General features: G+C 40.3%; 25 protein-coding genes across 25 annotated transcripts in view; 11 read left to right on the top strand and 14 right to left on the bottom strand.

The window, feature by feature from the left end:
- The window catches only part of MELLADRAFT_38685 (uncharacterized protein), a gene marked incomplete at both ends in the record, with an annotated part of 2,485 nt that extends 117 nt beyond the window's left edge, over positions 1-2,368 (top strand). Inside the window, 12 exons of the mRNA XM_007414462.1 lie at positions 54-68; positions 149-339; positions 436-616; positions 692-951; positions 1,042-1,232; positions 1,304-1,376; positions 1,460-1,552; positions 1,629-1,714; positions 1,789-1,854; positions 1,951-1,993; positions 2,063-2,159; positions 2,235-2,368. Of these exons, the coding sequence (XP_007414524.1) occupies positions 54-68; positions 149-339; positions 436-616; positions 692-951; positions 1,042-1,232; positions 1,304-1,376; positions 1,460-1,552; positions 1,629-1,714; positions 1,789-1,854; positions 1,951-1,993; positions 2,063-2,159; positions 2,235-2,368 (1,430 nt within the window). The remainder of the gene's footprint in view (positions 1-53; positions 69-148; positions 340-435; positions 617-691; positions 952-1,041; positions 1,233-1,303; positions 1,377-1,459; positions 1,553-1,628; positions 1,715-1,788; positions 1,855-1,950; positions 1,994-2,062; positions 2,160-2,234) is intronic.
- Positions 2,369-3,324: 956 nt separating this feature from the next.
- MELLADRAFT_91538 (uncharacterized protein) lies at positions 3,325-6,593 on the bottom strand (the record flags this gene model as incomplete). Its single annotated transcript, XM_007414409.1, has 6 exons — positions 3,325-3,377; positions 3,464-3,580; positions 3,662-4,013; positions 4,087-4,399; positions 4,473-4,887; positions 4,964-6,593. 6 exons carry the CDS (start codon positions 6,591-6,593, stop codon positions 3,325-3,327), a joined length of 2,880 nt encoding a protein of 959 aa, XP_007414471.1.
- A 1,343-nt stretch (positions 6,594-7,936) lies between these two features.
- On the bottom strand, positions 7,937-9,386 carry MELLADRAFT_78838 (uncharacterized protein; the record flags this gene model as incomplete). Its single annotated transcript, XM_007414408.1, has 2 exons — positions 7,937-8,577; positions 8,667-9,386. A coding segment is annotated over one exon (627 nt), but the record flags the coding sequence as incomplete, so codon positions are not given.
- Positions 9,387-9,968: 582 nt separating this feature from the next.
- On the top strand, positions 9,969-11,604 carry MELLADRAFT_78837 (uncharacterized protein; the record flags this gene model as incomplete). The annotated part of the gene is made up of 4 exons (XM_007414463.1): positions 9,969-10,189; positions 10,259-10,529; positions 10,607-10,930; positions 11,003-11,604. 4 exons carry the CDS (start codon positions 9,979-9,981, stop codon positions 11,205-11,207), a joined length of 1,011 nt encoding a protein of 336 aa, XP_007414525.1.
- Positions 11,605-19,080: 7,476 nt separating this feature from the next.
- Positions 19,081-19,816, bottom strand: MELLADRAFT_57193 (uncharacterized protein; the record flags this gene model as incomplete). Its single annotated transcript, XM_007414407.1, has 2 exons — positions 19,081-19,438; positions 19,526-19,816. One exon carries the CDS (start codon positions 19,385-19,387, stop codon positions 19,214-19,216), a length of 174 nt encoding a protein of 57 aa, XP_007414469.1.
- Positions 19,817-21,113: 1,297 nt separating this feature from the next.
- Positions 21,114-23,813, top strand: MELLADRAFT_38712 (uncharacterized protein; the record flags this gene model as incomplete). The annotated part of the gene is made up of 16 exons (XM_007414464.1): positions 21,114-21,342; positions 21,420-21,512; positions 21,608-21,682; positions 21,788-21,869; positions 21,992-22,038; positions 22,122-22,145; positions 22,218-22,302; positions 22,398-22,471; positions 22,555-22,611; positions 22,688-22,797; positions 22,873-22,984; positions 23,054-23,112; positions 23,204-23,227; positions 23,301-23,402; positions 23,480-23,540; positions 23,629-23,813. 16 exons carry the CDS (start codon positions 21,114-21,116, stop codon positions 23,811-23,813), a joined length of 1,419 nt encoding a protein of 472 aa, XP_007414526.1.
- A 715-nt stretch (positions 23,814-24,528) lies between these two features.
- Positions 24,529-25,125, bottom strand: MELLADRAFT_124035 (uncharacterized protein; the record flags this gene model as incomplete). The annotated part of the gene is made up of 1 exon (XM_007414406.1): positions 24,529-25,125. The coding sequence occupies one exon, from the start codon at positions 25,123-25,125 to the stop codon at positions 24,529-24,531; it is 597 nt and encodes a 198-aa protein (XP_007414468.1).
- Positions 25,126-26,545: 1,420 nt separating this feature from the next.
- MELLADRAFT_117613 (uncharacterized protein) lies at positions 26,546-31,313 on the top strand (the record flags this gene model as incomplete). Its single annotated transcript, XM_007414465.1, has 15 exons — positions 26,546-26,678; positions 26,746-27,809; positions 27,905-28,096; positions 28,170-28,233; positions 28,316-28,406; positions 28,475-28,787; positions 28,860-28,980; positions 29,064-29,294; positions 29,379-29,401; positions 29,470-29,650; positions 29,716-30,025; positions 30,110-30,305; positions 30,381-30,489; positions 30,575-30,649; positions 30,726-31,313. The coding sequence occupies 14 exons, from the start codon at positions 26,990-26,992 to the stop codon at positions 31,030-31,032; spliced, it is 3,033 nt and encodes a 1,010-aa protein (XP_007414527.1).
- Positions 31,314-47,175: 15,862 nt separating this feature from the next.
- Positions 47,176-47,781, bottom strand: MELLADRAFT_110324 (uncharacterized protein; the record flags this gene model as incomplete). Its single annotated transcript, XM_007414405.1, has 1 exon — positions 47,176-47,781. One exon carries the CDS (start codon positions 47,779-47,781, stop codon positions 47,176-47,178), a length of 606 nt encoding a protein of 201 aa, XP_007414467.1.
- Positions 47,782-50,131: 2,350 nt separating this feature from the next.
- Positions 50,132-52,558, top strand: MELLADRAFT_91531 (uncharacterized protein; the record flags this gene model as incomplete). Its single annotated transcript, XM_007414466.1, has 7 exons — positions 50,132-50,671; positions 50,736-50,875; positions 50,963-51,195; positions 51,307-51,451; positions 51,544-52,054; positions 52,115-52,352; positions 52,458-52,558. The coding sequence occupies 7 exons, from the start codon at positions 50,132-50,134 to the stop codon at positions 52,556-52,558; spliced, it is 1,908 nt and encodes a 635-aa protein (XP_007414528.1).
- Positions 52,559-53,430: 872 nt separating this feature from the next.
- MELLADRAFT_91530 (uncharacterized protein) lies at positions 53,431-54,558 on the top strand (the record flags this gene model as incomplete). Its single annotated transcript, XM_007414467.1, has 4 exons — positions 53,431-53,713; positions 53,777-53,977; positions 54,050-54,181; positions 54,242-54,558. 4 exons carry the CDS (start codon positions 53,431-53,433, stop codon positions 54,556-54,558), a joined length of 933 nt encoding a protein of 310 aa, XP_007414529.1.
- A 2,102-nt stretch (positions 54,559-56,660) lies between these two features.
- MELLADRAFT_91529 (uncharacterized protein) lies at positions 56,661-57,987 on the bottom strand (the record flags this gene model as incomplete). The annotated part of the gene is made up of 2 exons (XM_007414404.1): positions 56,661-56,715; positions 56,783-57,987. The coding sequence occupies 2 exons, from the start codon at positions 57,985-57,987 to the stop codon at positions 56,661-56,663; spliced, it is 1,260 nt and encodes a 419-aa protein (XP_007414466.1).
- A 4,455-nt stretch (positions 57,988-62,442) lies between these two features.
- On the top strand, positions 62,443-62,816 carry MELLADRAFT_110321 (uncharacterized protein; the record flags this gene model as incomplete). The annotated part of the gene is made up of 2 exons (XM_007414468.1): positions 62,443-62,728; positions 62,791-62,816. 2 exons carry the CDS (start codon positions 62,443-62,445, stop codon positions 62,814-62,816), a joined length of 312 nt encoding a protein of 103 aa, XP_007414530.1.
- Positions 62,817-73,173: 10,357 nt separating this feature from the next.
- On the top strand, positions 73,174-76,098 carry MELLADRAFT_72825 (uncharacterized protein; the record flags this gene model as incomplete). Its single annotated transcript, XM_007414469.1, has 14 exons — positions 73,174-73,469; positions 73,764-73,818; positions 73,894-74,138; positions 74,216-74,352; positions 74,425-74,476; positions 74,551-74,656; positions 74,723-74,749; positions 74,831-74,897; positions 74,971-75,042; positions 75,124-75,158; positions 75,298-75,328; positions 75,396-75,458; positions 75,515-75,638; positions 75,704-76,098. 14 exons carry the CDS (start codon positions 73,343-73,345, stop codon positions 75,709-75,711), a joined length of 1,149 nt encoding a protein of 382 aa, XP_007414531.1.
- Positions 76,099-76,784: 686 nt separating this feature from the next.
- On the bottom strand, positions 76,785-79,437 carry MELLADRAFT_117612 (uncharacterized protein; the record flags this gene model as incomplete). Its single annotated transcript, XM_007414403.1, has 5 exons — positions 76,785-77,134; positions 77,252-77,972; positions 78,049-78,216; positions 78,291-78,400; positions 78,561-79,437. 5 exons carry the CDS (start codon positions 79,435-79,437, stop codon positions 77,058-77,060), a joined length of 1,953 nt encoding a protein of 650 aa, XP_007414465.1.
- A 1,518-nt stretch (positions 79,438-80,955) lies between these two features.
- Positions 80,956-82,270, bottom strand: MELLADRAFT_110318 (uncharacterized protein; the record flags this gene model as incomplete). The annotated part of the gene is made up of 4 exons (XM_007414402.1): positions 80,956-81,083; positions 81,176-81,241; positions 81,491-81,622; positions 82,231-82,270. 4 exons carry the CDS (start codon positions 82,268-82,270, stop codon positions 80,956-80,958), a joined length of 366 nt encoding a protein of 121 aa, XP_007414464.1.
- A 133-nt stretch (positions 82,271-82,403) lies between these two features.
- MELLADRAFT_110317 (uncharacterized protein) lies at positions 82,404-83,318 on the bottom strand (the record flags this gene model as incomplete). The annotated part of the gene is made up of 1 exon (XM_007414401.1): positions 82,404-83,318. One exon carries the CDS (start codon positions 83,316-83,318, stop codon positions 82,404-82,406), a length of 915 nt encoding a protein of 304 aa, XP_007414463.1.
- Positions 83,319-88,749: 5,431 nt separating this feature from the next.
- MELLADRAFT_66481 (uncharacterized protein) lies at positions 88,750-89,421 on the top strand (the record flags this gene model as incomplete). Its single annotated transcript, XM_007414470.1, has 1 exon — positions 88,750-89,421. The coding sequence occupies one exon, from the start codon at positions 88,750-88,752 to the stop codon at positions 89,419-89,421; it is 672 nt and encodes a 223-aa protein (XP_007414532.1).
- Positions 89,422-89,751: 330 nt separating this feature from the next.
- MELLADRAFT_117611 (uncharacterized protein) lies at positions 89,752-91,965 on the bottom strand (the record flags this gene model as incomplete). Its single annotated transcript, XM_007414400.1, has 8 exons — positions 89,752-90,293; positions 90,420-90,547; positions 90,635-90,879; positions 90,938-91,074; positions 91,153-91,253; positions 91,359-91,573; positions 91,648-91,712; positions 91,779-91,965. The coding sequence occupies 8 exons, from the start codon at positions 91,957-91,959 to the stop codon at positions 90,016-90,018; spliced, it is 1,350 nt and encodes a 449-aa protein (XP_007414462.1).
- A 333-nt stretch (positions 91,966-92,298) lies between these two features.
- On the top strand, positions 92,299-93,215 carry MELLADRAFT_38705 (uncharacterized protein; the record flags this gene model as incomplete). Its single annotated transcript, XM_007414471.1, has 4 exons — positions 92,299-92,524; positions 92,599-92,895; positions 92,974-93,071; positions 93,144-93,215. 4 exons carry the CDS (start codon positions 92,299-92,301, stop codon positions 93,213-93,215), a joined length of 693 nt encoding a protein of 230 aa, XP_007414533.1.
- Positions 93,216-94,314: 1,099 nt separating this feature from the next.
- MELLADRAFT_66479 (uncharacterized protein) lies at positions 94,315-94,934 on the bottom strand (the record flags this gene model as incomplete). Its single annotated transcript, XM_007414399.1, has 2 exons — positions 94,315-94,525; positions 94,606-94,934. The coding sequence occupies 2 exons, from the start codon at positions 94,932-94,934 to the stop codon at positions 94,315-94,317; spliced, it is 540 nt and encodes a 179-aa protein (XP_007414461.1).
- Positions 94,935-99,556: 4,622 nt separating this feature from the next.
- MELLADRAFT_110311 (uncharacterized protein) lies at positions 99,557-101,850 on the top strand (the record flags this gene model as incomplete). Its single annotated transcript, XM_007414472.1, has 6 exons — positions 99,557-100,177; position 100,245; positions 100,632-100,846; positions 100,915-100,999; positions 101,035-101,197; positions 101,280-101,850. The coding sequence occupies 6 exons, from the start codon at positions 99,557-99,559 to the stop codon at positions 101,848-101,850; spliced, it is 1,656 nt and encodes a 551-aa protein (XP_007414534.1).
- Positions 101,851-113,338: 11,488 nt separating this feature from the next.
- MELLADRAFT_72822 (uncharacterized protein) lies at positions 113,339-115,247 on the bottom strand (the record flags this gene model as incomplete). Its single annotated transcript, XM_007414398.1, has 5 exons — positions 113,339-114,053; positions 114,167-114,335; positions 114,462-114,602; positions 114,697-114,837; positions 114,942-115,247. 5 exons carry the CDS (start codon positions 115,055-115,057, stop codon positions 113,847-113,849), a joined length of 774 nt encoding a protein of 257 aa, XP_007414460.1.
- Positions 115,248-115,329: 82 nt separating this feature from the next.
- Positions 115,330-116,040, bottom strand: MELLADRAFT_66476 (uncharacterized protein; the record flags this gene model as incomplete). Its single annotated transcript, XM_007414397.1, has 1 exon — positions 115,330-116,040. One exon carries the CDS (start codon positions 116,038-116,040, stop codon positions 115,330-115,332), a length of 711 nt encoding a protein of 236 aa, XP_007414459.1.
- Positions 116,041-127,366: 11,326 nt separating this feature from the next.
- Positions 127,367-128,309, bottom strand: MELLADRAFT_53440 (uncharacterized protein; the record flags this gene model as incomplete). The annotated part of the gene is made up of 6 exons (XM_007414396.1): positions 127,367-127,520; positions 127,610-127,727; positions 127,808-127,884; positions 127,973-128,056; positions 128,136-128,203; positions 128,289-128,309. The coding sequence occupies 6 exons, from the start codon at positions 128,307-128,309 to the stop codon at positions 127,367-127,369; spliced, it is 522 nt and encodes a 173-aa protein (XP_007414458.1).
- Between the last annotated feature and the right edge of the window lie 13,453 nt (positions 128,310-141,762).

Below are 141,762 nucleotides of genomic sequence, written 5' to 3'. Positions count from 1 at the left end.
GATTTGATGAAACATTTTGCTCATGTTTCTGCTTCTTTTAATCTTTATATCAGATTACAATGGGAATAGTAAGCACAACAAATTCATGTCAGGTGCGGTGATCGAACAACTAAGGACTGTTTTGAACCTCTTCTGTGTTTCTACGTAGATGGAGTAGGTCCCATGGGATATAGCTTCACGCTGTTCCAATCACTTGTCACATCAGCAGGTCACGATCCAAGAGTAGGAAAAGGATCGATTTGTCAAGCGGATGGATCTGGGCAATGTGTTATTGAATTTTGGGGATCCTTGAAGGATGTCAACAGTGTGGTATTGATCGCAAATGGATTGGCCTTTGCTGTTCGTCTTATCTCCTTCTCTTTCGTGATGTATTTCTCCAAACTTTGCCCAGATATTGACTGGCTCTGAATGAACTTTGTCTGAAAAAACTGCTAGATAATGACTGTTATGTTTACCACTTTAGGTGGAGCAGCTGATTATGGATCATTCGGTCGATATCTTCTCTTGATACTTACCCTTATATGTTGGGCTAGTCAGTACTGTACCTTGGCGCTCAATGAAGACCCTTCCAGGTGGAGATGGGCAATGGCACTTTACATGATCGGTTTTGTTACCTGTTTGTCTCCCTTCTCGATCATCCTGTCTGGAAGGTTTTGATTCGAGTTCTCTGACAAAACACACCTCATCATAGATGGTGCTACCCTTGTCTTTTATGCAGCTGCTTTCCCTAGACTAGCTCGTCATACCCCACGAGCAAAGGCAGCTTTACAACGATCCAGTTCTCTCACTGCTGATGAGCTCGAAATCGAACTTAGTTTGGAACGTAATCGAATCTCGAATATATCCACCTTGCACTCTAACCTGGGCTACCTCTTTATAATCATCATCAATCTCGCAGTACTAATCCCTCTTGATGGCAAGAAATTAGTTGACACATATACCATAGTCTTGGTCAGTTTTTTCCAACTTACACTACCTTTGAATCGGAAATCTCTCATAAAGATGTTGGCTGACATGATCTTATGAAATCATACAATCTAGACGAATTCTTACTGGGTCGTCTTGGGCATTTGGTGGTTTATTTTTCAAAACCCACGACCAGGTCCTGCACTTCCACCTCGTTCAAGTTATTGGACTGTCAGTTGGCACGATCTGTTAAGAGCTATCCGACAAGCCAAAAAATTGCCTATCACATTCATCTATCTAATCGCATTCTTCTTACTGGCTGATGGGTAAGTAAAGATAGTGAATTTCTTGATCGGACTCCTCACTCGATGTTAATGTTTTCTCGGTTTATAATTAGTCTCAACACCACAGGAACTGTGATCTCGATCATTGGAGGAAATCAATTCGAGTTTAGCTTTTTGGCCTCTACGGTTTGTTATACGCCCCAGCTTGTTTTAGATTTCGTCTATCTAACATTGCTGATTGTCCGCTTGTATACACTCAAATTCCTTAGTATATCAACATGACTCAAGCTATCACCTCAATTATCTCCACTGGTGGATTCTACCTAATTCAAAAGCGTTGGAAATTTCGTACGAAGACAATGGTAAGATCCCGACTTGTCCACTACTTTGAAGGAAGGATCTGATATCATCTTTTTGATCAAATTCAAATCTCAATAGTTCGTCATCACAAATGTGGTCACTGCGATGATTCCAGCTTGGGGAATGATTGGAATTTGGACTAACAAGATTGGTTTTCATCATCGGTCAGAATCATCCTTCTATGATCTAGATTTGATGATAGTGATCTTAATCTGATAGATTAATATATTCCATTTAGTTGGGAATTTTGGGTCTATAATGTCATCTTTGGATTCTTCCAAGCGCCTTACTACGCTTACTCACAGTTCAGTCATTGCTCATCTTATGCTTCTGCTTTCTTAACCAAAAGTATAAGAGTGATTTTGTTCAATAATTTGACATTCTATTATTCATCAAATAGGACCCTGATGGCTGAACTTTCTCCACCTGGATGTGAGAACATGGTGTGTAAATCTAATCTTTCTTTTCCTGCTCAACCTAAACTAATCAATGGATTCTTTCTTGTTGATCAGTTCTTTAGTCTCTTTGGATTTTCAAATCGAGCATCCTCAATCATAGGTCCAAATGTAGTCCAAGCCATAATTGATCATACTCATTCAACTCATACAGGTGAAATTTCTTTTACTAACATTCTCTTCTCAAGACCTTTATAAACTCACTTAAACTTCTTTTGTCTTCGAATAGGATTCGCATTCCTTTTCCCACTCTGTTTACTTGCAAGTATTATTATTTGGGTGAATGTTGATGTTGAACGCGGGGTTTTAGATGCTAGAGAGTGGGCAGAGAAAGAGAATCTATCCCGAGCAAAAGTGGAATGAAGTATTCATCTCTTTGATATATGAGTTTTAGACCTAAGTAGAAATTGAAAGTTGTGGTTTAAAACACGGGTATTTTGATTCAATTATCTATGAATATCTATGTTTTGTCAAGCGTCTTACGTTTTTGGGTGTATGGCCTGCAGAGCTACTTGAATAGAAAATGCTCACATATAAATCCCAAGTTGTTCAGGAAAGTTGTGCTTAGTTTGTGTTGCTTAAAGTTTTCATGATGAACTCACCTGATGTACTATATTATACTAAAGGAATAAAGAGCTTAACAAGCTCTCATCATATAATTCCCAAAGCAAGCCTCATCCAAACAAACAATTTTACTTCAACTTCAATACCTTCAAGTAGGGATTACAGAACTCAATCAACTTAACCACACTACATATGCCATCAGATTCACAACCTTGTGGCAGAGTATCAGATGTCAACTTGTCTTTCTAAAAAAGACATCATCACAAAAAATTATGGTCATTCCATCACTTTCCCAATACCCCCAAAAAACAATCAAACCCCCCAAAAACCAATCAGAACCCACCATCAAAAACTCATTCATTCTCCCAAATCTTCCTTCTCTTCAAAACAAAAAAATAACACTAATCTCAAATATAATTCTTCAACAAATTCATCATACAAAACAAAAACAGAAAACAAAAACAGAAAACAAATCAAAAAGAGGAAAAAAAGACAGAAAAAAAAGGATGCATACAATTTCAAATCAAGTATATAAAATTGTATAAAAAAACCTTTAGTTTTTGTAAATAATCAATACAAAAAAACTTATATAGAAAAAATCAAAACCTTACAACTTTTTGTTTCATTACGATGATTTATATATATATATATTGAATGATATACGAGATCCGATATATATATATATATACTAAACCTTGATATTTCTCAAGAAATCAAACCCTTCATGTCTCCAACTAATCCCTTCCAAGATCATTTTATTTTCGTAAAACAAATCGATCTAATTTCATTTGACCATCTCTATAAATATCTAAAAACCAAACCAATTTTGTTCCCCAAGAAATCAATATTCTTCAATCTCTCTACACAATCAATTTAAATGAATGACATCCTTACTTTTAACTTGTTGAACAGCTTCTTCATCTTGAAATTTGATCATCATCATCAAACCAGTTACCAAATTCTTTAACCGTAACCTTTCTTGTATCTTTTCATCTCCATATCCCATAGTATCTAACCCCCCCCCCAAAAAAAACAAAAATCAATCAATCAATTAACCGTTTTTTTGAATCGAAAAAACAAAACTCTACAAACTAATTGATGTTTCATATTCCTTTAATCCATCCCAAAGTTTCATAATCCAAAGATTTCCCTTAATATTCTCTCCATCCTTCAACTTAATCTTAATCTCTTTCTTATGTGATTCATCACAAAGATAATCCCATAAACCATGTAAGCCAAACCTCATCAATCCAATCACTTCTCCCATCTCTTCATCTTCAATCAAATCTTCTGTTGTTCTTTGAAAGATCTTTCTTAATTTATAACTCGCTTCATAGCTTTCTTCTTCTGATTTCATGGATAATTCACTATACTTTGGATGTCCATCTATCACTAAATTGTATAATTCTCTAGCTGATGGAGCAACAGTAAATGCACGTGAACGCTAGGGAAAAACCAATCCAATGACTTCGTGTGAGGTTGCGATTTCAACTTATTGGAAACTATAAAAAACTCACCTTGACAATATAACTAATCGATCGTTTGACCATCTCTAAATCATTTTCTTCCACCAAATCAATCATGACCATCGCACCCCATTTCCTAAACTCCAACTCGTTTGGCATCCTCTTAACGAATTCCATTCGACTCTTCCAACTCTTTAATCCTTTTCCAATCTCAATGAAGTTTTCAAGTAGCAAAGTGGCCGTCGAATTCGAAACTGGTAAAGAAAGTAATCGTAATATGATTCTAGAAAGATCTTGACTTAATTCACTCGTATGTGGATCGATCGTAAGACGAAAGATGATGAGAAGAATCCATCTTTGAGCTCTATAGAAAAACAATGAGTGATGCGGTCTACATCAGTTTGTTGCGCGTGTTCAAAGATAACAAGATTGCTTACATATCGGTACTGAAGCACCCAGAGCTGAGTAAGATCTCAACCACTTGAAGGACCGATCTAAGAGTATGAAGGGTTTCTTTCAATGGAGCAATGGTGTTTGAATCGCTAAGATCCTCTTCCATTTCGTCAGTCGAAAACTTCAAGTACTGAGACTTAATACCCAAACTTAAAAAGCTAGATCGTATCATGCTTTGCCAATCCTTATCCATCTTGACCTTGAAGATCTCACAAGCTTTAGAAAAGTTGATCAAACATTTGTAAGATAACTCCACTGGACATGCTGGGTTTGAGATAATTCGAAAAAGTAGTTCGAGGATGAGACGTTGGGTTGGAGATTCGGCGGATGGTTGCATCAATGATGATGGTAGGAAAGAGAAAAGATCGACTGGAACCGCGTCGGGATGCGTCCATCCGTCTGATAAAACACGAAGGGGTGATATCGAGATGAGTATTAGCTCAACGTGAATCAAAAAAGTAAGAACAATGCTTACAATTCAAATAATCAATCATCTCTTCCAAAACTGCCTTTTCGACCTGGATCATCATGTCTACATCATAGTCCGCTTCATGAAGCCGCGATACCTCATCCTTAAGTGACAAATTGATTTGATGAGTAACAAGATCAGGTTGAATAGAATCAGACGAGAATCGATTCTCAACAAAGATAGAACGCGATTTTCGATCTTCTTCCAACTTTTTGGATTGCTTTCCTTTATCTACATCTTTCAACAAAGATTCCTTCAACTTTCGATACCTTTCGTTTTGAGCCTTCTTTGTCTGTCCATGAGACTGATCATCTTCCAGAATCATCGGTAAGACTCCGATCTTTTCGACATCTTCTTTACTGATCTCTTCAAGTTCTTCATCATCCAATTCCATCAAACTAGTTTCAGCTTCATCCGTTTCAATACCATTCGAAGGTTTTAATAGATTATCATTCATCTTGGAAAACCTTTCGGGTAATTCTTCTGGAATCTCTAATTGATCACATCCCAATCGAAGGTATTCTTCATGACTCCGTTTGAACGACTTGCTTCGTTTTTCGGCTGCTTTGACGGATTTGATCATCGATTCAAGTGAATGAACTGATGTACGTTGAACACTCATAGATGCATGGATCTGAGGATTATAAATCGGACGCGATGGTACGATCCTAGTGGATTTTTTCAATGGCTTCGAACTGGCTAGACTATTCACCGGCGTTTTCTTCTGCGTTCGACGTGGCGAATCTTGTAAGTTTTGTTCAACTCGGCTAAGGAAAAGTAAATCAGGGTCTTCGAGCTCATCATCATCTGATAAGCTTGTCGTTGGTGCAGTGACTTGCATCACCGGGGTCACAGAGGGTGGCGGCGTGGTAGGTGAGGTCGGTGAGCTGAGACCCGATTGACTAGTTTGGGGTCCAGATGGGGGTAAAGTACCAGGAAAGAAAGCCTTGCTTCCTCCTGTTTCAAGTGGTTCATCGAGTTCGGTTAAAGGTGAAGAAGGAATGATATCGTCATTAATATTGATCTCGGTTGTTCTCGTGACTGGTGAACACGTCTGGAGTGGGGTCAAAGATGACTTTCTTGTGGCGATTTCACTTTGACGTTTGTCCTTGGCTTCCTGCGCCACTTCTGACACACGTCTTTTGGCTGGTGATGCAGATGAAGCGTCCATATCAGAGACTCGAGTTGAAGATCTAGTCGACCTCTTAGTAGGCGAATTAGCTTCTTCGACCGGTTTTGTAGAAGAACGAGTCAGACGACGTTCAGAATCCAAAAGCTTAGAATTGGTTTCGTCTGTTTGATTCATGGATCCGACAGGTTTGTTTGGAGTTAACTTAGAAGGTGATTTCTTCTTAGATTGAGCTGTTTTGGGTTTAGTAGGTGAAGGTGGATGAGATGAAGCACGCGTCTGAATACTTGATGATGGTTTTTTACTTGAGATTTCTTCTTGTTGACGTGATCTTAATCTAGTAGCAGGACTCCCATCGATATCTGAAATGGATGGAATAATAATACTAAAACTTGATTTATCTTTTGATGAATCTGTTTCTTTTGGTAAGTTGGTAGGTTTTTTGAAGTAATCTTTAATTGACCTAGTATCGTTCTTGGTAGTTTGAATTTTCTTTTTAGGTGGCATCTTCTTGTTCTTGATTAAGAAATTCTCTTTGTTGTAATTCGAAATGGTCTGTTGGTTTTTTTTATCGAATGAGGAACAAGATTAATCAAATGATATTCAAGTCCCAAACCTATTAAATTAAACTCAAAACACTTGATTTAAGGCCCGATTTCGACACTCTTCACGCATCAAGTCATGTCAGAAACACGGTACACTAAAATAGCAGCACGCCACGTCAAGACTCAAGACTCAAGACCCTGAGCAAAAGCCTGAGCTGGATCCTTTGTGAGCACACAATGTGAATCTAACAAAATGTGATTCATCCATCTGATTCTCAACACAAAACTTACCAACTTATTACCTACGCGATTTTCCAAAAGAGAGCTAATCCTCTAGATCATAAGGACAGATACAAAAAAGTTGTTGTTGGCATTGCAGTCCATGATATCTATTGGCTTGATATTCTTTAACTGAATGTTTCAAAAGATAAAGGATAGTGTGAGGAACTCATTGTACTTTAGGTCACCATAGACTTTCACTTGGTAATCTGCTCACCCTTTATGGCAGTGGCACAACACACATCCAGCTTTAGTATTTTGTACATCACCAATTCAAAGACCAGACCTCTGGTTTCTGATTTTCTCTGCAACCAATCAACTCAGACAAACCAAACCAAAACTTTTACTCAATCAAACATACCATCAACCTCAAGAAATATTAACCTTGCTTTTGTAAAAAACAGAAAAAAAACATACAAAGAAAACTGACAATGACCAAATCTTGGGTTTGAGTTTCTTTGGTTTTTGAAATATGAATACTTTTAACCCAAAAAACTAAACTTGACCAAAAAGAAAAAGAAAAGTACAAAATCTATTTTACAGTACGAGTAATTTTGAAAGCTTTTTATTGAAAAAAGAATTCAACGATTTGATTTTTTTCAAATAAGAAACAAACCGAAACAAACCTAATCAATTTGATTTTTTTGAACCGAATCAAATCCATTCTCTGAATCGAATCGAATCCACTTTTTTCGTTGGTTCAACTTAATGAGGATCCAAAGAACCAGAACTCGTAAAAGGAACCCCCGAAGACCCCCTCAACCCACCCGTCCCCCTCAAACCACCCCCTCCCAAGCAATCCAAGCGATCCAACCGTTCACCAATCTCCTCACGAGTCCTAAACCCCTGTCTCAAAGCCTCCAACTTCAATTCCTCAAACTTTTCCCACATCCTATCAATTTCCAAAAAAAACCATCAAATTAACATTCCTTTAGTTTGTGATTTTTTCAAATCAACATTCCTTTTGTGGATTTTTGAGAAAAAGCTTACATTACTTGATAGTCATCGATGGATCTTTTCACACACCTGTCTATGATGCTTTCTAGCTCTTTGACTGAAACATTTACCATACCTCTTTCTTTTTGGTCTTGGTTTTGGTTTTCTTTTTGCGTTTGCGTTTGGTTTTGGTTTTGGTTTTCTTTTTGGTTTTGGTTTTCTTTTCGGTTTTGGTTCGAGTTTGTATTGAATGGTTCATCAACATCAAGTTTAGAAACCAAAGTAGATACTCTAGCTTCAGATCGAATACCTAATTCGAACTCTTTTTTAGATTTAGGTTTAGAAGAGATCGGTTTAAGTTGAGGAGAAAGAAGTGTAGAAATAGATGATGATGAATGGTAATCATGGTCATGCTGAACACCTTGGGTTTCAGTTTTAAGATCTTTAGGTGTTACTTGATTTTGACTTGAGGGTTTCAGTCTTGATCTAGGTTTAGTGTTAAGATCAATGGGATCCAAAGCATTAAAATCAGGTTGAAAAAGTAATCTTAAACAAGCCCGAGTCTCGTTGAACGATAAGTTTAATAAATGGGTTTGAGATGATGTTTTCAAGTCTTTTGATATCAAGTTTCCTTGATTTGTTAAACAAACCAACGTTTTTCCATTCGAACTAAAACTCGAAAGTTTAATAATTTCTTTTTGATCAAGTCGGAAATCCATTTGAGAAATCAACTTTTCCGGGGGGACCAAAAATAAGAAAGAAATGGGGGAATTAGATTAGGTTAGAGATTTGGGTTTGGGTTGGGTTTTGAATGACTTACGTTGTGGTGAGTTAGATCACCTAGTCCGATTTGTCCTACTTGATTTAAAAAGATAATCAAGTTTGAATTCAAATTAGAAAAATGTGCGTTAATCAAAATAGGTTGAGGGTGTTTTTGATTTAATGAATTTAATTTGAATGCAGTGATCGGTTTAGTAAGATGTAAATTCAAATCAAACAATAAGATCTTAGATTCTAAGTTGATAGTGAATAGTTTAGAAGAAAAACTCGAGATTGAGATTGAAGTGATGTTTGATTTAGATTTTATGTTGAGTTTGTGGTTGGATTGGTTGAGTTGATCATAGACTATCACACCGTTTTGGAGTGAGGATGAGATGATTAAGGTTGGATCTTGAGTGATGGTTAAGTGTTGGATGGTAGAATGATGATGTCCTAGATTGTTTTCGAGTTGATGGATTGTATTGGTATTGGATTGAAATTGATAAGAATTTGAATTTGATGAAAATATTAGATTGGTTGGTGTTGATGAGATGGTATTGATTGCTTCATGATTAGTTGTACTTGGTAGATTGATTAGATTGACCAATTGCAAATTAGAAGTTGATATTTTGATTTGAATGATTTGATGATTATTGATCAGAACGGATAAGACTGATGATGATGATGATGATGATAGGCTGGCTTCTTTAACTTGAACCTCTTCTTCTTCTTGATGATTTGTTAAACTTGAGATTGGAACCAATTCACTTCGAAGTAATTGTAGTTGATTAGGTGTTTCTTTAATCCAAATCGATCTAATCGATTCAGTTTCAATCAAATATAATTTAAAATCACTTTCAACTTCAACTTCTTCTTCAACTTTTATCATTTCTTCTATCGATCGATTTCATTCAAAGGAATAAGTTGATAAAATGGTTTAGTGAGTATCCTGCTCTGGAATAGTTCTAGATTCGATTCAAAGTTCATTGGGGTTCTTTTACTTTCTCATGTTTTGTTTCATCTCTTTCTCATTCTCATTTCCATTCACTCATGATGTTAGTGTAGAATTCTAGTCTAATTTTAGTCTTTGTGATCTTGTTTAACTTCAACTTCAACTTCTTGTTCTTTTCTTTCGATTCTAAATTCATCAAACACCAAGACAAGACTGAAAAATTATTTAGATTGATGGGCCAGTAAAGTTGTCTTGAAGTTGCAATCCATCTTTCGCGTCAAATACTCGAGCACAGCCACGGTCCCAACTTATAAGACGGGGGGAAGTCTTCGGATCAGCTTGAATCAAATCGATTTCTTCAAAACTCATCTACATCCATAACTTATTACCTATCACTTCATCAATCTATCCAATCATCTCAATGGAACACTCAAACCAAACCAGATCACCAGTCCTTCACCAAACCCCTCACCGATCCTTCAGTCCCAATGCCGCCCGTCCAAGCAGATCAAATCCTACCCAACCCTTATCTCAACCATTCCAAAATACTCAACAATACGACCATAACCAAGAAGAAGATGATGATGAAGAAGAAGAAGGTGATCCTGCTTCAAACTACGATGTTTATAAAGGTAAACCGATTCTACTTTATACTTTACGGTACCTTTGACTTACTTTGGGTTTGGGAATGGAAATGATAGATTTCAATAATGCAGGAGTTAGGTACGTTAATATAGTCGAAAGTCCAGAAGAACCTCTCAACACCACTTATCCAACATCAGAAGATAATAAATTAGAAATACCAAAAGAAAAATTCATCTTAGCCAACGATTCAAAACAACAAACTAGTTCGAATTCTAAACTTTTATCATCTAATCGTCATTCAAAACGGAATTCAAAACAAACTAAATCTTTAAGAAAAAGATGGGGTTGGAGACTAGGTGCAGTGATTGCTTTTATAGTTTTAGCTTGGTACGTGATTTCCTCAACCTCTAAATCCAAACTTTCTGATCCCAATCCTTAATCGAATCTTTTCTGTTAAATTATAGTCTAGGAATCGCAATTTACTTTGTAATTCCTCGTCAACCGGCCATCTCATTCGATAAACCGATCAGTTTCAAAGGCAACAGTACTTCAGCAATCTTTAATCCTTCTAAACCTACTGGCTTTTCATTTGATGCTCGGCTCAGTATGGCTCTAGATGGTAGATCTTCTTATATACCAGCCAGGATCCGAAGCTTTCGAGTGTTTATTAATGATCTTGGTTCGACTTCTGAAAGTATTTTGGTCGGGAAAGGTGGGTTGGATAAAGCCTTTACAGTCGGGACTTCTGCTTTAACATCTCTTGATATGGATGTTCAATTCTCATACACGTGAGTGACATCATTCCTTGAGGTTTTGTAAATGAGGTTCAGATTTGCTCAAATTTTTGTGGGTTTCGTTAGGGCTGGTGCTCAGACTGATGCTCTATGGCAAGCTTGGCATCAAGCTTGTGTGAATGTTGAAGCTTCTAAAGTTAATGGGACAGTCACTAGACCTGCTTTACAGTTATCTTTGGTCATCTCCTTTGATATGCTTGGGATCCCAGGTGCAAGAGGTGATAGTACTCAACTTAATGGAGTTTCATGTCCGATCGAACTTCCTGTTTGAGTTTTTGAAACTCTTCATTCATTCACTCTATTATCTTTTCTTTGGATTGGGATCTAATCGTTTCTTTCATGGCTCTTCGTCTTCTTCGTAATCTTCATACCATCCTATCTTTCATTCGAACCATTTAATCATTCCTTTCCTTTCCCATCTCATCTTTCACCTTAGCATGCTGCATTTCTATTGAAGTATCTACCATCACTTTCTCAAGACCTTTTATCATTCAAATGGATCGGTACTTCTTAATACTTTCTGACTCTAAAGTTGAACATCTGATCTGTTTTTTTTTGTCTTGTATCACTTGAAGAACATTCAGATGAATTGTATAAACGTTTAAACCTTTTGTTTTCTCCTTCATTTTGTCTTTTGTGGAGTCTTATTGTAATGGAACTTGGTATAGAAAAACAAACCTTTGAAATGAAGGCATGGAAGATTGAGTGACTGAGGAATGACAAATGCGTCATACTGTCGAAATGTGAAAAGGTGAAAATGGGAAAATCTCGTATGGATGAAAAAAACACCACTTGAAAGCCCTGAGCTTGAACGAACTCTTCTTTTGACGAGGCCATCTCCGGTCTTGAAGAGCGGCTTATGACTGAACCTCCGGGGTTGGTGAGCATGAACAATAGCCTCGAACAGGTTGACTTTTCTGCTGTGGAGCTGTTTTCGAAAAGATTTTTGCCTTGTGAATGGAATTTTTAGCAGTGTTGATCAGAAGGTATGATATATTTGACGGATCTGGACTACAAAGCGGTGGCCGTACATGGGTTTTTCGATCACTTATTACCTTATATGTGTAGGCAAGTATGGTGTCTGGATTAGATCATGCACGAGATTTGTTTAAAGACTTTCAAAACTTATTATCTATTGTTTGATTGTTCATACCTCGTAGTATATATGGTAATAAGTCAAACAAAAGTCAGGTCGATCGGGTTTGATCTTTTGCTTTTTGGATGGGTATAGTCAAACTCGAGGGATATCTCTTTATGCTTGGCTGCTTGGATGTTTTGTTTGATAAACCAAAAAAGGAAAATACAAAGGGGAAATGTAAAAAGCTTCGTTTGACGAGAAACTTTGACTGGTGCTGATGGATATAAATATTAAATACTCATGGGATTAAGACTTCTTCCGACTTCATCATCTCTCATTCGCTCATCATCATTCGACCTTCACCTTTTATTTGTTTTCTCCTACTCTTCGACGACGACGACGAAACGAGACGATCGATTTCTATGTGAAGAAGAAAGACTTCCTCGTGCTCCACCTGGTCTCTTTCCCACTCAACAACACCAAAAAGCTAGTGAAGTTTCTCAAAAATGAATACCAATTATCATCATAGCCCAAACCATACCCATCCGGTTTCCTCAAACTACCTAAAGTTTCTTTACCAAACTCTTCTTCTAAATCCCGTTCCGATATTCGAGTTGGAACAAGAGATCGGGACAGTCCTCCCGGTCTCTGGTTCCGGTTCTGGTGATAGTGGTTAAGAAGCTTGAGGTGGTTAAAGTTTGAGGAACATGTACGGGCTTGGTTTGGTTTGGTTTATGGAATGGATTGGTGTTTGCTCATTTTCATAACTTGTCATTGATTTTTATTGTTGTTCAGTGGGTGAGATACCGCGTGGAGCAAGAGATTGTTTGGCTTCTTTTTCATGGTGAAAGTTTGTCGTGGAGAAAGGTGTGTCTTCTTTTTTTGGAACGTATGGGGCAGGCCGTATTACACGCTTACCTTGAACTTTCACTTTTTATGGTCACTGCAACAATTATGTTATTACTCCTTGTATCTTTTTTTGTTCTATGATTATGATTCTATTCTGTGATCTAGAGTGGTGATTAAGTCTTCAATACAAATCTCTTGATATTCCCTACCTAATATTCCTTATAGGTAGTCTTTTGTAGTCTGTGTTTCTCTAAGCTTGTCTCAACCGCAAAAAAATTGTATCAAGAAATCCAGTAAAAGCAACGTTGAACATTCATCATTGAATCTTATTGATTTCGAAAAGATCTCTTGTGAATCAAGAAATTCAGAAGCGCCAACGTTGAGCGTTCAGCATAATAAATATCCACCTACCTCAGAAGAATCACTTGTACTTCAAAACCCTTCATTTCCCTTGAATTTCAATTGACACAGAATCATTGACGTCATAATATGCAAAAAAAATCTTTAAACATATCTGAAGAGTTTAAGAAAAGTTATATAAGACAAGTAAGAAAGAACCCATGATTTTTGATCAAATTTGGCATTGTATGACAAAATGAAGAAACCCGCCTTGTATCTGGGGATGGAAGATGACTCATTTCTGTGTAAACTTTTCAAAAAGCTTCTTTAATCAATCTTTACAATCAAATTGATATCTCCTTACTCATAAAACAATGGTCAATTGTACAGGTGAAAGCTCAGGGTGTCTGTTCTTCATCTTCTCCAAGGACATTGCTCAGGGGACTGCAAGGTATCCTTGTAATGTCTTTTGGGCCTGACTGTCAAAGAGTGATACACATGAGCCGAGCATAGAACATATATTCTGACAGTTTGCTCATGTGTTGGAAAGACTCTGACACTCAAGGTTGGTGACTAGAGTAGTACAGAAGCCCTGTGATTTAGACCTATGCTTGAGCAAAAAAAATGTATATTCTTTCTTATTGATTTCTCATGATTCAAACAAATCTTCAACTTTTATAAGATTGAATATGTACTTCTTGTGCTTCTTTAATTGATTCATCAAAATTGATTACAACCAATAAAACTATTAATACAATTTGTGAGGATAATCAACGGAGATTGCTCCATTAGATGTGGTGAATCAACACATGTGTGAAACAGGAAATTGCTGTCTTAGATCATTGTAAATACTATCCTAACACCATCCCAATAAACACAGATCTTTAAGCAATTACTGTAGATCTCCTGATCAGTTGTGACAAATCAATTGTGCGACAACAAAAATTGTTGTCTTGAATCACACTGTTTTATTTACTGAACAAACAATATAAATAATGATGTCTCTGGAAGAGAATATTGGATAAGATTGGATATTATAGAACATCACAGCTCTTCAAATCCAATGTGTGTAGGTCATGAGTGGACTGAGACTAATTCCTATAAAAAGGTTACCAAAGCCAATGATTTACTATGATCTGGGGATGCAAAATTTGCCACAGACTGATGGAAGAAAAATGATTTGCAAATGGATGTGAGAAGACAGATGAACAAACAAACAATATTGAGTGAAAACAAACAAAACTCAAGTGTGATTTTGGTGATTGTAGCAATGGACTTGAGCTTGGGATATGCTCAACGGGGCTTTCAGGGGGTGTTTCATTGTGATTTTTGCATATTTGTTGTTTTGTCCAATTTGACCGCCATCATATCATTATTTTCAAGTGATTAATGGCTTTTATTGCATACAACACTTACTAAAGAAGTCAAAAAAGAGAAGGACTAGTTTACCTCAGAGAACTGGTCATCTAGTTGAAGCAACAGAGTCTGTTTTCATATTGGGTGTCAAATAATCCTTCTTCTTTTCTTTTGACTATGTCTTGTTGTTTATGAGAAGTTTTCATTCAAGATACAGTCAATTTACAAATGCTTGCTCAATTTGACCACAAAACTTGAGCAGATTGGCAGGGAATTTCTTGCAAGGTTCAGGTATCTGATCCCCCACCCTAATCCCCTATCATAGTGTCAACCGGAGTCACAGGGGAAAAATAAAGTTGCTTATGGCATGGGGCAACAGTGATAGCCATACTGAGTTGTTGAATCGACCGGGACAAGTAGCTTTTTAAGCTAAGAAAGTGTGGCACTGTATGATTCATCACTCAGACAGTAGAGATAGGATGGAGGCTGAGCTGTGGTGAGCGTATAAGTTGCTATTTCTAGCTACACGCTTCATCAGAGGGTGGATTACTTGGGGAGGATCTATTAGTATACTCCGAAATTGTAACCAACCCCTAGAACCTATCCAACATATCCGGACAAGTAGCAGGAGTGGTGTGGGTTACCCCCAGGGAGGGCGGAAAAGGCCAAAATCAAAGCCTTTTAACAAAATCCCGCCTTCTGTGAAGTGAGAAAAACAACAAGGAGGGGGCTTCTCTTCCCCGGGAGGTGGGTGGGAGAGAAAGACTCAAGAGCTGAATAGTGCTCAAGAGTGAGGAGCAAAAGAGACTGTTGAGCAACAATGAAAAGGGGATGTAGGATATGGTGTACGTGTAGACTCATACTGACATATAAACATGACATGGGTAAAACATGTAATTTTTCCATGTCATGTTTGGTTGAAATTCATCCCCGAGCCAAATACCATACGACACGACTCATACTGACACACATTGACATGGATTTTTGATTTAAAAAAACCGTGTCATAACATGAGTCATGGCGGACGGTCTGATGGCCGAGAAGTGCCATACTGACAAAAACATGACACCATCTTGCATCTAATAGCTTTACCCGATTCACCACCGGTACATAGTCAACCGTTCCCACCTACCAACTCAAACATTCCCTCCTTCACTTTTGTTTCTTTGAGTAAGTATTTCAACTCCTTCTATCTTTGAAGTACTCACAATATTAAACTTGGAACTCATCAAGTTTCCATCAAAAGTCACTTTCTTTTCTGTTCAATTATTGGACTGTTCTCTTTCTCAGGTTTAGATTCCTCTTCTCAGTCCACCCCCTTTCAATCCATTTGTTATTTCTTAGCTAACAATGGTTTAACATTTTTTTGTGATTAGGCACAAAAACAATCTCCATCTGATTCAATCAAAGTCAATCGCTTTCATCCGATTCAATCAAAATCAATCGTTTTCATCCGATTCAATCGAAATCGATTGTTTTCATCCGATTCAATTGAAATCGATTGCTTTCATCGGATCCAATCGATATTGATCATTTCCAGACTCCATCTGATCCAATCAAAATCGATTGTCTCCATCTGATTCACCTAAACTCAATCATCTCAACTGTTCATCATTCAATCAAACCAAATTACACTGAATCTTTAGTTTCTAATCAAAACAATCAAAACAAGCCATCTCATTTATTAAATTCAAAACAATTCATTTCAATTTCTTCAAAGTAATGCAACTTTTTTATCTTTAGATTTATCCATTTAAATCACAATGATGATGTGGGATAAAACTTAATTCTTTCTTCCATGATGGTCAGATACCAGTACACGCAGAAGTCTCACAGGCCAATTTGATAGAGGATGGAATCAGATCTTGCATGTTCATTCTTCACTATGTGAATGCGGAACTACTTGATCTCCATTCCTCTATCAAATTGGTTTTGGATCATGATGATTCACGGTCACTGCTGAGGTTCAACTGTACCTGTCCTCCCCAAGACTGGGTTGGCTTCACGCACCAGATTCTTGTGGGTAGGGTCCGACGCAGACCTTACGCAAGCCTAATTATCATGATCCAAGTGTGGGATGGACACTGAAAGTGGGTGGCTATCTGACTATAAGGAATCTTTAACTGATGAGATTTTTCTGTGGATCAGTGATAAGGAGAAGTATAGAACATGAACAAGAAGTCTGCGTCATTTTTAGATGTTTATTATTGTTTCTCTCCTCAAATTGTTTCTTGATTTATTTCCCTAGTTCTAACTTGTAATTCACTTTGCACTTGTTCTAATTTATAATTACCTTTGCAAAAGAAGATGGGGCCCTAGATAAGGGCCCTTTTGGAACTCTTGCCAAAAAGTGTTACACAAAAACACTTTTTTGATCCACTGCTTTTTTAAGGGGCAGATCCAAAAAGCTAGAGTTGGTTCTACGCTTTACCAAACAGTCAATCAAAAAGCTTGACATAAACCATAATGATCTGTTGTTGACTCTTTTGCCATTTGGTAAAGTGTATATTGACATCATATAACAATTGAGAATGATTGGATTGGACATTCAATCTTAATGTTGTAGTCATCACTCAATCTCAACACCACCCATAGCCATTATGAAGTAGGCAAATCATCTGTCACATCAGAGGAAAGTATAATAAAAATCTGCAATGAAATTAAAAAATAGACCACTGAGAAATGGAGATGAGGAGTTGAAGGAGATAAAAGGACGTTGTCAAGAGGCTGTGGGGTGAAGTGGAAAAGTTGAATGAAATTGATGGAGTTCAATTATTGGATAGTCCGATCCGAACGCAATATTCTGGAGAAATTTACATTTGGTGTCATGTTGTGTCAGTATGACACTTCCTGGACGGTACGATGTACAAGATGACTCATGTTACGACACGGGATTTGTAAATCAAAAATCCATGTCGATGTGTGTCAGTATGAGTCGTGTCGTACGGTATTTGGCTTGGGGATGAATTTCGACCAAACATGACATGGAAAAATTACATGTTTTACCCATGTCATGTTTATATGTCAGTATGAGTCTACACGTACACCATAGTAGGAGGAGAAATCTGCTCTGCGCCACATTTTTAAACTTTGGGCCGACCCCGAGTTAGTCAGCCGCCGTCCTTCAGGCACGGTGATCTGACCCCGTGCGACGTGTGCTCCGGCAGTCTCTTCCACCGCCCGTAATGGACCGTAGAGTTGCTCTTCCGGTCCCAATCCGACCGCACGGGGCTTGATAAGCATCTTGTTGGCTTCCTCATCCCGTCTTTCCTTGTCGCCTCTTTTATGTCTGCTGAGCTTGTTTCTACTCCATAAATATAACTTCACCCACATTTCCTAGACAGACACCACCTTCTGGACCATGTCGAGCGCGCCAGACAATAGTCTCTCAAAGACTGCTTTCAAGTCTCTTCCCGCTGAAATCTTGGCCCAGATTTTCACTCTGTGTGAAAGCCAACTTGAAGTAGATGGAAGAGCGTTCCGACATCCCAATTATCAGCCTCTTTTCGACCTTCGTTTAGTTTGTAAATCTTGGTCAGATATCGCCCTACCAATTGCTTTCTCGTCGATCCGTATTACGAACACCATTCAAGCACAAAATTTCCTTCAGGATTGGAATACAATCTTTTCTTACATTCCTGACTCTCCACCTCGGCACTTTCCTGTTCGTCGACTTGAACTGGTCAATTTGGTTGAGGACATCATCGCAAAAGCAAACGAAAAACCTGACAAAGGCAAGAATGCCGCATCCCTTACATCTTGGTTATTCCTGACTCAAAAGTCTACAGTCAACAAATTCTGACAGAGTCCGGTTTTTGATTTGTATCGCACCGGGGGGGAAATAGCAGTAGGAGAAGCCAATGAAGTTGATCCTCGAGAGAACCAGCAGCGCTTGGCCAGCAACCCACATGTGTCTATCCACGAGGCTACCGAGTTGATACGACTATTCTGCGAGAACCTTGAAACACTCAAGTTGAGATTCTACTCATCAGTGAACTGTCCAAACCCACTAGTGAATGCTGTGAGGATTGCCAAATCGATCACAGAACTTATCGTAGAGTCTGATACTCCGGTGGGATCTTCAAACCTAGTCAATCTTCTAGAGGCCGTCCCTGATCTTGAAGAGTTAAGGATCGGATATACTGGTGTACCTTCCATGACGTTTTCAAAGTCAGCTCTGACAAAATTGCGCTATTTGGAATTCCTCTACGAATATTCGAAGGAAATAGAAGACACTCACGATGAAGTTAACCCTGACGATTATTCAGACCTCCGCGGGATTGTCAACATCTGTGAGAAGGCACGATCAAGCTTGAAGGTCATTGAATGCTACGCAGCTGATCAAAATGGTAGTGGACTTCTACCTGTGATAACAGCTGTTAAAGATACTTTGGAAGGCTTATTCACTGGCAGTATGTGTCATCAATGGCCCGGCGCCCCTCTTTTGTTGGAGTGTCCGCGGCTCTGTGTAGTTTCAACTGTTCCCTGGGATTCCATGTGTCTATACTTACCAAGCTTTGACGCATATGAAGGCTGGTTCTGTTGGCCAATACTTCGACATGCACGAACCCTGGTATTTCCTATTGAGTACACCCTTAGTTCATGGCTCCACTTCTTCGAGCATGCTCCCAAAGGAAAACGCTCCAACCCTTCAACTACATCACGCGAGGAGGGCCTTTTTCGAAATTTACCCAACTTGAGACAATGTCTTTTTCGAACTCGATCTGATGTCCGCTTCCCTCACCCAAGCCCTCTCCGAGATCGAAAGATTCCTCACTGCTTTCCTGAGAATGAGCTTCCTCTGAGCTTGATTCAAGACTTTGAAGCATATGGAATCAAATGTTTTGCAATTGATAACTTGAAGCCGGATGAGATCATGGTTAGTTCCTTCCCTGTAATCAACGCCCGTTCCCTTTGAATGCCTATATTCTGCTGATCTTGTTCAATTGCTGTGATTAATTAATAGGCATTGGATGCTAAATTAGACACTGATTGGGTTTAATGCGATGCCCACCATTTCCCTATGTCACAGTATTCCGGCCCATTGTTTGAGCGGGTGATTTCAGCAATGTACTGATGGCCAATGTACTGATGCACAGCTACATAATGTCGAGTGAACCGTGAACGATAACGTCAAGGCAGGCGAATTTTGAACCAAGATAACGAGGAAGATATGATGGCCGCACCTTGATTTGAACTGTTTAACACAATCTTTAGACTCTTATATGAAATTGTTGAATGAACATCGATTCACCTTCCTGAAACCCCCTGGCTGAGTCAAGCAAGTAGGCCATATCCAGTAAGTAGCCCATATCCAGTCAAGATTATCAAAGCAAGAGTATCTCCCGCAATGCCCGTAAATTTCTCTGTAAGCTGGTAATTAGTACGGACTATGTAAGCCATGTACAATAGCGTACAGCGAAAACCTTGATCAGCATCCCTAGGCTGCATTTCAACATTTTTGAAATGGGTTTTTTGCTTCAACCTAAAAGAGGAATTAATAGCATAGTACAAGAAAGTGACCACACGATAAAGAATAAATTGCAACTAACGCAATTCTTGAGTAATCCTTTCGAAAGCAAAACGTATTCTGCGACAAAACTTGGACGCCTATATGCCTTCAAAAGCTAAGAATTGAAGATGACGATGTAGATAGACGTGTTTGCTTAACGAATGAAAATCTTGATCAGCCATCTAATCATCAAGATAAATGAACTAGATCGATTGATTTTACGATTTTCAACTACAAAAATGTAACCTTTGCATAGTTCCTCTAGCCTTATCAATCAATCGCCAGGCTCTAACCATGAGGTCATCAAAGAAATAATTGAAACTTATCAATCAACTTTCTCAATGTATTTCTATAATCCCGTTCATGGTCTCCTTCAACTGCGCCTCGATCTCATCGACAGCTCCCTCGGGGGTGGTGTCTAAATAGTCGATCTGAGACTTCTTTGAGGGGCAGGGGAAGATCCGGGGGTCAATATTGATTGGTAAGAGCTTCCGCAGGATGTAAGGCTATGATTTTAATCATGAGGACCGATCAAATACGAAATTGGAGAAAGTGTTTTGATGAGCAGTCAAACTGAAGTTGAAACTTGAAGCGTGTTTTCGAATTTGAACAATTCAGATGTGGAAAATATTATTGTAATATGAAAACAGCGTAAATCAGGAGAAAAGTTTGACGCAGTGTAGATCATAGACATGATTGGAAAAGTTTTTGAGTAAGAAGGTGGAAAGATGAGTTGCGAGTTTTGAATGCGTGATAAGTTTTATAAAATACTGATTTAGAGACTTCTTGGAAGTTTGCATAGCCTCGGATTCCTTGTTTTGAGCAGCAAGTTTCGATGAGGGCCTTTGAAATGAAAGTGGAGGATATATAAAGGGATCGAAATGGATGTTATTTGATGACTCCTCACCTTCGCAGAAAAAATTTTGAATTTTTTTGCAAAGAGAGTACTTGCTTGTTTTCATCGTTCAGATAGAGATTTACAAAAAAAGATGACGCAGATCACCATTTCAACGATCATGATATGTTTCTGGGTTGGAGCTAAGATGGGATTAGCTTGGCCAGGCGGAGTGCCACAACCAGAGTTATACAATACCTCACATCATCCACCAAATCAATCGAATCACACTATTGGTCCGGGCCATCAAGATTTTCAAACGCAGCTTGTACTTCAGACTCAAACTTCCACTTTACCTTCGGGTTCAGTGATTTATACCCGATCAAATGGACAAGCATATGCACAACCGACTGCTACTCAACGAGTTGGAGAGGATGGTGAGTGATTTTAATCTAGGAGTCATTTGATGCATTGTCCTTATAGTACATTGAACGATAAAATGTGGTACAATTAGGCCCGGTCTTATTGCAGGACATTCACTTGATTGAAAACTTGGCCAGTCTTGTACGTGAAAGAATTCCAGAACGAGTGGTGCATGCAAAAGGAGGTAAGTTTATCAAATGTTTACTTCAGTTGAGTTTCTAATATTTACAGTTGATGCAAACTTATGGAACATTTTAATTTCCATTTTGATAATCTAAGCTGGAGCCCATGGTGTCTTTACGGTGACGACTGATTTTGCAAAAAATCATACGATGATGGACCTCTTTTCAGAAAGTGCGTTTAAAATCATCTCCTTTGGTCTCACATCAAATACTCTATAAGCATAAAACTTGAAAGATGTACTAAACTGACGAATTCGGTGATATTTATCGTTACCAGTTGGAAAGAAAACTCCTATAAGCGTTCGGTTCTCGACTATAGCTGGTGAAAGTGGATCGTCTGACCAAGAGCGTGATCCTAGGTAAGAACTCTTTTGCACAAAATTACATTGATAATTCAACTCTGACTCTTGATTATGATACACAGGGGAGTGGCTGTCAAGTAAGTCGCCAGTTTTTTTTGAGTTTGAGTGAAGCGCTAAAGTTTGAACACCAGATTTCGAACAGGAAAAGGGATTTGGGATCTCGTCAGTAAGTGTCTTGATAGATTGTCAAATATATTCATTCGGTAATTGATGACATCAATGTTTTGCATTGGCTCCTTCTATTAAAAGTGAACAATAGTCCGGTTTTCTTTTGTGAGTGAATGGAAAGATGAAATTAATATTCTTTGAACAAAGCTCTGAGAAAAAACATTCTTGGACTTATAGTAAGAGATCCAGCGCTCTTTCCACTTTTTACCCACACGCAGAAGCGCAATCCTCAGACTCATCTCAAAGACCCCAACATGTATTGGTAAGTCATGATAGCAGTTCTGGAATTCTACACCTATCATAACAAAGAGAGAAAAGTGTACTCATGATGTTCACTGTTTTAAACGTTTAAAATAGGGATTATTTGGGATCCCATCCAGAATCACTTTATGAATTTGTGAGAGTCTTCACTGACCTAGGAACTCCTGATGGTAAGCAAGAACCCATCTTGTTTGCTCAACAATCTTGAATTATCTCTCTCAAATCCTCATTCATTCTTTTCCGCTCTGTACAGGTTTTGTCAATATGGATGCATGGGCAGGACATTCTTATAGATGGGTAAAAGCTGATGGTCAGGAGATTATCATGACAATCTAAACTTTGAAAAAGTATCGATAAGCTGAAATGGTTTACATTTTTTTAAAAAGGAACTTGGGTATATGTCAAGATTGTAGCTATAAGTCAACAAGGTGTTCATAACTTAACAGCCTCTGCTGCCACACACATCTCGGGCACAAATCCTGATTATGCAACCCAGGTGAGTTAAGGCTCTTTACACCGGACCCGGTACTTGAAAATATCATATCTAATTCATTTCATTTTCATTATCTAGGATCTATACCAACGCATTGATCAGGGTCAATTTCCATCATGGAAACTTTTGGCACAAGTTTTGACTCCAGCTGAGGCTGAAAAATTCAAATACAATGTTCTTGATGTGACCAGTTGAGTGGTTTTCTTTGAAAGAATCTACAACACCAAGATAGGTCTAAACAGATCTTGTTATACTTTAGAGGAATGGCCTGTTGATATGGTTCCGCCACATGAGATTGGAGAATTTGTTCTCAATCAAGTGCGTGTATTAAGGTTTCATTTTCTTGACCAGGAGATAAATAACTAAATCACTCAATTTTCTTGTTCTTGTTACACTCTTGATATCTTAGAATCCAGAAAACTATTTTGCAGAGGTGAGTTAGTGTTACATCAAGATTATGCCAACTTTGAAACTCAACAATGGTTATGATTCTTAACATTTTGTAGATTGAGCAACTTGCTTTTTCACCTTCAAACCTTGTGGATGGTTGGGAGCCAAGTGCGGACCCAGTACTTCAAGCCAGACTCTTTGCATACCCTGATGCACAGGTAAGCTGATTGAACATGGCTGAAATTACTTTGAAGTTTTGGACTCACTCATTTCTGTTATACATTTGTTCTGAAAGAGATATCGCCTTGGTACCAACTTCAACCAAATTCCAATCAATTGTCCAATGAATCCAGTTGGTGAGTATCTCCAAGAATTTACTATTGTAATCACAATACACTGATTCCTTGTGATATTGTTGCTTATCACATGACTTTGATTGAACAGCCAACTTTCAACGCGATGGGCAAGCTTCTTATTTAGGAAATCAAGGATCAAGAGCCAATTATCTTTCAAGCTTTCAAAGTATCAATCTTCCACCTAGTCCATATGATGTTTCAAATCACACTGCATGGGTAGGTGGTGCGGTGAGATCGATGAGTCAGGTTTGTCATTTCATGACATGTTTTTGAAAGATTAGAAAATAGTTCTAACTTCACAATACCTCCCCTTAAAAATAATCAGGTCACAGAAATTGACTTTGAACAACCTCGCCACTTTTTGAGTACTCTGAGCGAAGAACAGAAAAATCATTTTATCAGGTAAGAATCAAATTTTCATCCTAATCCAATCCCCATTCACTTGAATTCGATCAAATATAAGGTAGAACATCAGAACTAATCTATCTTTTCATCTTCATCAGCAATGTGGCTTCCAGTTTATCAAAAGTTACCAATTCACGCGTGAAATCTGATGTCTTGGAAGTCTTTTCTAGACTTGATGAAAACTTGAGCAAGTTGATCAATCAAAATATTCAGACATCCACTTGAGCTTGTTGAGAACTTATTTCTCAATTTGTTGAATGAGACCTAGAAGTTATTCAAATTGGATGAAGTTGCTTGTTATTCTTGTTTATCTATTTGTATCATTGATTTTCTCAATATTTTACATGATTTTATGTCCTGTGATATACACATTTGGAATATAACCCGGTGCTTGTGAAAGTTCTGGTAAGAAAAAAGATCAGGCAGTTTGATATAGAGAAATAATAACAACCGACAAAAGAGGGTATTCTACATATGGATCTGAAGGGCTCAACAGTCGCGTCATGGTGTAAGAAAAGATATATCACCAATGCTCCTTGAAGTAAATAGCGTCTATACGCGTCATGACAATGTGCCTAAGTGATCACTTCGTGACACTACTTATATCAACACATCTGGGTGTCTTCTTATCTTTACATTGATGCTTTTCGGGAAAGGGGAACTTTCTTTTGTCATCAGGACACCTAGCCTGGTTTCCAATATAATCGACACCCATGCAAGTCAATTCCACCTCTTTACCTCCACAAGTCGCCTTTGTAAAATTTTCCCCTTCACATCCCAATTGCCGTTTCGTACCCTGATTAGCGTCACAACATCTGATGAACTTCCCAATTGGCTCTTGTACCACTGGTAAATCTTGAATGGTATTCGGTCCTGAAATGTCTACGCATCTAGGAGTTTTGGTGCCTTCACATCGACTTTTGTCTGGAAAGGCGTACTTCCTCGGATCGTTCGGACACTTTGCCTGATTACCGAGATAATCAACTTTCTCACAAGAAAGTTCAACATTTTTACCCTGACAGTTTGCAACATGAAAATTGTCGCCAACACATCCCAGCTGCTGTTCTGGGCCCTTATTAGCGTCACAACACCTGATGAATGTTCCGATTGAAATCACTTGATAGACTAGCCCTGAGAGAGTCAAGCACATTAGAAGCAATGTCGTATGACTGTCCATCATCTATATAAAAAGGAACAACATCTCTTAATTATTGAAATGTGTTTTTTAAGATGGGGAAATATATTGACCATCTTATCTTTGGTTTGTTGGGTCTCTGATTGGTCCAATGATGCCACCAGGGCCGTGTGCATGCTTGTCTTGGTTTCGTAAACTTTGCCGCAAAGAGTTGCTCAGGCTTTTGTCGAAAAGTTACAATCACAAAGAACTCACTTGCGTTCTTACGATGAAGATAAATGTGAGAACCGGTCTCTCAATGATAGTTATATTCTCAACCAGCGAGTTAGCAAGTGAAATTGACCGATCGCAAGGATTGATGGATTAATCCGAAACTTTCAATGAGATTTTCAGAATGCTATTATGGTATGGTATGAAGATAGCAAAAGAATTACGTGTGATTGGTCAGGATGTTCTATAAAAGAAAGAAAAATATCAAGCTCGCTTAGTCATTAGAATGCCTGATCTGCTCTTAAATCACAAAAATGCGAAGAATATGAAGTCAAGTAGCAACCGGGATGTCTACAATCGGGCGGTGTAGAACTCGTGCTACCTCTCATATCAGTGGGACAGGCGAAACTCGGCAACAGTCTCTGGAATGACCTTGACTTTCAGATGCCGAGATTTTCTCCAAGCACGGTAGGTAGACTCGACTCTCAAAACTCGATTGGCAGTGAAGGCGGCACGCGAGTGAGAAGCTGATAAGCCCTGACCATGTTATTGATCATCCTGACAACGCACTTCCGTAAGCACAAGTCAAGGAAGCAAGGATCAACACTTTTTCAAAAAACTCATTGTTAAAACAGCGGTACATGTCGTGCTGCATCATTTTGTTTGATGTGCCTTTGAAGGCACCTACTGCAACTTTGTTGGCTTCAATTCGGACTACTTTGAGGACTTTAGACACTTTCTTGCTAGTTTTTTGAGTTAGCCACATGATGCTAATATATAGGAGCCTTGGGATCAGGACCACTTTAATCTGTGTTTTTATTTCTTTTGTTGTGTTGCAAGTCCTGAGTAACACTTGTTGATTCTTCAAAGTTATTGGAGAGTGAGTTTGGCCACTGTTTTCATATGTTGGATGGCGCTTTTAAATGTGAGTTTAGGCTCAAGCTGAAGACCCAGCCACCTTACTTTGTTTTTGGGATATAATCAAGTGTCACCAAATAAGAAAGATGGGAGCGTTGGGTTACGTTTAGTGGATGAATGCATAAATTGTGCCTTCTTGCAGTCAAAGATTGCTCAGTGCTCTTTGATAAAAAGTATGTTTGAAGGTTCCTTCGTGATTGCTCAGGGTGGGGTCGAGTTTTATGCTGGACAATCAGCCACGTGGCCAAAGAAATCATGACTCGGACCTGGTGTCACGTCTGTGTCACGTGTGCAAGACGTGCGGGGAATCAGGATAGAAAGAAGAAAAAAAGTACAAAAAAAAAGGTAAACAAGAGAATCGAGAAAACCACAAGAGGTAAAGCGAGATCAAGATTGGTTATCAGTGAAGTGTCGTTAGGTCTGGAAGTAGTTTGATTCATAAACTGACTCGTCTGAGAGGAGTGGAAAGAGTAAGTCAAGTCAGTCAAAATCAGAATTCTAGACTGAGCAGCTAATGGAGTTTGATATGACGAATAGATGGAAATATCAAGGAGAACATCATTAATGAACTAAATGATGTCAAAAGCACACCATCAGTCACCAACTCAGCATCATCGTCAACAACAACATTCTCATTCACGAAACTAGTTACGATCGATACCAACTTCAAAACTTATCATCATCCCAATCCTCAGACTCAATTCAAGTCTTCAGACTCATAGACCTTTGATCGAAAGGATACCCTCTCGGTCGAGAAAAGCCTACCATCAAAATCAAAATCATGAAGAGACCATCAATCTCATCAATCCTGAGCAATCCAAATCGACCATCACATCAACCGATTTATCATCAAGATTTAAATCAAAGTAACATTAGTGTAGACTCTAATCAATCAAACCCATCAAATCAAATCAATAATCCTCATCAACATCATAGATCATCACAATCTTATTCATCTTGTTCATATTCATATTCTTCAAATCAAGATCAACTTCGATTCAATTCAAATCAATTAGCTGATCTCGCACTCTCCAGTATATCTCAACCTGAACCTTTTTCACACAATAATCCTTTACAATCAATCTCATCACCTAGATCGATCTCAAGTTCTGATGCTTCATCAACTTCTGATTTCTCAACCTCTCATCAATCCACATCACTCTTGAGAACACCCTCATCGCCACAGCAGCCAAAATCATTTCAAGATCAGCATCATCAACTCACTCCTTTGATCTCACGACCATTCAGAATCATTAACAATTCAATCTCAACCAACCATGATAACCTCAACGCAAACTATGGGTCTATTCCAACAACCCATCAAAATGATACGACTCCAACCAAGAACAAACCATCCAAATCAAACCATCTCATCAAGAACGCATCCAATCAGATTCCAATCATCTTAGGTTATATACCAGCTGTCATCTTGGGATTAATGATGAATATCTTAGATGGTGTTAGTTACGGTCTGATCATCTTTCCTAATCAATCTCATCAAGCTTTTGATGGTTTAGGTTCGATTGGGATTTCAATGTTTTTCTTATCTTGTATTATCTCTCAATTGGTCTATTCATTAGGTGCAAGTGCTTTTAAAGGTGGTCAGTTTCAAAATTTAACTTTTAATTTCCTTCAAAATATCTTTCTCAATTGATTTTTGATTGATGATGATTTTTTTTTGCAAAACAATGATTAGGTAATGGATCCATGATGATTGAAAGTATTCCATTCATGCATGTGATTGCCAATAAGATTGCAGATCAAATTGGAGATTCAAATCCTGATGCAATCTTAGCTACTACTTTAATGGCTTTTGCGTTTTCGACTTTTTTAACTGGTTTAGCTTTCTTCAGTTTAGGAGCACTTAAGCTTGGTAATTTAATGGGATGTAAGTTGAAATCTTATCTTTTGATTTATGAAGTTCGAATTTATCAACCTGACCTTTTGTTTCTTCTCTATAGTCTTTCCAAGGCATATCTTGGTTGGTTGTATTGGATCAGTTGGAGTTTTCTTATTCTTGACAGGGTATGTGTATCTTCATTGATATTTTCCATTTCAATGATGTAACAATTTCTTGACCCTCACTAACAATGACCTATATACGTAGAGTCCAAGTTACTGCTCAATTTCCAGATGCCATTGGATTAAATTTTGATACCTTTGCTCATCTCTCCAAACCTGAGATCATCCCACTTTGGGTAAGTCATCTTTTAATTCTACCTTTGTCCATATATATATTGTCTCAAAATAAATCCATCTTCTATAGATTGTACCCTTATCACTAGCTATGATCCTTCGAGTTCTTTCGGCTATAATCACCCATCCCTTCTTCGTTCCGACTTATTTCATCATTATCCCAATAGGATTTTATATCATCACCAGTTTAATTCTCAAGGTCCCAATCGAAAACCTTAGATCATCAGGTTGGATCTTCAATCTACCAGCTCCTAATAACTCAACTGCTCCAACTGGTCCATTAAGTTTTTATAGTTATTTCAAATTCAGAGAAATTAATTGGTCAGTTTTTCAACAAACTCTGACTAGTCAATTAGCTATGGTGATCTTTGGATTACTTCATGGTTCGTTCCCTCGACTTTTTACTTTTTACTTTTGATTAAACAATGCGATTGATTGATGCTTTGAATTTATAGTGCCACTTAATGTACCTGCTCTTTCGATTTCACTCGGAATGGATGATATCGATATTGATAGAGAATTGATTGCTCATGGGATTTCGAATACAGTCGCATCTCTATTCGGTACAGTCTCAAAGTCAGTCTTTCAACTTTATCCACCTCACAAAGATCAAAATCACATAATTAATGGCTTATCAAAATTGTCCCTTCCGACAAAAGTTATCTCTGCTATGTCAACTCAGTGTTGTTTGTCAAAGTAGGAGGAGATTCAAGAGTTGCAGGATTAATGTTATCGATCGGAATGATTGGTATCTTCGCTATCGGTCCTCAACCGATTGCTTTCTTACCAGTTTGTGTGGTAGGCGCTTTGATCTTTTTGTTGGGATTTGATCTACTGAAAGAAGCGGTTTGGGATACTTGGTGGAAAGTGAGTTGGGCTGAGTATGGAACGTGAGTAATGTTCTTCAATTATACCATCACAAATGAGTGAATTTGACAAGAAATTCACTTTGGTTTGTGGGTCGATTTGAATAGCATATGGGCTATCATTATCGCCGGTATGTTGTTTTGTCGTATGTACTTGTTTTGTTGATGCATACTTAGTATGATTTGTTTTTGTTTCCAGCGACTTGGCATGATTTTGTTGTCGGACTGGTGGTAGGAATCATCCTGGCTTGTATCTCATTTGTCGTAACCGTCTCACAACATCGTGCGATCAGGAGTGTTATGGATGGAAGATTGGCTCGATCGACTGTGAGAAGACATCCGACTCAACACGAATTCTTGAAAAGAATCGGTTCACAAATGTGAGTAACGACCGCTTTATTTCATCGAAAGAGAAATGACTAATAAATTCAATCTATCGTACTAGACGTGTGATCAAACTTCAAGGTCATTTATTCTTTGGAACGATCTCTGAATGTGAAAAGACGATGAAAGGTTTCTTTGAGTCAGGAAGAGAAATCCAACATTTAGTTTTAGATTTAACATCAGTGGATAGTATTGATTTTAGTGCAATTGAAGGATTATTGAGAATCGAAAGATTATTGAAACTTAGAGGGATCATCTTTGTGATTGGTGGTGCGAGTGATAAGATTGGTAAAGCTTTGAGGAGTGTTGGACTTTGGAATGGATTTAGAGATCAAATTGAAGTATTTGAAACTTTAAATCAAGCTCTTGAGGTTTGTTAATTTTCTTGCTTTTGACTTTTCTTGACTTCATTTTCAAAGCATTCAATCAACTTTTTTTTGCGGGGTGTGTAACAGTTTTGTGAGAATGTACATCTTAGAAGTTTATATCCTACTGAATTGATCTTGTCACCTGGATTTCAACAACAATCTAATCAAAATAAACCGAAACAAGCTTTACTTAGATCAAGTTTTTCAGGAGAACATAATGAAGAACAAGGATCTCCAAGGAATACGTTCAGGTTATTAGCAGCTAAAGACCTTATGAGCTCAGGTTCGTTTTGTCTTACACAACTTTTCTTGTCTTTTCTTCTTTTGTTAATACATGTTTAATCTTTTTTTTTCTTAGCTGGGATGATCACCCCTCAACAACATCATTCGAGTTTACAACCTACTCAATTATTGTTTCAAACCTTTAGACCATTCTTACCTGAATTAAATCAAGACTTTTGGAAAATGTAATGTGATACTCATTTTGAAGATCACCTTGCTTGAATTCTAAGATTAATTATTGTTTCTTTTGCTTCGGGATTGGTTTGTTAGTATTGCACCTTATTTCAAGAGGATTGAGATGAGGAAAGGAGAAGTTTTATGGGAAATTGGATCTAACCCAGATTGGTAAGAAATAGGAATTCTAATCTAGTCTGTTGATGAGTTTAACTAACCTTTCCTTTGATTTGTTTTGCTATAAAAGTTTTTATTTGATTGAAACTGGAATCTTAAGAGCTACTTATGGACAATGGCCCACCTTGAAAACCGAAATAGAAGAAAGTATGTTACCAGGTACGATAGCAGGGGACCATACTTTTTTATCAATCTTACCTCGGAATACAAAAGTGATGGTAGAATCTGAAGTGATTGTATTATGGGAAATGAGAAAATCAAATTGGGATTTAGATGTGATTGGAAGTGAGAGAAGAGAATTGATTAGTAGAGGGATGTTGAGGATGGCAGCTGTTGAAGAAGAAGTTTTGATTGGTCATCTTTTGACTAGGTTTTGATGAACCAAACCTTTTGTTTGTGACTATTTTGTTCTTTTGTTTGTTCTTTTGTTCTTTTGTTTTGTTTTTTGGTTGAAAAGTAAGTTGGATTGTTTAATTTAATATCAAGTGTTTTTTCTCTAATACAATTTTGTATTTCGAACTTCATTTAGTACTTGTTTTATCTTTTAAATCATTTTTGATTTTTGCTTTTTCATTTGAATTCTTTATACGCTTTTCAGGTTTTGAAATTGGATTTGCAACATATTGAAATAGACTCAAGTGATGAACATGAGATGATCAACATATCTATAACATTTTAACTAGAAGCTCATGCGCACCAGATGATCCTCAAACAACAAGATCTCATGGCATATCTTCCATTAGGCTTGTTTTTATATTGCAGTACTTGATTTAATTCTTTCCACTGATGTGGTGTGGTTGATCAATTGTTTTTTGGGATCACAAGTTGTTTGATGACCAACTCAGTGGAACAAACTTTATGTCCCTTGAGCCAGAGTGTGTTATTAGTTATGTAGAGTCACCAAGTGTATACATGCATTTGCAGTGGCTGTTTTGTGAGTGTAGCCAATGCCATGTGTTTACCACATGAGTCTGACTCTGAGTAACAAATGTTGCATTGATGTGGCTTGGGTGAGATTTTATTTGTCTGAGTGATTGCTATGATAAAGACTTCAATTTTTAGATATATTACACACTGCACTGTCAAAAATCAAATGATCTTTGACTATAAACACACAATAGGTATTTAGCACAGCTGGATTATTGACAAAAGTCTATGTAACACGGGACTGGCAAGAGGCTTGGACTTAGCTTTGCACATCAAAATCTGGGTACTTGTTTGTATGTGCAATTTCATAATTGGTTAGGAGTGTGCAGAACACAATTGTTTGTCCAAACTCAGCTTCAAAAGGAAGGGCTAGAGCAATCAATCAATTACATCTCCATTTCTGAAATATTTCAACAAATGGATGAACACCATCTATGTTATGTAAGAAACCAATGGAGCTGCCTCAAATTTGGAGTCTTCCAAAATACTTGGACATTGAAGCTGTTCAAAGTTGAGCATCTGAGGGCTCAATCACATTTCAGACAGATTCTGAGTTTTTTGAGAACAAAGTGTACCAAAAGAGTTCATGGAGATCAAGTATAAGTTTGTAGGATGAGTAGATATACTGAAATCACACAAGTGTTTTTGGTAAGGAAAAGAATCAGAAAAAAATAGAGACTATATTACAACAAGCAAAGAAGCCTTCCAGCAAGAACAGATTAATCACAAGTCATTGACCACCTTTGATTGAGACTCACAATATTGCCTTTGTTCAGATCAACTTACCCCTCAATCCAACAGAAATTCAAGCACAAAAGGATTGTATTCAAGAACAAAACATTTTTAGTATAAATCAATTTTCAACAAAGACTCCGATTAGAATCCCTGCCTTCTGCCTGAAGGTTGAAAACATCATACATCCAAATTGTGTGCAATCCAAACCACATCTTGGCCACCATGCTGAACCACATCTTGGCCATTAATCTGAACCACATCTTGGCCACCATGCTGAACCACATCTTGGCCATTAATCTGAACCACATCTTGGCCATATTTACATAAGTCAAGTTTCATGATGCAGGTTTGGGTAACAATTCACCCTGATCCCCACTTTTGAAAACTTGTTACAGATTGCTAAACCAGCTGTGCAGTCTAGACTACATGTTGGCAACTAATCTGAACCATAACTTGGCCATATTTATGTCAAGGAAGTTTTGTGATGCAGGTTTGATTAGCATACCACACTGATTACAATTTCTGAAAATTTGCCACATATTGATAAGTCAAATTTCAAAAATCTGGACCACAACTTGGCCACTACATATTTAAGTCAAAAAAAGCTATATAAGCTTCCTCTCTTCTGCAAGATTCTTGCCTTTTTTAATCATCATCATTGAAACCATCAATTTAGTACTGAACTCCCAAGTAAATTCTAAAGAAGAAGATTATAAATTTAGAATCAGTTAGTTAATTAATTGGCCCCAACAGTATGAAGTTACAATCAGCATCCACTTTCATCATCTTCACAGCTTGCCTACTTGCACTAGCACAAGTGATTGTGTGTCCTAATCCCGAACGGCCACCAGCACCTCTATGTGATCACTGCAATGTTGAAATGGGATGGAAACAAATGAAGGAAGAGTGTGGAGCATCTTGGGCTTGTGACACCTGTTCTAATGATGATTGGTTAAGGTGTCACCTTGAAATTTATGTGGGCAGATACAGATGTGGGGAATGTACTGATGTGGATCATAGATACTCTGAACCTGGAAAGTGCTCAATCGAAGAGCATGTATTGACATGCAAATCTTGTGATCCTGATATCTAGATCCTGCTACCCATTTTGCAGGTGAATTATATGTGGGTTTCCTTACCTGACATGTTGCTGATTAGCTAGCTGTGATACAACATGCTAACAAAACATTTTTTTCTTTTCTGTGGTGCATCAATTGTCCACTATGCTCAATTTTGAACCTCAACACTCAAGGCTAAATATAATTTTGAAGTGCTTCTTTCAATCCAAGTCTGAACTCATGTCAAACCTACCCCAAACAAGACAGTCACTAGTCTTATCAGCAACTCATCTCAATACCAGGCCTTTTTCTTCCTTTCCTTTTTTTCTAATGCTTTTTACTCTTGGTCTCTCTTTCCACGAAGGTTGCAGAATTTTTGCATGGGAAAAAGCATTCTCTGTTTAATCACCACCTAGACAGATGATGTCTTCTAAGATTCAATAGATCATCATCCTGGTGTCTAATAGGGTGTCCCTCCTGCACTCTGAAACTCATTGGGAGAAAGCTATGCCCTTACCCTTTTTTTGTCTTCCATGTTCACCACTGCATCAGGTGATTTATTATCAAATTCTTTTTACCAACTTGCCACTAGTTTTCAGGTTGACTGAAGGTTCTTGTGATTTGTAAACTTTATTTCATATCATGACAGCTGCCTCCGGTGTTTAAAAGTTCAATCAAAGGCTTTGAGATTGTACAGCCAGAGCAAATCTTGGAGTTGAATTATTGCCTTTTGCGCACAATGAAACATGGGAAAGTTCCAAGGCCAATTGAGGAGAGCAAACATCTTGAACTTTTTAAGACCAATTGGTCTCTCAATGTTCTTGTCTCTTGAGTTATATTACAAGGGGAGACTCCTGCCCACAAGAAAATCTCAAACACAAGCTAGTAATCACCCTCACTATAGCCCCTTTGTTCACATGAACCTACACCTCAATCCACCAGCAAAGCAAGCACAAAAGGATCATATTCAAGAACAAAACTTTTTTAGTGTAAATTGATTTTCAACACACACTTCAATTAAATTGGCCACCTTCAGCCTTAAGGGTGGAAATTTCATACATCCCAATCATGTGCAATTCAAGCCATATCTTGGCCACTCATCTGAACCACATTCTGGCCATATTTGCATAAGCTGAGTTTCATGATGCAGGTTTGGGCTCTGATCCCCACTTCTAGAAACTTGCCACAGATTGATGAACCAGCTGTGTAGCCTAGACCACATGTTGGCAACTAATCTGAACCATAACTTGGCCTTATTTATGTCAAAGAAGTTTCAAGATGTGGGTTTGATTATCATGTCACACTGATTACAATTTCTGAAAATTTGCCACATATTGATAAGTCCAATATGAGAAATCTGAACCACAACTTGGCCACTAGTGATTTCAGTCAGAAAAGGTATATAATCCCCCTCTCTTCTCCAAGTCTCCCTAACGACCATCAAATTAGTTCTACACTTCCAAGGAAATTCCAAAAATAAGATCATAATTTTAGAATCAGTCAGTTGATTCATTAGCTCCAGCAGGATGAAGTTTCAATCAGCATCCATTTTCATTGTTGTCACAGCTTTTCTACTTGGACTAGCACAAGTAGGCTTCTGTACACCACCTAAATGTGATGATTGCAATGTCAAAATGAAAATGCATAAATATCCCAGAAGTTGTGGTGCTTTGATTGATTGTGCTCGCTGTGGTCAACCCAATGATGAAGCGTGTTGCATTGATAAGATTGTGGGCAACTACAAATGTCCTGAATGTAGCAAAAAAGACTATTTCACATCACTGTAAACATCATTCAACTTCCCCAATTTGGCAGAGGAAAATGATTAATAGTACAGTTTTTCATAAAATAATCTAATACTGCACACCTGGGCCATTTCACCCACACTACATATGTGCAGCAAGCTAAGTCAATAGTTGTCTATCATGTACATACAGGTCTGCTCAGTTTTTTGCCCATCAGAATAAATAAATCACATGTTATACCACATGTAACTTTTTCGACTTTGAATTTTTTTTCCCAAAAATTCACTACATATAATTCTGTAGCTGCTCAGGCAATATTGTTGAAGCTATGTCTTAGTAACAGAAAGTGTGTTACATGCAGTTGAGTTGATGAGATCACACCAAAACATTGAGTCAGTGTATGTAGTCAATCTTTTGGAAGCTTTTTTCAATCTGAAAGAAGTTACAGCATGTATTACATATGAATAACTTGTCCTGATGAGCAGATAACTGAGCAGAACTGTATGTACATGATAACCACATATTCACTGAGCCTGCTACACATATGTAGTGTGGGTGTTATGGCTCAGGTGTGGAGTGATAGACCATTTTATGACAAATCATACTCCCAATCATTTTTCCCTGCCCACTTGGGGAACCCGAATAATGTCTGCAGTGCATACATTTTTGAAGATTGTCCAAATGCCACAAGCCAAGGGCATGAATCAGAATGGGAATGCTATAATTGTTCTCGTTAGGTCCTTGCCACCCCTGTTGGAGGTCAATCATATGTGAGTTTGCTTGTCTGAAAGGGCTCTGTTTAGCTAGTTGTGGTATACCATGCTAATAAAATATTTTTTCTTCTCTTTGCTGCATTCAGTGTCCACCATCCTCATTGTTGAACCTCAACACTGCCAAATATCATTTGGAGTATTTTTTCAATTCGAGCTTGATGTCATGTCAAACCTACCCCAAACAAGGCAGTCAGTATTGTTATCAGCACAAATCTCAATACCTGGCCTTTTTCTTCTTTTTCTTTCTTTCTCTTGTTTTTTATTCTTGTTTTCTCTTGCCACAAAGCTTGCAGCATATTGATATGGCCTGGGTGAGATATTCTTTGTCTCAGTTATCTCTGCAATAGACTTCAATTCTTGGATCTACTACACACATAACCCTCAAATATCAAATGCTCTTTGAATAGACAAAAAATAAGTTATTGACACATATCCAGCTGGATTATTTGCAAAAGTTCATGTAACAAGGAACTGGCAAGAGGCTTGGACTATGATGTGCACATGAACAGAATATTGAGTAGCTTCTTGAATGTACAATTTCATAACTGGGTAGGACCGTGCAAAACACAAATTATCTTACAAATTGAGGTTCAGAAGGAAGCCTAGACCAATCAATCACTCAGATTCCCATTTCTGCAATATCAACAGATGGAGGAACTCTGTCTATGTGATGTAAATAAACAATGCAGCTGCCTCAAGTTTCACCTACTCATCTAAAAGACTTCGGTAGTCAAGCTGTTCAAATTTACGCATTTGACAGTTCAGAAACACTAGCCTTTCATTGAGGGAACCCTCCTTAAATTATTCAAACAGTAATCAGACTATGATTGCATACCAAAAGCTATTCAGATAAATACTCTGGCAAGCAAATCTGAAATTTCCACCAAACACCAAGACACATACAGTGAGACACATTCAACATCTATAAATTATCTCACACTTTTTGAGGCTTTCATGCTTGGCCCATGCTACAAAAAGTAATAATCTTGACACAGCATATGGGATGAATTTAAGTAAAACAATTTAAGGAGATCATCACTTGTTAAAGGCTCCATCAAGGTAAAACCTAGGTTCAAAACAATTGCCCTTCCATGATTCTTAAAATCTGCATAGCAGAGGCTCAAGGTAATGAGAAACTGCACTACCACAAGTTGAAACTGGAAGCCCTGCAAAATTGGCCCATATTTTGAGGTTGGTAATCTTGATGACAAAGTTGAATTTGTAGTGAAAGCTGAAGTTTAAAGGATTCTGGGAGGTTGTTTGATGAGAACTTTAGGCAAAGGTCCAATACAATTAGAGCCATAGTAATTGTTGCCATTGGCAGGCAAATTGGAAAAGACAGATGTAAAAATGGAAGAGGTTTATCAGATCAAGAGAAACCAAAAGCTTTACACTTTATAATCAGATTATAAACAACAACTTGTAGTAAATTTTAAGCAAACAACCACATAATTTAACATTTCTTCAAGGATGAAACAGACAGTAGAATGTTGAGAGACACCCGCTCTCTGAACTAGGGTTTCAGATTCAGGATGAGCCCCAACCCCCAAATGCCGGGGATTGAGCTGCCCGGGTGATCAACCTTTTCCAAAAGGTAGAACAAGGACCAACCGTGCCATTCCATGAGCTTCTTCTCTCCTTGAAAGCAAGACCGACACCCGTACCTTGACCCCTGACAGGCCACCAATTCACCAGAGAATTACTGGCAATCCTCAAGTACCCGTCAAATACCGGCAAATACCGCAGTGCACAATCTTTCCCAAACATCAATTTGTCTGCTTTTTGCACAAATATTTTCCTCAGGGTCCCCAAGGAGGGTCACTTTTTTCAATCCTCAGAACAACCCCAGACCCGACCATCCCTGTGGTTCTGGGACCATTTGGAGGCCAGAACAACCCCCCAACTTGCCAGGGTGTACCACGGGGATCCCTGATTTGGTGGGTCTTGGGGCTCATCCTGATTTCAGATGTTAGGAAATGTACAGCAACACATTACTCCACAAAACACTTCAAACTTAAAACACCTGAATCAAATTGAAATTAAATCTTAAATATTAAACCCTAATCTTTTCACTTTTAATTGAGCCACTCCTGGGAGGCGTCACCACCAACATATTTACCTCGGATTTGTCAATCCAAGGTATCATCGGATTACAAACCTCAGACAGAAGCTGTCCAAGTTTTTGATCCGAGGCAATTCTCCAGCGCAGAATATCACCTTGGACAAGGTCTATCCAAGGATTTACCTCTGATGATGCCTTGGGTTGTGTACTCCAAGGTATCTATGTTGGCAGTGCGTGTACACTCTCTATTTTCCTCATCCGTCCATCACGGTATAGGAAAATAGTGAGTTCCCACAGTTTCTATTCTCTTCTCATATATTCAATTGTTCCATTTATATTTCATTCAAACCAAACCACTAATCAATGATTGATATTGTATTGTTTTCTTTTCACCTGATATCAACCTCAACACTAGTTCACTTAAACTAAGACCTATGTGTTGAATTTATTCCTATTTTTATCTCTTGACTTAAACCTCTTTATGTCAGATTACTGATTCCAACATTCTCACTTCCATAATGTTGTCTGATCTTTTTTATTCTTTGTGTATACCTGTTTCTAAGTCTTTAGGTTAGTTAGTCAGGTAGAGTGACAAGAGGTGATAGGAGGCTCACCGCATATTTTGTCTTTGGGACTTCGGATATTCTTCGGACATGTTCTGATGCTTTTCATAAAATTGAACCCAGTTCAATTAAAGAAGCTTAAGATCATGTCTTTCCACATAAGACATTCAAAAGCTTCATGGCAACCTGCTCAGCTCACTCATTTCCAGCAACTCAATTTTAGATGAAATTTCATAATCTACAAAATATTGTCAGAAACTGCTGTGACTCATTCAATCTAATCAACTTTTGAGGAGATATATTTGGTAACCATTTCTTTGAAGGGAATTTGAGCATGGTGAGTTTTTTTTGAGTATGATGAAGCGGTTTTGGTTGGTGGGGGAATCAAGATGGGTGGGGGCAAAGCTATTGCTGGGGTGCCTGGAGTGGTAGCAGTAATATTCTTTGAGGGTCTGATATCAATAACCATGTCTTCAGATTTGTAAGTGGTTTTTCAATTTGGGAGGGTTTCAATGGATTTTTTTATAACAGTTTTGGAGTTGTAAAGGAAATCCATTGGGAATGGTGAATAGTCCCTACGGATTATGATATGCCAATTTTTTAGGTTCAAAAATCTTCCAGCGTCAGAGAATGAGTTATGACCAAGAAAGAGTATACACAAAGATGGGGTTGAATTTTGGACTGTTGTTGTTGTTGCACAAATACAGTGATGCCCAGTTTAACGGCTTGGATGGTAGTATGTTGATGAGCTGAGAAGTGTATGGAGCAGCTTCATCCCAAAAATTTATCGGAACCAAGGATTGTGAGGGAGTGTGTCACATCCACACTAGCAAGGTTTGATTAAAGCTTTCAGAAAGTCCGTTGGTTTCTGGTGGATCAGCAGGACCCTGTTTGATTGAGATTCCTAGGTTGGCAAATTCATCTACGAGGAAGGTAGAAGTGAATTTGCCACTGCAATCAGAATGGAAACACAATGGATTGGCACCAGTTTTTGATTTGATTTCAGTGACATAAGGCAGTATTTGATTTTTGGCTTTAGGTTTCTTTTTAAGTAATTATCAACTGTTGAATCTTGAGAACTCATCAATCAACACTAGCATGGATTTGATCCCTTGACCTGTAACTGGAGTCATTTGTAGGAGATCTGAGTGGATCCTTTTGAAAGGTTTGGAAGCACTCAGGATTGGATCTGAGGTGAGGACAGATTTTGATTTTACAGTCAAGACAGATGAGACAACCAGAACTGTCTTCAACTGCTGTAGAATCAATTTTGTTCAACATGAGAAACTTTTTCAATTACACATCAAAATGATAACCAAGGATAATGTGCCAGTCTTTGGGCTCAGCAAGATTCACTGCCTGAGTCATGTTAAGAGAAGATGTGGTTTTCGAAACATACAAGTCGCCATTGCAATAGAATCTGAAGATGATCTTATTGCCTAGTCAAACTTGAACTTTTTGATGTCAATGGATTATGTTCATTCTGTGATCTTCCAATTCAGCAGTAGAGATAAGATTCCTGGGGCCATTTTCCAAGTAGTAAACTGGATGAATGATAACCTCACCAAACTTGAGTTTTTCAATGTGAAAGATGGCCACCAGACCTTCATATGTGTCTAAAAATTTGGAGATAGGAACACAATCAATCAATAAATCAAGATCGTTGATTGTCAACTTGGTGGCTCCAGAGTCATAAACTACTTGAAGTTTTTTGTTTACTTTCTTCATGTAATCATTGTTGTCATCTGCTTGTTCTTCATTTGAGCCCAATGATTCTTGAACATGGTGAGCCTCAGATGATGTTTGTTGAGATAGATGCTGAGCAACAAGTCTTGCAACCTTCTCATCAATATATTTGAAGTTCTTCACAAAAAGCTTTTTTGTGGTGACACTACTTTTAGGATTGAATGACGAGGGTTTGGATTGAGGCACAGAGATGTTTGACTTGTTGTTTTCTTGCCTTAACCTTTGAGAAATTAACAATGTCTTGTTCTTGAGAATCATAGCATTTTTTTCCATGATACTCTTGTTGTAGCAAGTTTTGAAATCAAAGGGTTTGAGATCCCAGAAATTTTGGATTAGTGGAGTTAAGCCCTTGTTATCATTAAAACTCAATAAAAAGAAGATAGCTGCTAATTCAGTAAATGGTCACAACAGCAGGGGTTGTTGGCAACTGCAGCCAAAATGAATTTGTAAGTTTCAGAGAGCTGGTAACAATGTTCTTGAATGGAAGAACCAGGAATGTATCAAATAAACATCCAAGTTTGAACATTCACACCAACAACGTCCGTCCGCTCCGCTATGACCCGCTATATCCGGGATAATCGGTAATGTAGCGCCCGCGCACTATTTAGCCACCCACTATGTATCACTATGCTGCCTATTAGCAGGTCCTCTCACCATAGCGGTTCGCCCGGCGCGCTATAAGCGCGCCGCTATGGACTATCTAGCGTGCTGAAGCGCTATGGAGTACCCCGCTATGTAGCGCTTCAACATCCCGTTGTAGCGCTGTGACACGCAAAATAGCGCTACAAACGCACATCATACACAAATTATTAACATGAAATTGTAAAGTATTATAAGAAAAGAAATATAATGAAAAAATATTAAAGTATAGTTGAAGTGATTGATAAAAGAATGAATATGTATTAAAGTGTAATTAAAAGATAGTAATCGAAAAAAGATAGATGATTTAGAAATAAAGACAAGGTAAAAGAAATTTCAAGTCTTGGTCTGATCGGTTTTTCTTAACACTTCCTCTTGAATGAGCACCCATGCCTCCTTGAAGTCGCCTCCAGGCTTCACAATTTGTGATTTCAACCACAAACGACACCCAACTGCTCGCTCCATCTGCTTTGGTGCCATGGCACCCCGCTGAGTTGTGCAGACATCAGCTGCGGAAGAGAATGTTCTCTCGACCGTGCATGAGGTACCTGCGCATCCCAAGGCATCTTGTGCGATTCTCGAAAGAACAGGATAGTAACACGAGTGTTCCTATACATAAGAACACTGTCAGTCTTTGTTCAAGATAGAAAAGCAAAAAATTAAACATAATTAATAATAAATACCTGCCACCAGTCGAGCATGCTCATCTTCGGATCTGAGCAGTCGTGATCCCAGTCAAGATACCTAGCTAGCTCAGACTTGATGTTCATACTGGTCAAGTCTCGCACTTTGGGATTGCACGTCTCAGCCAGGTGCGGATCAGTCGAAGTCTCAACTACGGTCACTTCTGGAGTGACTGAGCCACCACCTTCCTCAATCCACTCCCGTTCGTACTTGTTGTACTCAGAGTTGAGCAAATCTTGGATCCTGACAAGGTCGGTTGGGAATTGTTTCTCGATATAAGACATTCGAAGTCAAGGGTTGAGCACAGTTGAGAGTGCAATGGCATCGCACTCGATTGCTTCGCGCTGATAGCCATGGATCTTCACTAGCATTCTCTGTATCATAGTTTGTATCTCCTTGTAAGGAGATTTAGCACATGCAGTGCGCAGTGCAGCCAAAAGCAGTTCATACTCCCTCATCATGATGGCAGCTGTGGGGTGATCGCCTTTGACACGGTAGGTTGATTTCAAAAAAAGCTGAAAGGATTTACATTCAGGACCTTTCAAGCAAAAAAATGAACTGAAATGAGCTTACTTCAGTGACTTCGTTGAGAGCTCGAACAGCAGCCCATTCGCTGGCGGTGATATGAAGGTCGCCGTAGTAATTTCCACCGGATTCGTCCGACAACATTTGATTGATAACCTCAAGAATAGTGGAACATATAAGAAAACGGTGCTAAGTGTAATGTTATTGACAGTTTACGTTTAACTTACCTTGTATCCATCACATGCACGTTGTCGAGCGTCGTGCTTTCCATTCCACCGATGACAGCTTCCCGACACTATCCCTTTACCACCGCCTCACAAAGCCTTGAACTGATCACGGCGTGGTCCACTTGACGATATTAAGGCTATTGCCTTGTCGACCTAATACATGAAGTTCTATTAGTACGGATCTTGTATCAACATTCAAGATTAATATACACTCACCTTACGAACAGCTAGCCTCACATCAACTTCCTTCCAGCCGGTGGATGGCATCACCGGGTCAGCAGCTTTGGGAGGTGTTCCGCGAACTGCGGAATCTTCTTCTGGTTCAACTCGTTCATCCTCGTCGTCACTAAGTTCAACATGCATACCGTGCCCCTCGCAATCAGAATCATCCAAGTCAGCTGGAATATCAACCTCTTCTTGTCCTTCATTTAAAGTGAAATTAGGTAGAGATGTTTGCGGGGTGGTTGGCTTGATGTGACCGGCCGCCATGTCAACGGACTTCAGTCCATCCTTGACCACCAAGGCCAGTTTGTGCGCGATGCAATGGATCTGCATCTTTTCAGCATTCCATTTTACTGGGTCGTGAGCCATCGCAAACTGATCAGAAAGTTCAGTTGCCAACGTCGCATTGTTTGAACCCGAGTCAGTGGTCTGGGCATACATGTAAATAAACAAAAATATTAACAATGTCAGTTTGAAATGATAACTTTGGGTCATAACAAGTAAAACAAAGAAAAAACCAATCTTCTTATGTAGACCGTGCTTGATGAGAAATTTAGCTACCGGCCGAGCCAGAAGATTTCCGTAGTGGTGCCAAGCAATCAGTTTGAATGCAAGATGGACAGATTGGAATTTCCAATCACGATCGACAAAGGTTGCGGTGACTCCAATAAAAGCATGTCGCTTGCCTTTAGTTGTCCACACATCGTGGACCAAGGTGAATCGACCTGGTATGTTCTAGTATCAAATTAAGTTAGTGTTGTAAAGATTTGAAGATTTGTATAAGGATATTAAAATGGACGGTCACTCACCCTGAGCATGTTGACCACATTCATTTGCATATCATTGAAGATGGTGGTAGCTGCGCGTGCTGCCCACACACTTGAACGAAGAGAAGCTGAAACATTGGCTAATCGAAAAGCTGCTCGAAGGGGATGATCGTCCATTCGTGCCCATGGTAAAGCGTGTCGGAGTAACCAGATGACCATTATACCATTCAAAGTTTCAAGGCAAAACTTTTTCTTTGACACAAAGCTGTCAAGTGTCGTGTTCTTCTTCGAACCCTTAGCAGCAGCTGCAGCCACACGCTCAGGGTAAGTTGGTGGCAGATCGAGTATAGTCTTCCCGGCAAGGCGACGACCAGGACAGACCGGACGAGATTCAGTGCCATCTCGATGGCCTTTGAGATTAGACCATCCGGCTGGCCCTTTCGAATAAACTCCAGTGCACCAATTGCAGCGATAAGACCTCTTGACCCCAGTCGATTCCTGCGGATATGTAAAAGAATCAATAAAATGAACAATATTTGAGAGGCTTATTGAGGACTGTACTTACCTCGCCTGGTACATAGTCAGGATCCTTGAAGTACCTTGCAACACCCTCAGCGTCCTCCTGATATTGAACGCGTATACCTTTTGATCGAGTTGAAGTCTTGGGTTCAGCTGTGTCATTGTCCTGGTCTAAATCGATGATCTCAGGAGCAGCAATGTGCTATGCAATCACATATAGAAATAAGCTGATTGTCTTTTAAAATTGAATTAACCAAACTCACTTTATTGGTCCGTTTTTGCTTGCGAGGAACATGGACAACTAGGTCAGACTCTGGAGAATCTTCGCGAGTAGCATCACTCGAAACCGCAGCTCGTTTACCGTTGTTCCTTTGACAGGGTGATTGAGATACGGGTGGCTCCTGGTCGCCTTTGGACGATGGACGAGTTGATTGTTGAGAGATGGAAACGGAAAGTGATAAACGAGAGTCCGGAGATGTCCTGACCATCTGTGGGGATACAGGAGTGGTACGAGTTCGCTGGCTTTGACGTGAAGGGGTCGCCGTTGAACCTGGTGGGCGAAGAAGCGAGTTCGAAGGGGTTGATTCAAGTCCGGTCATGCTAGAGATGTGTAGCAGGAACTGGTAGCTTGTAAGATGATTACTAAGTTATTGGAAAGGGTGGTTAAGAGTCAAGGACAAGATTAGAAAAAAGGATAGTGAAAAGGTAATATGTGGAATTGAATGAACGGAGGAGGTGGAAGTGAATCAGATCAAAGATCAAATCGATTCAAACTGAACACAAATTGCTCACCTGTCATTATGGAAACTAGCTTGTTCGCCTGGCTTAAAGTAGGTGAGATTGATGGGTATGAGACGTGGTATTTGATTGGCGAGGGGTGTTGTTTGACGTTTTTGCATTGTGAGTTGCCTAAAGGGGAAGATTGAACCTCATCAAGACGAGAACTTGTCCAGATCTGGAGATCCGTTGTCTGTCCAAGTGAACCTGTATTATACTATGTGTAGCGCTGTGTGTAGCGCTACAACATGTATAACATAGCGCTCCAGAGCGTTGTATAGCGTTATATGGACACACGCTCCGTTATAACGGCACAAAAATCTTACATTACCCTACATGCTCATTGGATAGCGGGCCAGTTGAGCACCGTAATTATAGCACTGTAATTATGGTGCTAGGCGCTCCGCTATACGCTATATAGCGCTATCAATAACGGACCGGACGGACGTTGACACCAATCATTACAATAGACAAGACACCACAGGATTTGGATAATGCACTGTGCAGTATAAGTGTCATGGAAACTTTTCCTATTCTTTAAAAGGATAGCACAAAGTTCTGTAGAAAGTGTTTTGAAAAGTTTGTTGATTTCTCAAGGGTTTTTGCACTTGAACACAGGTTTTTCAAGATGATTGGTGTTGACATATTTTATATTTAAAAGGTGATTGTGACCTTTTCTAAAAAGGATATTTTTGAACCAAATTTGCCATTCATGCCAATTCTTTTGAGTGAGCTTGGTGATCTTAACTTTAGTGGGTTATGATTGTTTAAATCAGATGATTTTTCAGTATCTTTATCCACTTTATCAGAAGCCTTTGTCAAAAAAGTTGGTTGTGACATTTTAATCAAAATGTTACAGCAACGTTGAGCCGGTGCGTTGCTCTGAGTGAGCAACGCACCACAACGTCAAGCAACGTGGAAAACCCCGCAAATCAACGCAAAGCACCGGGTCAGACCCTTACCCGGTGCATTGCTTGATGGGATGTGAGTTTTCACCCTGTTGCGTTGCCGTTGTGGCACCGTTGTGAGCAACGCAACTCCGCAACGGGTTTTACTACCCAAATAGGTTATATAACCCTGGACCCATGTCTCCCTGTGTTTGATCTTAATGCCCCGCTGTGTTGCCAGCAACGCAGCGGGATTTGCAATTGCCCATTACGTTGTGGGGTTCAAGGTGAGATTTCAATTTGTTGCGTTGCGCGCAACGGCCGGTTGCTCTCAACGCAACGCAATGGCCCAACGTTGGCTACAGAAACTATGAATGTGAAGGATTGAAATATAATTTGCCAAGAGGACTCTCTTGATACCATGTGGTAAAACTTAGGATCTCTCTTAATTTATATTTTTGATTTCTTAACAAATTTAATATCATCATAGGTAACTATAACAATGAAACTTGATAACAGTGAAAAATAAACAAAAAGCAGTACCTTGACAGAAACTACACTGATAGAGATTCAACTTTATAACACAAATTTTAAATCAGACAATGTAATCAACAGGGTGTCCACATTGGAGTAAGATGATTTAGAATCATAAGAGAATCTTTGATGATAGTACCTTATAACAATAGGATCAAAGTTGAGAATTGAATTGTACCTCCTTCCTTTTTGATAAAGAATTGAGTTTGATTCAGATTAAAGAATTGAGTTTGATTCAGATTCAGCTTCATGGTTGAGAGGTTGTTGTGTAGGATTGCATTTGTTTTAGAACAAATCAAAAGCTGACACAAAATAACTTTGAACAATTCAGAAAGAGAACAATAAGGGTGTGTTCATTTAAGCAATCTCTGGACAGCAATTGCATTCTGTAAATTTTAAAATGCAAAAATGAACCATACTCCACCAAACCAGCACTTTAAATTTTGCAGGATGCAATTTCTGACCAGAAAATTGCTTGAGTGAACGCGCCCTAAGCAAAAAGATAAAATAATTGTAAGATGATTTTGTATTTTTAGTCGAACAATTATATTTTAAATCTAGAATTGAAACATATCAATGACATCATAACATAACAACACCAGCATCATACTAATTCAGGGCAGCAGATAACAACACAGTGCCAATACAACCGTAGCAACGCGATTTCAGTGAATCATAACATGATCAACCCAGATCAATCTTACAGTCTTCAGTTCTCACCCAAAGACTATCAATGCAAATGAACATATCTGGATCTGAGAAAGAAATATGTACAAAATGGAGCGGAACAACTTGGCTGATTCAGAAATATTGATTGTCTGATGCTGAGTTGAGTAGTGTAGATGGAGTTCAAAATGGACAAAAAACACAAAGTTCGAAAAGGGTAGCATGCAAATCGTCCCTCCTCAGCAGGCTGCAGAGGACGCCTGCGGTTCGAGGGACTTAGTTCACTTAATGGAGCGTTAGCATTTGAAACCCCGGGGAATTCTTTCCTCAAGTTTCCACATGCTCAATTCAAGTCGCCTGGTGTCTAGCGCGAAAAAATTTCGAAGCTCCTTTTTGGGTCACTTGCAAGAGCTCGAGAGACCGGGAAATTGGATCAAAGCTTGGGTGATTGGGTTTTTACTTCATCATTGCATGTTCATCCCACCTCCTGCTTTCATAAGGGCCTGGCTCTCTTTTTGTTGGTTGACGATTGTTTGACCAAACGCGTCGAGGCGCTTCTTTGAGAGATTGGTGATTAGCCTATCGGGCGCTTTGTTTGCGCGTAAATATGCAATTTGTTCGTTGAGGTTTTCTGCTTGTCTAGAAGCACTTCTTTGTAGATATCCATAGAACTTCGCCGTAAGTCTGTAGTACGATCTGTAGATAGAGTTCCCAAAGGATTTTAACACTGATCCTAAGCTCAAAACTGATCTTGAACCTTGGAGAGTATTGGTCGTCTGTCTGGCTGTATTCATTCCAATTTGACTAGCTCCTGTCAACATCGGATCCGGATTTGAGAATTTGGATACGTCATCAACTGGGTTTGAGAATCTGGCTACATCGTCAGCCTGCCCCAAATTATCTGGGGATGCTCTCAAAAGAGGAGTTTCGGTTCCCGTTGATACAGTTGATCCTATGTTTCTCAGGTCGCCGGCCCCGCCGGCCGCATTTGTACCGAGTGATTGAACCCCTCTTCCCATATCAGTCGCCCCGTCTGCCACATTTTTGCCTGCTTTCACGAAGCCGAACATTGGGGATGGGTTTGGGTTTGGGATAGGGCTATTAATGACAAGGTGAGGACCAAAAGACAAAAATAGAAGAGCCAGGCTGAAGTAATAGATGAATGAGCCATTTTGGTTTGTGAGTTTTAGGATGAAAGCCATGACAGAATGCGATTTGAGGTTGGGATAACAGATGATTGTACCCTTACGGTGTAGTCAACTGGTTGTGTTAAAGATGATAAGATTAAGAGACAGGAATGAGTAGACAACGGAGCCAGTTGCTCAACAACCTTCAGATAATCTGAGAAAAGTAGATGATCGGGATATCTATAGAATGCGTTTATTTCCCAGAGAGATGAAATAGTGCAAAACAGCCAGAATGAGTTGATGAGATATAAATATGTCTCTTCGGAAGCGTTTGGTTCAGTAGCGTGTGTGATCAGAAAAGGTGTCGAATTTTTTACGCGAAAATCAATATTGCCATCGGCATGAAAGTCAAAGTTTGAAAATCGAAATTTTAGGATGGTGAGAGGTGATAATGTGGTCTGATTATCTGGCAGTACTTATATTTGTCAGTGTGAACCCCGACGCCCTAAAACAAGATTCATGGCATTGTTAAATTCCTTCGACAGAACCTTTCTTTGTATTGAGCATCAAAGGATGACCCGTTATGACCATGGAGTGTAACATTTCAGCTTGGTGTCTCGATGAAGTATCATCACCGACTTCAATGTAAAATCGATATATTGGCTTGTTGAAAATCTATTGGCTGTCCTCGTTGCAATGCAGATTCGTTCAAGAAGGACTGATGAGTTTTTACGGTGTCCTGTGCGCTGAAGTGCAGCCTTCGGCCAGAAACTGCAGCGTCAACTACCTCTTCGATGACCCTCAGATTCCTCGATTGCTGTGTTATGACGTCGGTTGACTTCATAACGGGCCTTCATGACTCATGGGTTATTGCATTTACTATGACGTCATTCCATAATTTTCCATTTTCAGTTTCTCTTTACCTTCGTCGAAAAGAAAAGGGGTCAATAGATTTTTACACACAACGATTTACACTCCTTATGGAGTGTAAATCCGGTTGTGTGTAAATGTGCATGTCACAACGGGTGAAATGCATTTTTGCACTCCTACTCCCTCAAAATTTAGTGTGTAAACAAATCCCGTGCAAAGCCCCGAGTGTAAAATTGTACAGCTCCTACCCGAAAATTTAATTTTACAGTGGGTAAACCCGAGTACGTGTTCCGACCTGCCCTGCAAAATCCAATTTCACCTTTTGGGGCAATGTCGGGGCACTCAATCTGAATGTTTGAGACTGGCACCCAGACCATTGAAAAGGTATTGCTTTGATGAATCTAGGAATATGGTTTTGGAGACCAAAAATATGATTTTACTCTTTTAGGGGTTTGGATTTTCGGACCTAGGCCTCAATTAGGTACCTAGCTAGCTACTTAGCAACGCACTAGGCCCATAATTTGATGAATATGGTGGCTCAAGTGGCAAATAACCTCCAAATTTGCCTTTTTTTGAAAAAAAAACCAAACTTTTGCAACCTAGCACCACCCCTCGACCTTCTTCTCCCGCCAAAAAAAGCAGAAAAAATGGCAAAAAAATCTCAAAAATTTTGGACCCAAAGCTCTATGCAGGGTGGCTTGGAACACGTACTCGGGTTTACCCACTGTACACCTCACCTTTTACATACCTTTTGGTATGTAAAAAAAGCAGGGTGTAATTTTCTGTACACACCCCCAAACCGTATTTTTACCCTCCACGTCAATCACACTCCTTTTTGGATGTAAACCTGCGGAGTGTTTTTTTTCCAAATGGTCCCCCCGAAATCGAGTTTTCCACCCCATCGACATACACTCCTCTCATGCTCATACTCTCCGATCGGCCACAACGGGTACGGCATAACCGAAGGTTCCGATTGGCTATATGCACCAGATGTCCCCCAAAACTAACTTCGACACAGCGAACTATCCTGAACTATCCCTCCCAGTGAACTCTCGATATCGATACCCTCGCGTACCTGCCTACCTATGATTCGACGAGACCTGCCTACCTAAGATTCGACGACGATATACCCACCAACACGGCCAACACCAACTCGATATCACCAAACACATGGGTTCAGGGCATGTTAACATCACGCGCAACAATCCTACCCCCGTGCGTCCTCTGGTCACCAACCTACGAGCAGATCCATAAGAACGACACTCGATTCAATCCCCCTTTCCTCGTACCCATACCCAACAGCTACTCTCAGAAGACCAACCTCCTTGATTGCACTCAAAGTAAGGCAGCAGCACGTACCATGACGCAGGTGATCCTGCGTCAGCCTCCTTGTCTTTTTGAAGGACCACCCCAACCGATTCAAATGTTCAACATGGCCAGCTTCCTTTTATCATGTCCCGCTGTACCTTTCCCTCCTCCATTGTACGGACACGGTTCTGGACTACCCATCTCGGTCTACAACCTACATCAAATCCTTCTCTTGTTCCGATCTTATCAATTCTACCTCTACCAACAACAAGTTTTATCTCGTTTATTTCCTTTAGACCAGTTCATTTCTCTCTGTTATATCCACCACTTCCTCGCTTATACCTTTGAAATTAACTCGACGCCGCCAGTGATCATGTCCGATATCGACAGTCTCCGATCAGTCTCACCTGAACCTGATGAGTTGATCCCTCACGAACAGTTGTTGCCTCAAGATTTGGCCCCAGAAGCGGTGTCAGTGTCACACGTTTCCGAAACCCCACCACCGACGCCTACTAAGTTGCCGCGACGCAGACCCAAGAAGACTGGGAAGAAGTTCAAGTTACCAGTTCCAGCCACCGGTGAACTCAAGACTTTCATAGACCATGGCACTACTCGCGACCCACAGGGCTATCCTCTCTATCCGAACGGGGACACCGTGTTTGTCGAGAGCTCACGACGATATCACCAATTTCGGCCACATCGCCTACACTCACACCCAGAAGACGAAAGGGACGAAGGAAGGCCCTTGGAAGACCATCTGGTATGCTTGCCTCGGTGTCCTTCGTTGCGATGACGATTTTTGCGCGTATGCCGCTCCTCCTCCAACCGCCGAAGGCAAAGCAGAAGAATACGTCAAAGAGTAAGTCACGCTAGATTTACTTTATATGTGGTCATCAGCTCTCGAGTTGACTGATGACCATGGTCTTATGTTTTTATCTCTTCATAGGAATCCTGTTTGCCCGGCTGTCGAGTGTAGCGGTACTCACATCTGGACTCAATGCCCACACACCATATGCCGAATTGATATTCAGAAGGCTACTGGATGGGGAGTCCTGCGGCATTCCGGTGTCCACGCTCACCCTTGGCCTGCCTCGAAGAAGGCCGATCCTTTGGCGATGCTCGATTTGACTGAGGAGGTAGTCAAGAACCCAAAAGCCGGACCCTTGGTTCTCAAGGCAAGTGAAGCCCTTGTGCCTCACGTTCACTCGGTCGCTCAAGCTACATACTGACATCTTTTTTCCCTGGTGTAGGTCGGCCAGGCTGGTGCGGGTCAGACGATTACCCCTCCAGTGGTAGACATTCATCCTGCCTTTGCTAACGGCGGGCAATTGGCTTACTTACGTCGCAAGGTCTTGGTTGAGAAGGGACGGATTCCCGAGAAAGAGAGCAAGGGTGGCGGCGACAGGCTCATTATGGACCTAATGCATTGGGGCAAGTAAGTCAAGCGGCGTATTTTTTACCTTCTTTCCTGACGTTCACTTATGTTCCTGACCACCTCCTATGTCCAATTGATGTTCACTCCCACAGTCACGGGCGTCGCCTCATATCAACCTCGCTTCTTGGTTTGAACGTTCACATCACGTTCCAGACGGATTGGATGGCTGAACAGCTAATACGACGCGATGCTCATGGGAAGGTGTATGGGGGCGGGCTCCTTTCCGATGTCACTTACCGGTTTTTTCATCATGGATACCTCTTGACGACCTCTATGTACAGTGAAATCCTCCATCGATGGATCCCGGTTCAGCTTACATGGATGTGGGGTCTTGAAGAAAACCATTACCGAGCCCACTTCACGACGCTCCTGGCCCAGATCAATGCAGCTGATTTGACCTTTCACGAACGCGATCTCCTTGTCCAACAGGTGGTGGACTTCTCTGCCGCGCAGAAGAAGGGCTTTGTAGCGGCCTACATGGAGGTATTCAAAGAACACGACCCCGCGAAGGCGTTGAGCAAACTCAAAGGGTGTCATGAACATTACCGCCAGTCAATTACTCAGGTCAAGAAGAACCGAAACGTTGTGGCCGCAGGTCGTTTGGTGAGTTTCATTGGTTTTTATTGAGATCACCTTTGCTTACATATGATCTCCTGCGCCCAGGCCGAGTTCGAACGACTTGCCTTGGACCTTCTCGAACCCAACAAACCCGGAGACCTCACTCTCACCGACAAGTTTTCCCAGATTGGCAGATTGTTCCCCAAAGCCAAGGCTTGGATTGACTGGTGGAACACCGCCGATATCCACAGCATGTTGTTCTGTGCTCGGACTCGCCTCCCCATGGATGATCCACCTCTGCCAGACGGTGAGGATCCTCACGACTTTCCGGACACCACAAACGGTCAAGAGTCCATGCATAGACAGTATTATATTTTATCGTAAGTTTTTTTTCATTCTGAATTGAGCTCTCAATGTTGTTACTGATGGTTTTTTCATGATGGTACAGTTCTGGTCACTGTACCATCATTCAGGGATTCATCCAGCTGTTACTATTTGCTGAATCCCTCAAAAGGGATTTCAACAATGTTTTACGAGGGATCTCAGTGAAATATGGTAACAGCTGGGAGTCTGTGGTCGAAACTATGGGATGGTCGAAGGAACGAACTCGACGCCGTGCCGACGTCAACGACGGTCGGCCCCCTGACACCACGGACGCTTTACTTCGCCCCAAGAGGCTCGGACGTCCAGCTGGGTCGACTAACGTCAACCGGGATCCGCATTCCTCTTACCAGTCGTACTCGGCGAGCACCGAGCCGGGTAAGCTGAACCGATGTTGGGAAACATCTACTTTGGAGGCTTTGTATCCGACTTTTTCACCTTTGTGGATCGCGGGATCCAAAGGCAAAGGCAAGGATATTGCCTCAAAATTGATCCGGCATTATTCTTCAAGGCTCTCAGCCGAATTGCATCGATCCGGCCACATCAAGTTGGTGTTGACTCGAGGGCTCAAGTCCGTTCAATCTGCGGTTCAAAAAATCTCGCCAGACTCTTTTGTGACTGACTCGTTCTGCTTGGCCGATCTATTCATGGAGTACCTCCTCATCGCCAAACGCAACGTGCCGACTGCCGCGGGGCGCCTTTTTGCTTACAACTTGATACGAGACTATCAATGTCCACGTGTCGCCTCGCACGAAGAATCTGAATCAGCTGTCAGAGCGACTGTCGCGATTACTAACAACCTATTCCATGAAGCCAATCTGCTTTACTCGGACGTGGGCAAGCTAATCACCCTCTGGAGTACGGAAGGCCTTTTTTCCCAGAACCTCCGTTGTTGCACTACCTGTCGCAATGATCAATTGCTTCAATCCCCTACGACCCAAGCTGATCTCTCTGCCGATGAAGTTGCCGTTGGGAATACCGATGGCGATGACGTACCTCGCTTGTACGAACAAAGCCGTTTGGATTTCACTGATCAGCCGATGAATGTTTATTTCCATCTACGAGGTGTGGCCGGCCTTACTGAGGATGATCGGTCCAGGTTCATGGGGGAGATGAACTGGCCTGAGAGCTTGGATCTCAATGACGTTCGGTATGAAGTGGTCGGAAGGGGTTACTGGGGGTTTCATCATTACTGGTGCAAGATTGTGAGATACGTAGACGGGGTCAGGGGGGTTTGGCATTTTGACGACCGCAAGGACGGCGGCCGCGCTCAGCTTCTGGGTCGAGATCTCGCCTTGATTTCGGGCCCTCAACCTTCAACCAGTTGGCTGATTTATTCACGCAAGCCTACCTCAAGCGAGCAGAAAGTGATTGACGTTGGCATAGCCAAGATTACCTCAAAGAATCCAGACGCCCCGGGTGATATGCCGTTTCTTTCGGGTGACATGGAGGACATCGACATCGAAGATATCAAGGAGGACTTGCCCGACTTCCCTGTGGGCAATGCGGTCTCCCCTTCGTTGCCAAGTGGGTTGGTCACGAGTCAGCGCTCAGTGACCAACGCCAAACTGGCTTTTACAGCACCAGGTAAGTGCGGTCAGAACGGTTCGGTGGTGAGTGTGTTTCAGAGCTGCATGCTGACGGCTAACCTTCCAACAGCTTCTCCCGCGGTTGATGAACTGGACGAAGATCAAGCTCCAGCCGGAGCAGCAGGGGCTGTGGTTCCTTTGGCCTCGCATCAATCTTCACAAAGGGATAAAGCCAAAGTCGCATTCAGCCATAGTGAAAAGGGTCAGTTCCTCTCCTCAATGATATTGTATGATTAAGAGCTCACCTCGTTCTGCTGCTCAGGTCCTTCGTCCTCAGCTCCACCTCGCGTCAGAAAGATTGATGACAACGAGGAGCATGGTGAACCACGTCCAGCCACACAACCTGAAAAAGCAACAATGCCCGAGGTGAAGGGTCCCTTGAGTGTCCGCCTGCGTGTGAACAAGCGCCCAAAGTCACAGTCTCCGTCCCCTCAGAAAGCTCCGAAGGCCAAAAAGGGTACCGCCAAGGGCAAGTCCAAGGCCAAGGTGAAGGAAGATAAGGCGGGATTACCAGTTGTCAAAGAGGAAGTTGTCGAGAAGAACGCCACGCCTCAGCCTAAAGGGAGAAAGAAGAAATGACTTGAAATAATGTAGCTTTATTATGTTTGTTCCTATACATGAAACTTGTATAATCAAATTGTGCTGATGATAATGATTGTGAAGGTAAGCACAGGAGTCGTCTGTTTTTTATGTCATGTCTCTCAAAGTCTTGTGTCTGGTGTTTGTTACTATACATGTTTTTTTTTGTCCCGATGATAATGATTATGAAGGTAGGCACAGGAGTCATCTTTTTTTTCTCTCTCTCAAAGTCTGTGTCTGGTTTTATGGGGGCCTTGATGTAATGCACATTGGCCGATTAAGTGGTGGACTTTGTGTTTATGCTCAGCATCAGCATATATGTGTCAGTGAAGTGTTTATGCATATATGAGTCAGTGAGGGAGTAGTGGTAGGAAACAACCCAGACCGCCGTAAGCACTACTAACACGAAAAGAAAATGCGAAAAAAAAAAATGGTCTAAGTCAAAATTAAGTTTGGATGATGTGTAAATTTGTATGTCCAGGGGTGGCTAATGAAGTTTTGCACTCCGGGGGTTTTGCCTCCTTAATGTGTGTAATGTCTTGGAGTGCAAAAATAGGGGTAAGGCGACTAAAGTTCAATTTTACACCCTAGTTTTTTTGCCCACTATGAGGTGTGTAAAATATCGCGTGTAAAATTAAACTTTGGGGTCGGTACTGTAGATTTTTACACTCCAGGTTTTGCACGTGACTAATTTACATACTACAATTTGGGCCCGAAGGAGTGTAAAATTGTATTTCACCACTGATTACATACACTTTTACACACAACCGGATTTACACTCAATAAGGAGTCAAAATCGTTGTGTGTAAAAATCTCCTAACCCAAAGAAAAGGATACAAAGTGTTTAGCGTCACCTAAGGCTAATAATTCTCTTATCTGCTGAAGCTTTCATATGTCATCATGATCCATAATCATTGATCGCGTTAGTTGGCTGATAATCTCCGCGGAGATTATATGGTGTTTTGTTTCTATCAGGATCACCGTAGCTGAGAAGATCAAGTAAAAGGTAATCTAGTTTGGATGGATGTAAGATGATAAATGGGAGTAAAATGAATAAGAGCAGGTCTGGGCCTGACAAAACTTTGACACTTTTATTTACAATTGGTACATAATCACAGTAAAGTTGAAGCTTACAGCTGAAGATTCGTATCATCAAAAATGTACTGAGAGATGTTTGTGAATCAGTAAGGCTCACTACCTGCATGCACTCTGCTAGTCTCAGAGGTACAGCCATCTTCCTACTGAGAGTCAAAGTGCTGTGCCTTTGCTTTTTAGCAGCTCTTCGACTTACAAAAAAGAAACTCCAATCTTGATGTAACTACTCCTTAGCTGTGTCCCTCACTTTTTGGCACTGTTAGAGAGAAGCAAGCAAGTTTTCTGAGCTTTGCCCATTTTTTGTGGTCCATTGCCATCCTTACTTTTCTAGATGACGGGTGGATGATATAACAAAACCCGGAATTCCTTACGATGGTGCTACCGAGGAGCTTAGCCGATGTCTGTCAAGTTCACAGGCAATTCTAAAGGAACAGCTCTGCGAAGATAGAAATCCGAGAAAAGCCGCACAAGTGTTAAGATGGTTAACTGCTATTATTATATGGTGTATCATGATGATTATGAGCATATCACTGTCAGTGATGTCCGTGACCTGCTTTTCTCACATACACATAATGTTGTTTGATTATTCTTATATCAAAAAGTATTGATTATCTTCATCGATTTTTCTCTACTTGTCTGTTTATCCGACGACTGATAAATCCCCCTCTCTCTTGAGCATCCCATTTGTGATTCCTCAGTATACGTCAGCTACATCATGAACATGTCACCGGCGCAATATTGAGCTTTACTCTGTGCATTGGCTTTCGAGAACTGACAAGTCAGTTCTAGAGTGTAAAAGGGAATCGCCTGGCACTTAGGAAAAGAACAATCGTGAACTTTGATTGCGTTATGTATGTGACAAACAAACAGAACTATAAATGATGCATGGAGAAAGAAGATAAACTTATATGAAAGTCATCGCACAGAAAATGTTTTCCGCGATAAAAAAGAAATAGAAACAGAAACATATGAAATGAAGATAATGATAAGTGATAATGATAGTTTCATTACAACGCTAGAAAGTTAGCCAGTCTAAGAGGGTTATTCGTTTTATAGATAGAGCTTGTTCAAATATAAAGTTGAAAAGTTAAAAAATGAGATAAATCTGGACAAGTATCGTATTTCTTACTGGCTTGATGATGTAACTCCAGGTGATACCTGTGTACTGTGAGCCAAGTCAGTTCCGGATTGCATTCGTGTGGGATCTGCTCCGACATTCTGTGTCTGCTGCCCAATATCTGCAGCTGTTGATGGGTTTTCTGAAGGTTGTTTGACGTGATATTTCCCTTTTGCAAAGTCCAACTTGTCCTTGAACGCCTTCCATTGACGAGAAATACGATTAAAGGATTTGGCCATACCAGGATGATTTGCCCTGTAGTTCTTCATTCTTAGTTGTCTGGCTTCTTTTGCCTTCAGTGAATTTTCAGCATTTGCTACTTTGACGGCATTCTTTGCTCTGATCTTGTTGGCGGCCTCAAGTAGTCCAGGTGTTTCTTCACCATTCTTGAAATTCTTGATGATATTGTCATATTGCTTACCACGTTTTCCAAAGAATTTGATGTACTTGTACCACCTAAATCTGCTTCCATGTTTGATATTGTAAGCCCTACCGATCTTGTCAGCCCACTGCATACGAAGAACTCGGTTTTTTGCAATGATGCCTTCTACGCGGTTAAGTTGTTGGAGTGCTTCGCCTCCGTTTCCGCTCATTTGTAAGATCAGAGCCTCTTTCTTTCCACGATCGATTTTGAGAGCGTTCAATGCCATTTTAATTTTTCGAGGTGCCATATATATCTTTTCTAACGTGGTTTGCAGACCTGGGTTCGATCGGACTATCTTGACGACCCCGAGAGTGATATATCCTCTGGACTTCTTGGCCGTGTCTTCAACAAGTCGGGCGGTCTCTGCCTCTAAATCATCGACTCTTGTGGAAATTTTTTGTGGGGTTTCGGGAAGTTCAGTTGTCTTTTTGACGACTGTATCGGGGAATTTTGGGGTGTCCCCCAAATCGGATTTTCGCAGTTCCTTGAGTTTGGAAGCGTCCGATATTGAGTCTACATTTTTGATATCGGCCACGTCGTCCAAAGCAGATGTTGACTTCACTGAACCAAGATTTTTTGTCAGTTTGGCCGTATCTACACCTCCGGCTGCTACATTATCGGCCCCCTTTGCCAAGTTTCCGCCTAATTGGCCAAGGTCGCCCACCGATGACAAGACCGATGGGATAGGACTATTGGTGACAAGGCAGGTGAATGATAAGAAGAGGAAAGCAAGGCTAAGTCGAGATGATAATGAGAGGTTTTTTCTGATTAGAGGTTGAATGTTAATCGTCATAGTCGGGAGATAAATGAAATCTACTGGCTTCTTGAGTGGATATGTTGATGGAAATAAGACGATGTGATATATACTGGTGTAGGTTTAACAGGTGATTTGAATCTACCGGAGTATGTCTAGGTACGCAAGGGATCTCTGAGAAGTGGATAATGATCTGACGAGGATGCTGGAACATTCAATAAATATGCATCAGATGTTGAAAAGAGAGGGTAAGCTCTGACGAATAATTGAAAGAACAGATGAATGCGCGAAGTACTGTCTGTTGGATTCGAAGCGAGGAAATTAGAAATTGTCTTTTTGTGCCTTTGAAAAATCGAGTCCATGTTGCACAGCTGCAGAGGTCGAGAGCAATTTCCTCGAAGGTGTGACATAGACCTTCGTCGGATCGAGTTTCAGATAATGATCCTTGGTAAAAACAAGTCTCTGCAATTACAAACTCTTCGCGGTTCATTCATCACGGTCTCAGCATAGCCCTTCAAGCAGTCAAACTCGGATCAAACATCACCCCGGACAATGTGATTGATACAACGGACAAGCCATGTTGAGAGTAATGCATTATTGGGGATTTCCGCATGGATATCACCCAACTAGCAACATTTTCTGCATCCAAAGATTCTAACCTATTTGATTGTATCATGGCTTTCGAACTTGCGCAAAAACTGTGCAAGATTTCTTGCACCAATCTTGCACACTCAGATACAAAATTGCTCATAACCTTCCTCCATAGGAGCCAAGAACCCATTTACATTACATTGACATTTTTGGCTATCTCAGGGGATTCAAAAGACACCAACCACCCAGACTAGCTATATGTCGCTTAAAAACACACACGGTAGCCCTCTGAAATATGATATATCAAGCTTTGGTAAGTTTTACTACTACTTGGCTTTGTAGGCACCAGGTACAGGCAGAGAAGATTACTAAAGACTTAAACCTCACCCAGGAGCTCACATCTCACCAACAGCGCGGCTTGAAACACCATATGGCTCAAAGGACATGCTCAATCATACTTACTCAGCAGTGTACTTACTCAGCATGCACAAAGTACACGCGGGAGTCTTATTTCAACTCAAGAAGACACGCTCATCACGAAGATAGCATTTGGTAAAACACACCATTGAGGCGATGAATGTTGATTTTCATGTATTAGCATGGATTCACTCAAAGGAGAGGGTCATGTGTCTTCATTCCAACATTGCTTCTCTCTGTATAAAACCAATACAAATTAAAAGTCCATGGGTGAAACAGTGATATCAAGATCAAATGATAGCTGGATCCTTCTTATGCAAATGCTAGATATGGGCATGCTCAATGAAGGAGTTACCCTCAATGAATGAGTTGTGCTCAATGGAGGAGTTGCGCCCAATTGATAAGTTGAGAAAGCTATGGCTGGAGGTCCTTACAATCTGTCTGAAATCATTAAGCCTATAACAAACAATTTTCTGAGGCTATAGAGCAATATAATTTAACTGGCATGGCTGATGTGATGTCACTCGAATTGGTTGGCTTGCTTGAAAAGTCTTGCAGGATCTGTGCTTCATCGGCTTCTCAATCAGGTTCCTTGATACAGATTCATCTAGTTGGCTCCGGCTCGTTAAATTCATTTGACCATAGTCGCTTCCGTAGTTGTCTAATAATGTAGGTGTGTGTGATAGGTGGCTAGAGTGTTGGTGAGGTGGTGATGAGCAGTGATCGTTGATTTGTCTTGGGTCAACTTACCTTAACTTGACGGTGTGTATGTGTATGTATGTGAATGTGGCGTGATGTAGTCTGAAATGAAATAAAGTGAAATGCATGACTACCACCTGTCCATAGCAGCTTCTCTAACTCCTGTGATGAAAGCCGTTATGCAGTACAGAGGTGCAAATGAGGTGAAATTGGAAAAGTTATAATTTGAATGCTCAACTTGTTTTTCTTTCTGTTTCCGGTTCCAAAAATATTTTTTCTCGTGCTGCTTTCTTCCCTTTGCCACGTACAATCACGTTTTGTCTTAGCTTGAGAAGGACCCAGGAATGCGCCTACAGAGGTATGTGATGTAAATTCCGACGTTCTGTTGGCGGGTTTTTAGGGCACTAAACGACACATTCACAGCACCTACAGCAGTGCAAAATGTGCGTGACATTAAAGGCTTTCGTTTAGGCTAGCTTTCAACCTCATAGCACCAATACTTCCTGAGATAATGGGATGTAACGGTCAAAAAGAGCCTTAAAATCGAACGTCGGAATCAGGCCTTGGAGGCACAAAAAAAAATTGCGCCAATCGATTTTACGCGAACTTGAGGGGAGTTGAGAGGCTGGGAGTAGGCTCATTTGATAGCCCTAGTCCATGCGCATCTTTTGAAGTGCTCTGGACCTTGAGACAAGGAGTGGTGTGTTGTGTAGAGCCCAAAAACTGAAAAACAGGTTTCATCAGATACCTCAACAGGCGCATTCCTGGGTCCTGCTTGAAATTGTGATCTGTGCCAATGAACGGGACCACCGGTTACGTGACTTAGCGGACCGAACATTTTGTCTTTTGGAATGAAAATGAACCATTGGAGTGAACTTGCAAAGACTTGAATCTTGATTGTTGAATCCAGAAATAAACCGTATTATCAAGCCTTATCAAGCTCACTGTTCAATTCAGAAGGTGGTCCATGAGAAACAGGCTTGCGTGAGCTCAATGCTCACGTCAGCATCGAGGGAATGTCAAGTTAGCGTGACCCTTGGTGAAGCTCAGTGAAATGCAAATCTTGATTTGTAACCTACATAATGTTCTTCGAGCGCCCGAACGGCTATCACAGCCCCCAACGACTGGTCACTGGCAGGCCAGTACATCCAATGTCTCCAAAATGTTTTCAGCAAAACTTCAATTTGTTTTCACCATAACATCCATCTGCTATCAACATGTTTTGGGTCAGTTACCAACAAAATATGTCATACCACCAAAATTGAGATGATGTCATACAGCATCATAAACCTGTACAAACCTGCTCCTGTATTTCCCCACCAAGAATATATAGTTTATTAACCTTTGTGACATAAATTGACTGAGTTATTGAGGTTTGAGAAAAAAATCACAGACAAAAAATACTATTTTTGTACTATACTTCAGAATTGATTCTGGAATATCTTCCAGCTTCATCAATATACATACACAAAAAAATTGATATCCCTTTTGAAAACATGTTTCTCCACATTTTTGTCCCCTAAAGCCTTCCTGTACGGTCAGTATTTCTATATGTAATTGTGGTGTGTACATGAGCAGTCAACAATTTGATGGATTCTTTGTTTCTAGGCAGAATATGGCAACGTTTATGGCAGAAATTTTTGTCAAATACCATCTACATGTATATCAATCAAATTCAGAATGATTTTGGCAATATGTTGCCTCAAAATTTTTATTGGGGCAAAGAACTTCAGAAAATCAAACTTGCAGACACATTCAGGAATTACATGTGGAAATACTGCCCATACAGGAAGGCTTTAGGGGACAAAAATGTGGAGAAACATGTTTTCAAAAGGAATATCAATTTTTTGGTGTATGTATATTGATGAAGCTGGAAGATATTCCAGAATCAATTCTTAGGTATAGTACAAAAATAGTATTTTTTGTCCGTGATTTTTTTTCAAACCTCAATAACTCAGTCAATTTATGTCACAAAGGTTAATAAACTATATATTCTTGGTGGGGAAATACAGGAGCAGGTTTGTACAGGTTTATGATGCTGTATGACATCATCACAATTTTGGTGGTCTCCCAACCACTTCTCAACAAATTCTCAATTGATGGATGTTATCCATTTGATATCCATTTCATAACTTGCTCATAACTTGCTCATAACTTGCTAGGGTCGGTGGGAGGCACTGGCCTGCCAGTGACTTGTGATTGGGGGCTGTGTATGTATATTGGTAGTGTTCCTAGCTCGCGACGGTACTCTGAATTCCACTCTTTGGAGAGGAGGGAGAGTGACAGGTACAGCGGAGGGAGTGTCACAGATGGGTAGAGGATGTCACCCATTTCCCATCTGAAATTTGGAAGACGAGGAGAGAAGAGAAAATTTTTCCTCCCTCTCCTGCCAAATTCCTCTTGCTGAACCCTATCTCTCTCGCAAGATTGCTCTCTGTGCTCATAGCTGAATTTCTAAAAAAACTTAACATAATAAAAATATTACAACCAAAGAAACCTCATTTATTCATCCTTTAACACTCGTGAATGTGGAGAAAGCTTAAACCAAAGAAACCGTTAAATTCATTTCAATCCGAGAAAATGTTAGAAGCAGCTAGACTTGAAGAAGAGAAGAAATTGGCACACACCTTAAAGTTGACAGAGCAAGCTGAAGAGAGAGAAAGGAGAGCCGGTTCCAGAGACCCAAAGGGGAACACGTCCTCAATTGGATTAACGACGTCAAAATCAACCAACACCTCGGGAGGAGATCAAACAGGCAAATTAACCCCTCCACAAGAACAGAAGAATATGGGAGAAGGAAGCCAAGAGGTGAATCAATTAGGTGGAGGAAATGACAACTCTAAGAAGAGTTTGGTGTTGGACCTAACCAATGGTGATGAAGACGGAAGCAGTGATTCAATATCTGAAGGAGGAGGAAAGAAAGGGGGGAAAGGGAAATCAGTGAAGAAGAGAAAGAGGTCAAAAGGAGTGAAAGAAGCGACTACAAGTGGTAATCTAGATGACTCACAAATGGATGATCATGCTATGATGAAGAACAGAGTCCTTTACGCTGGATTGTTCGAAGATGATCATAGTGAGTCATATTCCGTGATACACATAATCCTTTCAAAGCTTCTTTCTAGTAATTGGTTGAAGCTCTTAAAGATACATTAGGATGGTAGAAGCCCATCAGGGCTCCCTCCTTTAATTCTGTCCCCGCAAATGAAGAAGGGGAGGAAGCACTCATGAAGTCCTGAGGTCGTAGCCTTTAGAAGGCTCCCTGTTGAGAATAGCGGGTTGACAAGCAAGGGATGAATAAGTGAGTGACCTTCCTAAGCGTTGAGATGAACCATCCTGAATCAGTATCAAAATAAGGTACAACAGGACAGGTGGATGCTCCGCGTACCTAGGGTTGTAGCAGTGGATTCCTGATACACCTCCTCATTCACATACATCCGCTGAGAGCAATATGAGAAGCAAAGACATTTAACTAACGTCTTGCTTTGGTGAAATTTATGTTACAGTAGGGTCAGCTCACCTTTCAGGAAACCCGCCAATTCTAGAAACCCAAGCTGTGTTACCTCCTCCGGTATCAGGGGACACCTGTCAAGAGTCTAGACCGTTGACAACAGGTTCCAACAATAAGCGCCCGCTAGTGGATCGGATGGTCGAAGCCATCAATGGGGCAGACATGGACCTGATTCAAATTCTAAGGAAGGAGATGGTGAAAGAAGAGGAATTGCAGGCGTTAAAAAGAGAAGTAAAGAGGTTAGAAAAGGAGAAGGTGAAGGAAGGAGGAAAAAAGAGACAGAAGTTAAGGAAAGAGGGAAAGAAGGGAGGAAAGAGAGACAAACAGAAGAAGAAGTCAAAGAGTAAGAAAGGGAAAGAGGACAAATCCACCTTTAGCTCCGACGAAGACTCACCGTCTTCCAGCTCAGATTCCTCAACCTCATCTTCATTGTCAGGATCTAGCTCCACGAGCTCATCCTCATCCTCATCGGACTCCTCCGACTCCTCTGACTCCTCCGACTCATTGTCAGGCGCGGAAGATAATGGAGTACTGATTTTGAAAGCAAATGTTGAATTCGAACTGATGCCCCTGGCAGGAATGGACCTACCAGACCTCCCTGATCACTGGGACAAGTGTTACAAGAAACTTGAGAAATATGTTCCCTTGCCAGTATTCAAAAGATCATATATTGACACTTATCACTCGTCAGTGGATGATGGATTAAAGAAGAAAAGGAAAGGTTTCAACTTAGATACCTCAGAACGTGATTTGGAACGCCAAATGACATATGGCGAATTTATCCTGGCCTGTGACCTTGAAGTCCGATACGCCTCAGAATTGTACGGACACAAAGCCTACGCCTCCTACATTAAGAGACATAAAGAAGTGGTCAATCAATTGATGGTGCTTCACAGATGCTGGATGATTGGGTTAAGGTATCATTTAGCAATTCGAGCTCTTATCTTTTGTAAACGATCTCGGATAATGTACAAGAAGAAGAAGAATGGAAAAAGAGGGAAAAAGGTAGAGAAGGTAGTCTTACCTGAAGGAGTCCAAGAAGAGGCGGTTAGAAGAGCGCGTTGGGATGCGGAGATGGCAGGTGATCTAAAATTTGAGGAGAACCCATACGCCCCTGGCCAGAAGAAACATGGCTACGACTTCTTTACTGGCCAACCCATTGTCAGACAAACCCCAACGGCGAGTTCTTCGAGACAACAAGCGTTCTATCATCGAACCAATGAAGAGCTAGGGAATGAAGGAGGAGGAGATAAGCAATTCAAGAGGAAAAGAGGAGGGAATAGGGGTAGGGGTAATAAAGGTGGAAACTTCTATGGCCAGAAACCTTACTTTAATCAAAAACCCAATCATGGGAATCACTTCCAAGGTTATCAAGGAGGAAGCGGTTTTAACCCAAACTATCCACCCTACTCTTTTGCAACCCAGTATCATCAGAACAATACTCCTCAATACCCGCAAAACAATGCGTACGGTAATCAAGGGGGACATGACTGGGTAGCTCATGGACACCAGCATGCTAATAGACAAGCTGGAAACAGTAAGGGGAAAGGCAAAGCCCAAGAAAACAATGCTTGGTGAGCAACGCCCCCAAGTTTAAGAAGAGAATAGAGACTGACTTACTTGCTTTTACGTTGTAGTATTTAAAGCTCAACAAGCGCTTTACAACACCTAAGAAGGGATAATCTACTACGTGTAATATAGTAGAAGTTGCCTAAAGACTGCCTTCTTCAAAGAAACCAGCACAAGGGCACTTGCTGACCACTTTGTGATAACAGAGAAATAGATAAGGCACCAGAGAAAATAAAGCAATACTGTTGTGTAGTATTATTCCCAGTTTTAAGCGCAAAAAAAGTCACACACTATGTTATTACTAGCAATACTGTTGTAAGTATTATTCCCAATTTGACTTGTAGTCTTTAACACACGTAAATAAATTTCTCCTTGCTTTGAAGGGGCGGATTTAAGTGATCTTAGTACAAATATAGTAAATAAATGATGATTTATAACACTACAACAAAGATATAAGATGCAGAAAAGGGCGCTACAATCCTAAAATCATCGAGGAGTACTTATATCCACATGTAACAACTTTTACAACAGTCAACAGCCTCAAAAACCAATCAAATCCACCTAAATAACCCTAAAAACCATGTAATGACGCAATGTAATGATCTTGTTACTAATGTATGATGTAATTTTCACAGCCAAAAGTGATCAATGACGCAATAATATGATGTACAGCACTTCTTAAGATGAATACAGGTGATTTTTTCCTTGTAAACTAGCTGAAACCCAATTTTTGAGATTACAAATTTTTTCAGATGTGCTCCAATTTTTGATTACTAAAGTGCGTCTTGTAGCCCACGTGTTACTGATCATTTATGACACCTATATGACCTACTTCTGATGAGTGATGAGTAAGATATTGAGTTGTGAAGTTAAGGTTTTTGGTGTTACATGTTGACTTGTGACTGTAAATTCGAGATTCACACCAATTTCTTATTTGCCTTGTAACTTTTTACATACACCTCCATTACTAATGATTTAAAGATTTTACATTATGTAATCCACTCTTCTGCGTTGAATGAGCTATCTACCAACTTAATCTGACGTCGTTTGACATATGTAATTAGCTGAAAACCTACATTTTCTACAAAATTCACCCATTTTCTTCACTTTTCACAGCTGCTACTCTCTTTTTCTTGCTCATGTAATATGACATCATCTTCTATAACCTTAAAAATCCCGGAAAATCCTCTTGGCAACCTTAATTTCCACTACTACCACCATTACATATGTAAACTACACGCATAACCCTTGTTTACCAACTTCGAAAAAGTACCTTTCTGCTAATAACATCTGTTTTCCCTTATCAACCTTGAAGATTAAAATTGTTACTGTATAATAAACTGTTGTTCTTTCATATTCTAACCTTATAAAACCCATAACTTAATTATAAATAAGCTAAAAACCATTTTCCAACTTTTACACCTATATTTTCGAATTTTTCTTATCTTTTCTTTTTCTCTCTTTTTGTAATAACTTTGTGAGTAAACTATGTTGATCTTAAGAATAATTTTGAAATGAGATGACATAATATTAAGCTAATAAGTATACATAAGCCTCTAAGAGCTTCAATTGATCTGAAAACCTGAATTTCAAATTTCCTGTCACACTGAAGTTTTCTAATAACTTGGTAAAGTCACAGCCCCCAATCACAAGTCACTGGCAGGCCAGTGCCTCCCACCGACCCTAGCAAGTTATGAGCAAGTTATGAGAAAGTTATGAAATGGATACCAAATGGATAACATCCATTGATTGAGAATTTGTTGAGAAGTGGTTGGGAGACCACCAAAATTGAGATGATGTCATACAGCATCATAAACCTGTACAAACCTGCTCCTGTATTTCCCCACCAAGAATATATAGTTTATTAACCTTTGTGACATAAATTGACTGAGTTATTGAGGTTTGAAAAAAAAAACACGGACAAAAAATACTATTTTTGTACTATACCTAAGAATTGATTCTGGAATATCTTCCAGCTTCGTCAATATACATACACAAAAAAATTGATATCCCTTTTGAAAACATGTTTCTCCACATTTTTGTCCCCTCAAGCCTTCCTGTGTGGGCAGTATTTCTATATGTAATTGTGGTGTGTACACGAGCAGTGAACAATTTGATTGATTCTTTGTTTCTAGGCAGAATATGGCAAAGTTTATGGCAGAAGTTTTTGTCAAATACCATCTACATGTATATCAATCAAATTCAGAATGATTTTGGCAATATGTTGCCTCAAAATTTTTATTGGGGCAAAGAACTTCAGAAAATCAAACTTGCAGACACATTCAGGAATTACATGTAGAAATACTGCCCATACAGGAAGGCTTTAGGGGACAAAAATGTGGAGAAACATGTTTTCAAAAGGAATATCAATTTTTTTGTGTATGTATATTGACGAAGCTGGAAGATATTCCAGAATCAATTCTTAGGTACAGTACAAAAATAGTATTTTTTGTCCGTGATTTTTTTTTCAAACCTCAATAACTCAGTCAATTTATGTCACAAAGGTTAATAAACTATATATTCTTGGTGGGGAAATACAGGAGCAGGTTTGTACAGGTTTATGATGCTGTATGACATCATCTCAATTTTGGTGGTATGACATATTTTGCTGGTGACTGACCCAAAACATCTTGATAGCAGATGGATGTTATGCTGAAAACAAATTGAAGTTTTGTTGAAAACATTTTGGAGACATCGGATGTACTGGCCTGCCAGTGACCAGTAGTTGGGGGCTGTGAGTAAAGATGATTAATTTTCTTGCTTGATATCATAAATAGATCACCACAACGTGATGTAAACTCGGGGGACCTTCATCAATCCACAAATATCGTGGTCTAAATCACACACACTCGTGTGGCTCCCGTTATCTCCCTTGACTTCCTCTTAAATGCTACTCGTTTGTTTCTTGTTGTTGTTGTTTATTTGGTGCAAAGACGTCCTTTCTCTCATCCCAACTTTGTCTTGTGCGCGAATTACGTGTTGCAACCATGAAATTCTGGATAGTATCTGAAGAAATGAAAACCTTTCAATTTTTTCGCACGTAACAACAGGGCTCAGCCCACTCGGTCCGAGACAGTGGGTCCTGGAACGAGACACCTTGGTCTTGAGAGAACCTGACATCGCTGATGAGACATGGCCGGAGGAACGAGAATTCGCAGAGTCAACAATGAGAAATGAGTTGTTAAGTAACACACATGATGTTCAAGAAAATCGGGGAGAGCAAGATGAAGAAGAGTCAGTCACAAGCTCAGTCTTGTGTGCGTTGTCGTCAGAGTCAGTGAACAAGAAACTTTTACCGTTGAGAGAGAGGAAGCTGTTCAAAGACAGTTCAGTTAGTCAATGGCCAGCACCGGTGAGAAGCGAGATGGTGTTAGATAAATGGAAGGAGCTGATGGAGGAAGCTGGCTTAAATGAAGACATACCTTATATCCTAAATGGCTTCGTTGAAGGTTTCTGCTTAGGAATTCCACAGCACTACCTGGGGAAACAAAAGTGGTATACCCCGGACAACCACTCATTGGCGTCGGAAGTGAAGACCGAGATAGAGCGGACCATAGCAAACGAGGTGAGAGAAGGACGTATTGCTGGTCCCTACACTCATGAGCAGCTATATAAGGAGTTTGGTTTCTTCTGGTCGAATCCGATGGGAAGCGCCACAAACGGCGACGGTTCTATTCGACTTATAAATGACTTGGTAAATTCCTTCATGGACAAAATGAACTATGAAACTTCTTGGGACGACTTCAAGAGAGTCGCAAAATTCTTCAAGAACAACCCAGGAGAGTGGGAGTTGGCAATCTTCGATTGGGCCAAAGCCTACCGACAACTCCCGGTACACCACAGTCAGCGGAAGTTTCTGATCATAAAAGATTTTAGACAAAGATTATGGGTTGACCTAGCTGTGGGCTTTGGAGGTGTAGCGAGCTGTGGAGTATTCGGAGCCCCAGCAGAAACCTGGAAAAGCATCATGATTAGTAAACTTAGATTTCCAGTTATCTTCAGATGGGTTGATGACAACCTCATCCTACGACGTCCAAAGACGAGAACCTCATTAAAAGACGTGACTGACCTGAGTAACCAGATGGGGGTGCGAACTAACGAAAAGAAGAACCACAAATTTGCTGAAGAGCAAAAATTTCTCGGGTTCATCTGGAATGGAAAGAAGCATACTGTCAGACTCCCAAAACAGATATTAGATGAAAGAGCAGAAGAGGTCAAAGATTTGTTAGTGAGTGGGAAAAGGTGGAACTTCTCACAAGTAGAAAAATTTGTGGGCCGTCTATGCCACACGGTACACATAGTACCTCATATGGCGGCCTATCTAAACTCGTTATACAGATGGAAGAAATCTTGGCATAACCTTCAAGCGACACGCCTAACCCCTGAAGATGTAGTAGAAGATCTTAAAGAGTGGGACCTTTGCTTAACGCAGTTTGGAATGTCGAATTGTTCCAAACCCAACCCCAGAGGAGTTGGGATGGGTGGGAGATGCAGCATCTTCAATTGGGTGAGCAAAGGAGATTTGCAGTTGTGAAGAAGAAAAACCACTATAGTGAACTGACGTACATTTCCTTGATACGGTGTGGCAGGATCGGAGTCCTTGTGGACGGTTTTTGGGTGTGTTTCAAATTTGTTTCACAATGGGAGGAGAAAGGTAGGAAAGAGAGGAGGCGCCGGATAGCATGGGCCGAGATGGTGGCCATAAGACTAGGACTTCTGGTTCTGAAGAAAGTGACTCGCGTTGAAGGTCGTCGATTCTGGGTACATACTGACAACACGACAACTGAACATGCGATACGGAAAAGGAAATCAAAGGATCAGTATGTGAACGCCAAATGGAAAAGAATACAGCAACTGCTTACGGATTTAGGCTGTGACGTGAAACAGAAACAAGTCGCATCAAAAGATAATAAAGCCGACGCCCTATCAAGAGGGAAGCTGAGCAAAGACTTACACTGGTTCAAAGAAGTCCTGGTAGAGATCCCGCTAGACTTGCAACACCTACTCTTCCAAGTCACTCCGACTCTTTTGGAGGAGTCATCATGAAAGAGAAGACTTTGACCAAACCAGACATCAATTCAGAGACCAAGAAGAAGAAGAACGATTTCAGGAAACTTACTAAGCCTTATGGATCCTTTAAGAAAGACGCCTTTGGGGTCGACAAATCCGAAACAGGCGTAATCCAAAAACACTTCTTGAGGGGAGCGTGGATGGACGGAACGCTCAAACATTACAATTCGGGAGTTGTAAAACTTCTTCAATACGCAGAAGTGAACAATGTGGATAGAGTTCAGCTACTACCGATTGCACCAGAAGTCTTGTTAGGATTTGTGGTATGGGGCTCAAAGAAAGAAGAGGACTTAGCGGAAAACGACGAGTCGGTCAAATCTTCAACCTTACGCTCATACATCGCCGGAATTAAGGCCTGGCATAAATTCCACCGCAAACCTTACCCATCGGACAAAGACAACACAGTATCCTTATTGCTGAAGGCCTCAGAGACAGTTGAACACAAACTTCAAGAAGCGGAAAAATTGAGACCCCCAGTATTGGTTTCCGATTTGGCGATTCTTCTCGAACACATATGCCTAACGGATGAAAAAGATTTAGTGATCTTCGCGATAGCACTTGTGGCTTTTTGGGGGACCGCGAGATTGGGAGAATTAGTCTCGGATGACGAATTGAAACGCTTACCAATCTGGGGCGATGTCCTATGGGCGAATGATTATTCATATGCTAAGATCGCAATCCACGGAGCAAAGACAGCTCGACCAGGAGAGATACAGACCATCTTCTTAAAACGACAAAATTCACAACTCGATCCGGTACGCATTTTGAAACACCTGTACAATTTCAGACCAAGACGGGCAATAGATCCAGTGTTTGGGTCCGCCAGTGAGGTAGATGGCCGCATGATTGTTTTCAAGAAACGACTGGTGATCAGTAAGCTGAGGACTCTCTGGAATGCCTATCGCCCACCAAAGCACCAGTTGTTGTACAGACACTCCTTTAGAATAGGAGGGGCTTCTCTACGTTGGAACCTCGGAGTGTTGAGACAGGTGGTGAAGATAAATGGAAGGTGGGCATTGGATGCGTATAAAATTTATTTGAGAAAGTTCAATGATAAAGAGATGAAGGAGACGGTTGAGTGGTTGAAGGTGTTACGTTTGGAAGATTAGATGCAGAAGACGGGTCAGAGTACATGGCTGATACCTTAGTATGTTGCACGTGAATATGTAGTATACCTTCTACTTGGTAATGAATCAAATGTCTGGTTATGGTTTGAGGAAAAATTAAAGTTCCATCCAATTGACAAACTTTGAGGTAAAGTTTGGGGAGGTCCCTTTGTTCATACAACGGACAGTATCAGAGGTAGTAGAGTGAGAATTGTATACAGGTGACTCATGAACAGAGATCATCGCTACAGATGTAGATCTGAGGGGTTGAAGCGTAGTTCAGCCATTAAACCTTCCGATTCCTAGAAGCATACAGCCGTTCCAAGAAAGGTTGACAACTTTTCTTTGGAGAAAGTTGTCTCCGCAGCGGCTAAAACCAAAGACAAAACTTGATTACAGGTTTATTATTTCCTGTATTCTTCCAATTAGCGGAGAGACAAAATCAAGTGAGGGACAAAACCCGGGTTTTGCACATTGGCGAGATTTCCAAAAAAATCAATATTTGTTGGAACAGCTGTAAGTAGACAACACTCAGTAGGAGCTTGGGGGTTTTGACTTCTCAAGGCTCACGACTCCGGCCTTCGTGAGTCAGGGGGTTGAGAAGTCTACTTCTCAGGCCCGTTCTCGCCCTGTGACTGATAATCTTAGGATGGAGCGCAGTCCCCATCCTAGATTATTCAGGCCACGGGACTACCCCCACACCAAACTCAAGGCTGTTGATCTCAGGCAAGAGATGGCAACCTTGATGGTAGAACTCGCCTGTAAAGTGGAAATGTGACACCCACAGAAGGTAATGGGAAAACGAGTAATCCTACTAGGTTACTCGAGTCAGTTCCTACATTACCCAAACTTGCTCTCATTGAGATTTGAGTGGATAAGGCGACTACCAATTGATTTGGCCCTCATCTTCGCCAAGCGTTCCAAAACCATTTCAATCTTAAACTCATCAAAACAACATCGTCCTTCATCGTCCAAAATAACATTGTTCTTTTCACATTATCATCAATCAATGGTTTCTTTCAAGATTTTCGTCTTTGCTATTCTAGCAGGTGATTGTTCTTTGTGTTCTTTCCCCCTAAGGCTGTCGTCCATCTTCAATCTAACTGATGTCTCTGACATGTCATATAGCCTCGATCTCTGCTACGCTCTCGGCTGATGAATCGTAAGCAACACCGTCTTCATTTGTCTCGTGAAGTTTATTGCTAAGAAGAGGATGTGGGGGACTTGTATTTGCCATTTTCAGAGCCGCTGGCCATGTCCTTCAACGACGAAAGAAAGTTTTTCCACATTTCCCTGCAACCAGGTAAGTGAAGACTATCAGCATCACTGTGAAATTTTCACGAGGCTAACTTTTACGAAAACTTGTGCAAAAATTCGTTGACTAGTCGTTGCAAGAGATCGCGCAACAGAGAATGCTGAAAACCTAGGGTTTGAAATCGATACGACCCATGATATGTGTGTTTTGGACACGCCAGTAGTGGTCTGGGCAGGGAAATCCCTTGTCTCGCTCTCTTTGTTTCAGATATTCCATGGTTAAGACATCTAGAATCTTGTTTGTTGGTTGCTGGAGGAAATGTCAGACTCTGCATAATTAGTCGAGTTGTTTTGGCTGCTCTATCCCCATTTTATTTTCTTAACTGTCTTTATTCCTTTTTTATTTTGTTTTGTTTTCACATTGGCAAGCTTCTTTCATGGTTTTTTTGCAAAAAGGAATTCTTTGCTACGCTGGTCAAATCTGTTGGAAATATAGCTGTACTGCGGATTACATCACACTGAAGACCTCACTGCTCATCCTAAGCCTCGGGCACCTTGGCTCGAAAGAAGCCTACGCCTGACTCGGAGGTACTCTCGTTCTTACAAAGCTTGCCGAAAATTCCGCGCCAAACTGCTCGAGTTTTGCGGGAAAACTTGGACAAGATTTTTGAGAATGACAGTACTTGGGTAGGTGCTCATAGGTGCTCAAGCTCGTCGAATGGACCCTATCGGTGCACCTCTTGGTATTTAAATCCTTGAAGGATTTCCCAACAGGCAGAAGGACTGCGCTTGCCCTCCATACAGTGTGAAGAGACTGTTTTGGATAGATTAAAGCTTGATCCGGATACTCTACTCTATCCGGCTGTGATCAGATCGCTCATCATGACTTGAACATTCAGAGCAAGGAAAGATTGGCGAAAACCTCTCCTCGCAACGGCGCGGTTCGAGATGGTGGTCTGCGTTCCTCGGAGCTCAAAGGTTTCCCTGTCTGAGCTGCATAAAATAAATCTCTTTATCAGGTCTTGTTCATCCGCATTATTCGCAGCGTTCTTTCAAAAGCCTGCCTTTCTGACATACTTTCAATCCTTATTTACCGCGTGGTTTAAAGATCATATCTGGACACTCGTAGAGACGATCCTTCCATCAACATATCATTGTTTTCTTTTTTTCGCGTTTGACCATGCTGAGTCGATGGGCCCTACCAGTGGCTGTCTTGATTGTATCCATCTTGCAGGCAGAATTTATAATGGGAGTTCCTCAAGCTGGATCCCATTTTCACCATCAGCGACGGGGTCATCTATCATCGCGTTGGTTTCCCTTTAATTTTTCTTCGAATTGGTTCAATTGGAACCCTCGAAACCGAGCGCCGGCGACGCCCTTCAGCCAGATGCCAACAACATCCAACCCAACGATAACTCCCTCATCCTCACAGCCAGCACAAGATCAACTTCCCCCTTCCCCGTCACCTGTATCAGACAATCCTGTGCCTCCTACATCACCTGCATCAACTAACTCTGTCCCTCCCTCGTCACCTGCATCAACTAACTCCGTCCCTTCATCCTCGCCTGGATCAACTAACTCTGTCCCTCCACCGTCAACAGGTCCATCCACTCCATCCTCTGCACCTGGAACAAACACTACAAAGCCTTCAGCTAAGTGAGCCCTTGTTCATGAAATCAGCACGATCAATGTAGTCATTACAACTGAACTTGTATACTTATATTCTTCCAGCACAACTTCTCCTACCCAGGACACATCCAGCTCTGGAAGTGGCAAATGCTCACGTATAAGGATTAGGAAAGAATGGCGCAAAATGAGTCGACAGGAGCAGACAGACTATACCACTGCTGTGAAATGTCTCATTGTGAAGCCATCCAAGCTTATGCCGGGCGGAGCATATCGACGTTACGACGACTTTGAGAATGTTCATTCGAGAATGAGGAATAAAATCCACTGGATTGCGTCATTCCTGCCATGTGAGTTCTGAATCTGACTACAAAGGTACATTGATAGACGGGGCTGATCTTTGACTTTTTTATTATCGTCGAAATAGGGCACCGACATTTTATGTTTCTCTGGGAGCAAGCTCTCCAAACCGAGTGCGGCTACAAGGGAAACTTGCCCCGCTGGGATTGGACCCTAGATTCTGACGACATGACATTATCTCCAGTCTGGTCTGCTGACCCTCAGGTAATCCTCTTTACAGCCACGACTTGGCGCGATCTTTGAATAAAAATTATGTCTAACATACTTGTGTCTTAGACTGGGTTTGGTACTAACGGGAAAGATTTCACAAAGGATCCTTCCAAATTAGGTTAGCTGAAAGTTTCTTATTGCTCCTGACGCAAGAGATCCATTCTGATCAAGCGGTGCCAACTATCGTAAAAGGTGGTGGTGCGATCGAAGATGGAGCCTTTGCGAATCTTCAGCTGTACTATCCCGACGAGCACACCTTGGAGCGTAACTACAACCTTCCTCAGGAATTCGTACAGGAGTTGAGTGTTACTCTTGTTCGTGCGGTCCAAACATTCTAGTGATTGATTATTCCATTCACTCGCAGTGGTCGAACTTGGGGAAGTCAGTTTTTGTAAGTTTATATCTTGGTTCGAACTTCAGACAGTTGGAACACGTCTTGTTTGTAAGGAGTCTCACCCATTTTTCTACTCAGTGACGCTCCAGCGATGGCTCGTGTCCATGCTAAAACCGCATATCCCGACTTTGCTGTTGCTGTGGAGGTAAGATGTCGGCCTTGAAATGAGCAGTTAAAAACTATGCTAATCCAAAGCCCACGTTTTGTCCATTGATTAGGGATTCGATCCTGACAAAGGAGATACAAGTTTTGTCAGCGCCCATTCGATCATTCACGCCATAATCGGAGGAGTGAGTGGATCTTTTTTGACCTCATTTTAAAGTCAAATGGACCAACCTAAAGTTACTCACAAACATCTTCCGTGATGTCAGGACCTATCTCCTACCTCTTATGCTGCCAATGAAGTAAGTAAAGATTCACTGATGGAAATCTCACCATGTCAGCTGATGCCTGCTTTGCTCATCCTCATCAGCCGTAAGTTTTTTGAATAGGACTTAACTCAGGCTACCTTGAAATTTGCTTATGAAATACCGAAATGCCATCAGGTTGTTCTACCTTCATCACACCAATATTGACGTGAGTGCTTCCACAAGATCTTAAACAATATCATCTTCATCACCTGACCCTTTACTATGCATACTAGTGGCATTGGGCCACATGGATCAACGCCAACCGTCGCACCAGATTAACCGCTTACGGTGGAATTGTACGTAGGAGGATCCAAGTCATAAGGATCACATAGCTAATAAGCCCTTCTCTTAGACCAAGAGAGGAACTACTGTCAACAACGCTAAGTTGAGCGATCCCCTCACGTATCTCAACCTGGGCCCTAATCCCACTGTCCGAGACACAATGGACACCACTGCTTATCCTTACTGCTACGACTGTAAGATCCATTTGACCAAACTTGTATATGATCATGATAGCTTTACTGACACTTATTTTCTGAAGACGAGTGATTTTCGACAATACACGTAGCAACCTCTCGTGCGACAAGGTATTCTAATATGGTAACTAGCAGCCCGAGAGACACGAACGGTCGCCTTCGATCTACATGATTTATGTAATTCAATGTAAAGGACTATCTGTGCAACTCGGACATTTTTATTTTCTTTCCAATCCTCTTCTAACCCTTCATTCTTTAACTGCTGCTATTTGCTATCATGCGTTTATTTTCATCATCTCCGCTCTTATATTTTCATGATTTAATTCAGCAGATTTTCATCAGAATGAAACTTATCTTTTCTTCAGTTCCTTGAAAACTTTTGAAGAACCCCTTTTTCAATTTCTCCATGACTCTCCTTTGAGAAACTATTTGTCCCAAGAAGTTTCATTGACCATTCAACATACATGCTATCACTGATGAGGGGCACGGGGCAGGTGGACTGATCAACCAGGTCCAGATGCACATGGTAAGATGAGCTGTGACTTGCTGTGACCCAAGGAATACAATAGGGGGTTTCAACTTAAAAAAATGCCTAAAGTTCAAATGTCCCTACATAAAACCATAGCTTATAATTTTCAAATTTTCAAAAAACTTCTAGAAAGCCCTTTCCAAGAAGCACATTTTAGTGTTTATTCTATAAAAAAATGACTGAAAATTCAAGGGTTGGGAGGCAAAAGTACAAACAAACATTTTGAGGCACTTTTTGACCAACTTGAAACCCCCTAATACTATAAGATAGTTTCAAAATCCCATAAGGTATACGCCATACTTGATACCACAACACATCAACTTTTCAGGGGTAGATGAGTAACCAAACTGTCTTTTCAGAATATATGTCCACAACAAGGACAATGGTAGTAAAACCAGTGGTGGCCTTGCGTGAAAATTGTTGCTCATAGTTTTCTCTAGGTAAATCAAAAGATTTAATACATACATGATAAATTTAACAGATTTGAAGTATGTTTTGGAAATCGTGATCTGGATGTGAAGACAGAATAAAACCATACACAGGAATTATCCTTCAATCTATCAAGGTTCCATACCTTTCTCACATCATGTAATCAAATTGCAATTGACAAACAAGTTCAAATCCAATTTGTCACCACCTGATTTTTCATGTTTAAAGTCGAAAGATACATGAAGAAAGAACTAAAGAAGAAATACGTTTGGTTTTTACAAGATTTCGCACACAATGAATCACTTGTCCATTCTAAACTGATTATAAGATTGAAAAGGAACACATATGTAAGATAAGCTCGAATGATTTCCAATTTCCAATTCACAATCATTTCTTTTTATAAATGAAGTGATATGATACAAAATATTTATCGCAGCGAATTTTGAATTCAAAATTGAAAATTATTTATTCAACCTAGCCTCTGCAGCACGAGCTCTTCTTTCTCTTTCTAACCTCGCACGTTGATCACCACTTAACCCTAAAGCTTCCATAGGTTTAGATAAAATAACAGCTGCTGGTCCACCTAATCTTTGAGGTCCACGTTTAGGATTAGCTAATCTTTTCTTTTCTTCTTCTTCTTTTGATTTCCTTTCACTTTCTTCTCTTTCCTTACGTTCACGAGCTTCATTCTGTTCTCTAACCCGATCTCTTTCTTTTAGTTTTTCTTTCAATTTCTGTTGTCTTAAATTCTCTTTTAAGATTTGTTGTGATTCTAATTCTTCTGTTAATCCACTAGGCACTTTAGCTTTTTTTAACCAATCATACCAATCTGGATAATTCGCCATCGCTCTTCGAAATACATTCCGAGTGGTACGTGAACTTGCAACTTCGTATGGCGTCATGCCTAACATCTTTGGTCCTCCTTCTTCTCGATCTACCACAATTGTTGGATCACATCTTCGTTCAATAAGCAGCCATTCTACCACTTCAGGTTGATCCCACATCGCAGCCAAATGAAGGACGCTCCCTACATGCTTCTTTTCTACCAAGAATTCAGGTAACAATCCAGTCCAATCAGGCTCTCCTTCTTCATTATATTTGACCACAAAGTCCTGTATAGCACTCAGACGTCCTTTTCGAATCATTTCTATAAACCTCTCCCAACGATCTTGAAGACGTTGCTCGGCTGGATCGATCTCTGGTTTATTGTTCGTGATCTTCTTAGGTTGGGCAGCTTGAGGTTTGATAGGTAGTGGTTTTCGGGGTAATAATGAATCTAGGTAAAGCTGATCGGCTGCTTCTAATTCTTCTTTTGTGAGATGAGTTATCTGAACTCGAGTGAGTTCATGAAAACATCTTTTCAATTCATTCAAAGTCTAATATACGCGAGATGAATCAAAGTTTCAGTCAAATACAGTGAGCGTAATTTGATAGTGGTATGAATTGACTTACAGGACGTCTGGTTGGGAAAGGAAAACTACGGATACGTGGATCACTACGTTCTAAGACCGATTGATCATAATTGAAAAAGATTTTAGAGTTTTGTTTACTAGCTCTAATAAAAAGTAGTTCACAGTTTGCGATTGACTGAGACCAAGAAGCAAGAAGATCCCGAATTTCCTATGATTACAAACAGCTCTTGGCTCAGATTGATTCAAAGATAAAAAGGTAGGGAAGGTCATTTGGGGACTTACGTCAGTCAATGCTTGTTCATTATATCTTCTCAGATTTGCACCTGCTGACTTGGCCATACCCTTTCCGCTAGTATCATGAGTACCTTGACCCCCACCTTGTTTTCTACGAGCTGTATAGATCATAAGAAAATCAATTTGTCAGATCAATTGGATGGTTATAAAGTGTAAAACAGAAGTAGTAGATAATGAGAATATGAACTCAACTGGTATACCGATGAAAGGTTTTGTGCTCTAGAATTACAATCTCCTTCTCAGGTGCTTTTCCCTTACCAACATGACGTAGCTCGGGTGTGGTACTAACAATCATACCCGCAAAATGACCACCACTAACCATAAAGAAAGCCCAGGTTCGAACAGGAGGAGTTTCATCGGTTTCCAAATTGACCATTCGATTTGAACTTGGACCTGGCTTCGGTTCACACTGCAATCCATTCAATTCATTCAAGATGACTACCCTCTGTTCTTCTTCTGTTAATTCACCTTGATTAGAAGTGATTTTCCGAGTAGAGAATTGAGGAAGAATACAACGATAAATTCCAAACTGTACTCCTTCTCCTAATAAATTTGAAGCAGTAAACCAAATCAAAGGACTATTCTGAACAGGATTTGATAAAACTTGTTGATCTTCTGAATCGCTTGGTTCTGATTTATGATCTTCTTCTTCTGAACTAGAATCATCTTCATCTTCCGAACCACTTAATGAATCCTCTAATGCTTCAAGTACCGCTTGGAATTCTGATTCTTTCAAAGGTGCCGTTTTTCGACCACGTTTTACATTATAGCGATGCCAGTCACTCTTGAAATGAGCACGTTGAGCCAAAGGTTCATCGAAGTGGGTATCACAAACCAGACAACCCAGTTTTCCATCCGATATATTTTCATCCTGAGTTAAATTAGATTGATGATTGTTTGATTCAATTTGATGTGGTGCAAGTGGTCGAGGTCTTAGAGTAAGGTTCTCTAGTAATGGTTTAGGCAAACAGAATGGATGAAGTTTTCCCCAAGTAAGAAGTTGTTGTGATGTTGTTGAATGAGTTCCTTCCATTTTCGATTTTGACTTTGACTTTGATTTGGATTTTCTTTTCAAATTCCCGATCGAATCTGTATTTTGACTGTCTCGGGACTTTGTTTTGTGTTTTCGGACCATTGTGAGTCGGGGCGGGACGACGGGTAATGAGCAATCGATAAAATTTAGTGAAATGTTCAAAAGTTTTCAAGAATTGGATCAAATAATGTTGAGAGCTTAATATTAGGAAGCAAGAATGAAGTTGATTATTTATACGCTATCCTTTATCCTCCGTGAAGATGGTTAACTGACGCTTTAGGCAAACTTATTCGTCAGATAAATCCAAAATTGAAGAAAGGTTGACAAAAGAGTTGAAGCCATTGATATCAAGGATCAGGGAACAATACAAAGTCACCACCGAAGAATTGAAGGAATGTCATATATTTAGAAAGTTCGAAATGCAAGCAAACAACCCTTTGTAGCCAATGAACCTGATTAAAAAGGTAAGGATCGGGTCTTGACTTACGCAAGTCTTGCGCTTCTACCGTGAAAGACCTCTGAGAGGTTTTTTATTCCCTTTTACGTCTTTAACACACGGTGTCGAGTTTTCTTGATGTTTTGAGGAACAAACCCTTTGTAACACCTTTCAACTTCTTTCCTTTTTTTCAGCTGATCAGAGCTAGTGGACAAAGAAGTGTTTAAAGGACATGACAGATTCGAATCCGTACATCGTTACAAGAGGTGGTGGGCTCATGTAAAATGACCGATGCTCCTCATATAAAAGGAAAGCTCTAAGAGGGAAAGAGGTTCTGATGCCACGTAGTGGACTTGAAGATTCTCGAACCAAAGTATGGTTTTGATGAATTGCTAGAAGTCGGACTCCAAAGTGATATTGAATATGAGATTAATCTCGATTCCCTAAGGAATGGGTACAAGAATGATGAATGAAAATGATAAAGAGAAATGAAATGTAAAAGCACAAACCTGACTGCAAAAGGATATTGAATATGAGATCAGCCTCAATTAAGGATTCAGTACAGTGGAAGTTCAAAGTGAAGAATAAGGAAACACGTTACGATTAAGTCTTATTCTTAAGCTAAGTGGTTAAGCTGGGTATGATTTCGATCGCAAGATAGTCTTGACGCAGACTGCCTAGTTCGCGAAAGATGAATGAAGCCTGAATTGATCGTACTTTGAGACTTGATTGTTCTTGAACTGCCACACCCAGCATGATCATAACCCACCGGTGGAAAGTGGTGGAATGGTTGATGGAAGATCATCACCTATCTCCACGTTGATTGAATGATCAAGAAATGGGTTGGGCATTTTCTTCTTTTATATTACCACCTCGTTTCAAAAAAAAATTGCTCTCTATTCATGTTTTGTTGAATTTATGCATCTTTCTTTTTTGCAATGTGATTTCAAATTTACCCTTAGGTATTAAATCATCTTGAATATTTATCATGCTCAATACCAACTCGAGACTGATGATTGTTTCATTCACGTTTAGCAAAGAAGGTTGATATCCTTCTTAATTGCGGATACTTGTATTGAAGAACACAATCACATTTTCAAGGTATACGGAGCGGTAATGTGGACGTCAAGACCTTCGGCGTTGGATAAAGAGAAGACGAAAAAAGACTTTTTTGGGAGAGATGACTATTTTTCCAATGTTACCTGATCATCTGCCTTGATGTCATAAAGTGCGGGTATCCTAACAAATGGAGCATGGGCAGTTATTCCATCCACAAGTTCCCCTGAATTGTTGCCCCAAGTTTTCTGCAAATCTGAGTATTCAGCAGTACCTTTAAATCAACTTGTTATAAAGCTAGGTTTGTCGATTGATAGAGTCCTTTTCTTCAGACCATTTCTTCTTGACCCTCATAAAGTGATTTGGAAATCTTCAATAGATTCTCATTGCCCAGAATCTCATTTTGACCCGTTACTATGAATCAATATGATTTAACACCGTTAGCCTCATGAACATTTTGGACTACATCACATCTTGGAGACAGATTTCATGTGTCAACTCTGTTAATTTCACGGCATCACTTGACTACGAGTCAGTACAAAGGGTCTCACGCATCTTTTCAAACTTGAGCTGAGGATCATACATGTCAGTCAAAATTCTTTTGGATGGTCTGTCTTCGGTCACATTTTAATCTGAATCCATGCAACGGTTGCATGAACAGACCACGTGCATTGGAGGATTGACCTTTAGGATAGAAGCCTTGAGAGCTATTTCGACGGACTTCATTAGTGTATTCTGGGTGAGCCAACTTAGCTTGGATGGTCGCTGTGCACTGAAGGCACCGAGGTACTCCGACTTCAGGCGTCAGGATGCGACAGCTTAGCACGCTCATAAGTCAATCCACCCACGTTTCCCTCAATAGACTGATTTAAGTCGTTCGAACGAACAAATTTTGCGATGGAAAGCAAAAGCGTGCCTTGAAAGCGCACGAGGTTGTTAATGCGCTCGCTCCTTCATCCACCTCCTAGACTCCGTGAGTCGAAATCATTGTTAGATGGTGCAAAACTAGACTCGTGAATTATTTGCAAAATGTGAAATTATTCAGTCGATCACTCGCAAGTTTTTGATAAACTTGGAATCAACTGAGATCATATTATTGTATTTGATAGTTCTTTTGAAGTTTTTCTGATACTATACCGTAAATCAGACGCTCATCTATAATCGTCTTTTTCCAAAAACTGCTGGACTGTTAATTAGTTCTGTATACACATATTCCTCGCAAGCGCCAAGGACAACAAGTTCAGAAGTTCATAAGGGATTCGTTGCTCACGGTAAATTTCTCTTCAACTCGAAAACCATGAAATCGACCACGGGCTCACCATTCAAGGTATTAGCCAAACCATTGCTTGTTTATATGTCGAGTATCACCATTCTGAATCTGTTTTCGTGTTTCTAAATTTTACCTTCAATCGCTGGACCTCTCATCATCCCAGGGGCTGTCATGCCGTGTGACAAAACGGGCACTACTCATCATCTTCATCTTAGTACTGGAGATGATGATTTCTATTGATCAATGTGATGCCCTTCCATCACCCAAAAGCGGCAAGAAAAGCGACAAAAACAAGAAAACAAAGTCTCAGCCAGGACAGCAAAGCGAATCTTCTTCCACACCTCCCAAGGACAGTACCACACAAACTACCGATGGTACCACACCAACTAACGATGGTACCACACCGACTAACGATGGTACAGCACCATCCAACAATGGTACCGCACCTCCCTCGGGTTTTACACCACCCACAGGGTCCACACCACCCACAGGGTCCGCACCACCCACAGGGTCCACACCACCCACAGGGTCCACACCACCCACGGGGTTCACACCGCCCTCTGGGTTCACACCGCCCTCTGGGTTCACATTTCCCCCAGGTTTTGGACCACCCCCAGGTTTTGGACCACCCCCAGGTTTTGGACCACCCCCAGGCTTTGGACCACCCCCAGGTTTCGGACCACCCCCAGGTTTTGGACCACCCACAGGTGCCACACCACCCTCAGGTTTTGGACCACCCCCAGGGTTCACACCACCTACAGGTGACCCTCCTGAAACACCAACAGAAAATCCACAGGATACCACTGTAACCCCTCCTCCAGAGCAACAAGACAGCTCCACACCAACTCCCACTTCAGAGCCTCCAAAGAACCAAGACAGCTCCACCCAAACCCCCACTTCAGAGCCTCCAAAGAACAACAAAGAAACTCCACCCAAGAATGGTAAAGGAAAAAAACAGAAGGACACCAAAGCCACTGTGTCTTCAACTCCAACTGGTGATGCTACTGGAAAATCTTCTTCACAGGGAGAAAATTCTGTTTCCAAGACAAACAACCTCATAGCAAACTTGGCAAGCAAAACTGCAACAAGGTAGATTTTAAAAACCCTGAACCTCTCTGTTATAGATCTGGAATCTATATCCAAGTATATTAAGGATGTCATAAATTTTATCTGCATAGAATTGTCATCTGTTGGCTGCTGCAGGCCAGTAGTAGTACCCATTTCCCTTACTACGTCAATTTACTGATCCATGAAGTATTTGCATTTTTAGTACTACCCTACCATTTCTCTTTGTACCAGTACCATGCATCACAGAAGCCATAAATCTTGCTTTTTTGGCAGACCCAATGTAATAACAATAGAATTGATTATTTCCAGTGAGGTTCAGGAGTCAAATTTGTATAAAGCTGCACACTGATTGAATGAGATGAAATTGAAAGAAAATAAGTTTGGATATGATAAATCATCTCTCTAAGTAACCACACCTTGCACTTGTGAGATCCCAGAGTCAACTTTTTATAAATCTGAACACTGATCAAATGAGATGAGAAAAATTCAGATGGTAAAGAAGATTTATTGGAAAGAACATAAGTTCGAACTTGATAAATAAAAAGAAACAATGATAAAGAGCAAAGTGAACCTTTTAGATATTCAAATCAAATATGATGTCATACCATCTGAAATTGTGATGATCACAAGTGCGTAGGGTGTAACAAAGAATATAACAGTAATTATGAATAAGCCACAAGAATGCTTCATATCTCAATTACCACCTTATCTTGGGAATCAGGGATGTCCTTGTGCTAAGTAGACATAATAGTCTTGAAGAACCCCCCAATATTAAATGTTATAATAATAGGACTCAAAGTAAAAAGGCAGATTCTTAATTTTCACAAAATCTAGAATCTGAGCTTTTCCCAAACTTGGCCTCAACAGGAGAAAGTAAGATTTCTTGTTTCTACTGTTAATTTACAACTTCATTAATCTGAAACAGAGTGACAATAACCCATGCCCAGAGTTTGCCAAGTTCAAGGGGTATTTTGTGACATAGGCCCAAAAATCACACAAGCTTTCAAAGCAGAGATGAAAGAAAATCTGTAGGGACAAAAGAGAAAACTAACCACAGAGTTTTCAACATTACAAAATCTTGGGGAACATCTCAAGTTTTTTCCTCACCAAAACACTCTTTTAGGTTCAACAAAATTCAGAATAAACCTCTTGACTTTGAGTATTGTAAATTATGCAGCAACACATGTTTGGATCAAAGGGTCAATAAAATATATGTGGCTACATATATAGAAATTATCACATTGAAAAACAACAATCCCCCCATAGCACTAATCAAAACCCTCCTGTGCTGGTCCCTTTCTTGACCCCATAGCCAGACTTTTCACTCAGCTATGTTAACAGCTGGTTTGGTCCTCTTTTCTCCAACAATCTATGAGTTGGGTATCCATTCACTAGTCTCTGTTAATCCCATTCCTTGAATCTGGGTTGATTATTCCTTATTCAACAATTCAACAAATCACAAATTTATAATCCTAAACAGATTTAATAAAAACAAAAGAAAAATTTCCGGCAACTCACATGAGTATCCTTTGCAAAGACCTTCATGTAAGTGATCTTCTTTTTTTGCCATTAGTTTCCCATTTAGACATATTAAGATCTTAACATCATCTAAGTTTCATAGACTCCAGTCATACAATTATGCTACCTACAAAATCTTGTTTCTTTCAAGCACGACTTTGCTGATACAGTCGACTCTTGATGTAAGCATATTGATGGTCGACAGATATCCCTTGCATATATCGCGCGATGCATACTCGCGAAGTAGACATAATATGCTTATTTTCTCCCAAAACAAGACCCTTATGTCTTTATGCTGATTGCCTCGCGCAATACACATAATATGCATATTTTCGCTGAAAATACAGGGCATATGCCCTCATGCCGCTTTTTTTGCTTATCAAACGAGCTCATTGGGCCAGATACAACCACAGATACATGTTGAATGCAGCAGCGTACAAAAAGCAGACATACGGCTTGCTGAGCAAGTGATTGATTGCAACAGGCTGGGATGATAAAAGAGAAAATTAGAAGCGGGCGAGGCAGCTGTGATTAAGCTAGAATAAAAAAATGCATTTATCAGATCTAGCCGTTCTGTGGGACAAGATGAGCAGTTGGATTAACATACCAGTGGGTTTAAAAAAACTATCAAGGTTGGTCTGTTTCAATGATGAGAACTGAACATGGCTGAGATCCTCACACATCTTCTCTAGGGCGCGAACATGCGGGCTCCAATTAGGTTCTTCCTCGTTCACACCTTGATCGGGTCGACACTCCATAGCATATGTAATCTCCTCGATTGCCTTCCTCATTTGAGATAACGTGAACGGGACACGTTCGACTTCATCTTCTGAATCATCTGATTCGATGATTGGTGATTCAACTGGTTTCGCGGCAGAGGTAGTTTGTATAATTTCTTCGTTTGTGGGCATTATTATTTCCTGCTCGGGATTACGAGCCTCGATTTCTGGATTTAAAAGTGCGTTGATACTGATACGGAATCCAGGACGCGATTCTGGTAATCCTGCACAGCGATCGAGGTTTTTAAGCTCTTCGGAGAGATCATTGATGGCTGTTTGAAGACCTGGGTCGACTGCGTATCGAATTCGAGAGTGGCCTTCAGAGATTTCATGAGTGTCAGAGTTTTTATCAGAGACATCGTGAGTATTGGGATCGTTGTCAGATATTTGGTTGAGATTACAGTCAAGGTGAAAATCAGCAATAATTCCGGTGTGTTTAAAACAGTTTTTTATCGTTTTGGCTGATACTTTTTTCCAAGCTCGTGCTGCCATTTGCATTGCTTCTAGGATGTTAATGTTGTATATCTTATCTGCATTCCAATCAGGATGTTGCTCATACTTAAGTATAGATTTTGAAATAAAATCTTGACGATAGTAAGCTTTGGAAGCAGCAATGATGCCCGCATCACATGGCTGTAAAACACTCGTAGTGTTTGGAGGTAAGAATTTCACAGTGATGTTCGAAAGCTTGAGTGCTTTGACCGCAGAGGTGTGTCCTGAGAAGTTATCCAAGAGGAGAAGTATCTTCCGATCCTGAAGGCGCATGCGTGCATTGAGGGATGAGAGCCAGTCACCAAATAGGACCGCTGTCATCCAAGCTTTTTTGTTGAATTTGTATTCAAAGCCCCAGTACGAAGCGTTGTGGCGACCAAAGGGCCGTGGTCTTTCTGAATGCCCAATTATCAAGGGAGGAAGCTTATCACTCCCATCGGCGTTAGCTCCGAGTAGATAGGTAATGCGAATCTTGGAGCCCTTTATTCCCGCGTGGTCCATGCTAGAAAGGGTCTTGTTGGGAGGCATCCTAAAAAACCCAAGACTTTAGAAAACGAATCGAAATTTGAAAGAAAGAAGTCTACTCACTTGTAGACAAGTCCGGTCTCATCAGCATTGTAGATTTCAGAAGGTTTGAAGTTTTTGGTGAGCTCTAGGAGATCCTTCCGACCTTCTACCACAGTAGTAGGGTCAACTGAGGCTGCATCGCCGTGGAGGACTCGAGTACGAATGCTGTGACGATCCTTGAAGTTTGAAAGCCAACCATCTGAGTAGTTCATTTGAACACCAAGGAGATCACCGAACTCTTTAGCTTTCATACGTAAGGTATCGCCGCTGAAAACCATGCTGCAAGCATGTGCCTCAATGATCCAGTGGAACAAGGCCTCTTCAAGAGCCGGAAACTTTGCTGGTCGCTGACGCTTGACATCGGGGCCGTTCATTTGAATTGATGATGTGATCTTCTTCGCATCCTTCAGCCATCGACTCAGAGATGATTGTTGAATATTGAAGTGTTTTGCTGTTTTGGCTTGAGTTTTTCCGTTATCAATGTGCCATGCCAGGATCTCACACTTATCTTTCAAGTCCTTGACTTCACGAGTTCCCTTCAACTTCTTCTGTGATTGATTGGCTGAGCTTTTGGACTTCTTCTTCGGAGGGTTTTCAACAGCTTCTACTGATTGTGAGTCGGCATCCATGTGTTCATCGACTTTTCTGACTTTTCCGTGCTTGACATAGGCATCAATGGATGTAATGTTTGTTGTGATTTTGTCTTGCACTGGATTGTCGTACATGTAAGTCATTAAGAGGCAAAAAACTCCAGTATTAAGAACCTTATTCACCTCTCTTGTTGTGTTTCTTTGTCTTTCCTGCAACTGAGGTTCGAGTAGAGATATTGGGAATTGTTGCACCGGCATCTGAAGTAAATGAAAGGAGCCTAAGTACTCGAAAAAAATCTCACAAGCTAAAAGAGATGGATACATACTTACCAATGAGCATGGTTTTTATTTTCACAAGCTTGGTTTTGATTATCCCGCTGATGTTGGCATCACAGTTTGGCAAGTTTTGAACCTTTCCGATGTAATCAAGGACCTTCTGAAGTCCATAAGAGCCACTGAGTATAAACTGGCTGCCCACATCTTTCCCAAATGCGTTATCAAGCTTGCCATTGGTGTCTTGGGTCAATTCATCCGTGTCCAAGCTGGGATCTGGGGAGTCTCCAAACCACCTATTGAGGTGGCCATCAGCTGTTGCAGTATCAATTTCAGGACAGTTTTGTGTGAGGAGAAGGACATCACTGATAAGTTCAGATATGGAAGACATGGTTGGGTGAGGCTGGGAGCGTGGGTATGTAGCAGATTTTTTGTGTTGATGAAGTTCTCACACCCAATGGAAGTGGGCTTTCAGCAGCTTGATATACACATATTATGCTAGCGCGGTTCATGATATGCTTATATGCAGTATAATTAGCTCTTGTTGTAAGCATATTTCACAAATTTTAATGAATGTTTATGTCTTAACCATTATGCATCAAGTGTTTTGATTTTGGCAGGGGATGCACGTATACCAAAAAAAATCCCGGAAAAATCTATGCATATAGCGAGATATGCCTACGTCGAACTTGCTTACATCGAGAGTCAACTGTATCATCTTTGTCAAACACTTCTTTGATACCAACTACAAGATATCATTAATCATCAGATAAAGAAAATGAACAGATTTGAAAACTTGAATTCTGATGATTTCAACCTCAACCTCAAGATTTAATACTTCATCTTGTTTCAAAAAGTTCAAGAAATTATTTTGGCAGATTTCCAACCATACTAATAATTCAGTTTTAAGGTATTGAAGAAAACTTGAAAGATATTCTAGGGCTATTGGATCAAAAGATTAAAAAAACTCAACTATAGGATCAGATGAATGTAAGATTTTATGAATATTGGCACTAGTAAATGACAAGAATTATATTGAGTTTTATTACAATCATAATTGAATTGATCAATCTCAAGCTTAAACTTGGATTTTGATGTTGAGCCAGTTGAAAGTCACATCTGAAATTTTCTTTGTTTCCATTCAAGTTATCAAGGCACACTGGGTTTTTTTGAGCAATTTCTAATGAAACCATCCTTTAAGAGCCTGAGACTGAGATACATCAATTGAGTGCACACAGAAATACACGTGACCAGAAGAGTCCGAGCAGATCCGATCCGGTATGACGGGTCGGTTCCAGACTTTCAGTTTGATACCGGCTAAAAATACAGCAGAAGTGAAGTTCTCTAAAACAAAACCTCACCAAGATGATCATCAACCGATTCTGGAATCGATCAATCAAGATCCTCAAACCATCATTCTCACCAATTGCAGTCCATCATGCTCAACCATTCACATCATCATCTCTACACCCCTCAAGTTCTTCACGAACCCCACCCCGTCGACGTACAGACCACCAGATCACCTCTGAATGGATCCAACTAGTAGATCCTAGCTGTGTACTAAACTCATCACCAAACTCAGCAGACCAACCCACAACCAACTCACTTCTAAAACCATCCCGAACTCTTGATGTACTCTCAAGACTAGATTTCACCCAATACGCCTTAATCGAAGTAAACGGAATCACAACGCCCCCGATCTGTAAACTAATCAACCGTTCCGACCTAACCCCCGTCACCCGTGTTCGTCGCTCCTCCAAACCAACCCACAAATCCTTACCAATCAAAGAAATCCAAATCAACAACCAAATCGAACCGAATGACCTTTCAACCAAATTCCGTACAGCCATTCATGCATTACAAAAAGGTCATCGAATCAGAATCTCAATCATTTTAAATCCAAATGGACCTATAAACTTTTCTGATTTGATTGAAGAACGGTTGATGGAAATTGGTGCTGAAAAAATTAAACAAGAAAGAGAAGGTAAAAAATTATTCATGGATTGGTCACCGGGAAAAGTAAAGAAAAAGTCTTGATTGGATCTACAAACAGATGTGGTCTTACATTGGTTTTTTGTTTGAAACTTGAGAAATCGATGTCTTATAATAACCTTTATGAAAAATATCGCTTCTTTTTAGTCTTTGGTTAAAGGAACTGATGAATAAGATTGAAGTTGGTTGGAACAAAGAGTATGAGTCATCATCACATTTCTAGATATTCAAGCCGTTGTATAGAGTTAAGATAAAAGATACTGAGATCTTCTGGGGTCGAGGTTTATCTGATTATCTTTAAGACATTTGCAAAAACTGGAAGATGAAACTTCATAGGCTGATCATTCGACATTCAACTTTGACTTTTTGACTTTTACATCTTCTGAATCTGATTCATCTTTCATTTTGCAATTCTTGATCCTTTTGTTTCATATAAATGAATCTAACATATTACTACAAGAAACCTTGTTCAAAGAGTTTATTTAAACTTTTTTCAACGAAATCATTACACTGCTCTACCCTAAAATCGCAAAGAAAACCCAAATGCAAAAAAACCCATGATATATCTACATCCGAAACACAAAAAGTCCAAACCCACTAGTATCACAATCCAAGCCCCCATCCCTCTACTCCAAAAACCTAACTTTGAACAATAGCTTCAACCTCTTCATCCAAAACCCAATCCCGTATCCCATCCAATTCTTTCAGTCTTTTCAAATCTTTCTGGAATTGAAGTTTTAATAAACTAGAAAGATTATCAATCCAAAAGAACCCATTGGAAACCGACCAAACCAAAGTAGATGCATAATAAAAATTCACATTTCCTGATCCTAAATGAATCCATTGATAATAAAACGTAGGTAATAAACTTAATGAATAGATATAAAATGTAATTGTTAAGATCGGATGTCTTAGATCTAAAGAAAATTCAAAATTCAAAATCAAAATCAAAATCCAATCATATTTATAGGTTTGGTTTATTTGATTGAAAAAATTTGTTCTTCTTGGATAAAAATAAGATTGGATGGGGTTTGGGGACTTACGACTAATTAATTCTGGATAAGTTAATAGGAAAAGTGTATTTGCAAAAGTCACATCACCAATCGATGGATAAGATTTAAAAATCGAAACGATCCCATTCATCAAAACGAAACCAAAAACTCTTTCATTTCTACAAAAAACCCCCCAAAAAAACCCAAAAAAAATCAGTTCAAAAAAATAACATTACAAAACGAGAAAAAAAAAGAAAAGACTCAACTTGAATTTAATCAAAAAAGGTATCAAATAAATCAATAAATGAAGTTGAAACACCAAATTAAAAAACAATCTAAAATGATCAAAGATTTCAATTGAAAAATACCAATGTAAACCCAAGTTTGGATTTAAGTTTTGATTAACATTTAAGTGTGATAAGAAAACAGATTTGGAAATTCGAAATGGGAAAAGCCAAATCAAAGTCCCAAAATGTGATACATAAATCGAAATCGATTGAAAAATTGTTGTCTGTAAAAAAAGAACATGATTAGAATCTGAAGTGGGATGGGAAGGGGTTGAGGCTTACTGATTGGGTTGACCAAGTTGAGTTCAAACCGTGTTTTTTTTCACAGATGATGGATATCGTACTTGGTAAGAGTAAAATCGGATAAACACTTAGATGAGTAGCGATCGACAGTGAGAACATAGATAATGCTAATTGATCTATTCGAAACAAGTTGAACATACATCAGTATGATTACAATTTTGAAGAAAATTTAATCACTTTTACTTATTACTTACTTTTTAGTGAAGCTTTTAAAGAGATTAGAATGAATAGATTCGTAAATACGATAGTAGATTTAGATAAACTAGTGAAAAGTTGTAATGGAAAACACAAATAACTTTTAAAATCCTCCAACATTATATAAACCCAAAAAAATTAAAAGGTTAGTGTTTTGATCAGGCCGAATAATTTCAAGAGAAAACAAATGATCAGAAAGACAAACCAAATCAAGAACTGCCAATCCCTTACATTCCGTACCAAATCCAAAACCCAACCATGATCTTTCCAAGAAGAAGATGCACCAGATCCAAGATCCGTTGATTTAAATCTAAAAAGACTTAAACTTAAGTAAGCAGAACAACAATCAATAAAAGCATAAACTAAAGAAATCGAAATCGGATTAGAAACGATGGAAAATAAATAAAGTAATAAAGGAGACTAAAACCCAATTTTCCTCATCAGTTATCAAATCCAAAAAAAAACGGTTTTAAAGTTTTGGTGAATTACTTAACTTGATGAAAAATGTCTCCTTGGTAGGGATCATAACCATTTTTAAAAAGATAAACCCCTTCCTGTACTAATCGAAACAAAAGCTCATCAGAATATTTATAAAATGTTTTGGTTTTTAAAGATTGATCCATACATTCTTTCCAACCAGTAATAGGTGTAACGATTTCAGGTCTATTGATAATCGAATGAAACAAACTAGAAGGATTTGAATTCAATTTGATTTCTAAACCGATTCTAATAAAAAAATATGTTATGATGATGATTGTATTTGTGATAGGTGATTGGGATTGGTTTGGGAAGGTCTTGGTGCTCATGATTTGATGGGTTTTCTTGGTTTGTTTTTCGATTGTTTGGGTTTGAGTGTTTGTTTGTTTTGATCGAGAATGGATGTGTGAGTTACAGACAAGTATACAGTAGAAGCATTTTATCTATCGATCACATCTCTTCAGTCTTATAGAGTGTGATATGATCAGCTGACTTGCCACATGTATTCCGATTACATATGTAAACTCCGATAAATGATAAATCCATCTCCACTTCTTCAACCAATTCAAACTCAACTTCAACTCATCATGACAGAAAGACATCCAAGACCCCCATCAACAACGCGAACCAAACCCACAGGAAGTACAACCCAACTCACCAAACCCAGAATGAAAACCAAACCTAAAACAGACCAAAAACAAATCATCAGTTTAGTAGGATCCACCACAATTGTTTCAGATTACTTTCATTATGCTCTCAATACAATCCTTTTCCAACGTTCGATTTATGATCAAAACGATTTTAAAATGATTAAGAAATTCGGTTTACAAATGATGTTGATTGAAGATTCGAATATCTTGGATTATTTAAATAAAATTAATTCTCAACTTAAACGTAAGCTCTCAAATCAGTGACTTTGGAAATTATGATATTTTGGATTTTGATTTGATTTTGAGTTTTTGGGTTAGTTTGGTTACTTTCTGGTCAACTTTCTAAATTGGTGTTAGTTATTCAAAGAAAAGATAATGGAGAAACGATAGAAAGATGGGAATTTGATGTAACCATTGAAGAAACTGAAACTGAAGACTCATCAAATCAAGAACCTAAAGAACCTAAAGAACCTCAAGAACCTAAAGAAAACCAAGAAAACCCGATTCTTAAAAAATCAAAGCCCAAATCGCTAACCGAAATCCAAAGCGAAATCCAACAAATCATTCGACAAATCATTGCATCAGTTTCATTTTTACCAATCTTTGAATTTCCAAGTAAAAAAAAAATAACCCAAAACCTTTAATTCAATTTGATCTTATCTTACAAATTTTTTTTTCGGTTTTTTCGTACAGGAACTTTTAAGGTTTTGGCTTATACTCATGATTTGAAAGATGATTTAGATGAATGGAAAGATAGTGAAGCGTTTGATATTACAGAAGGATCTGAACGAGTTTAGTCTTTTCTTTTCTTTTTTTAAAAATCTTCACACTCATCTTTTTTTTGGGTCTTGGATTTTTCTTAGGTTAAATTGAAATCATTTTCAACTTCATTACATAAAGTTGACACTGCAGTTAACTATAAGTTGAGTGTTTGAATCTTTCAAATCATTACTTCAAAGCTGAAACGAACTGATAATTTTTTGGGGTGGTGGATTTCGTATTGGGTGGTTTTTAGGATGGGTGAATCGATGGTATAAGAACCTCTAAGAGATTCTTTTCCAATCTTTTTTAATTTTCCTTTCAAATTAATACAAGTTTAGTTTGATTTTGTAATATTATGGATCAAGAATAGTTTGAAGAAAGAGTTAGGAACAGAAATGGAAGCTGCTGGATTGGATTTGTTGACCAAATCATTTTCAGTTTTGGTTTGATAGTATATAACTTCAGACGGCTGAAGATGTAAAAACAAGTATCTAGCTGGACTTAAAAATGAAACAGACCATTAATGATTGCAACATATTTGAAGACATGCTCGATTGGATTCTGGCCACATACATGTATAAGATGAGAATGAAGTTGAAACTCTTGGTTTCAAATAAACGCTCATGATGAAACCTCATCAAATTTTTTAAACAAATCCTACCAAAAAATGTAACTCAAGAACGATTAAAATATATTTTCATTAACTGATTACAAACAATAACAACAAAAAAGCATTTTACTATATATAGTTCTTTAGCACACAAGCCTTGTATCTGAAACATACCATTAGGTCCTCAATACCATCACTCCTGATCTCTTTTTGCTCACTTTGTCTTTTTACAATATCACTATTTAACAATCAAGATTTATTTAACAAGACCGTAATGAATTTCTTGTACTTCTGTATCACCTAGAGTTTACCCAACTAAATTCCTAAAACCAAATCCTTGAGTGAACGAAAGATTTCAAGTTGAGATATTATAAAAGCTTAAAAATGAAATTAAATCAGATCTTCACTTTTCTTTTTGGTAAATCTTAAATAGAAAATTTAAGAAAAACTATCGTTTTTTTCCATTCATCTTGAAATTTAATATCATTGTCTTGGGTTCATGTTTAACTTCTCTTGAGGTTCTTTTTTATTTAATAAATCAAATCAAACCAATTCTTTACAGTTGATTAAATTCTTCAAACTTTAATACAATAACATTGTACAAACTATTTTTCTTTGAGTTTTTTTCTTTGATTTTTTTGTTTGATTTTTTTTGATTTTTGTTAGGCTTTCGGTTTATTTCCAACAAGATATTCAGCAATGACTTGATCTGTTTGTGTATCAGATACTTCTCCATCTTCTAATTCTTCTACACCTTTATGTAAAGCTTCGTCTTCATTTTTAGAAGTTTCTGTTGGATTGGTAGGTTTAGGTTGGATAGGTTCAGAGTGATTTGATAAGGTTTTGGATGTACTTGGTATAGGATCCAATGAACTATGATCAAGATATAGTCAAAGGAGAATCAGAGATCAAGTGTGATGAATCAAATGAAGAGTGAAGTATGAAACACGTACTTTGACCCTTCCAATAAACCGACATTTTCATCCAACCCTAGTATCTCATCCTCTTCATCACTAACACAATTCCCATCACTGCCATCCAGATCTTCATCATCACCAAGCTCCTTGTGATCTTCTTCTAAACTCTTTTCACCTCGATTTGCTCTACGAGCCTCATTTCTCTTTCGATTCCTTTCTCGTGTTCGTTTTCGGTTCCTTTCTTGTTGATATTTCTTTTGTCTTTCTGCTTTATATCTAAGTGCACATGGTGAAGTCTTGGATTTGTAATTAGGTACTTTGATGCCTAATGCTTTTTTCCTTGCATTGCTTTTGGCTCTTGACATTACAATCGACGGTGAGAATCTAGAATGGATGGGTTTTTTCGTTGGCTTGATGGGTCGTGTTTGATTTCAATTGTTTGGGTACTTACTGGTGAAAATTTGATTGGAAGTGAGGATGTGAACTATCGAATTTGAAGTTTGAGTTAAGTTCTGTGTCCGGGTTTCTGTTCCCGACTCGAAAACATTTCACCAAGCTAGAGTAAGAAAGTTATGGTCTTTCTTTCTCATTAAATTTCATATTCTTCTCATATCCATCAATTCTCATCTTTCAGTCTTCCTATTCAAGGGCCTCAAAATCACCTGCTCTGCATCATTCCCGGGCACGTTATGACTTAACCGGAAGTAACCATCTCGTCCCAAATAAACCTTCTGAAACCAAAGGTCTCAAGTAGAATTGATCCTCGCGAAAGACAATCCATAGGCATATGAAGCCCATCAGAGTCTCCCAGCTTTCCAATCTACGACAAGCTCCTTGAAATGAATTCTTGAAAGTGGTTGTTCTTGACAGAAAATTTTCATACTAGCTTCTCAATCTCAGCTCTCTTCTCTCAGTTGTTGCTCTTGAAGATAATTACAATGACTAGCCTCTTAACACCTTTACAACATCAAAATGAAATCCTCTAGCTTCATGACTCAGCTCTCAATTTTCCGGGAGATCGTCTCTGAAGGTCACTAATACGAGAGGACTCAGCCAGTAATTGAAAATCTCAACTTTCTTCAAAAGCGTTTTGAGCAATTCAACACGAAACAATTTCTCTGGTCAAAGAATTCAATGTTTGATATCTTTGTACACATTAGTCACATGACCTGTCTCCACCTGTGAACAAAGCACTGGAATCTTACATTCCAGAAGGATCTGAAATCACATCCAATGAAGTTGCAAATGTTTTTCAGAGGACAGAGTTGGAGCATAATAAGCCTCATAAATCTACCTATCAAGGGTTTTTGATAAGATACTTGAAATGCTTCACTGTGAACATCATTCAACTTCCCCAAGTTGGAAGAGGAAAATGATTAATAGTACAGTTTGTCATAAAAGGATCCAATACTGCACACCTGAGACATAACACCCACACTACATATGTGCAGCAAGCTAAGTAAATAGTTATCTATCATGTACATACAGGTCTGCTCAGTTTTTTGCCCATCAGAATAAATAAATCACATGTTATACCACATGTAACTTTTTTGACCTTGGAAAAATTGTCGCAAAAATTCACTACATATAATGCTGTAGCTGCTCAGGCAATATTACTGAAGCTGTTTCATAGTAACAGAAAGGGTGTTACATGCAGTTGAGTTGATGAGATCACACCAAAACACTGGGTGGGTGTATGTAGTCAATCTTTTGAATACTTTTGTCAATCTGAAAAAAGTTACAGCATGTATTACATATGAATAACTTATGCTGATGAGCAGATAACTGAGCAGAACTGTATGTACATGATAACCACCTATTCACTGAGCCTGTTGCACATATGTAGTGTGTGTGTTCTGGCTTAGGTGTGGAGTGATAGATCATTTTATGACAAATCATACTCCCAATCATTTTTTCCTGCCCACTTGGGGAAGCCGAATAATGTTTGCAGTGTTGATTCAATAGCTAAGCTTGAAGCTAAACCAACCTTTGAACAAAGAGCAAAGGGTACAGTGCTGATATCTGGTCCAGGTGAATGGAGGCCACGCAACACTTACTTGCACCAAAATTAGCCAATCTTGAATAGTACTCAAAATAATTCCCTTACTTTGTGTGAGATATTCCAGCACTGTCAATCAAGGATATGGCAAGGGAGTGATCTTCAGAGCAACTTGTTCATGAAGGAATGCTTTCTAATCACAATTGATCATTCATACCAAATTCCAGACACTACAGTTTCCTACATCTCTGCCAGCACCAATTCATCTACAGACCAAAGATATCCTATTCAAATAGGGCAGCTATGTGCAATCAATTTCACTCAGTGTCTCTAAAAATTGCAGTAAACCTCCTGCTCAATGTGAAAAACATGATCTCTTCTACAATGCTTGTGCCCCTGAATACAATCACAAAGAATCCAATGACAAAGATTCCTTTAAAGAAGTAGAATTGCTCTCTCCAGATTGAATATGATTAAATTTATGATGAAGACCCAAAAGTAGCTTCTGGGACAGAACTTTTTCTATCACAACCAGTTCTACTATCATCAAAACTCAAACAACTTTAGCAATTAGAATTGCACAGCAGATACATTACGAAGATTTTTAAAGATTCCTAGAGAAAAGTCCTTGCTGATCTACCTTTGTTGTAGCTAACATTGACTGGACTCATCACATTTGAAGATGAACAAAATCATGATGACAAGTCTCTCAATTCCAATCTAATCAAACTTACATGTTGATCACAATTAAGTTTATGGGGAATTGATGTTTTGAATAAATACTGGTGCCTTTACACTTGGCCATACATAACCACTGATCTTTCAGTTTGGTATTGTAATGAATTTTTAGCCAGCTCCACATGCCAGATCATTCAACACTTTTACTGTACATGAACAATTATTGCTTATTGTGTGAAATAAAGGTTTGCTGTCATTCTTTGAAACACTGGATTATGTTTTGTTCACAGCCACACAACTTGTATGGCAAGTTTGTTCAAATGATTTTCCAGTTTCACTTATATCACTCAATCTTTCAAGATATTTCAATTGACTAATGAACTCTAAGTGTAAATCTTCCCAAAACTAACACAATAAAAACAAGTGAGCCTATATGATTATTAGACAAACATTATTCATCAATCACATCTTTAATTGCATCAAACATCTAATCTATCCCATTTAGAATCCCATATGTTTCTCAATTTGATACAATCATAGATTGCTCTGGTGGTAAAACCTATACTGCCTCATTAGAGGTTGCATGGTACTCATGATTTATATTCCTTTATAACTTTCATAGTTCAACTGTTCTGGAAATGCCCACAGATTCTCCAGTTATGAATTTTATTCAAGTTGTCTTAAGAAATCAGATCACAAAGTGATTGCATTAAGGCACATCACATTTTCTTATATGTACATCTCTAGTTGTTCCTAGAGCTTGATCACTGATAATGTCAAGGGCTTTCTTTTTTCTTCACCATCAAAACAGATTTCATTTCTGCTCATCTTTGAGTTTGTCTTTTTGAGTTCATCAAATTCAAATTCACACCTCTTTGCATGAAAGACTTCTGGTCACTTTATCGCCTCACTCTAAGTAACAACCTTTGAACAATTCATCTGAAGTAACTCTCATCAAAGTTTCACATTTCTATCTTCTACAATGAATCTTGAAGCAACTAGACCCTGAGCAAGAGGTATCAAGATACCATCATCTTGTCTCAGTGTCACAACTCAGCTAGCACTCTGGTGCAATAATGTATCTGGACTTCATAAGAATTCTCAGCCAGTAAATACTCCTGTCAAATTCATCGTAATTCTTTTTGACAAACTAGACTCTGAAAGGGTTTGTCTGGTCAAAGCAAATCACAATGGATGCTAATTAGTGTCTTTCTCCACCTTGGCCTAGACCCACAACTCTTTTTCACCTATCAATGAAATACTTGGATGTTGTCTGATTAACAACAAGGTTTCAAAATTTTATCAATTCAAGTTAAAGAAATAATTCAGATTGAGAGATTGGAACCAAAACACCAGATTTTCTCACCCCAGCTTAATTTTAACATTATTGGATTCAAAGCTTCTTGTTGCTGAATGTTGAAGTGATCTTTATGAAAACCTGAATTCTGTTTCTTTCTGATTAATTTTGTTATGTCTTTCAACCTATTTCATATCTTAAGTTCAACAAACCAAACCAAATACTAGAAAAAAGTGACCAACAACAAAATTGACAAGGTAGTTGATTTCTGAGTTGGTGACTGTGATAATAGATATCTAGTTGATATACCTCTTCAAGATGGATGTTGAACTTAACTTGATCCAAGGTAGTATTACTTTGGAGCCTGAAGGAATGTTTGTTCAATATCAAGAATATCAATATCATCAAGTTATCATAAACCAGCAAGATTGTTGATCCAGAGAAGATCTAAAGCTTGGAATTTATCAGCTTATCAGTTCTAAACTCCTTGTAAGGTTGATTGCCTCTTGCAAAAGGCACGAATTGTAAGACCCGTCCATGAAAAAAAGGAGAAGTACGCTCTTTTGGGAGTAGAACCAATCTAGGTTAATAACTTACCAAAGAGGGACTAATTGGAAGCCTAAGAGTCCTCACCTTACTCGGGGTTACGGAAATGATTTCATTTCCCTATTGAGGATGATTCTCAGGAAGGACTCTAAGACTAAAGAGCGAGAGGAGGCTATAAACCCCAGCTCGTTGCCTTTTGTATTTGTCCCCCAGTGCTTCCTTTATTATCAATTTATTATCATTAAATTCAAATCCCTATTTCCCTTACATTTCAAGAGCAATACAATCTGATATTGTCACTTACAATTTTCGAAATCCCATACTAATATCACAAACATTACAACTAAATCATAAACTCTCCAAATCGTTATAAAATCTGTTATTCATACAAACAAACTCTACGTTTTCCAATTAGTAAATCCATCCCTTAGTCATTTCCTCTCTTTATCGCAACTAGTCTATACACAATGACCGCAGCATCTAGAGCTATACGTGCTAACCGAAGAGCTCAAGGAATAGAACCTTCCACATCCACGCAAATCAACTCTTCCTTAGACGGATCAGACATGGCACCAGAAGAAGACTCCAACATCGGCAACGACTCGGAGTCAACCGAGATACTAGCTCAGGCCAACGCAAACAACAACGGCCAGATGAACCAAACCGCGATGAACAGACATCAGGGTAACCTAGATGACGATCATCAAAGTAACGATATTGTAGATGAAAACCCTAACGAAGATGAGAACCCTAGCGAAGAGGACAATCCTAGAAACAATGAGGACAATGAACCAAGTAGTGAGTCAGACGGTGCAACTGCTCGTCAATCTTCAAACGAGTCTTCCGAAGTATCAGAAGAAGATCCAGACAAACCCGATTCTAGCAACGACTCATCTCAAGTCTCAGAAGACGAAGGAGACTCAGACGACTCAAGCAGCGACTCTGAAGCACCTATCCCATCTAATCCCTCCATCTTGTCCGGATCTGGGTCGGGAGGAAGCTCAGATGGAGAATCTAGCTTGTCCGGAGGAGAAGAAGATTCCGATTCAGAAGAAGATGGAGTCACTAGAAGAAAGAGAAGAAGAAGAGTAAGCCTACATTATTGAATAACGCCTTATCCCTCTTTCTACTACAATCCACACTTCTCCACACTAGAGTTAGTAACCTACTCTAGTTAGCAACCAAAAGACCAATCACGTCAAACCCTTCCTTTCATGCTACCACTTCCCCATCAGTAAATGTGAATTTCACATATCTACACCTTGCTCGAGTACACTCGCAGTCCAGCTCCCAGATGGTAGAGCACGTAATAGTGATCATATTACATTCCCGTAATATTCAAAACCACTTGTATCTTCGCGATCAAATTGGATTGCATCTTGCTAGAGTTCACTCGCAAGTCACTTATTATGGATAATTCCAAAGCCGCTTCACTATTCTAATCTCTAAGATAATCTCATGATACTTTTACCTTGTTCAGCCTCGGAGAGGAAGAAAGATTGAACTAAGATCACAAAACTGATAATGAATCGTCTTTAACAGTGTCTGTAGACAAGATAACGAAGCTACTAGCTCAGCTAAAGAAAGAAAAGTCTAAAGCGAAGAAAACAACCAAGTCGAGGAAGAAAAACAAGAAACACAAGACTGGTAAGAAAGAAAGCAGAGGGAAAGGAAAAACTTCAAAGAAGTCGAAAAAGAAGAAAACAATCGAGATAGACATCGGTGTTGTTCCTTCTGGTGACTTAGTACAATTACAGGTGAGAGCGGCAATGTACCTACCAATGTTTGCTAGTAGCACGATCTGACTGCTCCCCTCACATCAAAGCCATTCTGGTCAGATCAGATGGATGAATTAAACACATCCATCCCCCTTACTGTTTTCGACCAGAATTTCGCTAGATTGGATAAGAGTATAATCAAAACCACCATTCTTCTTCATCAAAAGGCAAGGTCAACAAAGGCCTCGAGGCTCCGTCAGAATACACCCAATCCTTCGGAGAATGGTCCAAGAACATGAGCCTGTTTAGACGCTATTTAACAGGATACTACGGCCAAGCTCCTTTAGCAAAACGGTTGAGACTACACATAGACAATGTAAAGTCAATCAAGTGTGTCCAGAGTCTTACTCTGAACAGTAAGATACAAATAGTTGCTAATATATGTACTCATTATATCAATCTCCCCATACAGGCGATCCACAGAATGCTGGTTAACAGCCCTTAGATATGATATCTTAGTTCAAGCACAAATCTTTGTGAAACGAGGAGAGAAAGAGAAGATGAAAGACATTGGAACGTTAGCGGAAAAGTATCTGAATCAGGCGAAAGACAAATCCTTGAGAGCCGGTGAAGCGAACTGCGGTGATACCAACCCTTACGCAAAAGGAGGACGATTGGAGTTCAAACACCCAGAAACCGGCACTTGGAGACAAACAACACAGCCAACAGCTTCCTCTAGCAACAACAAGAGAGTCGTAGTAGAATCAGACACTCAACCGTTCAAGAAACGAAGAGGAGCGAAGCGTAACACAAACACCACCCAATCCTCTGTCAGCCACCACACACCAGTGGCTCCAGAGCGCCACTTTGCGACACACCATGGCCTACCTCCCAACCCGATGTCCTATCAAGGACTTCGTCCCATACCTCCAACGGCCCCTATGGCAGCTAACAGATTCCCCGGTAGAGGAGGACGAGGAGGTCATAGAGGAAATTGGAGAGGTGGTAGAGGAGGTATACATAACGTTGGCCAAGAAGGGTGAGCGATATAGATGTCATTCTACCTATCCTTGTAACCGCAGATATTAGAAGCTATAATTGTATCACAGCTTTCAACTCTTAGTCTTAAATCAGATTCCCTTCTTAGTTAATTAAGCACACTTGTTTTCTACCGTTCATCACGTACGATCAATTACTGTCCTTTCCAAAGAATATGTCTTCCTGTCTTTACCGTTATTTCTTCTACCTTGCCTACACAATTTACTTATAATTTGTGCACTGTTCCCCACAAGTTTGACCAGAAAAGAGCTACCCTTGAGTATCGAGCGAACACCTTTACAGGACAAACCATCAGACAAAGAAGAGAAGTGCTGGCCAGACAAAGTCAAATGCGACATGAATATCGAAGCCTGGAGGAGAGAACTGTCAAAACATGGTTTGCTGCCGAGGCTCCAGTTTATCTTGTACGGTTTCGAACAAGGATTTGATCAGGGCATCCCGGATCACTCCATCGAAGGATTTACCTTCTGTTGCCCTCCAAACCACCAGTCAGCGCTGTCGGCCCGTGAAGATATCGAGAATAACCTAAAGAAAGAAATTGAAGCAGGCAGGATCTACGGACCTTTTACGAAAGACAAAATGGCGAAAAGGTACAAATTCTTTCGCTCAAGCCCCATGGGGGCAGTAATCAACGGAGACGGGTCCTTTCAACCCATAAACGACCTATCTTTCCCAAAAAACGACCCTGCGATACCAAGCGTCAACTCTTTCGTCGATAAACACGAATTTAAAACAACTTGGGATAACTTCGAGAAGGTAGCCTTACATATCGCCAACTGCGACGACAAATTAGAGGCGGCCCTGTTTGACTGGCTAAAGGCTTACAGGCAGATTGGCACACACCCAAGCCAATGGCCTTACCTTCTCATTTGCGACTTTGCCGGACTCATCTATATAGATCTATGCATCTCTTTCGGAGGCGTAGCTGGCTGTGGAAGCTTTGGTGGGACGGCGGACGCTTGGAAAGAACTCGTGGAACTAGAATTCGGCTTAAACAAAATCTTCAGATGGGTGGATGACAACCTCATCCTGAAGGTAAAGTCACAAAAATTAAGCATGGACGAAGTCGTAGCTTACAGCTCAGAACTAGGCGTCAAAACTAACAGCACAAAATTTGCACACTTCAGCACCAAACAGAAGTACATCGGCTTTCTGTGGGACGTCGAAAAGAGGTCAGTCAGCCTAACCCAAAAGAAGCTAGACGAAAGGATATCACAACTCCAATCATTTCTAGCAAAGGTGGATTACACCTACAAGGAGGCAGACAAGATGTACGGTAGGCTAAGCCATGTGGCTTACATAGCACCACAGTTACGGTGCTATTTGAGAAGTGGTTACCGCTGGAAAGCGGAATGGTTCAATCAGGCAGCAAAAAGGAAGATGCCGGCACAGGTACAAGAAGATCTCGCGGTATGGGAGAAGGCTCTATCAAACTTCCCAAATAGAATGCTCCTGAAACCTTGTGTCATCAACAACATTGGCTGGGTTGGCGACGCGTCGACTACCTACGGAATTGGAATAATAGTAGGGAAGTCCTGGGCTCAATTCAAATTACACGCAGGCTGGGATACCCCATTAGGGAAACCGGTACGCGGGATCGCGTGGTTAGAAACAGTCGCAGTGCGACTTGGGCTATTAGTAGTACAGAAACTTCGTAGACTGGAAGGAGAACGCTTCCTCGTGCTGACTGATAACACTACGACAGAAGGAGTACTACGTAATGAATCGTCACGCGACTTCTGGGTCAATGAAGAATGGAAGAATATCTCACAACTATTGTTCGAGAATGATTGTCAACTAGAGCAAAAACGAGTGGCAACTTTGGACAACGCAGCCGACAAACTGTCGAGAGGTCTCCCATCGTCAAAACCGTGGTATTTACAAATCCATGTGGATGTCCCAGACGATCTGATCCCTTGGTTACATGACGTCGAAGGGATCGATGCGTCTGACAAGCAGGTGAGTAAAACGAATCCTGTTAAATATAAAGAAAGGACGTTAAAAAACGAATTGTCGTTTCACTACACCACAGGCAACATTCGAAGAACCTCTCTGAGTCCTGCAAGTCCCTCGAGATAATTCCAAGCGCGTAGATACCGCAGATCATACCAACTCTAGAGCCACTCGTTTTCCTTCACTTATCTCATTACAGTTCTTTACACCCATTCCAAAGCAGATTACACCACAAGGCCCGCACCTACCTCTCATCCTGATTCCTCGGCCATCCCGTCATTAGCAGCTCGTCGAGCAACCACCCAACATCATACTCCCAATCCTTCTTCTCTCAATTTTTTTTTTCCCATTACCCGTCCCCAACACCTCATCCGTTTGATTCTTTGAAGAAGGAACAAGACAGCACACTTCAGAGTAAGCACGAGGAATACTCTTAAACATGAGACAATAAAGACTAACGCTTTCTCACCGGGGAACAGCACATCCAACCCACAGTTCACGATGAGAGATATAACAACTTTCCTTAGGATCAAAGACCATGTGAAGCAACGACTGACCAGAGCCCAGCGCCATATGATCAGAGCAGGGTGGAGCCGCTCCACAATCGAGTCGTATTCATCAGGGGTCAAGAAATTCAAGACCTTCTGTGCTGTGCGACACCTAAAAGCATTCCCGGCGTCAAAAGACACAGTCGAGCGATTCATCATCTGGGCCGGACATAACTTCAACCACACCGCCACAAATAAACCGGTCAAGGTAGCGACCATCACCAAATACCTCACCGCCATGAGGACTTGGCACGCGTTTCACGGCTTCAACTTCCCTAACGTACACCTAACTCGACTGAAGTCTATCCTACGGGCGACAAAGAAACTAGAGACTCGCGCCCCAACTCAAAAGCTCAACCGCGAGCCTGTCACACCAAAAGCACTCCTTGCACTCGTGGCAAATAATGCCGAAGAAGAAGTAGACCCCAAAGGCCTTACGGCTCTCGTGTTGACAGCTTACTGGGGACTCGGGAGATTAGGCGAACTGGTGTATGAATCAACTCCTTTTAACAGACACGACCACGGCGCAATTCTCCGTTCAGACGTTCAATTCTACACGGTAGGCAACAAGTCATCAGCACGCATCTGCCTAAGGGAGGCGAAGACCGCCAAACCCGGAGAACACCAATACTTGACAGTTAAGGAAACTGGTGGTGTCTTATGTCCCGTATCAGCTCTCAAGGACCTGATGACATGTCTAGAAAGGGTTAAAGACCCTCGTCTCTTCTTGACTTACGGTGACGAAGGTACGACCGCAATTACTAGGCAGTTAATGACCAAAGTCATGACCAGAGCTTGGGGGAAAACCTCCAAAATGACCGGACATTCTTTCCAAATAGGCGGCGCTACGCTGCTAACGAAATCAGGCTTACCGACACCTACAATAAAGACTCTAGGAAGATGGTTATCTGACTGCCATAAATTGTATCAAAGAGAGTGGAGCGACCAAGAGTGGGAGGCAGCGAAGAGGATATTGAAGATCACTGGAGATACCATACCCCACTTTTGATTCTCGTTATTACCTAAGATGTTTAGACCTCTCCGTGATGTACACTTGTAACCGTGTAACCTTCGCCTTACTCTAACGTCTATCTGAATGTAAGAACAACCTAGTATATTTCGTTAACCATGTAGTTGCCTCCTTGTTTTGCTTTACTCTTTCTTTGACTGTGCATCCTTTTTCAAGGAGGAAAATTGTGATTCTCCATTACGACACGTTACTTGTTTTTAAGAACCATTTGGAAACGTGGGTACATAAGTCACACACACAGAAGACACTAAATTGTGGGCGAGACAGGAATAGGGGAAGCCCGAATAGGCTCAGGCCTGTCTCCTGAGTAACGGGAATTCCAGACTACCCCCTATTCCAAACCTAGAAGGGAAGTGAAAAAGAAAGTCAATCTAAGAAGTAGACTTGACCTTCGTTGAACTCTCCTGAAGAAGACCTACTTCAAGAGAACTCTATCAGGAAGAGTTAATGGAGACTGGAGAGTTCAATGTGATGAACTCTCTCAGTGTCCACACTTACACACTTCTAGAAACTACGGGTTTCGAGGAAGATTCATCTATCCTCGACAACCCACCGCCCACATCTATTCCTTTCCTCACTTAGCATGAGCTAAGCAAGGAAAGGAAAGGTAGTCAGAGAAAATGAAAGGGATAAACTATTGAGAATGGATCTCATCATTTTCTTGCCTTGTATTTCATTCCATTCAACATACTACTTTACCATAAATCTCATAGAGATCCTAAACCTCTCTCCCTTTCTCTAGCCAACAAACATAGTACCAAATTCACTTAAACATGTAAATCAGAGATCATCCTGTTGGTCTCATCCCCAAGTGTTAAATCATCATTATATCCTTTACCCAGTATACTCTGATGTCTCTTGACACCAATAAATTATACTACAAAGTAATAAAGTTGTGGTGAAGAAAAAAGGGTTTCTTTAAGCAGATTAGATGTTAAAAGTGGTATGGTTTTTTTGGTACTGTGTCTAGGTTTGATTAAAGTTATGTATGGTCTGATTCTGAGAAGTTCTTCTTAAATCATCAGTTTTGTAAGTACTTAGAGCATCCACAGCCGTGTGGCCTACACTGTGTTGTACTGAAATTTAGGTCAAAAACATCCACAGCCAATTCCCTAAATTGTCACATAGCTAAGGGCATTTCCTCCCTGCAAGCCAAAATAGAAGAAATTTGTTCTATTTTGGCTTGCTCCCTAAATTCATCCGTACCTTGCTTTTCCCATAAAACTCCCACTTCCTCACCAACACTCCCTGCAGTCATCCCCCTTGATGACCAATAACCCATAACTCACCTTGCCAAATATGCTTCAAGCCGTACTGTACGGAATCTGTTATGAGCCGTATAAGGCTACTCTACATATGCTTATACATGTTTGCTCTCATATCTTGTACGCTGTCGAGCACAGACTATAGTCCTCACGTTGCAATCTACTTAGTACTAGAAGGACCTCATTAGTCTTCTCTCATCTCTCATCATCCTATCGAGTCCTTACATATTGCAACGTCTTAAATCCAAGAGATTGGAGAAGGTTAATAAATTAAAGAACAAGCAAAAGTTTAAATTAGAAAAGCAAAGAAGAAAAAAGTTTAAAATAGATCAAAGTTTAAAGAAAAGAAGATTAAAGTTATTAGTCAAGACAAAGTGAAAAAAGTGAAGAACGAAGAAGTTGGAAATTAACAAAAATTAGATTAGAAAGTTTAGAAAATCCCCTCGGCAATTTAAAGTTTCAAACTCTGTTAAAGCGCGAATATCAAAGCTTAATCATCAGCCTTTCATATAATCAATCACCACGCCGGAATTCACCACCCCCCAAAGCCCGACTTCTACGACTTCTACAGGCCGAGAATCCGAAGTCTTAGACGCTCTCGAACCTACGATCGATCCCAATATGTCGGAAGTTAACATGTCAGAAGCAAGTTTAGCTGGAATCATGCAGCAACTTAACAATTTGACGGCTAGATTGAATGACGAAACCCGCCGGAGAGAAGAGGCGGAAGCCAATCAACGTGCTGCCGACGCCAAACGTATAGAAGTCGAGCAGAGATTGTTACAGTTAGAACAAACTCCAACTCAACAATCACAATCAGCTCCTGCAGCTCAAGTCTCTACTCCGATGTCTTCCACGACCATCCCAACGTTTCCTGGAAACGTTGGTGCTACCTATACTCAAGTGCAACAAGTTAGACCGCCTAAAATCGCAACCCCAGACAAATTTGATGGATCTAAAGGATCTAAGGCTGAAATCTTCATGAATCAAATCGGAATTTACATGCGAATGAACTCTGAGTCATTCGCCGATGAAAAAGCTCAAGTCGCGTTCGCGCTGTCTTATTTGACTGGAAAAGCAAGCATTTGGGGTCAAGCTTTCACGGATCAATTATTAGATTCAGAAAAAGCTCATCTTGTAAATTGGACCAAATTTGCCAATTCCTTCCGAGCGACGTTCTTTGATACTGAAAGACTTCCAAAAGCTGAAAATGAGATTCGTAATCTAAAGCAAACTAGAGCAGTGTCCGATTATTGGATCACGTTTTCTGAGCTCTCTTTAATCGTTAAATGGCCGGAAAACATTTTAATGTCTCAGTTCGAACAAGGTCTCAAGCGTGAAATCAGAATATATATGATTCAACAAGAGTTCAAAAGTGTAGAGGAAATGTCTCAGTTTGCAATCAAAGTTGATAATAAATTAAACAATTGTTCTCAAAGTTTAACAATGGCTACCGGTCCGTCATCAACTCCTATTGCTGATCCTGATGCAATGGACTGCTCAGCTTATCGAATCAATATCTCGCAAGAGGAATATCGGAAGAGGGCTGCAAACCGCGCTTGTTATGAATGTGGAAAGACAAATCATGTGATTGCTGATTGTTATATTGCGAAGAGAAAGAAAAGAGGAGGTGGTGGTGGTTTTAGAAATAATGAAGTTGATAAATTAAAAGCTAGAATTGCAGAATTGGATAATCAGTTGTCAGAAGTCAAGAGTAGTGATACAAACTTGAGTAGATCAGAATTGTCAAAAAATGGAGAAGCTCGGGAGTGCTAGTTGTGCCTCCCCCGAGCAAAATACCTTTAGGTGTGGAAGTTGGTGATATTGATAGCCTTGAAATGAAAGACACTTGTATTATTAACCATGTTACCCTCCACGACCCAAATTCTGACACAACACTCACTGCTCAAGCCCTAATTGACAGCGGTGCCACCCATGAAGCCTTGAACCTCAATTTTGTGAGAAAGTATAATCTTTGTACAACTCCCTTGCCACATTCCCACAAGGTAACCGGATTCAGTGGACACAAATCTCAAATTACCCACACTGGCGACTACCTCATCGACAACGACACCAACCCAACCACGTTCATCATCACATCCCTTAGAGACAAGTACGATCTGATCCTGGGTATGCCATGGATAAAACGCAACTATTCACGAATCAATTGGAATGAAAGCTGTTTGTCAAAAGCCTGTGGTCCGACTCTCAACATTGCTGTTGCAAAAGCAACATCGTCAAGGCCGGAAACCTCCTTGAAGGACCATACTTTGGAGCCTGATAGGCACGCTAGGCAACATGACGAGGGGGTAGAGATCGTAAAAGACTCATCAATGCCCCCGCAATGTGAGTATTTCTTGTCTCCTCTAAATTCAGTTAAAGAAACCAGTTGCAAGCTTAAACACCATTTAGAATTCCATCAGTCTATTGAAACAACTCCGACCATTAGCAAATCACAAGAAGAATCACCTGCAGTCATTCAAAGCATGACTTTGTCCAATCCGCCAAAATCCTCAGAAGACCACGAGATGGAACCAATGAGGAAAGCTAGGAAAAGTGACAAGGGGGTAGAGATCGTAAAAGACTCATTAATACCCCCGCAGAGTGAGTCTTTCAATGCCCAATCAAACAAGCCTTGTGAAACAATGAAAAAGCATTCCTCTCTTCTACAGGGAAAACTACCAAGATCAACTGCACGACTCGGTACGCTTACACCAACCAGACGCCTATACTCACAAGTACTCCCCAAACAGCAACCATCACTGTCTCATATCCAAGCCTCTACGACTTCTTGGAATGTATCTGCCAAGCTTAATGCAGAAATTGCATCGAAGGCTCCTGTCCAAACCGCAGCCGAACTAGTTCCTGAATGCTACCATGCTTACCTCGACATGTTTGAAAAGAGCAAATCAAGTGTTTTACCTCCTCACCGACCCTACGACTTTCGTGTCGACCTACTACCGGGAGCTACGCCTCAGGCTGGTAGAGTCATTCCGTTATCACCAAAAGAAAGTGAGGTATTAGACGAAATGCTTGAAAAAGGCCTAGAGAACGGCACGATTCGACGTACAACATCTCCATGGGCGGCACCAGTGCTATTCACTGGGAAAAAGGATGGAAGCCTAAGGCCTTGCTTTGACTATCGAAAACTCAACTCTGTTACGGTAAAAAATAGATATCCATTACCGTTGACGATGGAATTAATAGACAGTCTACTTCATGCAGATGAATTCACCAGTCTGGATATGAGAAATGGATACAACAACTTGCGAGTAAGGGAAGGTGATGAAGCTAAATTAGCCTTTATTTGCAATCAAGGTCAATTCAAACCTCTCACAATGCCATTTGGTCCCACCGGAGCGCCCGGATTTTTTCAATACTTCATTCAGGACATATTGAAAAGTCACATAGGCCGGAATGTAGCAGCGTACCAAGATGACATCCTTATTTATACAAGACCAGGGGTGGACCATAAAGCGGTTGTGAAAGAAGTATTGGACATCCTGAAAGCTCAAAATGTATGGCTCAAGCCTGAGAAATGCAAATTCTCAAAATCTGAAATTGCATACCTAGGACTGATAATTTCACGAAATCAAATCAGGATGGACGAAACAAAAGTCAAGGCAGTCACCGATTGGCCAACTCCAAAAAATCTCTCTGAGGTTCAGACGTTCATTGGATTCGCAAACTTCTACCGATGCTTCATTGATCAATTTTCAAAAATAGCTCGACCACTACATGAATTATCTCAAAAAGATACTACTTTTAACTGGACAGAGGAGCGTGAAAGATCCTTTCAGCTACTCAAAGATTCTTTCACTACAGCACCAATACTAAAGATCGCAGATCCGTACAAGCCTTTTGTACTGGAATGTGATTGTTCCGACTATGCGTTAGGAGCAGTATTGTCTCAAATTTCAGATGATGACGGTGAACTTCACCCAGTGGCTTTCCTCTCCCGGTCCCTGATCAAAGCAGAAAGAAATTATGAGATATTTGATAAAGAACTGCTCGCAGTGGTCAGCGCATTCAAGGAATGGAGACAGTATCTTGAAGGAAATCCGAACAGGCTCAGCGTAATCGTATATACAGATCACAAAAATCTTGAATCACTTATGTCAACCAAAGAACTCACAAGAAGACAAGCCCGATGGGCGGAGACGTTAGGAAGCTTTGATTTTGAGATCAGGTTTTGACCAGGTAAACAATCAACAAAACCGGATGCGCTATCAAGACGACCCAATTTGATGCCAAAAGAAGGTGAAAAATTATCATTCGGACGATTACTTAAACCAGAAAACCTTCCAGCAGATGCTTTTATTGATGAACTTGACTTAATAACATCATGGATAGTGGACGATGATATCATTCAAGATGTTCAGATTGATGAAATTGACAACAACTACAATTTAGGGGAAGGAAATTCAGAACTAGCATGGAATGATGCAAGAATATTAGACAAAATCAAAAACAAATCAAAATCCGACCCCAAGATTACTGAATTACTAAAGCTATGCGAGGAATCTTCATTCAAAAAGCTATTGAACGACCACAAGAACATTAATGGTGTTTTATATTTCAAAGGAAACATAGTAGTTCCAAATGATCACAATCTGAAGGTTCAAATACTGAAATCAAGGCATGATAGCCGACTAGCAGGTCATCCAGGCAGAATGAGAACTCTAGCATTAGTCAAGAGGGGGTACTACTGGAAATCAATGAAAGCCTTCATTAACAATTATGTAGACGGATGTCAATCGTGTCAAAGGATCAAATCAAGGACTGTAAAACCATTTGGTAGTCTAATGCCCCTTCCAATTCCAAGTGGACCGTGGGTAGACGTGTGTTATGACCTGATCACTGATTTACCTAATTCAGAAGGTTACGATAGTATATTAACGGTAGTTGACCGCCTTACGAAGATGGCTCACTTTATACCATGTAAGAAAACACTGTCATCGGAAGAACTAGCTGACTTAATGATTAAGCATGTCTGGAAACTTCATGGAACCCCACAGTCCATCACGTCGGACAGAGGTAACGTCTTTATATCAAAACTCACAAAAGAAAAAATGCACAAAAGATTGGGAATAACAACACAGTCTTCAACAGCTTACCATCCGCAGACAGACGGCCAATCTGAAATAACAAACAAAGCAGTTGAGCAGTACATCCGACACTTCACAAGCTACAAACAGGATGATTGGTGCACTCTTCTACCAATGGCTGAATTTTCCTACAACAACAACAACCACGTCTCCATTGGAATGTCACCATTCAAGGCCAATTACGGGTTTAATGTAAGTTTTACGGACATACCTACTGGAGATCAGTGTCTCCCTTCGGTAGAAGCACAAATGGATCAAATTACCAACATCCAAAAGGAACTCAAAGACACATTAATGTTAACGCAAGAAGCAATGATAAATCAACATGACAAGAAGGTACAAGCTACGCCTAATTGGAAGGAAGGGATGAAAGTATGGTTAAATAACAAAAACATAAGCACAACAAGACCAACCGCTAAGTTTTCACATCGCTGGCTTGGCCCTTACACTATACTGAAGCGCATGTCTGCTAATGCTTATAAAATAGAACTACCGAAATCAATGGAGAAAATTCACCCAGTGTTTCATGTAGGACTCTTAAGAAGATTTGAAGCCAGCAAGATAAAGAATCAAGATCAATCACCACCTGAACCAGTTATAATTGAAGATAATGAAGAATACGAAATAGCCGAAGTTCTAGACAAAAGAATCAAACGAGGAAAAATTGAATACTTGATAAGTTGGAAAGGATATGATGCTAACCATGATTCGTGGGAACCAGAAGCTTCAATGAGTAATGCGCAAGAACTTGTTAATGAATTCAATCTCAAATATCCTCAAGCAGAAACTCGATACCGTAGGGTACGGAGAAAGTCATGAGGGTTAAAGCTTTTTTCCCACTGGGTTTTTAATGCTAACCCGTGGAAAGATGCTAGCCCGTCAAGAGGGGGTTGAGTCATAAAAGGGGGAGTGGTGTTATGAGCCGTATAAGGCTACTCTACATATGCTTATACATGTTTGCTCTCATATCTTGTACGCTGTCGAGCACAGACTATAGTCCTCACGTTGCAATCTACTTAGTACTAGAAGGACCTCATTAGTCTTCTCTCATCTCTCATCATCCTATCGAGTCCTTACAGAATCACGGCTGTGCATCAGTTAAAATTCATGCCTCAAACACTTCCCTAAACGATCCGTGCGACCCTCTGTACAATACCGATTTACGGCACGGCTGTGGATGCTCTTAGTATACTATTACACTCATAACCCAAACCTAGTTGAAATAAATCATCCACTTTTTGATATACTCAAGACCTTTTCTTTCTTACAAATTCATAAAAGGAAGAAAAGAGAGGTTTAATAATTCTTGAGGAGAAAAATCAACTTTTTTTTTTCCCATAAGTTCATACTGTATCCATTGACTCCTTTTTTTTTTTTTTAAATCATCTCGACAAAAAAAAAACCCTAAATAAGTTTCATACCAATCCTAAAAAAAAGACCCTTCAAATACTTTCCTTAATCAATTATATGTAAAAGAAACCTCAACTTTTTCTTTTTGATTTTCTTTATGTTCATAAAAAATTTAATCAAATCCAAAAAATCTATTCAACAACAAGTAAACAAATCCAAAACCAAAAAAGACATTTTTTTGCTTTCATATTGGTAGATCTAAAAAAAACCTTTCAATAAATTTCAACAAAATAAAAATCAAAAAAGTATAGAACATCAAACATATAACATCACTTAAAGGACCTTTGATCATTTTTGTAAATCAAAACAATTCAAAGAAATCTAAACCATTTCTAAATTCATAAAAAACAAAAACAAAAATAAAAATAAAATAAAGATAAATCAAAAATAAAAAAAAACAAAGAAAGATGAAGAAAGATAAAGAGAAAGATAAAGAGAAGCATGACCGGGAAGACAATGACAAACAAAAACAAAAAAAAGAAGACGATCATCAAACGTTTCATAACCAAACATGAAAAAAACCATTCCAAAAAAAACAAAAAGACAAAAAAAAGAAACAAAGAAAAAGCCAAAAATCCAATCCAACCTCCAACCAATCAACCTCCAAACCACATCTCTCCTCAAACCACATCTTTCCTCAATCTACAAACATTCCATTCATTTTTTTCAAACCGAAACAAACTCAACAGACAACTCATCCCCAATCCCAATCAAAGCATTCCTAACAGAAGCCAAGAGTTCAATAGATTCAAATCCATTAATCGAATTAGACTTGATACCCAACTTAACAAACGTTACAAGTTTTTCTGTTTCAGTTAGTTTCCAAATCTTGATTGGATAAACTTTTTGGATCTTCTTTTCGTTTTCTTTAATCTAAATCCAAAAAAGAAAAAAGTAAGTTTTTTTTCGTTTGGGTTGGTTCGGTTTTTTGGGTGACTTTCTTTACAAGGTTTCATGAAAAATCAAAAAGGCAAAAAAAAACTTACAAAACTCAATCCGGTTTGTAAAGTATGTTTTTCTTTAATAAATTCATTTGAAGTTGGAGAAGTTTGTAATAAGACCTTACCCATTATAATAGATTCTTGTAAACCTAAAGAAATAAATGAAAAGACTTCTAATAAACCAATAAGTCTACCGATAGCTACTTGTTGAAGTCTACCAAAGAAAACCAAAAAAAAACCAAGAAAAACCAAAAAAAAACCAAAAAAAAATGAACACGAAAAAATTAGTTGTGGTTTTTTTGGAGGTTTTTTTGGAAGGGAAAATGGGAAAAAACTTAACTGGTTTGAAAAACTTTGAGAAAGTAATAAACCAAAAGAAAATCCAATCGAATATAACCTTCTATACCCACCCCCCACATCATCAGGCAACACGATTGCCGAACCCGCCACACTTAAGATCGACAAGACTAACAAGACTTGACTATCCAAACCAAAAGATCACAAAAAGTACTCAGGATCCAAAAAAAAGAAGGGAAATCAAAGTTTTTTTGGGATTAGGATTAGGTTCGACTTACTTGATGATTTCGGGATGGTCATGATGAACATGTGAATGGTTCAAGACTACGTGTTCGATAGATTCTTTACACACATACATTGCAGCAAACAATAAATAAATCGATCTAGTGAACCTAGCCAGCGTAGAAAACCGAGCAGTTCTAATACCCCCCAAAGAAAAAGAAAAATCAAAATCAAAAGCAAAAGAGCAAGAAAAAGCAGATCAGTGGAATTGACAAAAAGAGGACAAGAAGAGAGAACTTACCCAAATGGATATCTCAAGTCTTGAATTTGTTGAGATTGATTAAAAAGAAAAGCAAGATAAATATCCCAAGATAAGCCTAAAGCTTCACATATTACCAAATAACCAATTCCAATCATAGCCACATCCCCAGTGATCCAAAGTCTAAAGCCAATTAAGAAACTCAAGATAGTCAAAAGGATTGGGAAAGGTTGAAGACCTGATTTTAAGATTGATGAACGTTTTCGATGACCTGGTAGGTGTTGGGTTTGGTGGTGATGATGATGAGGGTGGTGGTGGGATCGGGTGGAGGATGGGACTGGTCTGGGGATCGAGGCTGGGGTGGGTGGACATGGTGAGTGTTGAGGGTTAGATAAGAAAGGAAAAAAACTAATCCAATCCAATTGTCAGTTCAAGAAGCTCTGATGAAGAGAGAAAAAGATGAACTCAACTTGTGAGATAATGAATGACGATGATGATGACCTCTACGACCTTTTGTTTGAGAAGAAGTATTAGTAGGCGATTTAAAATTAAATGAACTAGAACTACTTGGGGTCTGATCTGCATTCGATGAATTTAAAGAACCTTGATCTTGGTTTGGGATTTCAATCACTTGAGTAGGAGTAAGAGGTGAATGAATCTTATGATGATGATGATGATTCAAAAACGATTCTTGACCTGGTCTTGGAAAGAAAACCGATAAGTTACGTGAATGAACTCTTGAATGTCTTCTTTGATGTTGTTTGTCTTGTGGTGATTGGTTTGGAAAATTAAAATCGAGATTCGAATCTGATTGTAAGGGTAAGAAGATATCATCTGATTCATTGGTGTTAGGAACTTTTAGGGATGTAGGTGAATCTGATGATGATTTGATTTTGATAGGATTTGATGAAGATGAAGATGAAGAAGTAGTTGAAGAGATTGAAGAAGAAGAAGATGATGAGGTGATCAGTGATACTTCATGATCTGGTCTGATGTTAGCACCAATCAAGTTTAATGGAGTAGGAGGAGTAGGAGTAGGAGTAGTAGTAGTAGATGATGGATGATGATTGATGACAGCTGAGATTCTTTTGATAGATGAATCTGAGTTTGAATGTTGATGTTGATTGTTGGATTGGTTCATGTTGTTGTTGTTGTTGTTTTGGAGTTAGATCGATTTGAAGTGATGAAAGCTAGACTAATAAGATTTTATTGGAATGTTCTTTTTCAGTAAAACCTTTTAAAAAGTTGATGATGGTCTACTTGATGAACTTTTTAAGAATTTATCAGAATCAATCAATTTCCAAATCAAACAGTAGTAGTGATCGTACTCTTTCTCTAACTCAATCTCAATTTGATATTTCGAAATTCAACTCATCACCTCTGCGGTTCTCCTTTCAATTTCAATTCTAATTCTATCATCTCAACTACATTTATACTGTATGTAGTTTTCATACAAAATAACGTACTTCTTCTCTTTTTCCCAGCCAAGAGAAAAGCCTTGGAAAGTTGAAACTTCGGAAAATTTAAAATACTGCATGCCAGTACAATTTAAAAAACGAGCACATGCCAGTCCCGGTACACGCAGCCCGACGCAGCGGTTGCTACAACTGAGTTCTCATCTGTATATTTATGACACAAGAGCATTCAGTACATAACAAAACATTCAGGATTGAATACATACCTTACCAGACCAATACTTTGTCTGTACATATTCATATGACCTTATCATATCCACCAATACTTCTATCTCTCCTCCTATTCCCCCACTCAATCATTCATGGGATTAGGGCTATGACCCAGCCACAAAGCTTCAGGGCTGGCCCCAGATAATAAAAAAACAATTAGGCTGATCAAGGCAGGCCCTGAATTTTGGGACTTGGGGCTAAGCAGGGCTATGCTCAAATCAAAGCACAACATAGGGCTGGACAAGGGAGTTTTTTTTGGCTTGTATTACAATTCTACATGTATAATATAGTCTTCAAACAAGACTTTGATTCTAGATGTACAGGAATCTCATCATAGTATCAAAGTTCATAAAGAATGTTTCATTTGGAAATCCACTCTCTTTTTGGTGATATCACCAGGGGGGAGATTATTAGAGTCTCAAAGTTATACTGACATGTTTGTCCACCGGGAAGCTTTTTGTTACAAAGCACAATGGGTGTGTTGGGATCATCTTGAGTAGAAAGACAGCTGTTGACAAAACAACCGGCCTTGGCTCCACAGACATTTTTCATTATACCATTGTTTTCTTCTTGGGCGAAATATTGCCAAACCCATGAAGATCGACCAGTCATGGTGATTTCCATAGCAACTTCTGAGATTGAGTCAGATGGTGCAATACTGTTTGCAGGAGTGCTGGACATTGAATTAGCAGCTGATGAACAGAGGACTTGAGTCAATAAGCAGGTGGTGGGGTATTGGGCATCTTATAGTTGTAGGTAACGCATTATTTACTGATGGGAATGTTATGTTTGATAGGCTGTGTAACAGGAAATGTTTGTAATGTCGGACCAGGTTTTGATTTGTTATATCATCATCAGGATGATTGACATCATCTTGTGTTGACCGATATTACCATTTCTAGTTTACCACATCCTATCAATTTCTCTTTTCAAAAATCTCTTCATCATCAAAGAAGTGTTTTCATTTAGTTATTATCAATTTCAAAACTCTTGAAATAGTGGTAAACAGGTAATGTCTAGCAATGTCCCAAGCTATGACATTGCTGCAAGGATTACATCCAAATTGGCAGATATTGAGACGAGTTATCAAGATGCAGGTGGTTCCTCCAATATATCAATGGGGGAAATCCAAAGCCAATTTGTTGAAGTCTTACCGTTCCATTCAAAGAATTGGTATAGACACTGGTGCAATTTTGCAATTATATTGGTCAAAATGGACAAAGATGCAGGAAGGCCGATATTCAAAAACGTCCTTCCTATTCCAACTGGTACTCCAAGATCGAATAACACCAAAGTTTTCATTTTTGACCCAGCGGAGAATCCCATTTACCCTCCTGACCTTTCACGGCCTGTATCTCCAACATCTAGAGAGCTCCCTTTTTCCGGTTCATCTACTTCTGGTGGACAAGAATCAGGAGCATCTGCTGCTCCTATTGTACCTTTGAATGTACCTCCGATTTTGTCAAGTGACAAAAGAATTGCTGCCTTATCTAACCAAAACAAAGATAATCAAACCCAACTCAATTCTTTACTCTCATTACATGAATCTAATGAGAAGGGAAAACAGAAAAGACATCACAAGAGGAAAGACAATTCATCCAACTCATCCTCTTCCAATTCTTTGACTAAGTCTGAGAAGAATGCTAAAAAATATGCCTTTATCTTGAAAAAGAAAGTGGTCAATGTTCCTACAGGAAATTTTACCCCGGGTGCATTACTATTTGCTGCTGATGTTAAAGGATATGATAATAGTATTGCTCAAGCTGTCAAATACTTCAACAATTTAGCAAAACCTCCAGATTTTCCGGATGTGCTTACAAAAGATCTTCTACTGGGAAAGTTTATCAACGTTTGACAGATCAAAGGCAAACTCCTCAACCCAAAAAAAGGTGATGTGTCCTACACAGCTTCTGGAAAAGAAAAACGTTTGGAAATATTGAAGAATCTTACTCTGGAAATCATTGATCTGGCAGAATGGCTGTACTATTTTGGTATACTCAAGAAAGCAATCAAAGCAGCTTTCCCAGATTGCAAACCCTTTATTTCAGAGTATGGTAAATATATAAAGTCTCGGTTCTGGTCAGCAGGTGTCATGGCACAATGGAGAAACATCGCTGGTTATGACGCTGCTTTTCAAAGTCAAGTGGCAAACCAGAAGTACATCTGTTTTGCGGATTGGGATCACAAGGATTGTGAAGTCCTCAAGACACAATTATTTGGAAGTGCTTATTCACAGCATAGCTTTGGTCCTGCTGTTCCTTTCCATCCTGTTGCTTCTAGTTAGTATTTTCTTTATAGTTTGAAGGAAGGTTTAAGTTCTAATGTGGTCTTTCTAGCTTCCTCTGCGTGTTTGTTTAATCAAAACGTGTCAAGGCAGCAATCTAGTTTTGTACCAAGCACTTCAGCACAAAGATCTTTTGATCCTGATAAGTACCATTCTTGGTTTAAACACCATGAGAAATATCCGATTGAAGATGCTGCAAAGACTCCTAAATCCAATGAACAATTTTGTTTCAGTTGGAACAAAACAGGAGTCTGTGCCATTGGTCCTTCATGCAAGCGCCTTCACTTTTGCATAGGTTTTACTTATCATTTTCCCTGTTATAAAGTAGGTTGTGTTAGTATTGTTACTAATTTTTGAATAGGAATTACAGAACGTCCTGGGATGTCATGCAAAACATTTTGGACGTGATCACTCCTGAAGAATACTCTTCAGAAAAATACTTACGCGGTTACCAATGGGACGGATCTTCTCCAAAGGGTTTTTCTGCGGCAATTGAATTGAGTCTTACGGCAGAACCTTTTCCAGATGTGCCTTCAGTCAAAGATGACCCAGATGCTGCGTTCAACCTCAAGCAATACAATTATCTTTTCAAAATCAAAACCCCATATAATATTGATAAAATAGAAGACTTATTGAAAACTCATCCTAATCAACCATTTGTGTGTTCTGTAATCAAAGGTCTTAAAGAAGGTTTTTGGCCGTCTTTGTCCATTCCTTCCTCAGATATTATTGACGTTCCAAATCACCAGACGTGTTTTGACAATCAACAACTGTTAGAGGATCAATGTGAGGAGGAAATCAGTAAGGAAAGGTATTCAGAAGAATTTTCTATGCTACTTCCTGGAATGCGGGTGATCTCTTTGTTAATGACATCTAAAAAAGATTTGAAGAAGATGAGGGTTTGTTCTAATATGAGTTTTGGCTGTCCGTCTCCTAACAATTTGGTGACAAGAACAAGATTTGGGTTTCTTATGATTCTTTGAAGTCATTTGCGCCGTATTTAATGGAAGTCAAGAGAAAGAAGGGTAAAGTGATAGTGTACAAATCAGATGTTGAGGGAGATTTTAGAACACTTCCAGCCCATCCTCAATACCAAGTTTGACAAATCCTTAGGATCAGAAGAAACGGTAAACTCAGAGTCAACCATAATCTTACATTTGGTTCAGCTGCTTCTCCCCATCTTTGGTGTGGTTTCTTCTTGTTAATCCTTTGGATTCTCCAAGAAATTTTTACCATTCATTACTTAAACAGTATGATGAATGATATTTGGTCGGTGGCCAATGCTAAAGACTTTATAACTTTCAAAGAACATAGAATTCCGGGTCCTCAAGCTAAACTCCTCATGGTGTTTGATATCCTTGGTGTGCCTTGGGTTTGGAAGAAGCAAGTCTTTGGTCCTGCGTTAGAAGTGATTGAGCATTTATTTGGAACCTGATAAGAAGACATTAATGAACGAGGCCATGAAGAAATTAGTGGCAACTCCTAATCATTCACTTAGAGATTGGCAATCAATGCAAGGGTGGATTTCATGGGTATTTAATTCTATGCCATGGGAAGATTTGCGTTGCGGAGTTTGTATGAAAAAACAGCGGGTAAAATTGAACGTTTTTCTCATATCCATCTCAATAAAGAGAATCAGGATGATCTTAGGTGGTTGATTAATTACTTCAAAAATAGCAATGGTGTCCTGATTCTGAAGTTGGCAAAATGGTCGGTGTTTCAGGCTGATTCTTCTTACTTTTGCAATGCATGTCAGTTTGGAATTGGGGTTTGGGAACCCAGAATGAAATTAGCATTTTGCTTGCCTCTTCCACCTCCAATGCGTAACATCTTTTGGGCGGAACTGTTGGCCTTTATGGCGGCAATTGACCTGGGCAATGATGCTTGTTCTAAAAGAATATATGTGCATACTGACAATAAATTGGTTTTTCATTTATTCAACTCTCATCAACCTAATCAACTTGTCCGGCCTTTATTTTGTCATGTGGTTAAACGTTTGGTCGCGTCTGAAGCAGAAGTAAAAGTTGCTCATATACCTGGTCTTCAGAATTTTTGTGCTGATTTACTGTTGCAAAACCATATCATCAAAGTAAAAAGAGATTATACTCCTGTGCTAACTTCTCTCCTTGACATTGACTCTAATTCATTATCCGGTGGGACTGAAGTCAATCTCGACTATTTCAAAGGTTCATCTTTACATTGGCATCATCAGTCATGAGCAAGATCTCTGAAGTTAGTATGGTAGAGCAAATCAAGGCACTTTTGGTCATTAATTGTCAATCTACTGTCAATATTTTGACTGTTCAGAAATATGAAGCTGGTTTTAAGAGTTTCTTTTGTTTTTGTTCTCAGTTTGGTTATCTTTTTGATCCGGATGCTGAAACTCTGTGTGATTACATTTCTTATACAAGTACAAAGATTTCTCCTTGGTCTGTGCGAGTTTATTTAGTTGGCATTTCATTTACTTTCAGTTTAAAATATCCAAAAATTATGTGTGATTCAAGAGCAAAGGTGGTAAGAGATACTATGAAGGGTTGCATAAAAATTTATTCAAAACTGGTGGTTCAAAAGTCTCCATTATTGCTTTCTCATCTTCACTTTGCAATTTCTCAAATGGGTGCTACACACGATGATTGTCTCTTCTTAGCTATTCTATGTGTGGGATTTGCAGGTTTGCATCGGCCTGGTGAACTTACAATTCCGGATTCTCAAAAAGTATTCGACTCCGGAGAAATCATTCTTCGCAATTCATTTCGTTTATCTCACTGTAGAAAATACATCCAATACTTGCTTCCCTATTATAAAGGTGACACAGGGTTTTTTGGCACTCCAGTGGTAATTCAGTATTTTGAAAATTGTTCTGCATGTCCTATTAAGATTATGTTATCTTATCTAGATTCTAGGGATTTTTGTTTTTTGTCATGTCATCAATTATTCATAACTTCAAAAGGTGTTTCTCCCAAGCGGTCATGGTTCTTATCCCGGTTTCATAAATTATTTGATAAAGAATTTTCTGGTCACTCTCTTTGTTTGGGTGGTGCAACTTCATTAGCTCAGTCTGGGGCGACAATGGATTATATTCAGTCAGCCGGACGTTGGAGTTCTGAAGAATTTTGAATTTATGTCCGTGGTCACGTTGCTTTGCAACTTCCAGAATCTCAAAACCATGTGATTGGAAATTCTTCCCACATTGGTGCTTCTGTCTGTTTTTCTTAAAGATGTAAGATTGGGTTTCTCTTTTGAAGTCTATCCTTTTTCTTTACAAATATATTAAAGTAAAGAAAGAATAGTGGTTAGAGTTGGAAATGTCATTTCTTTTGGTTTTAACTTATCTAGAAAACTTGTTACTAACTCTGTTTGATTCTGTTTGGCCAATTTTTCATTTTAATATTCTATCCTCCCTTCTTCACCACTCTTAGGCCTACGCACTTTTCATAGGGGGGTCGGAGAGGGTGTGTTGTTTGGAGTGACGGTATTATTATTCCCTTTGGGGAAAATTGGCTCAGATCTTTCTGAGTTGTGTTCTTTGTGATTTTCGTAAGTTGCCATAAGTGACATTTCAATCAATTGAAACTTCAAATAAACCAAATGGTGGTAGAATGAAAATAACATCAAATTAATCATTAATCCATCAATTGAGGGTGAAAAACAATATCAATGTAATTGATCAAGTTGAAAATTAAACTTACAAGATAACCAATGTACTATTCAATTTTAGATAAGAGATAAGGTGGTGTTTGGATGGGTTAAGCCTTAAGGTGAGGTCTTTCTGCCAAATCTGGATATTGATGTGCAGTGGGGAAAGGGTGGGGAGACTGGGAATTCCAGGCAGCTGAGGTGCCCCCGGGGCTTTTGCAACTATCATCCTATCATCAAGTTAGGTTTCAGTGTCCCAGGGCACATACTGTCTAGCTTGATGATAGCATTGGGCAAAGTTTGCTGGGCAGGCTTGGGGTCGGGTCACAGCACTACATGGGATGCTTGTATGACATGATCCTTACAGTACCTACCAAGTTTGTTTCACATCACCCCATTAGCCAATCAATCCTGGAATTTACTCAGCCACATAAGCCTCTGAACTGTAGAGCGGGACAAAGGCTAGTTGGATAGCGTTAGTTCTAATCTACCGAAACAATTGAGAAATGTGACTATTGCATAAAAGAGAAATGTGTGTTCTAACCTAGTTGGCTAGCGTTAGTTCTAATCTACCAAAACAATTGAGAAATGTGACAAGAGAAGAGAACACAAGATTGACAAAGACACAGGAACTTTTATACAAAAACAAGTGCGACAAGGCATTTAGAAGATGACAAATTAGGAACAAAGAAAACCTAGTTGTTATCACAACTTCACAAACATTCCGACTGGTCCACCACAACACTCCTGAAACTTCCAACCGGTCTAAACCTATAATGGGTGAGACTAGGTGTTAGTCTAGGCATTTACTATGCCAAGCCAGTCAGAGCCGTAGCATGAACCTCAATGGTAAGTTAGACCTCCAATACTCTGATGGGCAGAGAATCAACTGCTTCATGGAATCCAAGAGCCTCATTTGTCTTACACAAATATGATTATGGATCTTTTCCACAAAATGTCCAGAACTTTCCCAGAACATTAATTTGGCTGTGTTCTGGAGTCCTGGACTTGTGTGAAAAAACAGAACATGTTTGAATGCCCTTTTGCCCAGGGTGCTGTGGAAAAGTTCCTGAATTAATTTTGTGTAGTACTATAATTGTAGGTTGAGGCATGAGTTTGACACAGTACTGCAGTGATGTGTGATATGAATGACTGCCTGACAGGTCAGACAGTCACCAGCCCAGATTGAGAATTTGTGTCACCTTGGACTCTCTCATCACCAGGCTGAGCACTGCATTAAGCATCACTGTGGTCCATCAACATCCTCTCAACATCAAATATTGTTCAACTGCATCCAGATTCCAATGTATAGTGATCTGACTTATAATGTGAGGTAGGATCACAATCCAGTTTGTAAACTAAACTCTTGAAAGAGCGCAAGAAGATTTATGATGTTCATATGTTTCTTGTTTTCTAAAAGGAAAGAAAGAGATGATTTATTATCACAAAATGATTTGATACCAAACAGGCAATCAAAATAAGGCAACACAAAAGACATAAGTATATACAAAATAATTGTACACAAAGGAGAATTCTCCCAAATCATCCTACCTGTTGCATAAGACTGTTTGTGTTATGTGCCAAAAATACTCAAGGTAAATTATGTTATGTACTTCCCAAAGCAACAAAAACCTGACATTCAGACAGAAGTTATACATATAAGCATGGAAAAGTAAGAACATTGAGCAAAAAGAATCTTCTTGATTTGTTTAGATGGATAGATGAAGGGTGGGATGGATGACTGGCGGATGAATTGGGTCCAGTGCCATCTCCTTCGAATGGGGACAGTCTGTGAATGCCATGATGGAAGCAATGTTGAGTTTACAAAGTTCAGCCAAAAAGGGGATATGATAGATATAGAGTTCCAACTCTATGTCTGTGTGACATGTGGGGAATGAACACCGCTCTCTGCTTTGGTGAGCCTCTCAGATTCCATGGATCCCCTGGTGCTCTCCTGATGGGAGGAAATACATTATAAGTATTTGTGAATTATTCAGGATTCAGCTTGAGAGAAATATCCCACTTCAACCCAAACAAATCTTCAAAAGTGCAAAAACCTCCCCACATCCAAAGCCTTCACTTATGGGAAGGAAAAAATCTGCATTCATCATATAAGTTGGCTTGTGTTTCATTAATTAATCATTAAAAATTCCCTAACCAATTTTAAAGCTCATTTGTTAACATGCAAAACAGAAACCATACTTTGTCCTCTTTAATCTTCATCATTACTTCCAGCATGCTGCTCTGTGGTTTAGTTGACCAGTTATCTATATTAGCAGTACACAAACATCTCAACCCCACCTCAAAAACCCATCAAAAAATCCATGGCAACCCAATTGATTTTGAGCTTTTAGCGCTAAAAAATCCAAAAACCATTGGGTTGCCATGGGTTTTATTAGGTTGGGTTGAGATGTTTGTGTATCACTATGAGACCATCAAACACATGATACTTCAATGTTGAGCCAACATATTTCATTTTTCTGCAAAGTTCTTGGACAGGACTTCAGATGTATATGTCATCACAGGATGTTTTTCAGTGATGCAATACTTGGTGAACTCTTTAACTGAATGTGGTGAAATATTTGGACACTGTGTGACAGTATGTATGGGTTTTGATTCCAGAAAGGGGATTATTCATTATCATGGACCAAAAGAACATATGAGATATCTGTGTTGGAGTATTTGGATCTACTTGAATGCTGAATCATTCTTGGAACACTTGAAAACTTCAGGTGAAACTTGGCATCTGGTAATTTACACAAGAACCTTTGGGTCCTGTAAGACTTGCTCTTCCCACATACTGTGATCTGCTGAGTATTTACTGTGTCAAGCTATGAGAGGAGGACAACAATGGAATTGACTCTATACTCATCCAATAAACATCAAGTACTTGGTGTGGCATGTGAGATTGGAGGTACATTGAGAGCATTGCCACAAGTGCCAGGTAGGTGTGGAAAAACATCATTTGTTTAATGTTCCAACAGGGCTATGTGAATCAATGTTTTTACTCACACAGGATGCATTTTTCATTCTCTGTTTATATGCTACATGAAGCAATCCCAGAAAGAGATTTGTGAGGCCACTTTTAATGTCATTTGTGTCACTTTTGATCTGTTTAATTAGTCATACATTATTGAAGTCCAAATGGCATCATCCTTCCCTATTGGAGCCCATCTTCCCGACCCTTGACATCTTTGAACATCAATTAACCAACCAGTTGGGTGTGCAGGAATTCAAGATGCATGTCATGGGTAGCAGCCATAGGTTTTCTCTCACATAGATAGCAACTGACAGGCTGGTAATGCCTTCCAATTCAGGCTGGTTTACTTAGGCTTGACAACAATGCTTTATAAAGATCTTGGGCCAGGCTGCATGGGCTACAATGGTAGAGATACTTGGGTGTACCAATAGCTACCCAGTGAGGGTGGGATTGGGAAGGCATACATCCATGTGTTTTCTCCATTTACACTGGGATTTTGTTCTGTGAATATTTGGAATACCCACCAAACTCTGGTTTGATTAATCTTTCAAGTGTTAATGAAATATTGTTCAAGATATTTCATACCAAAAAAAATGATGGAGTTGAGATGAATTGAAAACAGTGTAAATTTATAGTTGATGGTATTTTCCAAACCAAGAAACCTTGGAGGAATTCCTGTACATTCAACTTGTGAAAGTTCTGGTTGGAAGGATGTGAGATGCAAGGTTTCATTGGAACTGAATACCAATCCCACATGTTTGAAAACATCCAGTTTGATGGAGTCTCACTGACAGTGAACCATGTCAAAGCTCTTTGAATTTCAGCCATTGCCTCAATCCACAGATCAGGCTTGATACTTTGCATTCTGAGCATGTGATGCCTATTTTTAAGATGCTCAAACCAATGGATTTCCATATCAAGACTTTCTTTGCCAAACATTTGATTATCACTGTTTTTCATTGTTGGATCATTTTATTTGGCTCATCATTCAAAGCTCTGGCTTGAAACTTGTTACTTTGACCATCCACATCCAGGATTATTTCAAGAATATTATTGTAGGAAGCAAGATGGTTTGTTTTTCTTCAAATCCTACAAGTACTCTAAACCATTTACTCTTTTGGCCATTTGGATTTCCTTGTTTCAATGGCTTGGGAACCCTTTTGAGGATGATGTCAAGGGTAATGGAGATTAAAAGACACCTATACTAAGATGTTCACTTCCCAGGCCTCTTCCTGGGAAATTATGATAATAACTAAAACAATATCATCGGACCATATACCATCTATACCTTGTCTGTATGGCTTGCACTGTTTTACAAGAAATTGCAGCACAGAGAAAATGATTCAAGCAAGAAAAGTCCATGGATGCTTTGATGGTACATAATTGAGCCACTTGAGAACAGATTGGATTTTGTAAGATGAAGATTTGCTAATTCAAGGTGTGGACAAGGATACTCGGCAATTGGTCAGGATTTCTCAAACAGATGTCACAGATTCAAGCGCACATCAGACAAGATGCTGGTTGATTGACCTACAGCTTGCTCACGCCTGTAATAACATATAGGATTCATTGTGTCAGTACATCAAACCCAGAGCTTGAAGTTAGATCCAGTCAGATCCAGTAGCTATCCAAGGAATCCTCAGGCCTCCAAGATTGAGGTGTTGAAGATCGATCCAACTCAGCCCTTGTTTACATAACCCTTGTCAAATAAAAGCATTCATCGATTGATCAAGTAAAGCTAGCAGTATTAAAACGCGTAATTGCAGAAGGAATGAAAATCCTCCACCAATAATATATAAAAAAGAACCGAATAAACAAACAAATGATGTAATCGTGAATGATGTGAAAACAAGAGCAAGACGTAGTTTTCAAAGTGAGAACATCATTGACCGAACCATCCTCTAGAAAGTAAAAAGTTTCCACCACCACCAATATACAACCCGGAGAGCATTCTCAAGAAGCTTGCTATGAAACCAAACCCTGACATAAGAGGTAGACCAATCAAGTCTGCTTCGGATGAGAAGTTGTCCTCTTGTCTGCGTGTGATGAATATCAAATTAAAACAATTGGTTTGCATGAGCCCAAAGCATCTCAGATTGTGTTTGGTATCATTTCCAATACTCACTTGATAATTCTATATTTGCCATCAGTGTCATGGATAAGATGTAAACGGACGATCAAGCGAAGTCCTACACGTCCTACTTGTTGTGGAACACCTCGAGCACTCATGTGTTCAGTCAAATCTAGGGAATTAGTTGAGCGTTTAACAGATCAGTATGCAAGAAGGAGATCAAATCCGTGAGAATAGAGCAAGCATACATACCGATGGTAACTTGAGTTTTATCTTCGTTGAACATGACGGCGTGAAACTCGATTTTCTGGCCCGTTGATGTCATTCGACTGTGAGAAACATGAGGTAAGACAACACGGTCAAATCACTTGTGGTATGATATTGATGACTGAGATCGATGCAAGGTAAGAAACTTACAGTGCCTTGTAGATTCCCTTGATGCCCCCTCGGCCCGTGACCCTGAAAAAAGGGTGATATAACACCGCATCCTCGGTAAAGTATCTATTTTTTCCACAAGGTATAGATATCTGATATCATTCAGAAAGATTGCGATGAGTAGGATAGGGCTTGGAAAACTGACTTCTCGACATTCATACCCATGGTAGAAGCTTTGTTAGGCTCAGTCAAGGATCTGATGACATTTTCGACCTATTGCCAAGGTGTTGATTAGACTGTATCAGTTTCTTATCTTGAAGCTATGATGATGATGAGTATGGCTATAGACAAAACTAACATCTGTAACTGGGTTCTCCATAGCTAAATAGGCAAATAATCGAATGTGGATGTGAAGTGGTAGAGAGTGGGTTGGTTGGCTTGAACTTCATGCGGCTACTTTGTACGCTTATATAGTATGCTACGGTCTACCCTATTGGCGGTCGATGTGCTCGGTGATTGTGGATCGCTCTAGCAGCCTGAGCATCCAGCTAATTCGACGATTTGATGACCCGAGATTTTGCGAATCGATGGCATCTGAAAGTGATCAGGCGCACGGCCGGATGTGACCAGCATGAAATACGGTGATGATCTTCTAATGAATTGTTCTATGATACTCAAGCTATCAAAAGCTGCACAAAACGCAGAACACACGGATATCTCGATGACGGAGACGCAGGGTACTTGTGAATAACCAAATATTGAGGTAGTAGACACATATTTTTATGCTTGCGATATGTGTGTGCAGACCGTTCCTGGTCGATCAGGTTGATTGCAACATTTTATGTTCGCGTAGATCCGACTTTCGTACTTCCGCTGTTGACTATCACAATTTACAAAGTTCAAACCACCTGATAAATCCGCGCAAAAGTAGAAACGAGCCCTAGCGCCTTGCTTACTCAGCCACGCGCTCGCCTGTGGCAAACGTGACCTGAGTACGTCCCATTTCCATGGGTATACACGGACATGCAATCTCCTCGATCATCCGCGTTCAACTTTACCTCTTTACACTTGCTCATTGCTCAACGCCAATGCTTCTTACTGTGTTGACACCACCAGTTCCTTTGTTGTATTGAATTCCAGCTGCTCCCCTGCTCAAATGTTTCACAACAAACAAAACCCCAATGTAGTCCACCAACCCTGGGCCAGCAGCGGGCGTGTTGCGTGCCGCGCTGCTGGCGTGTTGCGGTTTTGACGGCCAGCACCGCACCGCAGCTCTAGCACTTTTGTTGCGGCCGCACCCGCGGCGCGACAGGACCCTGGAATTCTAAGTTTTTTTGGGACCGCAACAATTGCGGCTGCGTTGCGGTCCTGACCCGCAGACTGCGGGTGTTGCGGGGCTTTTTTTCTATGTAAGCTATGCCAAATTAGGCAAGGGCTTCACGCCGTTTCACGCTATATCCCTCATTCGTCGGACCAACGATCGGCTAATCCAAACTAGAAGGTCGACATGCAGGGGTTTGTTCGAGCCAGGATCCACGATGGGAACGACTGGAAGTATAAGGACAGGGTCAGTTCTGAGTTCTGTTCTCTTTTCCAAGAATCATTCCTCCCTTCATTTCAATCTCACATTGATTTTTCTCCTGATATCATTCCTTCCCTGTCTTAGACATATCATATCACCAACTTCGTATCACAGTTTTTTTTTTACTACACATCTACCTATCTTACAGTTTGAACTCCCTACCAGCGATCTTACAATCACAGGGGCAAAAATTGATGCTCACAACTATGTGAGCGTTGAAATTTTCCTGTTTTGTTCCCATTTGTTTCCAATTTGTTTCCCATTTGTTTCCCATTTGTTTACCATCTGTTTCCCTTTTCTTTCTGTTTGTCAGCTGATTACGTGATCATCAGGAACTGAGCAGACAAACTAAGCCTTCCTCAGCATTTATTCCTGAGCAAAGAAGTCTGAGGAAGGGCTGATCCATCTGCTCAGCCAATCCTGAGCGGCATTCCCTGGTTCAGTAAGCTCCAAGGGATGCCACCAATGTATAGCTTAGGGGCTGAGCTGAACTGAGTATTCCCTTAGCTAAGTCTCTGAAGTATCCCCCAGATGGATCACAGAGCGCCAAGCTTGCCTCAAGCTTGATGGCTCCGGAATGAAGCCTGAGGCCCGTCTGCTCATTCAACTGAGCTGCTCAGTTATTCCTCAGGGGCATCCCTGAGATCAGGAGGATCCGGAGGTTTTCACTGCTCATTGGATGAGGGGCTGCTCAGTTATTCCTCAGGGGCATCCCTGAGATCAGGAGGATCCGGAGGATTTCACTGCTCATTGGATGAGGGGCTGCTCAGTTATTCCTCAGGGGCATCCCTGAGATCAGGAGGATCCGGAGGATTTCACTGCTCATTGGATGAGGGCCTGCTCAGCTAGTCCTCAGGGGCATTCCTGGCCGGATCAGAAGGATCCAAAGGATGTCACTGAGTATTGGCTGAGGGGCTGCTCAGTTGATCTCAGCCCCTCAGTGTGAAAAACTTTATCTGGGGATATCACTGAGGATTAGCTGAGCAATGAGCAGATGGGATGACGCTTTTATCAGGCTTCATTCCTTAGCAAGGAAGTCTGAGAAAAGTCCGGCCCATCAGTGATCCAGTCAGGGGATGCTACTGAGTATTTGCTGAGCAGCTCAAATGGGACGCCCCTGGGCAGGCTTCTTCACTGAAAAATGAAGCCTCAGGAAGGTATAGTTCATGTGCTCATCTTCATTTTGAACAAATTGCTGAGTATTCAGTGCCTCATGAGCTGATCCTGAGTACTCATCGGGAATCAGTTATTGCTCATCCAAGATGGAAATGAGCCTTCTCAATAAATGTCAAGTAAAATATGAGAACCACAGGATGATCACCTGAACACAAACAAGATTGTGAATTGAATCAATCTGAAAGAAAATGAATCTTTTTTGGAGAATTCCAAAAAGTCTACAACGCTCACATGTATGTGAGTATCTATTTTGGCCCCTGTGAATGTCATCCGTTGGCTCAGAGACACCTAGCCGCTTGATTCAAACCAGACAACCGGTTAGCCGCCCTGGAATGTGTTGACCTTTGCCTGACTCTCGTCGACGTGTCAGTGTTGACTTTGAACCACCTGCAAAATCAAGTACCTCAAGATTGAAGTGCAAAGAACCAACCACTGAAGAAACAGAAGCCAATGACTCAGATACTTCAGTTCTTATTCAACCGGCCAAAAAGAAGCACCGGACCATTTCTGATTCCAACACATCGATTGTCAGTCTTTGACCATCCAGCAAGAAGAAGACTTCTTCTAAGTCTAACAAACCTCGGAAGACCAAGGAACAGGTGCCCAAATCGGATGATGTAAGTTTCTTTTCTTATTCCTCATAGCAATTAATCAAAAAAAACCTTAGCTGACCTTTCATCGTTTCAGCACATATCCTTGAATGTGACCAAGGCAATGCTACAGGCCGATTCTGACATTGAGGTGACTGGGGAAATCAAGAGGCCACCGCGCAAGGTAGATGGTGATGTTGAAATACGGCAACTGCGAGTGTATTATCGTCCACCAAAGCACGCTAAAAAGGATGTAAGTAACTCTAAATGTCTCTCTTATTTATGTAGTGCACTTTGATTATTCTTTTGCCAGAGTTTTAAGCTTCTCATTGTTTCTCTTTATTTATTTTTTTTTCAACCATAGGACAAGTCAAAGCCACCCCTATCTTACGCATGCCGGTTCTGCCCCAAAGACGAAAAAGACCCTGTCTGAGTCAGCTACAGCAACATGACTGATGCACTGCGAGTTCATCGTGATGGATCAACACAAATCGGCCAATCTGATAAAGGGTGTCCTGGTCGAGAAAAGGCTCGACAGGATCCCTCTCTCGCTGTCCCTCCCTCAGTTGCAGAGCATCGTGCAGCTGAAAGAAACAAGGACGGAACGACCCTCGATGCATTTGTAACAACTACCCCCGGCCACAAGTTCAACAATCTCACCTTCAACCAGCTAGCTTGCACGTGGCTTATCAGACATGCTCTCCCTTGGACCCGAGTCAAAGACCCGATTTTAAGAGCAATAGTCACTTACCATAGACGTGACACCAAGTTGTATGGTCGTAAATGGGTAGCCACGGAAGCAAAGAATATCAACAAATCTTTGAAAGAGAATGTTTTCAAAGGCCTCAAGGTAATGCCCTTTTTTATTACTATATTTCCCAGATCATCGATTACAATTATTGTATACTGAAATTTGCTATTGTTGTCTTTCAGAAACTTACCTCTTGTTTCAACCTAGTCCACAACGGGTGGACTAGCAAGGGAAACCGTCATGGTTTCATCGGTGCATCGGTTACTTACGTCGATGCCAATTGGACCTATCACGTACGACATGTTACTCTCAAGGTTGTTGCTTGGCATCACCATGGACCTTGGCTAGCAGAGCCTATCGTGAACTTATTAGTTAAGCACGATATCTTTCACAAGATAATTTTGATAGTCATCTTTTCATTCATCATCTAGAAAACAAATATACTGACACTGTGTTTCATTTGCTGTGTCTCACATCCTCTGCCAAACCACTGATTCAGGATCAAACAACAAGACGATGGCATCCGAAATGCATTGTCAGTTTGCCTTGAAGCCAGTGCAAGAAGAAGGTATAAAGTATGCATGGGACCCAAAGACCATGCATATTTTTTGTTTTTGTCACAAACTCGCTTTGATAGTCAATGCTGGATTAGCTGAACTTGGTGTTAAGGCTCCACCTCCCGCGAAAGTGAAATTGGCGGCCAGAGGTCTTTTCCCAACCATTTTTGAGGAAGACAACAAAGGTGAAAATGATGAGGTGCCACCTGAGCACAATGTTGATGACATTGCAGAGGTGAATTTGCCCAATGAAACTCAAGAGGTTCCAGAGGTTCCTGGTATTGAAGATGAGACCGAATGGGATCGAGCGGACGCCAAGGATGAAGTAACCCCCGCTATTGTCTTGGAGGACGGAGTTCTACCAACTCATCGGCGTGAATCTAATCAAGTGGACTTTATATTGCAAAAGGTAATCTGTCAAACTTTTTTATAATGATAGTTCCTTTTCTTGCTTGTCAACTACTGATCATACCTTTCTTCTGTTCCAGGTCGATTTTATCGTACGTTGCATAACTCGGTCGGCTGCCTGGCGTAAGGAGTTTGACCAAGTGAGCGCGAAGAACGATTTCAAAGGCTCACTCATCGCTGGGTACGGCATCCGGTGGAATATTAAGTATGAGAGCAGGCACAAAGCTTGGCTCGCCCGATCTGTCAGTTCACTATCTGATTCATGTCTTGGATTCCTACTAACCCTTTTGCTTTTGCTTTATTTCCACAGGTAATTGATCAGATGTGCAAAGAAGACATCGACCGAGTTCTTTGTGTTGGTTGCCAACCTCGCAAGAACGGCAAGCCTTACGGTTACTTTCACCAGCTCGAAATCACGACAGCTGAATGGGATCAAGTTCGAAGGATCAATGACGAACTTGAGGTGGGTCCAGGATTAATGTCAATGATCTTGACTTCATCACAATACCAACTGACCAATAACATTTATGTAGATATTCCTTACCATCACCAAGAGAATGGAAGGTGATGGGCCGACAGGGTGTATGGTTATACCACAATATGTCAAACTCCGACATCACTTAGAGGACAAGATCGAAAAGTTGACTACTGCAGATGCGCTTTATCCGATGCTAGCAAAGATGCTGCGCAAGACTCAAGAGTATCTCGACAAAGCCCTTGGGTGCGAGACGTTGGTAATGGCCACTTTACTTCATCCACTATTTTGCCTCAAGTTCTTCCAGAAGTGGTTCGATGGAAAGTCTGGAGCAATCCCACTTCAAGCAGAATCCACTCTCCGCTGACTTTATTCTGAATACAATCTAGCTTCACCACGTCAAGAAACTTCAAGTTCGACTCAAGACAATCCTGCCTCAAGTTCCAATCCATCACATCTGAAATCCAGAATGTTTCATGACGATTCCAAAGATGAGGATGACACAGTTGATACCATCGATAACTCTATTCCAAAGATGAGGATGACACAGTTGATACCATCGATAACTCTTTGGATAGCTACCTCCTAATGTCGGACAAAATGCGCCAAAGAGACTACAACTTAGCTGATCCTAAGGCAGCTCTTGAGTGGTGGTCTGTAAGTTATCTTACAAAAGGGTCTATCGAGTTCTGGCCATCATGGCACAGGATTACCTAGCCACCACCGGATCCTCATGCGCCGCCGAGAGAATCTTCTCGTGCGCAGCTGACGTTTGTGCCAGCGATCGAGGCAGCCTTCTCGCCCAAACTATTGAGGCCTTAGTATCAAGTCGGTTATGGTTAAGGGAAGGGGTAATGTTGGGTTCCGATTTTGCTGATCTCACTGCTATCTTCAAGGCTTTTGGGGTGGTACTCGATTAAATATGTTGATTTAGTTACACAATTATACAAGAATGGTTGTCGATTCAGTTGATGTTGCTATGTGGTTCTTACAAAGATATAATTTGATATGTTTCAGACCAAGGTTTTTTCTCTCTTAATTACATTATAAAAGCATGAAATAAAAAAAAGGGATTTCTTGTTTTTTTGCCTGTGTTGCGCCTGCTGTGTTGCGCCGCGTTGCGGACAATGGCGCGGCGCGACACCTAGTAGGTTTTTGGTGTTGCGGTATAACCCTCCACGCAGCCAACCTTGCGGACTTCCGCTGCGTGTTGCAGAGCAACGCAACGAAAAAACGCCTGCCTGCGGCACGCTGCATCGCTGGCCCGGGGTTGAGTCCACCCTGATGCCAAGTATTCTGTCCAATTCCTTCAATCATGAGTATTTCCAAGATCTTCATGATTCTGTAGCTTTACTGGCTCTTATGTCATTTGACAGACTTCTGCAAGGGACTCCTGTTCTTTACGCTGCTCCGTGGTTTGACCAGGTTGACCAGGTAGCTTGTCACACTTTGCCCAATGCCAATGACAACCCTGTTGGTCTCTATGTCACCCAACCAAAGATCACACTCAATGCAACTGCAAGCAAGGTCCATTCCTTAACTTGCTGTGGTAGTTATCGGGATGGATTTGGTGATGCACAGTGCTGAGTCAAAGGATCAGTACAAGCAAATAGGAAAGGTAATTCATTACTTTGATAACTAACCTGAGTCAAAGGATCAGTACAAGCAAATAGGAAAGGTGAGGAAATAGAATAGAACCGCACCACTACAAGCTTTACTAGATATACTCAGGAATGTCACATGGCTTTCACAAGGTTTAGATAGGCATCCAGCACATAACACTAGTACAGTAGCTAGCACGCAAGTTAATGTCTAACATTTGGTTGTTGTACCCTTCTCCAAGGGTACACGCTGATCAACCAGATGGAGTGTGTTTGGAACAAACCACCCAAGTGCCCTCTTTACAATTGTCAAGAGGGCAGGTACGGGGGGTGAAGGCCCCGGCCCGAGGGCTTTGGTTTTGTGACACCAAAGTTGGTTCAGCAACACCAAAGGCTACTTGGCCCGTGTCCTCCAGGGTCGGTGGGTGGGTTATTCTGGTGCACGATGTTGGGTGGGAGGGTGGTGCACAAAAAATCAGAGATCACAGATGTGATCGCGGGAGAAATCTTGCGGATAATGTGATGATCTGTGAGGGGTGGATATGGCTGTGAAAAATTCTCTGGAGTGGTGGCGTTGTATCTTACAGATACCAACCTTGAGATTTCACAGCTCCACCGGTCACATTCCCCTGCAAGAGTTCATGGACAACAGAACCACATGTGTTATGGTGGTTCCTCCTAGGAAAGAGATGAAACTGCCCTCAACCAACAGAGGGATTGAGACCAACCTGATCTCAAGAAAGCAGTAGATGTATGACTATGTGACGGAAAGCCCTTCCAAAACCTTATATATGTCATCATCATGATCTCTCTCTTTTTCATCAACTGGTCAACTTTCTTTCTTTGTCATCTAATCATTTGTCCTTGCACATCTCATCTTTCTGGTCCAATCTAGGGGCTCACAATAACAGTCTCATTATCTCATATGGCTGCTCAGTGTATCTTACACACACTTACTTCAAGGCAACTAAGGAAAGGAACTGAAAACACCCATTTACAGTTTGATCCCACTTCCTACAGCTAAGATCTGGTTCAACATCATAACCATTTTTGATCCTAAAGCCCCGTCTGGGAGTGGTTATCTTACCGTGGTATTTTTGTAATTGCATCAATACCACAGTGGTATGATTTTACCTTTGGTACCTCATTGCACTGCAGTATTGTACCACATTGTTTCGATACTGTGGTATTGCAATAATTGACAAAAATCTGTTTATGAAAGATAAATCTGCACGGTGAAAGGGGACTTTGTCAAATTTGACCTCTTCCCCTTCCCTTATCTGCTTTTTCCATTGGTTCAATTTGAAAACTCACCAGCCAATTTGATCAACTCGTCTTCCACCTCTTCATATCTTCATAATAAAGACAACCACAACGTTTTTGGTTCTTTGATTGTCCTCACCGCACTGTAGCTTCAGTGGCTCTTTATCCAATCCATTCTACACTTGCCTAGTTAGGTGTAGGTGGATATGGAGAGGACCCGGCGGTGCCGGGTCTTCTCCCGAGTCAGCTCGACCTGCGGTTCGAGTCTGTGTGGTGTCCACCCAAATGCACCTTCCTTACGTGTACTTAGTCAGGAGGGTGTGGGTTGGGGTAGTGAAGGGCCCCGGCCCGGGGTGTTGGTTTTCGGGAACCAAACTGCCCGGCTGGAGATCCTCCATTGGGTCGGTGGGTGGGACCAAACTTCTCACGCTGGGCGGGTGGGATGGAGTGTGAGAAAAACCTAAGAACCACCTATATAGATGAGGTGGTGTTGTATGATAGCTTGCTGACACTTGTGATTGGTGTGGCGAGAGATGTTTTCGCACGGTGAGGTAAATAGAGTTTTCCCTCGAGTGGTAAAACTCTGTCCGTGCAAAAAATCGCTGCCCACCTTTCACAGGTTTTAGCAAGTCTGTCATGGACATGGGAACCACCTGTGTTATGGTGGTTCCGTCTATCCATTCTACACTTGCCTAGTTAGGTGTAGGTGGATATGGAGAGGACCCGGCGGTGCCGGGTCTTCTCCCGAGTCAGCTCGACCTGTGGTTCGAGTCTGTGTGGTGTCCACCCAAATGCACCTTCCTTACGTGTACTTAGTCAGGAGGGTGTGGGTTGGGGTAGTGAAGGGCCCCGGCCCGGGGTGTTGGTTTTTGGGAACCAAAATGCCCGGCTAGAGATCCTCCATCCCGGGCCCACCCCCCCCTGATTGAGTGCGCCTGGAACGTGACGTGCGTGTGTCTGTCCGCCATCCTCTCAGGGGCGCAGACAGCGTCCTGAGCCGCAGGCACTCCCTCTCACGCTCCTGTGCGCCTGGGACTCAACCAAATGGTGATCTCTTCCACCATCTTCTTAAGCTTAAATCTTGAACTCAATTGTTTTGACTTTAAAGTTCGTCTCACATCTTCTCAACGCAGCTCTCTCATGTGGGCTGGCGAATGCCGCCTTCTTGGTTTGTCTGCGTACCTCTACTCAATGTCTACTCCCGCGTGTTCTTATTCTTATTCAGTAAGTTGTTACATCATTTTTGCCGGCCAATCTTCATCATGTATCGCATCTAAAAATCTTTCTGATTCCTCTAGATCTTCTTGGCTATATGCCTTTAGGTATCTCAGGTAAGTCATTGACTTCCACCTGCCTTGCCTCGCGATCTTCTCCATTGGTACATGTAAATTAAATCTTAGGGATGCTCCTCCGACTCTGAAGGAATGTCCACTCCATGAATTTACGCTTGCTTTCCCCCAGATCTTCTCGACGCCGTTTAAGAACCGAGTTTTGGTTAAAGGCTTTATGATATCCTTTTCCAAGGTCCCGAAGAGGATGCTATCTGGATCTAGTCTAGGGTGTCGTTCGAGCCAACTCTTCAAGGCGTATACTGGATCGAGTACGTGGAGTTGCTGCTGTAAGTGTATAACTTGTATCTCTCCAGGCTTTGCCGTTTTGGCCTTTCGTAGATGGAGTTTGACGTAGTGATTTCTTTTCTTTACACCGAATTCTACGTGTTTCCTTAGTAGGGCTCCGCTTTTGACCGACGGTCTCAATAGCTCCCCCAGCCTTGCCATGCCCCAGAAGGCCACTAATGCCACCGTTCCCATCAGTTGTTGGGTCTCTGATCCTTTGTACGTGGTTTGAAGTAAGTCGAATAGTTGTTTTACCATAATCGGATTTTTAGTTGTTACTAAAGTTTTCTCCTCTTCTGCCCTCTTTGATGCCATTAATAGCGTCTTCACCACCTCTGGGTCTGCTGTCGGGCGTGCGTTATGTTGGACAATATGCCATGCCCTAATACCGTCGAGGTATTTCTTTGTTGTTACTGAACTAATCGATCGTTTAGGTCTGGCCGGTTCGTTCGGATCACTGTCGCTTGCCCAAGCGATAAAGTCGTATATCTCATTGTCCAAAATCCGTGTATCGGGGTTGAATTCACCTGACGTTTGGGTCTTGAATTCAATAAATTTTGTCATCCCGGAGCTGTATCCTGACAGGGTAGAGTGAGCCCAGCTTCCTGAGGCGGCGTGTTTACCAGCTCTAGATGCTTTCCCAGCGGTGTTGCGGAAGTGGATCGGTAAGTTGTTCATTTTTGTGCCATGCTGATTCTTTCCGTTGACTGCGTTTCTTGGACAATAAACGGTCTCAGATCTTCTGGTACTTCAATCGATACCATGCTCGAGACGTGTTTCAATGAGTCGTACCCCCTAGATAGGAGGTCCGCCGCATTGTCTTCTGATACCACTCTTCTCACTTCTATACAACACTGGTCTTCTATCAGTTGATCTTGAATTTTCCGCCACTCGCGATTTACCCAACGGTCTCGCGATTTACCGTTTCTGATTGCGTTTTCTGTCACAGTGTTGTCTGTGAGCATTAGGAACCGTTTAACGTGAACTGACGTTATTTGTTTTAACATCAGGTAGCCTACCCTTGCCGCTACCGTCTCCGCCCACGCGATTCCGCGTCTTGATCCCTCGTCCATGTCATCCCAGTTCCGACGAAGACGAAACTTACACCATTGTTTTCTGATAATGACGCCGATTCCATAGGATGTTGAGGCGTCACCCACCCACCCTACATTTACGATTGTAGGTTTTGGAATCAAACGTCTTGGTGATGCTGTCTTCAGGGTTTCAAGCCACACTCGTAAGTCTTCCTGTACTGATTGTGGGGTCTTGCGTTTTGCTGATTTGTGGACCCACTCTGCCATGAACCTGTAGATATCTATCACATAACAATTCATTTGGGGCATGACCATCGCTGTGTGATTCAATCTCCCTGCAAGTCCTTCGACCTCCTTGAATCGGTGCGACTTCTCTTTCAGGAAGTTTGTTATTTCTTCGATTCTTGCGGTAATCTTCTCATCTGGCAGGCGTACGGTTTTGTTGAAACCGTTCCAAATGAAACCCAGGTAACGTTGTTCCTCGGCAAAGTCGTTTCTTTTCTCCTTGTTCTCTACCACTCCCATTTCCTCACTTAAGGTTCATATTTCAGACAGGCTGAGGTTTGTTGTGTCGTCCACAGATTTCACGAACATTGTGTCGTCTACCCAGCGAAATGCTGCGAGCAGTGGGAATGACGCCAACATAATTGCCTTCCAGGCATCCGCCACTTGTCCAAAAACCCCGCAGCCTGCCACCCCTCCGAATGTGATCCGGGTGTCTATTAAGATTTCATTGTCGAAGGTCAGGATCATCAAAAACCGCCACTGATCTGGCAATGTCGGGACTTGTCGATAGGCCTTTGCCCAATCGAATATTGCCAGTAGGACGCGTTTCGTTGTTGACGTGAGGAATTCTGCTACTACTTGGAAATTGTCCCAGGTAGTACTAAAGTTGTATAGTAAACACCACCAGGAACGCATTGGTGTAAATGTCCACTCTTGTGACAGGAGTGGTTGAAGTGTGACATCTTACATACGAGGGAAACATCAAAGGGAGAATTTGGAATTCTCCCTTCAAACACAACTCACTTCAAATCACTCACCTTATACACAATCATTAGTGCTCAATTCTAGCTCACTGAAGTTATAAAAATCAAAAGAAATTTAAAATGGCAGATTTACGAAACCAAATCAATGAAGCAACAACAAACGTACAACGCAGACTAACAAGAGCTGAAGCAGCAGCGACAGGAGCACAACTGGAAAGATTACAAACACCGAGAAGAGAAATAGGAAGAGGACGTCAAACAGCTCAAAGAGGAGAAAGAGAAGATAGAATAAATGAAGAAGAAGAAAACAGACGAGAAGAGGAAGATCGAGTATCAAGTAGAAACGAAGAGGATGAAACGGAAGAATGGGGAGGAATTCAAAATCTGAATGAGGAAGAAGAACAACAGAATCAAACGAACGAAACAGTTGAAAACGAACGATTAAAAAATGGTAAGGAACTGACCTAATTAAAATGACATTTTTGCATATTCCCTTTCATCTTCCTTCCTTTCTTTCATATAATTTCCTTCCATACTTTCCCCTTCCATACTTTCCCCTTTTCATACTTCTCAATCTTTTACATACCCTTTTATTCTATAATACCCTTTCCTTTTTTCTTTCCATTCTTTCCTTTTCTCTTTTTTCTCTTCTATATTTGGTCCGTTTTTTATAGGTGGAAACAAACCGAACGACTATAGAAGATGCCTGGCCCGGCCACAAATAGGTGCCCAGCCAAGAGTCGGCTTACAATAGATATCAACGCCTGGCCCGGCTTAAAATAGGGACCCAGCCAAGAGTCGGCTTACAATAGACATCGTAGCCTGACCCGGCTTAAGAATAGGAGTCCAGCCTAAATCGGCTAACAATAGATAAATACATCAAATTACGCGATATCAAAAAGACAAGATAAAACAAGGAAACTGACTTGGAAATCGAATCCACCATTTGTAGAAGCGAGACGTGAAACGCTAGTCGAATTGATCCAAGAAGCGCTAGATAGAGATGACATCGAAGGCGCAAGACGATTAACAGAACGTCTACATCGAGAGGAGAACAAAAACAGAAAGACAAAAGAGGACAGCAGATACGTTTTTGACGAAGAATCATCACAAGATTCAGTCAATGTAAATCGATTGTCAAACAACCTCAACCTTAACACGATTAGACGAACGCCAAGTGTCGTTATAATGCGCGAAAGACAAGACGCAGAAGGTGAAGCCGTAAACGAAGAACAGAAAGACGATTGGTTCCAAGGCTGTAGTTCTGAAATGGAGTCAAATAAAGCGAAAACCTTGATGACATCAAAGAAAGGATCGATGACGTTAACAAACGGTGATATGATTCATAACGGCAGAATCCTAAGAAACGGAAATGCAAAAATGGCAGAATCACTTACGCCATTGTCACCACACTTAACATCGAAACTAAGAGCTTTGAAATCGTTTATCCCGTTACCAGTCTTCGATGAAGAATTCTTATTAAAAGATCAAAAAGCCTGGTCACTCCAACCTCCAAAATCAGAAGACAAAATTGAAAAAGAAAAGAGGATGTATGGAGGAGAAGGACCTACAGAAGAGTTAACGATGAACTTTGAAGCCTGGAGTGATTGTATGGAGTTATTCTGTGTACATTTAAGATCGGTAGACTGGGAGCCAGTAGCAGAAAAGTTCGAAAGCCATATGTTGATTGTTAAACAAATTAGGAAAGATTTTGGTTGGATGGTGGCACTGAGGTATTGTAGATTGGTACGCCAAGGTGTAATGAGAGAGACAATTGATGGATCGTTAGG

Source organism: Melampsora larici-populina (assembly GCF_000204055.1).
Source record: "Melampsora larici-populina 98AG31 unplaced genomic scaffold MELLAscaffold_43, whole genome shotgun sequence".
Lineage (NCBI taxonomy): Eukaryota > Fungi > Basidiomycota > Pucciniomycetes > Pucciniales > Melampsoraceae > Melampsora > Melampsora laricis-populina.
This window is presented reverse-complemented; position numbering and strand designations above follow the sequence as displayed.